The 139,874-nt window shown below is 33.2% G+C and overlaps 15 protein-coding genes, 1 long non-coding RNA gene, 1 other non-coding gene and 1 pseudogene across 41 annotated transcripts in view; 10 read left to right on the forward strand and 8 right to left on the reverse strand.

Annotated features, from left to right (window-relative positions):
- The first annotated feature begins 3,434 nt into the window (after positions 1 to 3,434).
- On the forward strand, positions 3,435 to 7,377 carry LOC129315550 (DDRGK domain-containing protein 1-like). Of its 2 annotated transcripts, none has more exons than XM_054959339.1 (8): positions 3,435 to 3,692; positions 3,809 to 3,917; positions 4,858 to 4,955; positions 5,457 to 5,558; positions 5,640 to 5,795; positions 5,972 to 6,028; positions 6,330 to 6,366; positions 6,901 to 7,377. In XM_054959339.1, exons 1-8 carry the CDS (start codon positions 3,573 to 3,575, stop codon positions 7,104 to 7,106), a joined length of 885 nt encoding a protein of 294 aa, XP_054815314.1. In that variant the 5' UTR covers positions 3,435 to 3,572; the 3' UTR covers positions 7,107 to 7,377. The 2 variants fall into 2 exon arrangements, with proteins under 2 accessions (XP_054815314.1, XP_054815313.1); XM_054959338.1 differs by having other exon boundaries at positions 3,436 to 3,692; positions 4,849 to 4,955.
- A 546-nt stretch (positions 7,378 to 7,923) lies between these two features.
- On the reverse strand, positions 7,924 to 14,185 carry LOC129315548 (rab GTPase-activating protein 22-like). 2 transcript variants are annotated; one of them, XM_054959337.1, is made up of 12 exons: positions 13,970 to 14,185; positions 13,524 to 13,766; positions 12,844 to 12,939; positions 12,209 to 12,312; positions 11,650 to 11,912; positions 11,020 to 11,142; positions 10,549 to 10,637; positions 9,936 to 10,041; positions 9,385 to 9,482; positions 8,974 to 9,237; positions 8,754 to 8,837; positions 7,924 to 8,302 (listed from the first exon to the last, which is right to left on the reverse strand). In XM_054959337.1, exons 2-12 carry the CDS (start codon positions 13,614 to 13,616, stop codon positions 8,282 to 8,284), a joined length of 1,341 nt encoding a protein of 446 aa, XP_054815312.1. In that variant the 5' UTR covers positions 13,617 to 13,766; positions 13,970 to 14,185; the 3' UTR covers positions 7,924 to 8,281. The 2 variants fall into 2 exon arrangements, with proteins under 2 accessions (XP_054815312.1, XP_054815311.1); XM_054959336.1 differs by having other exon boundaries at positions 13,524 to 13,833.
- A 1,891-nt stretch (positions 14,186 to 16,076) lies between these two features.
- Positions 16,077 to 17,115, forward strand: LOC129316376 (early nodulin-like protein 3). The gene is made up of 2 exons (XM_054960770.1): positions 16,077 to 16,345; positions 16,425 to 17,115. The coding sequence occupies exons 1-2, from the start codon at positions 16,165 to 16,167 to the stop codon at positions 16,862 to 16,864; spliced, it is 621 nt and encodes a 206-aa protein (XP_054816745.1). The 5' UTR covers positions 16,077 to 16,164; the 3' UTR covers positions 16,865 to 17,115.
- A 1,547-nt stretch (positions 17,116 to 18,662) lies between these two features.
- TRNAG-CCC (transfer RNA glycine (anticodon CCC)) lies at positions 18,663 to 18,733 on the forward strand. Its single transcript has one exon. It is a non-coding gene; the product is annotated as a tRNA-Gly (tRNA).
- A 5,048-nt stretch (positions 18,734 to 23,781) lies between these two features.
- On the reverse strand, positions 23,782 to 24,986 carry LOC129316895 (vascular-related unknown protein 1-like). 3 transcript variants are annotated; one of them, XM_054961295.1, is made up of 4 exons: positions 24,789 to 24,986; positions 24,565 to 24,698; positions 24,376 to 24,435; positions 23,782 to 24,050 (listed from the first exon to the last, which is right to left on the reverse strand). In XM_054961295.1, exons 1-4 carry the CDS (start codon positions 24,874 to 24,876, stop codon positions 23,913 to 23,915), a joined length of 420 nt encoding a protein of 139 aa, XP_054817270.1. In that variant the 5' UTR covers positions 24,877 to 24,986; the 3' UTR covers positions 23,782 to 23,912. The 3 variants fall into 3 exon arrangements, with proteins under 3 accessions (XP_054817270.1, XP_054817271.1, XP_054817269.1); XM_054961296.1 differs by having other exon boundaries at positions 24,782 to 24,911; XM_054961294.1 differs by having other exon boundaries at positions 24,565 to 24,986.
- A 14,883-nt stretch (positions 24,987 to 39,869) lies between these two features.
- On the forward strand, positions 39,870 to 41,586 carry LOC129316331 (cyanidin 3-O-galactoside 2''-O-xylosyltransferase FGGT1-like; annotated as a pseudogene).
- A 7,998-nt stretch (positions 41,587 to 49,584) lies between these two features.
- Positions 49,585 to 51,760, reverse strand: LOC129315076 (disease resistance protein Roq1-like). Its single transcript, XM_054958595.1, has 3 exons — positions 50,814 to 51,760; positions 50,452 to 50,721; positions 49,585 to 50,275 (listed from the first exon to the last, which is right to left on the reverse strand). Exons 1-3 carry the CDS (start codon positions 51,744 to 51,746, stop codon positions 49,835 to 49,837), a joined length of 1,644 nt encoding a protein of 547 aa, XP_054814570.1. The 5' UTR covers positions 51,747 to 51,760; the 3' UTR covers positions 49,585 to 49,834.
- Positions 51,761 to 55,012: 3,252 nt separating this feature from the next.
- Positions 55,013 to 57,828, reverse strand: LOC129315799 (uncharacterized). Its single transcript, XR_008594596.1, has 4 exons — positions 57,292 to 57,828; positions 56,043 to 57,112; positions 55,673 to 55,947; positions 55,013 to 55,474 (listed from the first exon to the last, which is right to left on the reverse strand). It is a non-coding gene; the product is annotated as an uncharacterized LOC129315799 (long non-coding RNA).
- Positions 57,829 to 61,260: 3,432 nt separating this feature from the next.
- LOC129314897 (disease resistance protein Roq1-like) lies at positions 61,261 to 64,203 on the reverse strand. The gene is made up of 4 exons (XM_054958379.1): positions 63,542 to 64,203; positions 62,322 to 63,402; positions 61,927 to 62,205; positions 61,261 to 61,752 (listed from the first exon to the last, which is right to left on the reverse strand). The coding sequence occupies exons 1-4, from the start codon at positions 64,033 to 64,035 to the stop codon at positions 61,459 to 61,461; spliced, it is 2,148 nt and encodes a 715-aa protein (XP_054814354.1). The 5' UTR covers positions 64,036 to 64,203; the 3' UTR covers positions 61,261 to 61,458.
- A 5,635-nt stretch (positions 64,204 to 69,838) lies between these two features.
- On the forward strand, positions 69,839 to 71,403 carry LOC129315451 (uncharacterized). Of its 2 annotated transcripts, XM_054959128.1 has the most exons (4): positions 69,839 to 70,189; positions 70,298 to 70,377; positions 70,615 to 70,988; positions 71,097 to 71,403. In XM_054959128.1, exons 1-4 carry the CDS (start codon positions 70,055 to 70,057, stop codon positions 71,159 to 71,161), a joined length of 654 nt encoding a protein of 217 aa, XP_054815103.1. In that variant the 5' UTR covers positions 69,839 to 70,054; the 3' UTR covers positions 71,162 to 71,403. The 2 variants fall into 2 exon arrangements, with proteins under 2 accessions (XP_054815103.1, XP_054815102.1); XM_054959127.1 differs by having other exon boundaries at positions 69,847 to 70,189; positions 70,615 to 71,403.
- A 75-nt stretch (positions 71,404 to 71,478) lies between these two features.
- Positions 71,479 to 77,126, reverse strand: LOC129315450 (probable alpha,alpha-trehalose-phosphate synthase [UDP-forming] 7). 3 transcript variants are annotated; one of them, XM_054959126.1, is made up of 4 exons: positions 76,317 to 77,126; positions 73,652 to 75,664; positions 72,640 to 72,913; positions 71,479 to 71,949 (listed from the first exon to the last, which is right to left on the reverse strand). In XM_054959126.1, exons 2-4 carry the CDS (start codon positions 75,637 to 75,639, stop codon positions 71,671 to 71,673), a joined length of 2,541 nt encoding a protein of 846 aa, XP_054815101.1. In that variant the 5' UTR covers positions 75,640 to 75,664; positions 76,317 to 77,126; the 3' UTR covers positions 71,479 to 71,670. The 3 variants fall into 3 exon arrangements, with proteins under 3 accessions (XP_054815101.1, XP_054815099.1, XP_054815100.1); XM_054959124.1 differs by having other exon boundaries at positions 73,652 to 75,677; positions 76,317 to 77,125; XM_054959125.1 differs by having other exon boundaries at positions 73,652 to 75,682; positions 76,317 to 77,125.
- A 9,963-nt stretch (positions 77,127 to 87,089) lies between these two features.
- Positions 87,090 to 91,876, forward strand: LOC129315769 (aspartate aminotransferase, mitochondrial). 2 transcript variants are annotated; one of them, XR_008594582.1, is made up of 11 exons: positions 87,090 to 87,435; positions 88,194 to 88,279; positions 89,013 to 89,219; positions 89,356 to 89,461; positions 89,588 to 89,692; positions 89,791 to 89,963; positions 90,045 to 90,204; positions 90,814 to 90,883; positions 91,087 to 91,182; positions 91,296 to 91,390; positions 91,479 to 91,876. XR_008594582.1 is itself a non-coding variant. In XM_054959806.1 (10 exons), the coding sequence occupies exons 1-10, from the start codon at positions 87,262 to 87,264 to the stop codon at positions 91,549 to 91,551; spliced, it is 1,275 nt and encodes a 424-aa protein (XP_054815781.1). In that variant the 5' UTR covers positions 87,090 to 87,261; the 3' UTR covers positions 91,552 to 91,876. The 2 variants fall into 2 exon arrangements, 1 of the variants encoding a protein (XP_054815781.1); XM_054959806.1 differs by lacking the exon at positions 90,814 to 90,883.
- On the forward strand, positions 91,675 to 94,178 carry LOC129316783 (uncharacterized). The gene is made up of 3 exons (XM_054961156.1): positions 91,675 to 91,704; positions 92,751 to 93,199; positions 93,397 to 94,178. Exons 1-3 carry the CDS (start codon positions 91,675 to 91,677, stop codon positions 93,692 to 93,694), a joined length of 777 nt encoding a protein of 258 aa, XP_054817131.1. The 3' UTR covers positions 93,695 to 94,178.
- A 28-nt stretch (positions 94,179 to 94,206) lies between these two features.
- LOC129315770 (shaggy-related protein kinase zeta-like) lies at positions 94,207 to 100,165 on the reverse strand. Of its 9 annotated transcripts, none has more exons than XR_008594588.1 (14): positions 99,825 to 100,160; positions 98,281 to 98,373; positions 97,809 to 97,868; positions 97,444 to 97,716; positions 97,282 to 97,356; positions 97,147 to 97,203; positions 96,648 to 96,788; positions 96,507 to 96,557; positions 96,328 to 96,423; positions 95,976 to 96,059; positions 95,581 to 95,682; positions 95,040 to 95,267; positions 94,860 to 94,910; positions 94,207 to 94,644 (listed from the first exon to the last, which is right to left on the reverse strand). XR_008594588.1 is itself a non-coding variant. In XM_054959809.1 (12 exons), the coding sequence occupies exons 1-12, from the start codon at positions 99,963 to 99,965 to the stop codon at positions 95,172 to 95,174; spliced, it is 1,104 nt and encodes a 367-aa protein (XP_054815784.1). In that variant the 5' UTR covers positions 99,966 to 100,165; the 3' UTR covers positions 94,207 to 95,171. The 9 variants fall into 9 exon arrangements, 3 of the variants coding, with proteins under 3 accessions (XP_054815784.1, XP_054815782.1, XP_054815783.1); XR_008594587.1 differs by having other exon boundaries at positions 94,815 to 94,910; XR_008594584.1 differs by having other exon boundaries at positions 94,993 to 95,267.
- Positions 100,166 to 105,248: 5,083 nt separating this feature from the next.
- On the reverse strand, positions 105,249 to 108,802 carry LOC129315959 (probable serine/threonine-protein kinase PBL7). The gene is made up of 7 exons (XM_054960146.1): positions 108,526 to 108,802; positions 108,087 to 108,415; positions 107,117 to 107,355; positions 106,728 to 106,863; positions 106,284 to 106,542; positions 106,012 to 106,144; positions 105,249 to 105,794 (listed from the first exon to the last, which is right to left on the reverse strand). Exons 2-7 carry the CDS (start codon positions 108,238 to 108,240, stop codon positions 105,516 to 105,518), a joined length of 1,200 nt encoding a protein of 399 aa, XP_054816121.1. The 5' UTR covers positions 108,241 to 108,415; positions 108,526 to 108,802; the 3' UTR covers positions 105,249 to 105,515.
- Positions 108,803 to 110,119: 1,317 nt separating this feature from the next.
- Positions 110,120 to 112,824, forward strand: LOC129315958 (phospholipase A1-IIdelta-like). Its single transcript, XM_054960145.1, has one exon. The coding sequence runs from the start codon at positions 110,465 to 110,467 to the stop codon at positions 111,689 to 111,691; it is 1,227 nt and encodes a 408-aa protein (XP_054816120.1). The 5' UTR covers positions 110,120 to 110,464; the 3' UTR covers positions 111,692 to 112,824.
- Positions 112,825 to 125,310: 12,486 nt separating this feature from the next.
- LOC129315110 (plant cysteine oxidase 4-like) lies at positions 125,311 to 130,961 on the forward strand. 7 transcript variants are annotated; one of them, XM_054958658.1, is made up of 7 exons: positions 125,377 to 125,648; positions 126,105 to 126,189; positions 126,286 to 126,413; positions 128,687 to 128,832; positions 129,182 to 129,329; positions 130,277 to 130,480; positions 130,651 to 130,961. In XM_054958658.1, exons 3-7 carry the CDS (start codon positions 126,311 to 126,313, stop codon positions 130,767 to 130,769), a joined length of 720 nt encoding a protein of 239 aa, XP_054814633.1. In that variant the 5' UTR covers positions 125,377 to 125,648; positions 126,105 to 126,189; positions 126,286 to 126,310; the 3' UTR covers positions 130,770 to 130,961. The 7 variants fall into 7 exon arrangements, with proteins under 7 accessions (XP_054814632.1, XP_054814633.1, XP_054814629.1 ...); XM_054958654.1 differs by adding an exon at positions 125,727 to 125,827 and having other exon boundaries at positions 125,378 to 125,648; positions 126,105 to 126,413; XM_054958657.1 differs by lacking the exon at positions 125,377 to 125,648 and adding an exon at positions 125,311 to 125,354 and having other exon boundaries at positions 126,105 to 126,413.
- A 5,922-nt stretch (positions 130,962 to 136,883) lies between these two features.
- Positions 136,884 to 139,874, forward strand: part of LOC129316385 (uncharacterized) — a 3,856-nt gene continuing 865 nt past the window's right edge. Inside the window, exons 1-7 of one of the 3 annotated variants that reach the window (XM_054960787.1) lie at positions 136,884 to 137,025; positions 137,152 to 137,240; positions 137,795 to 138,149; positions 138,289 to 138,365; positions 138,587 to 138,623; positions 138,736 to 138,910; positions 139,178 to 139,547. In XM_054960787.1, the coding sequence (XP_054816762.1) occupies positions 137,837 to 138,149; positions 138,289 to 138,365; positions 138,587 to 138,623; positions 138,736 to 138,910; positions 139,178 to 139,547 (972 nt within the window). In that variant the 5' untranslated portion in view covers positions 136,884 to 137,025; positions 137,152 to 137,240; positions 137,795 to 137,836. The remainder of the gene's footprint in view (positions 137,026 to 137,151; positions 137,241 to 137,794; positions 138,150 to 138,288; positions 138,366 to 138,586; positions 138,624 to 138,735; positions 138,911 to 139,177; positions 139,548 to 139,874) is intronic. The other 2 variants (XM_054960788.1, XM_054960789.1) reach the window with 2 other exon arrangements.

A 139,874-nucleotide genomic window follows, 5' to 3' on the forward strand; every position in this document is an offset into this window, starting at 1 on the left:
GATTTCTCATTGGCGTATGATTTTAAGATTGTCCAACACTTGTTTCAAGAAGAGAGATGAGCATCTCATCACTTACAAAAGTGGAGCCTCAAGGTCGCAGATTGATTTTCTTTTGGTTAGGAACACAGATAGAAAACTTTGTAAAAATTGTAAGGTGATCCCTGGAGATGCTGTAACGACACAACATAGGGTCCTAGTCCTTGATGTGTGTATTATGAGTAAAATCCAAAAACGTCGACAAGTAGTAACACCAAAGATTAGGTGGTGGCAATTAAAAGGTGAGAAGCAAGATATTTTCAAGCGAAATCTTTTAGATAAAGGAATTTGGGATTCTCAGGGAAGTGCTAACATCATATGGGAGGATATGGCTAAAAAGATACGGGAGGTTGCAAAAGTAGTTTTGGGAGAATCAAAAGGTTCTGGTCCGAGAGATAAGGAGTCTTGGTGGTGGAATAATAGTGTACAGGACAAAATCAAGTATAAGAAGAACTGTTTTAAAGCCATACATTTGTGTAACAATGAGGAAAATTGGGAGAGGTACCGTATGGCTAAGAAGGAAACTAAGAGAGCTGTGGGTGAAGCTCGTTCCAAAGCTTTTGAAGAATTTTATAAGAACCTTGAGACGAAGGAAGGAGAGCAAAATATTTATAAGATTGCCAAGAGTAGGGAAAGAAAATCAAGAGATCTAGAACAGGTAAGGTGTATTAAGGATGAAGAGGGAAGAATTTTAGTTACAGATGATGAAATTAAAAATAGATGGGAGACTTATTTTTCTAAACTTTTCAATGATGGAGAGGATTCATCTAGTAACTTGGAGGATTTAGTAACTGGTGAAGGAGAACAAAATTTGTCATTCTATCGAAAAATACGTGATAAGGAGGTAAAGGAAGCTCTTAAGAAAATGGCAAATGGTAGAGCTAACGGACCTGATTGTATATCTATCGAAGCGTGGAAATGTTTAGGTGAAGAAGGGGTGAGATGGTTAATTGAGTTATTTAATGTGATTTTACGGTCCAAGAAAATGCCTGATGAGTGGAGGAGAAGTACATTAATTCCTATTTATAAAAATAAAGGAGATATTCAGAATTGTACTAACTATAGAGGGATTAAACTCATGAGCCACACAATGAAATTGTGGGAGAAAGTAATTGAGCACAGGTTGAGATTGGAGACAAGTATTTCTGAGAATCAATTTGGTTTTATGCCAGGTAGATCAACTACAGAGGCAATTTATCTACTAAGGGGATTAATGGAAAAGTATCGTTGTAAAGATAAAGATCTACACATGGTTTTTATTGATTTGGAAAAAGCTTATGACCGTATACCAAGAGAAGTGCTTTGGAAAGCGTTGGAAAAAAAGGGAGTACGGATTGCTTATATTAAAGCCATACAAGATATGTATGAGGGGGTAAAAACTAGTATAAGAACGCCTAGTGGTCAAACAAAGGATTTTCCTATAAAGATTGGACTACATCAGGGATCATCTCTGAGTCCTTATTTGTTCAACTTGATTTTAAATGTTTTGACGGAACATATTCAAGAGGAAATCCCGAAATGTATGCTCTTCGCGGATGATATAGTTCTTATAGCAGAGACAAGAGAAGAGGTTAATTGCAAACTTGAGTTATGGAGGAGGACATTGGAGTTGAAATGTTTTCGTCTGAGTAGAAGTAAGACGGAATATTTATATTGTAAATTTGGTAAAGGACTATTCGAAAATAATTTGGAAGTGAAATTGGGAGATCAAATTATACCTCAAGTGGAAAAGTTTAGATATTTGGGAGCCATTATTCAAAATGATGACGAAATCAGTGGAGATATTTCACATAGAATTCAAGCTGGGTGGTTTAATTGGAGAAAAGCTAAAGGAGTTATTTGCGACCGTAAGGTGCCTAATAAACTTAAAGGAAAGTTTTATCGTACTGCTATCAGACCGGCAATGTTATATAGTAGTGAATGCTGGGCTCTAACGGGACAGCAAGAGCATAAAGTTGGAATAGCAGAGATGAGAATGTTACGATGGATGTGCGGACATACACGTAAAGATAAAATTCGAAATGAGCACATACGTGAAAAAGTGAGGGTGGCACCTATTGAGGAAAAAATGGTAGAAAATCGGTTGAGATGGTTTGGGCATGTACAAAGAAGACCAAGGGAGACACCAGTGAGAAGAGTGGAACATATAACTTTGAGTCCGATTAAGAGAGGTAGAGGAAGGCCTAAGAGAACACTCTTGGAAGTTGTTGAACGTGATCTCTTAATTAATAATATTTCTAAAAGCTTAATAAATGATAGAGCACAATGGCGTCTTGCAATCCATGTAGCCGACCCCACCTAGTGGGATAAAGGCTTGTTGTTGTTGTTGTTGTTGTGTGCATGAATTTTGTATGTTGGAATTATTCTAAGTTCTTGCATTATTAACAATGGTCAGGATGATTTGAGATTTGATTCACTTTTATAAAATAATAACGAATAATGATAGTGCCATTCTTGGCATTGGGCCGGGGCTCCTTTTTTCATTTTGACGAACCAGGAAATTCCATTATTGGAAGAAAGGCCCCAAAGCCACAAAAGTTCAAAGTGCACCAAGATTAACGAAGAACAGAAGCTTCTCTTATCAATTCTCATATCAGAAACTAAAAGATCAGCAAGAGGAGTGGGAGTTGAAAGATCCATATGCCGCTCCCCATCACTCTTGAGTTGAAAAATCAGTAGCTATAGATTTCTCACAGGATTGACATTGCGGCTACTTGATTCATTCCAATTCATATTAACTTATACTAACAAATTGATAACTGTAAAATAGCTACCAATGAGAAAAGGGGGAAAAAGCTATTTTGTTCCCCTAATTTTATTTTAAAATTTTACACAAATCATTTTGTTTATTTAGCAAATATTTTAATTTAAATTATCAACTTTACTATTAGTCTAAATATTACTATGATTTTAATTAAACATATTTCTCTTTTATTACATAAAATTTAAGTCGTTTATAAATATTTCCACCCCTTTTAATTTCGTATTACATATTATTAATACATTGAAAGTGTCGAAATTTTGATTTGTTAGATACTCAAATTTTGGTTTGAATTAAAATAAGTAATGGAATAAACTCTAGCTTGTCTCAACAAAATTAAGTTGACAAATATAATATTGAGATGCTCATAAAAAATAAAATAAAATTTATCTGACATGCTTAATTAATTTGTATTATTAAATAAAATTATAAGACGAAAATATTTATCAATGACTTCCTCCAACCTCCATGCACTATTTTCTCCATTTTTTTTAACTATTCTTGTACATTTATTTGGTTTCATTTTTATTATTCTTTTAATATTTTTAATATATTTTAACAGAATTTAAAAGAAATATAATTTATCTAGCTAATTTGGAAAAAAAAAAAAAAAAAACCAGAAAGCAAGCATTGTCTCTTGAGAAGAGCATGGGAGGCAAATTAACGACGCGTTTGCGCTTTAAGATTTTCAGAGTTGTCTCGGTTCAATTAGGCTGCCTTAAAGTTGAAACCACTTTCAATTATTTTCTTCGTTTTGGTGATTTCAATTTTGACGATGGACGAGTTATTGTTAGCAATACTCTCCATGCTTCTAGCAGTTGGATTGATTCCACTGTATCTATGGAAATGCCATCAGGATTCTCGTTCACCTCCTGCACAGGATGAACCGCAACAGGTTACCCACCGAAGTTTCGCATCGAGTTTTCGATTCTTTATTTAGGGACTAAACTTCAATTGAAGCTAAACAATCTGGAAGAATTCTTAGATTTTTGTAATGTGTTGACTTGTCAGGCTCCTCAAATGAACACTGTGGTTCGCGCCACTGGTACTCGTCGGATGCGTCGAAGAGCAGCTGCTTCTGGGGCTAGCTCTTCATTACCTCCTGCAGCAGTGGCAGAAGGTCTGTCATATTGTTAATCGTTCTTATTCTCATCTTTCGTTTTTGTTCCCATTGATGTGTTAAACGGTGGAATTGTGAACTATTGTGAAACTGTCGATTTACAGTAACTTAAGACTGCATTTTGATGCATGCATTTTGGTCATTGGCGATGGGTTTATTTTTTATTATTATTATTTTTTTCAAGGGGGACTTTTTTTTTAATTACTTTTTAGTTCGTTAAAACTCAACACGTAAATAAGGAATCAATTGTGATGACCAGTGAAGTGATATCTACCGCAAAGACCACATAATCTTATGTTGCTGTTATTAGTTAAAATGTAGTGGTCACAAGTCACAAGTCACAAGTGTGATTGGGTGTTGAGTCATTGTAGGTAAACCGTAAACATAACCAAAAATGTTGGCAAAAAAAAAAAAAGGCTTATATCATTGAAATATCCCAAAATATATACAATTGTTGATCAGGTACAAATTCATGCATCTCTTGATAAATTATTGAATTATGAACTTGAATTCGCTTGATATATGTTGAAAACTGCTCAAATATGATCTGGGAAATAAAAAGTGCCTGCACTTTAATGTTGATATAAATGTCAATTCCAAATATATTTTTACATCTGGAGTCTGCAATGTGCTCAAGAGTTTGGTCAAGAATTGGATGAAGAAATGTGAATTTTGTTCTTCTACTTTGTGTATATCACAAATACTTTTCCATGGAATGTGAAAATAACGTCTGACTGATGTATTTGACTATATGATGATCTAATCACGTGATAATGTGCTCTGTTGGTCTGTACTCTATCCTCTTTCTTCTATGATGTTCGGTTTAATCAAAAGCTTCTGGCTTCTACACATAATAATGAGATGCAAAAGGATATGTATAGATAGAGCTGAGAATGGCATTCGTTAATATGTGAATTATACATGTGAATAGAATCTGTAGGTGAAAGTGATGATGAAGCTGCTGGTAATGGGTATTATGAGGCTAAAGTGTCAAACAAGAAGGAGAAGAAACGAGAAGAGAGGGAAGCACGGCGACAGGTATGTTTCCTTTTGATGATGCTTGGATTTTTGTTTTTGGGAAGAAAATAAATTATTTTAGGTTTTAAGATATTAGGATTAGGATGATTATTAACACCTGCTTTTTGTCATTTGGTTCACACCTTGTATGTTGAAATGGTGAAAGAAGAGGCCATAATTGACATTTTTTGGGATTGAAAAAAATGTTATATGTGATTGAGACTTTATTAGTACTTTAGTACTTTCATTTCACATATTAGTGTCTACTTACCCTGCAAATCAGATGTTTGTCATAGGTTTTAAACACGAGAGACTTTTCTAATCAGTCATGGGTAACATGCATCTTTTTACCAGAGGTTGGGTAGAGGAGGTTGTTGAAACAGTTAATCTATTTGTGGTTGTCCATTAATTCCTTAAGCTACTGGTTTTGATCGTCTGCTCTTATTTGTTAGTTTCTTCTCGGTTTTCAATATCCATTGAAGTTTAAGTAGTCATCCGTATTGTATTCCATTTTATTGGAAGGCTGAAGAAGCTGCAAGAGAATCAAGGCAGACAAAACAAGACCGTTATGCGGAGATGCGGAGGAGGAAGGATGAAGAGCATGAGGCCCAGGAGCGTTTGCTGGTTAGCTAATGGTCCTGCTCTTGATTTGATTTTTTTTTAATTTATTTTCTTATTTTTTTGTTAATGGCATGGTTCATACAGGAAGAGGAGGCCAAAGCTCAGAAGGCTAGAGAAGAGGAAGCTGCTGCATTAGAATTTGAGAAGTGGAAAGGCGAATTTTCAGTTGATGATGAAGGTACCCTTGAAGCTTTAGACGGTAATCAAGACTTGCTTGCAGACTTTGTAGAATATATAAAGGTATTTCTTAGTCCCTTCCTTTGAGATTATTTCTCCCCTTCCTCTTAGTAAATGTTTAAACTATTATCTTTTAGCTTGGCATCGAAGTTTAATAGTTAAGAAGCATGGATATCCGTTGTCACTTAAAGTATGACTGGCCATTCTAACATGGATTGAGTTCATGTGTAATCATTCAGAAGCAAAAATGTGTTCCCTTAGAAGATCTTGCTGCAGAATTCAAGTTACGGACTCAGGTACTCCTCTATATAAACGAGCCTTTCTATTCCCTCTTTGGCTCTTTCTTCCTCCTTTTGTCTTGCATTAGATGTTGCAATACGCTTTATGGGTGAGATGGTTCTACTTATAATCAAGTGGATGCGTCTTTTCTACTTTTGCATGTTATGATGTGTTTCAAGTAATTTTATTTGTTCTTTGTTCGACTCTATTTTCATGTTTAAATTTATGAATTAATTTTTCTAGCACTTAATATACGAGTATTCTGTTCTGATTTTTTACATGGTCTAAGTTTTTTGATGCAATCCTGAACCGATGCAGGAATGTATCAATCGCATTACCTCCTTGGAAACTATGGGTAAGTGTCTTGTACTCTTGTTTTCCGTACCTTTATCTTTCTGGATTTTTTGCCCCTCTTAGTTGGACTCATGCAAACCAATTCCCTATGTTGGATGGCTTAATTATTTGCAAGGGCAATTAAGGGATTTTATTTCCATATTATGTAGAATAGTCTTGATCAATCTGGAGCCCTTCTAGAAGTTTTGAAATGTTATGTTGTATCCTATCCTCACTTGCTATGAGCTGTCTCTCACTGACTGACTGCTTTTATTATGTTAGGAACTGATTCTGGTTATCACCTGCTACAGCTTATAACCAGCACTGATGCTGCCGCTCCTAATTTTTTTTTTCTATTATTTCAAAACTACATCATATCAACAATTCTTTATTCAGTGTTTCATCTGACGTAGTGTTCTACAAATCAATGATGTTACAGCAGTGTTTCACATTTTCACATCCCTACAAAAATTGAGATTCTTATTCACACCGGTTATTACCGGTCTTCTGCTTTCGTTGCCAGGATATATAATCATGGATTAATTTTGTAAACCAGGTCGGATTTCTGGTGTCATGGATGATAGAGGGAAATATATTTACATTTCAGAAGAAGAGATGAAAGCTGTTGCTGATTATATTAAGCGGGAAGGAAGGGTTAGCATTTCCCTCCTGGCTAGTAAGTCCAACCAGTTCATTGATTTAGAGTCAAAAGCCCAGTTCACTGAGGATTTCAGTAACGTGGAGGAGATTTCCGTCAACTAACACGTTTGGTCACCTGGGTAGCGGAAATCGTGGAAGGTAGGTCAGGAAAAGGGTGCTGATCATGGTAACTGTGATTGCAGCCAACAATGAGGTGGTGTCCAAAATTCAAGTTTACACTATACTTGCTAGTTGCTAATTTTGCTTGGGGTTTGATTCGGGAGTTTTTAGTATTTTGGGATGTAACACTACAGTTCTCCGCAAGTTATGCTGTATTACGACTTGATATGGGGAAACATAGTGTAAATTGTATGTATCTTTTTGTTGGTTGTCGTGCTTTTTTTTTTTTATTTACATTTTTCCTTGTTGGTTGTCGTGCTTTTTTTTTATTTACATTTTTCCTGAAATTTAGATAGTATCAATATGTTTATTTTAAATAACTTGTAATATTTCTATCCATTTTTGTTGTAGTTTAAAATTTAAGCATCGAAATTAATTTTAGCCCATAAAAGTCTCATTTGGAAGCCCCCTTATGTCAAGCCTATAAATAGGGCATCCTCAACATTTTTCTATGTGAATGCATGTTACTGGCATATTACAATTTACAAAGGATTCATAAACGGCAGCGCGGGAGGGGTATGGTCTTCTTTTCATGTTTGTTACTTTTGGCTCATTTTTATTTTGTACTTTATCCAATAGATTATTCTGTGAAGGAAACTGTTTCCGAGTGAATGAATTTATATCTTCTATAAAATATACAATTTACAAAAAGAAATACGATATTTATAAAATATAAACAATACACCTCGCGTCAGATTCTATAATCGATCGCCGATCTATTTTATACAAGCAAGAACAAAAATGGAAGGCAAATGAACAATTACTTCGAATCTTCGATAACAGGAATGGTTATTTCATCTATCATTTTTTCCCTTTTGCCATGTCAAATATGTTACAAAGTAAATACAGTGAAAAAAAGTCTGCAGAAAAAATCTCGTATACAGCTTTTTTATGTTCTTCTGAGTATACCAAAAAAAAAAAAAACAATACAATGAATTTCACGTACAACAGCTGTCGCGGCGAAGAAAATATGGCTGAAGCCATACTTCAATTCAGAAAACTGGAACCGAAATTTGATGAGCAGAACTATTATTGTCCCTCGTGGAAAAATAGGGTGCCGGACCGGAAAAAACGAATGGCTTAATCACCAACAAAAAATTGATGGGTTGCATACCATGCTATGACTTATTGGCGTTAGCCTGCAGGCATTACAACATTTTGTTCAGGGCATAAATAAAGGAAATGGAAAGGGGAAAGAAGAGACTAATTTTTTTATTAGATTTACATGCGGTTCCCTATATCTTTACTATTAGATTCTTCAATCAACAGAAGAAATGTATGATTTGATTGAGGACAATACATTTGTCCACAAAAATTATATATTTTAAGGAGGGCTACAACATTTCTCTTACACTAACGATACAACAAACTTCATGCAAGTTTGTCCATTTTTTTGAGTGTGAAGTCCAAGAGGATAATTCAGGAGTGTCTTTAGGGCGTATAGATCATCAGAATTTTGGTCTAAACAGGGACATTAGTTGGGCTTGTAAGAGATTAAAGTATTGGAGATTACGGTAGGTCCACAATACAGGAAATTTAGAAAATTGAGAGGATATACAATGTCAGAAGATGATGTTCAGAGCACGCTACCTTTTTCAAGTATTTTCTGTGAAGTTTCATTGCCCCAGTGCAAGCTTTTTTGGCATCTAATTTTCCGGTCATGTCATTCAATATCTAAGAATGCCAAAGAAGTTAAAAAGCGCAGAAAGGGGAAGCAAATTTCGCTAGATGAAAGAAATATACATGTCTCGACAGTTGACACCCAACTCATACAATGGAATCAACAATGCAACTCAGTCATGGGACTAACCTTGACAACATCATCCAGGCCACGTGCTTCCTGCATTAGTTTTGAGCTCTTATCTTTCAACACACTGGCAACAAGGAAAACAGATATGGGAAGAGGAGCATCAGCAGTCTTTGCAGAGTTTTTCATATTTTCTCTCTCAAACTTCCCACATTGACGTAATGACTTTGTTCTCCCTTCAGTAGATCTCTCAGATTTTTTAGAAACTGATTCAGGCTCTTCATAAATCAAGAACAAGTCAGGATCATATTCCAGAGCCCACATCATCTGTTCAAATATCAAGCATTTATTTATCAATCATCATGTAGTATGAGAATACCCAGAGTGATAACATTATAAATCGTGGAGATGACAGTAGTTCTTCAAGCATAACTTTGATATGCAGAAACAGCATCAATAAAAGGCTAAACATACCTCCCAAAGGTACAAAGAGTCACAAAAGGAGAATTCACGACGAAACAAAACCATAAGCATCCGAAAAGCAAATAGATAGTCACCTCCACCAAGAGCCTCTGCACTCCAAGATTAAAAAAGGCAAAAGATTGATACCTTCGGATTTCCAAAAGCATAACATTAATTTATAATTTGGCAAGGATATACAATAAATTTCCGACGAGTAATGTATCCAGCAACTCTGACATGACAATATAACTGTATTTGCGATAAAGTTGTGACTCTAATAGTTATGACTGTTGAACTAGATAAACAGTCAAGTCACTTATAATTGATTGAAATATTGAATATCTGGTCTTAGCCACTTTGTGATCCAGGACTAAAATTTGACCTTGATAATATTTGGTTCTATGCTCAAGGACGTTTTAAGGAGGTTACTCTTTGAGATCTCTTGCGGCTCTTTGCGATAGTCATCTCAAAACAAATTAAACAAAGCCACACGTTTACTTCGCAGAATATCTTCATTGTTTGAAAATAAAATAAAACATAAAAGAACAAGTGCAAGAAATTACCTATATGTTGATGAAGTTTTGGATCAATGACTTGAGTAACTGACGCCAAATTACTTAGTTGAGCCTCCACCCCAACGGAGTTATTGGTGCATCTGAAATTTCCTCGCTTTGAAAACCCAAGATAAGCAGCATATCGTGAGAAGTTGAGATAAAGTTGAAAACCCACAATACTGAATCCAAGCATTATAGCATTAAAGAAAAGTATTGACCGATTAAAGAATGTAAACTAGTGGAATTTTTAAAAAAGGAGGTGAATTTTTAAACAGCAAACAAACCAAGTGATATAACCGTATCTCCTTAAGAAATATGCATTCCAATTACATTACAAAATGATCAGGAAAAGGGTAAATATAAGAGTGAAAATATAACAATTAACTGCAAAAAGATCAATCATAAATAATACTTCACAACGGAAGTAGATAAGCTTCCTGTGCATTTCACGGAGTTCAGAAAATGAAACTAACAGTTTGTGAATAGTGAACTCATTTCAGATTTTATATTTTATATTGAATATTGATCTGTTGTACAGGATTTTTTGGAAATTTTTTCATATAAAAAAATTAAAAAAGAAATCAATCATAAAATAGCGAGTCTATTTACAATATAAGTTTACCAATCTGCGCATCAGACGCTCAAAGCACCAAAATGCATCAGCTTCATCATTGAGAAGAATTACCATGGGGGAGCAAAGGTCACTCATTCCTGCTCAAAATGCCATGTTCAGAGAGGATATTATTGCCAAGTGTTGATATTCACTGGTGAAATCTAACAGCTAAGAAAAATTGGAATATTAAAATAGTATGAATATATGTGTTGCCAAGGACCACGTCAACACGAAAGCTTGAGATATCACGTAAAGTATGTCAAATAGTTTCATAACAATCTCTAAAACTCCACCAGACAAAGCACAGGACCATCAAAGTCCTAACAATCTGATCACAGAGATTCTGATACCACACCAAAGTCTAATTCATCTCAAAAGCTTAAGCTAGTAAGTGAAAGCCAATAAATAGTTTTATAATAATCTTTTTCTTGTGCAAAAGTGGTAAATCATGCCAGATGGATCGTACAAGTGAGCACCTACCTTGACAATAACCCACATCCATGTCTATCCATGCATAAACAGCAAGAATATCCCACAATTTTGACAAGTTCTCTTGCTTCTCATAAAAAACCAGAGTTCTATCAGTGCGAACCACATCAAGACCTGAAATATTGTTTGTGTGAGAAGGAAGGTTATGCATCAGGTCAATCATATTTTGGCGACAGAATTTAAATTTACTACATGACAAAGAGTTTCAAAAGAGAACACCGTCTGAGCATGATACTTGGATTAAAGAAGTCAGGATCAAAGCCAACTTAGTCATTCCATACAGCGCCAGTACAAAATCAGTTTTCATCAATGCATTCTAAACATAGTTCTGACAATCCCATGACACATGGTCATACTATAAAGAATGCAACACACAGAGCAGTTTACACTATAAAATTTAAACTGGGTAGCTCAGGGGATTCAGCATTCCAAGAAGTTTAATTCCCTATGTCAGTGAGCATTCATATGGAAAATAAATTTAGTTTCAGGAGATATACGAAGAAATGAGATAATGATTCTTCTTGACTGTTAGACTATATATGGCTAAAAACAAATAATCAAATAATTAACAAAAAGGAGTGTTATAATAGACAATGAAAGGAGAACAAAATACGCACAAACCTGTTTGATGAAGAGTTAACATCCACTGGATTACTCTCTTGTCCATCACCTTCTCTAACTTATTTGCACTGCCAGTACTTGAATCATTTATGCCATTTTGAACAGGGACAATCACTCCCTTGTCTGGATTTGTTTCTAACAACACCAACGGATCTTGAATTGGCTGGCCATCTTCTGTGATCACAGGTGCTGTAATAAATTTACCACTTCCAACAAGTGGAAACAACTTGCGGCAATCTTCCTTGCACTTAGCATATTGTATCCTGAAACATGGCTATTTGTTTTAAGGCATTACATGCATATGATGACATATTATAGATACCCTATTACATTCTTAGTTTAAAGGAAGAACTTAGTCATAGGAAAGTGAAATCCTGTCTAACTTTAAAATGTTATAGGATGCAAAGGGAAAGTGGCGGTAATGGGGGAAGGCAGAAGAAGGATGTATGATCATGAAGGATAAGGACATCAAAATTATTTGAGCCCCTAAAAGTGACATGGGATCTCAGTGTTGCCATTGAATGCTACTTATCAAGTAAAAAATGGGAAAACACATTACCTTCGTCGCTGTCTTATCTGCTCTCTTTCATCAAATGTACTTTTTGGATCATAGCAGCCAAGTAAAAATTCCCAGACTTCTCCCCTGATTGATGGATGGATTCCCTGCGTTGTAAAAATTAAATAAATGGGCAGACACCAAATTTCTATTAATCTGTTTATGACAATAGAAAAATGTTTAAAACAAATGAAAATAATAATAAATATTAAAAAATTAACCTGAATCATTACATATTCTGCCGCACGGTAATTTCCCAATTTTGGTTTTGCTAGCAAATTTTTTGCTATCTTAACTGAAGCAAGCAATGCATTTTACATCTACACTTAAACCAGATTCAAGAATCTTATATGAAGGCTTATTTTAAAAAAATGAGTTGTCCGAAAAAATATTTTGATTTCCACCATCATAGATTCCAAAGCACGTATGCACACCCCCACCTCTCCACAGTCACACAATCGTCAGCAGACAAATACCAAACATCTTATAATTACAAGACAGAGAAATAACCTTGGGTTTTTCTGAGTCCAACATTCTAGAAATAGCTAATGCATCTGATAACTATGTAACACAGCTGGAAACATGACACAGACTGAATATTTATAGAAGTAGCATTTAAACTGTAAAATTGCAATTACCCCTTGGTAGATTCGACTCAGAGTCTTGCCTATATCCAGATGCCCTTCAGCATCAAATGCAGAATGCCATTTCCTTGAACTTAGAGTTCTACCTGCCTGAATCATTAAAAATAGGGCAAAGAAGTTTAAATTTGAAGAATATGACACATATATTATAAGATTATAAATGTGAAAGTTTTTGGCTGAAGGCATATGATTTACATTAAGGTGTGGGCTCATGTAAAGAAAAACATGTCATTTAGTCTTTTCAAATGATGAAAAATAAGAAAATTTAACCACTGGATGATCGTGATGATCCACTATAAATCACCTTATGCAATTTATCCTTAAACGGATTTACTTCTTTCAAAGGTTTCAAACTCATCCAACAAAGCAGCAACCAACTGATAATTCATTCATTTGGATATGTTGAATTACTCAACTCAGTAATAAAACACCGAGCTCCACAAGCTCAATGGCTTACAGAGATGATAAATTAGCAATTAACAATCAATAAAATTAAAGAAAACCCAACATCATTAATTGACATGACCAATGCATTCGAATTAACCAATACATAAAAACATTTTTCATCCGAGATCAACATCGGTTGCGGTTGTACTTCACAAAATCCATAACACACAAAAAGATTCACCAAGCTAGGATACTCAATATCAAAAAGGGAAGGGAAAGAAACAGACCTTGATCTTAAATCGAGTTTTCGGGACATCGTCGGCACACTCGGGGCGGATTTGGTAGAAAGAATCAGCAGGAGTGCCACTATTTTTCCACATCCCAAATCACCAAAATAGCTCTAAACAGAACACCACGACTGTAAATCGATGCTTTTCAAATCTAAATGTCCTCACCAGCACTCTCGAGCTGGATCCCTTGGAAAAGATCAGATGAACTCCTGAGAGTTTTTTCTTCTTCCCCTCCTTTTCCTATACAACTCTGAACTCTCTTAGGAGAGCAATTCAAAAGAATCCAATGCCAGACCAAGCTCTAAAACTAGAAAAAAAGAAAAAAGTAAAGAGACTGTTAATTTTTCCTCCTCTGTACTATTTTCTATTTAGATTCCATGGTGTTTTGGGGTTGGTAGTGTGGGGGTCATGATGTTTAAAGGAAGAGGGCGAGTAAGTAATACCTTGTCAATGGAGAGAGAGACATCGCCGACCTTACGACCCCTTCAATGGCAGTTTAATGCGTTAATTTACACAAGTTCCTTCTCTCCTTCGTTCTTTGTCTCTTCTCCATCCCATGAATTTCTATCTTTGTGAATTTTCCTAACTTCCAATACCAATCAAAGCCTTTATTTATTAATTAATCTCTCAGATTTCACGCCTTCTTTACGTCTAGTTTTACAGGTATTTGATTGACATATCCCCACCCGGAGGTTTGGATGGTCACAGATCGGAAGGCAGCAACCCAGCTGGGACCTCATGTGGACCCGCGAGACTTGGTTTGCTTGTTCACGACCAGCTTTCCTGAAGACTCAGCCCAATCGGATTAAGGAAACAGTCAAACCTCCCACACTTATTAAAGTCGATCTACATTTTGTGGTATTTGATCAAATATTGTGGTTCTAACGTGTTGCTCTCTTATTCTATTTATAAATTATTTTTAATATTTTTATTATAATAAAAAAATTTAAATTATTAACATTATTTAAAAATTTAATAAATTGTTAGCTATTAAATATACCTACTTTAAAATAAAAAATTCTAGCATTTAAAATTTTTTTTAACATTTAATATGAGCAAAGTAATAAAGATGAATATGATAATCATTGAATTAAAATGCCTTATAAGTAAGACTAAAACCAACACACACTCTTTCTCCACCCTATAGGACCAAAGGAGTACAATGTTATGTTAATTAAGTTTTTAAAGTTTTCAAAACAAAAAATTCATTTAATTATGTCAGTTAATTTATTCATTGACACTTTGAATTAGTAATTCAAATAAGTCTGTCTAAATATCCACACGCCAAATGCCACGCTTTGAATTATATATATAGTTTTTTATTTGTTTTGAAGAGAGAAAAAATTCATTCCATTAATTCCATGCTTCGCTTTCCGCTGATTTAAGTTGATGGGTTTTGTTTTAGTGGGCTAGGGGTATTGACACGAGATATTGGATAGCTGAGACAAGATGGGCCGAGAAATGGAACTCTCGCTGTCGTTAATGGTTATCATACGACCATGATTTGTTATCAAGTTTCCTGGCCCTGACAGAAGACCCTTTTTTTTTCGTTTTTTTTTTAACATCACCTTGATTTGAATTTGACCCTCGATTTTTATCTTCATTTTTTGTTTTATATGGAGATAAAAATCGGGGGTCTTTTTCTTTTTGAAAATTTTATTCATGAATTTATTGATAGAAGAAATGAATCGTACTTGAAATGTCTTTTAATCCTGACAGAACATATATCACGTTATATTTCTATTATTCTAATATAGCTTAGAAATTATTTTTTCCTGCTGCAGCAGATTAAAAAAAACTGTTATTTATATTTTTTTTATTTCTTTTAAACTGTAATTCAACTAAATCTCATAAGTTATTGGAGTGATTTACTCAAGTAGTAAAGGAGAAGGGGACCGAAATCAATTCGATGTATTGATAAAGTTGTTTAAAGTCGGTAGTGAATATGGAAAGTGAGAACCATCACGATGAGCCAAGTATCTCAATGCTCACTGGTAAGACCATATTATTGTCATGCATATGTAAAGTCAGGATTTTACCTTTTCTTTGAAAGAAATCTGGAAAAGTTTACTTCATATAAAGTAGATGACACTGAATGCCGATCGAAGGCGAAACAAGCACTGGAAGTAAAAAGATTTTTGCTTTTTTAAAAAAAGTTTCTGTACTGTAATATTCTGCCAGATATTGAGAGGATCCATATCCTCAATGCACATAATTGCCGACGAGGGAAAAGTATAATATAATAAGGATGATGACAAAGATAGAGTTGTAAGATGCAGCCCCAAAGCTGAAGATATGAATATTCTTATAACAGTGAAGCAAAGCATAAACCCACACTTCAAGTTACATCGATCCAAACAAGTCACACAGTCACAATAACCCTAATGCATATGGGAACAGAAAGTTAGCTAATATGCTTGGCACCAGAATCAAAGTAAACCCTAAGCGAAAGGCAGAATAAGAAAAAGTTGCAGAAGCTTCAATCCCATGGTAAAGCTTCATACAACTGACACCTACTTAAACCCCTTCGTGTTGTTCCAGTTTTTGTCACCATCCATCCCTTCTAATCCCAGCGTTATAGACAGAACTTGCAGCGATCTGCTCATTTGCTTCTCTGATTAATTACTTCTCTCATTCAATGGCTAGCATGGTTTTATACAACGTGGGATTTTTGTGCTTGTTAATGTTGGTCCATAAGGGTGGTGCCTACGAGTTCGTTGTCGGTGGCCAGAAGGGATGGAGCGTCCCAAGTGATCCCAATTATAACCCCTACAATCCATGGGCTGAAAGAAGCCGATTCCAGATCGGAGACTCCCTGGGTACGTAGCTCTTCATTTATGAAACTGTGTTTTAATTTCGATAATGAAAAGGGTATTCATAAATTAAGAAATATTGCAGTGTTCAACTATCAATCAGGACAAGATTCGGTGCTTCAAGTGAAGAGCGAAGACTACGCCAATTGCAACACGAACTCGCCTATTGTAAAATACTCAGACGGCCACACAGTGGTCAAGTTTAATCAGTCAGGGGCTCACTACTTCATTAGTGGGAAAAGAGAGAACTGTCTCAAGAACGAGAAGATCACCGTCATCGTCTTGGCTGACCGGTCCGGCCGTTCCAACACTACAACCACTTCTCCTCCGCCTTCACCTTCATCACCTTCACCTTCACCCACCGGTCAGCAGACCCAGTCTCCACCGCCGTCCGCTTCAACCCCAACTCCTTCTCCTGCAAGTGATCACACTCCTTCGCATAATGCTGCTTCTCCTCTCTTCCTCTCCTTCGCCGGATCTGTTGCCGCACTCGTCGCTTCCGCCACCCTCTCTTTAAATCTCTAATTAGTTACATGGAGTGCTTGCATGTGGTGCGAGTGATTTTAGTTTTTCTTTTTTTTAATTTTTTGAAAACTTTTTAATTTGTGGGCATTCGTTAACATGTTTTGTGGTGGTGTCTTAATTAAGTCCAAAATCATTGTGATGGTGTTTTATTTTTATTTATTATTTATTTTTTTTTTGTGACATTTAACAATAAACGGGCAAATGTATTGTAAAGGTTTTCAATGAAATAAAACCATTCTTTACTTGTGTAATTATGCTAGCATGCTTCTCTCTACCTATCTACAAGATAAAATGACAATTTAGTCTTAGATTAGTGGCCTAGGAGTTTTCCTAGACCTTTTTTTTTGGCATTTTTATTCTTAAATTTTTTAAATAGTGATATTCTCTCCGCTACTGTTAACTTTAATAGTTAATTAACTAAAAAATTATACAAAGTAATCTGAAAAATTTTATGAAACTAAAAAAAATCATAGAAAAGACCTGAAAATTACACAAAAGGATAAAAAAATAAAATTTGTAATTGTTGGGTTCTTCTTATAATTTTTCAAGCCATTTTTTGTAATTCTTTTGTCAACTTAACTGTTAAAGAGGGAGATTGCCACAATTTTAAAAGTTTAAGTGTGAAAATATATACACCAAAAACTTGTTTAGGATATCAAATATTCTTAAGCCCATAGTTTAAGTGCCAAATTACTATTTTACCCTTGATTTTGTATATGAAACCTCTAATATTTTTTTTCTCCTTTTACTTTCAAGGCCCCGCAAATTATTTTGTATGCCTCAGACGCCTGTCTTCATTCAATTAAAGTTATACTCTCTCTGTTTTTATTTATAAGAGAAACTATCACTTTTAACTTGTTTTTTTATATAAGCAAACCTACATTTTTTTAATAAACATTTATTGCAAACATTTTAAATTATCCCTCATAATTTTATCATTCATGGTCATAAGAGACTATTAATGAAGGCTTGATTAATACAATTAGTGAAGGGTATTATAGTTTAATTTTTTTTATTTTCAAACACAATTAATATAGTTAATTGATTTTCTTAAAATGTGTAATACAGTTTTTTTCTCCTACAAATAAAAACAGAGAGAGTATTATTCAAACCTTGTGATCCTAAGATTACCCGACGAAGTGTAGATATCAGTGAAAAGAATTAACGAACAAATAATGGTGCATGGGTAACTGTTGTTTGTGTGCTGGTTTTCCCTGTTTTCATGGAAGTCCACGCTAATTCCTCCCATTTGATCCTGCAAGCTAAGCATCAATGGGATAAGGATATATTGTTGAAAATCAATTATATTTGTATCTTTGATAAGAGATAGTGGATGATGAAGCTGTTTTTTGCATTTCTTTTTAATTTGCTTAGTTCTGATTCAAAAGGGGAAAAAATCAATTATAAGTATCAGATATTTATGCATCATTTACATCAATTAAACCCTCAAAATAACCCCCCTAGACAGTTGTGCATAAAAATCCCACAATCACATAAATTAAAAGTATCATTTTCAAGACAATGTTAGACTTATAATAACAAGCACTAACCTAACAATTATCGCTTTAAATACTGGCAAAGCCAACTGTTATATTAATATTAATACTCTTGTGAAGATGCTAGTTAGTAATAAATATATGGTTCAATTGAAGAATACTGAAGTATTATTGATCAAAATTCAAAAGTAGACACTCGTTTACAGTTTTAGAGCTTTATTATGCAATTGTTGTACTTTAGTTGGAGAATTTAGTCTTCAGTCTATGTAATGTAAGATAATTGGCATTACATCGCACGAGCAGCGCATCTGGTGTAGTGGTATCATAGTACCCTCCCACGGTACTGACCGGGGTTCGATTCCCCGGATGCGCAAATGAGGTGATTAGAATTTTTATACTTTTGAATTTTGAGCCTCGCCCTCAGCTGTGTTCAAAACAGTACCACAAGTTTCCAATAGGACAAGCGTCAATCGTGGAGTCTGCAACTTCAAAGACGGAAACCAAATTCACTCAAGTGACAGATAGAGTTTTGTCCATTCTGCAGCTACACCAATAGATACATGCATGTGATACGTCCCCGGGGGGGGGGGGGTTGGGGAAGAGAGAGAAGCTAAACCAGCTATGCATGCATGTCTGCGTGTGGACCCACTTTAAGGGTCATAAAGTCATCTCCTCAGATAATTATTACGTTAGGTGGCACATTTTTAATGTGGGCATCTCTTCCCAAGTTCCAATATGGCGTGGACGAAGATGGCCATGCGGAAACCTCTCTCCATAAATGCTTTTATCTCAATTCAGAATCTGTATATCTTTAGCATCTGAATTAAAGACATGAATATGAAAAACCAGATATATGTTACATTCGCATCGGGATGGCGAAAGTGCCTTTCATGTTCTCTCATTTTCTTTCTCCTGCTTGGCTGGAACCTTCAATTTAGAAAGTGTACACCTAACCAGATAGCTAGCTCTCGTGTGCGTGAGCGTGTCGGTGTTTCCGTGGTTTCTTTACTGATTAAAAGTACATTTTTATTCTTTCATTTTTTTTAAGAGGGCTGACACCCTATACTAAAAAATAAAATACTTGTTCTCAAACTATTTTTTTATAATAAAAAATTCACCTTTTTCAGTGATCCGTTAACGGCGGCAGATATTTTTCTCTTCTAAAATGTAATTTAAAGAAAAAATACCTGACTTATTAATGCAGAATGCTTAGCACTCTTTGAAGGAAAGTAAAAAACCAAATGCAATTTAACCTCTTGAAACATGTAAATGATAATAAAATCTTATAAAGTGTCTTAATTCTCTTCAAGTTTTCAAGGACCTTTCAAACATTAATGATTTTTTGTGAAATAATTAAAATACTCCTAATTTAAAATGAAAAATAAACATTAATAATTACTTTAACTTAAACAATGACTATTTTTTTTAATAATGAAGAACAATCAATTACAACTTCTCGTCTAGCATTTACAAAGGAAAAGTTGTAATTAGTTGTTCATCATTATTAAAAAAAATAATTATTATTTAAATTAAAATAATCATTAATATTTATTTTTAAGTTAAAATATATTTTGCCCCTATACCAGCATGTGTTAACAAGTATAGCATTTTTTAAAATTATTTAAATTATTTTTAAAAGAATAAAAAAAATTTCCATTATATTTCATTTATTAATATAAAATGTTTAACTTTTTTTAAAAAAATATATGTGTGTTTGCGTATCTTGCTAACAACTAATAAGCTTCCTCTTTCATTTCTTAGTATTCAAGAGAGTTGTTGGGCGTTAGTTGAGACCTAAGCACATATTGAGAGCCTATTTAGTTATCTGAAAGCCTATTCATTATCTCTGGAACGTAACAATGGAGGCTATAAGAATTGACGTGTTTATAGGGAAGAATAAATAATTAAATCGTACACACTGTATATCAGATTCCTTTGCATGGCTAATTTTGAACGTTCACCGACTGTTAAATTAAACCTCAATCATTCTAGAGAGATTAGACGCCGAGGCACTTCAATAAACTATACTGGTTAGCGTGTGTTATTAGATACTTTTCCATATTAATCACCTTTTAAAACTATAATTTAGTTTACTTTATACTTCCTCCATCCCTATATATAAAAAATCTTTTAAAATTTTTTCTTTCTCTAAATATAAAAAATTATTAGCATATTTTTTTAATAAATAGATTATTATATTTTTATTAAATTGAAAAGAAAAAAAATAAATACTCTCATTGACTTTGAAAAAATAAATTTATTTTTTATTTACAATAATTAAAAATTAAATTGAAATATTGCTGTGTTTTTAATTAGATAATCAATTTTTATTAGTTTATGTAATTCAATTAAAAATATCTTATATATAGAGACAGAAGGGAATAAGTCACTAGTTGATGTAATTGTTTTATTTCAAATTAAAATTTTTAAACTACCTTTAAAAAATAGGAGAGAGAAAGACAAGATAAATAGTATTATATTATTTGTTTACTTTTTATTTTCTATTTTAGGGCTATATTTGAAATTTTACTTAATTTTATTCTTTATATTTTTATTGTATTGATATTAATAAAATTGGTAGAAATAACTTATAAATAAAATCAAACATATTTATGCCTGACAAATCACTATATTGAATATAATGTTTTAGATTGACATTGGCAACCACTGCGATGGAGAGAGTAGGGCACAGATAAAGTAATATGATAATAAACCTGTGAGTTGATCATAATTGATCTAATATCAGGTTAGAAAAATCATAATTGTAATAGGATTGATTTGATTATGAGAGATGACTTGTTCAAAAAAAAAATGATAGAAGAATCAGAAAATTGATACAAAAATAAAAAATAAAAAATAAAAAACAAGTTCATTTGACTTTGAATAAGTCAAAAATCAGCTTATCTGTACATGAAAATCACTGAAAAATAAGTTAAAAGTGATATTTTTTACAATATTACTGACTAATCCAATCATATTTTAAACATTGTCAAACCCAATAAAAAGTCATGACTCTCCTAGCTATTAAGGTAATTTTTTTTCCATTTAAAATATTTGAATTCTCAATCTTACTTGCAAGGTGCCTAGTCTCTCACTCCGTCACTCGATTCAAATGGCATTCGTATAATGTACTGAGAATAATGATCGCCAATTTGCTCGGGAAAATTGCCACAAATTCCCTCGTTAGGAGGAAAATTGTTTTGAGGGACTTAGACCAATTTAAAAACTAAATGTACATCAAGCCTAGCCTGCATCCAAGTCTGTCACCTTACACTCTAAACATATGACCTTGCAAAACAAAGTCACATGTTAACCTTTAAAAGTCTCATGTAATTTAATTACATGCTTGTGGTCTAAACAATTTGTTTGTGTTATTGTCTTTTTGTACTTTCTTGTAGAATGTCACTTTCAAGGTAATAGTTGAGTTACGTTGTATTTTCATGAAAATTGTACCTTTATGATGTGCAAGAAAAATAAGCTCGGAGTCCTTGGTGTACAAGGTTATATTGGCCTTGCTCCTTCAAAACAATTACAATTTTTCCAATTTGCTTTCCCAAATTCTCCCTGCTAGGTTTGGAGTGCAAGGTTATGGCAATTTTCCCAGTTTGCTTTTCCAAATTTCTTGTGATTTAAAAAACCTCAATTTTCACATAAGCACATGGGTTAGAAACTAGGTATGTTATGGCTTCCGTCTTATAACCCAACAAACTTACAAAATAAAATATATTTAGAAAATTATAGTGTTTGTTCCAACTAATGTAAAGATATGACCAATGTTATTGAACCTGTTCCTCCAATAGTGTGTTCTTTTCTTAATTTAATGTCTCATTAATTTCTTATTAGTTCATGGAAACTTTAATGATGGATAAAATCAATTATTGAAATCATTGAGAGAAGACTAAATTGACAAGGTCATATTTCAAATAAAAAATTAATTTAGTTCAGCGCGTTTGACATTCGTGTAATATTTTAAATTAACTCATTTCCTGTGCGCGTCTGTATTACAATCTGTAAATTATTATGTATCAAAAGTTGAACAAGAAGTTAATTTAAGACGCTTCAATGCAGAAATGGTAAATGGGAATTTATTTTCTTCCTTTTAACCCAAACAAGAATAATATATTTAAAAAATTATATCCAAGGATTCTAACTTTACAAAAACTATTTTTGAGGGATATTATAGTTTAAAATTTAAAGGAGAATTGACTTATAAGTGAAGAATTTATATTTGAAAAAAAGGAGACTTTTATAAATATAGCTCATGTTATAAGATCAAACTAAGTAAACAATTAAATATTTATTATATTTTGCATTATAACCAGTTTATTATATTGGTCAATGATATATTGTTATATATCAATGATAAACTTTTTGTATATTAATATGAATTGGCTATGCTATCAAATTTTTAAAAATTTGGCCCATATTTTTCTGTGCACAATTTTTTTTTCAACCAATGGGTGAATTTATCCCCAAAAAAAAGAGAGAGAGAGTCAATAATTCATTAGAATAAGGCTTTTTGGTTGAATTTTTGTCATCTTTAAATTGGATCATGACTAATTTAATAGGTTGAATATTTGTGATAATCCAATTATCACAGGTATTATGTCGGTGATAATCCAATTAAATAAAATATTATATGAATTGAATTTGAAATGGTAAATAGCCCTTGGTTGAATTACAGCACAACGGGTAACGTCAATTAGCGGAAGGTGATCGATAACGCAGTCGTATCAAATGAAGAAAACATGCTACAGTTGACAATTAACAGTAACTTAATTGTCTAACGATCTTGAAGAGCCATCATACACGCATAGAAGACGAGAGCCCTCTCGTTGACAAAGAGAAGTAGTAAGCTAATATAATTAATTATTACGTGCTTACTTTGGCGTTTGGTTTCTTTAATTATAATATAACAAATAACATTCCTTGTACTCTACTATCTTTCTTGGCTCCCCTTGCTCACGTCAATCCATTAATTTAATGACATTGGCCGAAAAATGCTTAATTAATGTGACACTTGTCAGAATAATTAATCGATATTAGATACAATAAAATAATTATAAAATATAAATATGAAAGACAAGTTAGTCTCATAGTTATTCTCATATTTTTGTTTGGCTTTTGCAGTTAGATGATCTCATTTCTATTTATTTATTATTGAACATTTCTAGTGGGGTGTTTGTTATGTTGAGCTTTTTTTTAATATAAAACAACATTTAAAAATACGTATTTCCAGTTTTCAATGTATTGTGCTTTCCTTTTTTGATGATTCCTGAGTATACCCCTGAAGCATAGAACGGATAACTGATTAAATGTGCTCGCCAGTTAAAATAATAAATTATAAACATAAATTTATAAAATGTTAAAGGATCTAATAATTAAATAGATATTTAGATTATATTGTTGGAGGAAAAGTGATGATCATGAATACAAGTTGATTGCATTAATTATCAATTCATGATTATATACAAAATGGTTTGATTAGAGTGATTATGTTCATAGAGAGAGCGCATGAGTGAAGAACAAATATGAAAGATGCAAAAGTGAAATCAACGAAAATAATTGACAACCACAGACAAAGGAACCAAACAAAGGCCTCTCTTCTTCAGTTCTGTGTAGTCACTTTCCCTTCCCATGAAACCCATTTCCTTCTTCGCCTCTCCCTCTCCTGAGATACTCCTTTTCTCCTACAAAAGCAAAGCAAATTTTTGGAAGTTAATATATGAATCATAATTTGCTAATTATATTGCTACCGATCGAAACTAGCAAACACGCGTGCAAGGATAAACAAAACTGCTGGAATAACAATTTGTTAAACGTGGTTTAATTTTTACCAAAACCGCTGACACACAGAACCATACACATTCTTATAATTAATTAGATAATAATGGATATTAACTTCGTCATGTTTCTTCTCAAAATTTCATAAGACACCCAATGTTTTTCTCTCTTGAAAAATGAAAAAGATGGAAGAAAGAAGGGACTCGTGATATAATCAATTTAGATTCAAACCTCGGAGAGGCGTATGTCTTCCATTCGTTTTGGTTTGTCTGACCGGTTCTCATGTAAAACCTAAAACAAAGATACCATGGAAATTTAAATTTCAGGATCAAGGAATAAATTTTCTACATATTCTGGTAACGTTAGAGAAAAAAAGAGAGGCCGAAATTAAAGAAAAACGAGATGGAAAAGACTGATCACCTTGGGACTGTTGAGGGGAGAACTTGCAGTATCTTCCAAGGCATCATCAACCATAGTTGCTCTGTCCTTCTTCCTCTTTTTAAAACTCAATCTCTTTTTGCCATTTTTAATCCCAGAAAACTCTTCATCGCCTCCTAATTTATTATTCGTGGCAGCCAAAGAAGCAGCATCAGAAAGTAGAGAGGAAGAAGCAACTACACCAGAAGATATATAGGACCTGTCACCGTTAAAGAAGTCCTCAAAGTACGTAGTCCAACCACTCTCCTCATCAGCAACCTCGCTCAAGGAAGGAGCTCTGCTTATTGAACTCATTCAGGTCTCTGCCACAAGAAGAAGAAGATGAAGATGAAGAACAAGAAGAAGAAGGAGAAGAGAGAGTGCAATATTAGTGGGGTTTGGTGGCCAGTTCTGGAGAAGCAAGTGACCCAAAGAAGAATATATAGTAGAGAATATTATATAAACAAAAACAATGAACAAGAGAGAAAAGGAAAATGATAAAATGTGACGATGGAATTTGGAATCTTGCTATTGGTGTGTGGGTCATACAAGTTAGGGGGGTTGAAATTAGCTGGGACAGAAAAAAAGGGAGAGACGGTTTGACCTTTGTGGAGAGAGATAGGGAGTGCACAAACAAAAGATTCGCCAAAAATTTCTATAACATGGACTTAACTTTCCGCTATTGCTTTGAATTAATCACCAAGTCACTCTTTATGGAAGACTTATGTAATATTCTTTCGGTTAAACAGGTCATGTCTTCTTAAAATTGTCTTAGAAGGATCCTTAATTACGATCAATGCTCACCTTAAATTCAGGCTAGATTTAAATTATACTACCATCATTCTTTCTCCTTCATGTCGGTGCTAGCTTTCCCCAATCTATTTATTTCAATTACTCAATTTCTTCTCTGAGAAAGAATCTGACACATTTTTGTGAATCAAATTATTCTAACACCTGGTGACTGTATTAAGAAGGATATATATCATCAATGATTAGAAGCATTAAATCAACTCATCAGAGCACGAAGGTTTTACGAGCTTGCTAGATTCGATATCCAACATATAAAATTTTTTTGTGTCTGTCCTCCACTATGTTATTTTTATGAAAAGTACTTCTGATGTCTTTATAGGTTGCCCCTTCCCCTGCCAATATATGTATGTATGTAAGTATGTATGTATTCATTTTAACTTCTCCTAAAAAAATGCGACAATGTACATTATGCAATAGTTATATTTAATTTCTTGCGTTGCCCGTCCATACCGCGGCGATAATTATTGAAAGAGAAATTAATGAGAGCATCGTTCTATTTCTGCATTTTGAGTTTTCTACAATTTTGGTTCATCCGTTGAAGATGATATATGAACGATGCTTCTTTATTGATGATATTATACATGTGAGGGCGCCATGGATTACCAATCATATATATTTTGAAGTAGGAATCTTCTTCTTCTTCTTCTTTTAAGGTAGACAACTTGAGAGTCTGTTGTTGTTGGCGATTTATTTGAGGACTTGTTTGGTATTTGCTGACGTTGCGTCATCATTATTTAGTTGTCTTTGGCCTGTCCAAACCATACGTCATTATATTGCAGAGAAGTTTACTCTTCTTTCTTCTCTCTGGTCCGAGACTTACTAACCCATGATGAGTGATGACTTTGTTGGCCCACACAAACCTGCTTTCAAAATTTAAATTATTTCATCGCTAATCACATATATGTATATATTACTAGTTTTTGCTGTTAAATTAACACTTTGGTGTTGGGATGGTCTGCGATGAGGTGTCATTTGGTTAAAATGTAAACACGGAAATGGACTCGTATATATTGAATTGGTCTATACTTGATATGATATTAAAGAACTTGTCATCAAAATGGTGGTCCAGCCAATTCTATCTACTAGCGTGAAAATTGACCAATGTGGGGAATGGGGATAGGGATGAGAAATATTTAATATTTGACAGAAAGCAAGGGTATCAATTCCTTCCTCAAGAATCGTGTAAAACATGAATTATGAAACACTGATATAGAAGCGTAGTTAATTAGTATGGCAGATATGCTTTCTGCCTGCGTGAAAGAAAGTACTGTGGGACGAATAACATGCAAAACTATGCACAGAAAATCAGTTTCAGAAAGATGAAGTAACGTTTCTGATGTAAACTCAGCTTCTGAAAAAGAACGAGATACAGGGACATGATCATAAAGGAATGTACCATATCATATATATGATATTACTCACTCTTCTGATCAATTCTTCAAAGTATAATTAAAATTATGGGTCACCATTCAAAAGTCCCTGTCAATATCAAACTAGTGAGCTTTTCATATATCTGAATTAAATTTAGCTTATCAATATATGTCCTCGCATTCACCCAGTATATGTGTAAGCTGATATTATAATTAAAGGTTATTTTTGTTGACCAGGGTTTTCTGTTGCTAATAGCGTAATTATGCTGGAGAAAGTTTTATTTTTATGCAAGATTATTTTAATTTATATCTTAATTCTAGCAATACATGGATAAAAATTGACAGCTAATCTTTCTTTCTCCTCAGTACAATTAAAGAAAGCGAGGCATGCATTGGGATAGAGCCGCGACAGTCAATAGAATTATCATGACCTAACATTAACGACTTAACAACGGTTATGGGCTCTAACGTGAATTGTGAAGCACTTTAGGACCAGACTTAATTAGCTGTGCCATCTCAGTGTTAAAGCCTTCGTATTGCAACCTAATATATCCAAGAACAATAATTTATATATATTGAAATTCTATAATCAAATTAGTTAAAGTCATGCCAATTAAGACATCATTATTGACTTTGTACATATATATACGCTTTATTGATGATTCACAAGTGCAAGATTCGTTTAGATTTTATTCTGATAATTAAATCATAGAGAATGCATTTATTAAAGCCGAGCATGGCCTAGGCCTTTTGAATTCTGATATTTTCTGTTGGTATCGTTCAAATAATTCTGGCTAGAAAAAACCTTTTCTTAATTGGTTATTGGCCTTATCCACGTAAGACAAAAACTTTCGTCATTTTTGTATTCATATACTCTAATAAGGAAATTAAATAAACAATTAGAGGTTGAGGAGTCTCAATGAATTGGGGCATTGTAAGTTGAGACCACTACTTGATTAGTGGGGTCCTAACTAACGTGATAGCAGAAGAAAATTTCAAAATCCAAGTCAAATTCTTTGTATTTTCCTTTTCAAAGAGGTAATCTAACCAGAGATTTTGGTCATATATAGTTAGAGAAATGGCCCTTTCAAGACTTAATTAGCATTATCATGAGGATTATTAGTGAAATGGCACATGGAGCATTCATGCACGTGTGGCCTACCCTACGCTTTTAACACGCCAACATCTACATGTGAAGCCTGTTTGGTTACAATGAACACAAGAAAAAGGATCATCTCACCAACTCTTCATTTATTTCCTGTCCCTTTTCAACTTCTTTTATTTATAGCAGAACGCAAATTTGTAAAGCTTACCTGAATTCTCATATATGCATCAAGAAGAATTGTTTCCTTTTCTTAGCTAATTTCGTTCACCTATATATGCTTTAATTTGAAAGATTAAAGAAGGCTAAGTTTATATATCCACAAAGAATTGGTTTTATTTGGTCAGTTTGTTCACCGATCCCTCATTATTTCTTGCTGCTGATCCAGTAATAGTTATATTTGCAGTGAATCTAGAGACCAGCTAGCCAGCCAGCTAAGAGAAGTATTGCATTATATTGTCGTCTAGATTGAGCCTGCAATTGAAGTAAAGATTTCATGTAGCCTTGGAGGTTTTTTCTTTCAGATATATGGCTTTGAACAAATTGAAGGGAGCAAATTAGGATGCAGAGCTGCACTATAGTACAGATTTGTACATATACATTAATGATTTGAGACTGAAAACATCACATGGGTCACGATGACAAAAGAGTTTTGACAGGAAAATCACCCTCTCCCAAAGAAAAAGACAGAGCATTGAATGCAGTTTAAAATACTGGTAACTTTCTGGGTATTAACCTCGGTCGTCCAAGGTAAATCTAGGTCTACAAACTGTTGAATCGCCAATATTGTATCATTGATGGAAAACCCATGATCCTAACTCATAAGCATTTCATGCCTACAAGAAAGCCCTAGAAAGTTTTGCCACAAGGGTCCAACATCCTTTTTTTTTTTTTCCGGCCAGAGGGTCCCATTTCCATTAAAGCGAAATATTCACTTTCTGATATAGACTTAATTGTCCCCTTGAATTGTTCGCGAACGATGTTGTACGTCGCTCAATAACGTGTAATATATATATAAATGTTCTTAACTATATTTAATTTTTGGTTTCTTCACAGTTGATTTATCTCTATTTTTTTTTTTAAATACAAGACCATAGTAAAAAAATTTATACAGAAGTCAGAAAGACAGCTTAGATTATGTCAACATATAAAAAGCTGCCACAATTATTTAGAGGGATATCAAAAATTTTAAATTTTATATTATCAATATAGGCCTGATGAGTCAGCCAATCAATGCAATTATTTGCATCTCTAAAAACATGTTCGAATATGACTGTTTAGTTTCTTATACCAAGTTTTTTAATTTTATTGATAATTTCAATGAGTGGAAGGTTAATAGAAAATCTGTCATGGATGAGTGTGAATGCTTCAGTGTTAATTTATTTCTGTTGAGAATGGAAAGTTGATTATATGAGCAGGGAAACTGAAAGAGTTAAAGCAAAGGCTATTCATGATTGAGAGTGGACTTTCGCTTTTATTCTGAACGACGTTAACTTGGCTCGCGAGAGAGCGAAGAAACTATATGATTCATTCAGTGTTGTGTGGGGCATCATGGAATACTGCAGGTGAATTGTAAGAGCCAAAATTTTCCTGTTCTTTGAGATTCATTTTTGGGGACTCTCATTCAGGGCCATTGAAAAAATTTGAATGCATGATATGAAATTTCTTTGCAGGCCCAAGGGCCCTTCATGTAATCAAATTCGTGTAATCAAAATTTTAGTTGAAATGTCATAAATATTCTTATTTTTTTTTTAAAAAAGTTTCACCATCATTGGCTGCCAAAGCCGCCACGCTAGCAGCTAAAACTCCATTTATGGTAGGTAGACCACCACCACCAGTGGCTGGAGCTCTGATGCCAACACTAGCAATCAAAATTAAGAAAAAAATGAGTTGCTAAAAAAAATAAAACAAATTGGGTTTTAAAAATTGATACTTTTTTTATACTTAAACAAGTTATGTTCACACATTTTTAAGTGTTTTGTTTGGATATGAGCAACAATATATCTATAATCAATCACAAGTCATGAAAATGTTTGAAAAATAAATTTATAACACACACACATATTTCATTTAACATAATATTGATAACTTGTCAATATTAAAAGAAGTAGTCATAAAAAAAATTAAATAAGTTGGTTTTTAAAAATTGATAATTTTTTATACATGAACAGGTCATGGTCACACATTTATATGTAATTATTCGAATATAAACAATAATATATCCATAAAATTAACAACAACTCCTATTAATACTTGAAAATAAAAACTATAACATATGTATTATGTTTTTAGTATATTATCAAATTGCTTTAGTGGTTCACTGATGAAGTACTTTTTGAAGCACCAAGAGGTCAAGAGTTTAAATTCTCCCTTAGCTCTTTGGCCCCTTTGGATTGGATTTGATTGCTGGTGACGGCTAGCCATCCACTAGTGGTGGTGGCTTGCATATTGGAGACGGAGCTCAAGCGGCTGGCAATCGTGAATTGACAATTATGATATTTTCAGTTAAAATTTTAATTACATGAAGGGCCCTTAGACCTGTAAAGGATTCATTTAAGCCCTTCATGCATTTAAATTGTTTTTTAAAGTTTTAAATGAGATTGTCCCTTAATTTTACTTTGACTAAAAGCAAGGAACTCTAGGATGAAAATATTTATTAATTAATTTTTTTTGAAATATAAAACCACAGTAAAATCCACGCAGAAAAAAAAAATAATTCAAGTCATGTGGCGTATAAAAAATTGCTCCATGAGGTATACAAAATATAAACTTTTATGTTATTGATTAAGATTTGGTGAGTGAACTTTCTCTCAGAAACCATGCGTGAAGGGGACCGTCCAATTCTTCTTGAGCAAGTTATTTTCTTAATCAGTTGTTATTACGCAGTGAATGGGACTGAGCAGAGAAGAAGGAAATGTGCCATCATGAAGATCTCTCTCACTCTGAGTAATGTTGACGTTAGAGTACCGAAATGGCCTAAAACGTGGCGACTGAGATGAAATCCGGCAAATCTGTACGGCAAAATAACACTTTAAGTTTTTTTTTTTTTTTTTTTTTTTGAGCAGAACACTTTAAGTTTTAAAACTTTAATTTCAAAGTCATATCCCTAGTTATTGGCAACATTCTATAATTTTTTTTTGGTCTGTGACTCACTTTCCTTAATTTTTTAATATCTACTCCACAAACACTCGTAACAAATTTTTACAAAAAAAAGTGTAACATTTTAAGTCCAAAAAAGCTCTCCTTTCGTATCAAATTATTCTTTTTTTTAATTCAGGGACAAAGTTAGAATGTAATTTATTTTTAAAAAATTTTATTATTCTAACTAGCTCACTTTAATTTTAGTAAATTAGTTAGAAGTGACTAAAAAAATTATGAAAGTGCACATATACTCTTCTGGTTCTATTTATATGATAGAGTATTTATTTTAATTTTATTTATAAAAAACCTCAATAATTATTAAGTTTATCTTTATCATTTCATGCTTATTTAATGTTGTGAAGTTTATTATTGTCAAAAGATTTTATTTTTAAAATAGATATATCTATTAATAAAAAAAAGTTAAAAACTCATTAAATTTTTAAATAGAGTTAATAAAATTTAAATTTTTTTAATTCTAATAAAAATGTTAAAAGTGACTCATTAATGCAATCAAAAAAAGTATAGGTCAAAATCGTCATTGATTTTCTTACTCCTCATAAGTTGTGAAAAGTCCCTCATGTCAATGGAATGAGTTTGCTGGCTCAGCTCAACCATGCATGTGTGTCAATAGCAAAGTCAGAAAATTTTATTAAGAAAGACTTAAATAACAAAACATATATAATAATTAAAAAAAATTAAATTTATATGTATCACTAGCATAATATAAATGCTCAAACGTATATATTTATATTTAATTTTACACACACATAACTAAAATAAATATATACTTCATTTTTAAGTTTCGCTTATTGATTTTTTATGACATAAGAATAATTAATTATTATGTATATAAAAAAAATTTTAGTTATTTCCTTCTTAATACAAACTATCATTAAATTGACAAAAATTTCATCTTTCTCATATGCATTGAATGATTTAAATGTATTATTAAAATCTAAAGTCCTATTTAATTTGAAAAAACCCATTACTTGCTTACTGAATTTACTATTTAATTCTTTCAATTGATGATTATGGTAAATAAATATATTAACATAGAAATGATACTCAATTGTCACTGATTCTTTATGTCAATGAGATCTAAATATATCATATAAAAATCATTCAATAATAAATTTCAAAATCTTGGTTATTATAAAAAATAATAATTTCTTCTAAAAAAACATATATTAATTATAACTTCTTAACTTTTGTATAAGTGATTTTATGATAATATATCAAGTACATAGCATTTACTATCTTAATATTTGCATTGCAATGCTTGACAAAGTTTGTTAATAATAATTTTCATAATTTCTTTCATCAAATATAAAATGAAAGCAAATTCAAATGACATCAATGGTTTAAGAGCAACTATAGCATTATTTTGTTAAAAATAAATATATCCTATGACAATTATATATTTAATCTACTGAAATAATTAGATTATACATGCATATATAAAAGACTATTATATAATTGGAATAAGAATTATATCTAGTGTTTCAAGATTTCACAATGTGTCAACTTTGAGAGGGCAAAAATATATAACTCACAAATTTTACTAAAAAAATTAAAAGTTAGAGGGTCATAGCCCCTACTTCCTGTCTCTACCCCTTTGTGTGTATGGAAAAAAACTTACATGTGTGCATATATAATTAATCTTCTCAAAATGCTTATTTTTAATGGAGTTGACACATGCGAATTTATTATTTATTTTATACCGAATTTTTATTATTAATATTGTTTAATATTTTAAAATTCCCTCACTGTAATTTTAATTTGATAAAGGCTTAATCCCTATGAATGCATAAAATATTTTTAGTAGAGTTATTCATATTGAACCCAAATTTGTGTAATTAGTCAAGCATATTGAACATACAAGGCTAAACATCTAACATTTTATCTACTTTTTTTCATTTACTCCCTCCATTAAAAAATATAAAATATTTTTTGAGAAGTTGGATGTTAAAAAATATAAAGTATTTTTAATTTTTTAAGATGTAATCATTATATTTTTTTAAAGTGTTCTTATTGATAAATAATTTTACATTTATTATGAGTTATTTAATAGAGATAAATATAAAAATATATAATTAATTTAAAAATAAATAAGTACTTTATTAAAAGATAAAATTTAATTAAAAATATTTTATATTTTTTTAACAGAAACAGTATTATTTATTCTCTCTCTCCCTCCCTGAATTCGTTGAAAGTGGCCCAATCTTCAGTGCATGGTGAACTGAATAGACTTACCCTCTTGTACGTTATGCGGTTCTTTTTTTTTTTTTTTTTTTGACCAAATCGTTATGCGGTTCTTGAAAGATCTTCATTTCAGGTTGATTTTTTATTGTCAATCTAATAAAGAAATAACATTGGACACTTGTTTCAAGGTGAACTCGGAATTTAAAAATTAAGCTGTATCATAAAAGATTTTCATACTTAACTTTATATAGTTAATATATTTTTATCCAATTAAATTAAAATAAATAAACTTTAATGTATTAATAATATTAATAATAAGAGTTTATTATATAATAAATAATATATCTAAGATCAACATGCCTTAATTTAATTAAAAATAACTATCTTAAATATATAGGATTAAATATATAAATTTTTTATTTAAAAAAATGTATCGTGTTGTATTTTTTGTATTAAATGTGTTCGTATTTATATTAATTTATATACCGACGAGCGGGGGCGGGGGAGAATTAGTACGTTCTGGGCTTCCAAATTTTGTCCCCTTTTCCTTAAAAAACGTTTTTTTGGTCCAAAAATTGAGAAATGCCATGGGAAGGCCCATTTCATTGGAACAATTGCAAAGCCCTGAATCGTCTCCCCCGCAGCATGCGCATGATCTGCAATGCATCTCCACCTTTTTTGTTATGTCTTTTGTTGATACCAGATTTTACTGTTCAGTTTGATGCTCGTGGAGATTGTAAATCAATGTGATGACTCCTATTTTGTATTATAATTTATATATTTATAGTTATATTTTGAGAGTTATCAATAAAAAATAAAAATATTTTTTTATTTTTATAAAAAAAATTAATTAAGTGTCTCATGTGAATTTATTATAATATTTTTAAGGAAATAATTTAAAATGATGAAAATTAAAGTAAGCAGATATTATACTCATATTTATTAATTATGAATAAGTGGGGCATGTTTACATCAAAGTAAGAAAGAGAAATAAGACAAGAAAAAGATGCTTTTTAATCTAAGACATAAAAACAAAAGTTTCTGCGCATTGTTGGAATTTTCAGAATTGCTCTTTGATGCTACGGCACTAGATGAAAATGTAGAAACGTATAGTTTCATTTTCTATGCGAGATTAACCTATATAACTCGTCTTTTTGAACTAGAGAAAGCACCTTTCAGCTGCTGTAATTAGAGAATACCCTAGGAGAGCAAGAGGAGGAGTTTTGAAACTTGAGATCAAAAGAAGTGGAGAAAATCTTTATTGTACCTCAGTTTTTCAGTATTTTCTCTTCTTCTTTTTCTTCATGTTGATAGATTCAAATTTTGTTTGTGCTGCTACAGTTTTTATTTCATCTATGTGTAGCTAAATTTTCTTGTTCTAGATGAATATAAACCTATTTGTATAAATAACATTGGATTTATCATTTAGTTGTTGAGAAATAAAGTTTTGATTGCTTGTTTTTAAGCTATTTTGTTCTTGTTTAGTGATTGGCCATCATTAGGTGATATTTGGGCATTTGGGTTGAACCTTAAAAGAGAAGACTCAAATTAGATCTTGAGAACTAATAACTTAGGATTAGTTTAACTAGTTTGTCATTAAAACAAGAATGTATCTAATGGACTTAGGTAATTCTTATGAGTTACGGTCTCTAATGCAGTTAATTAATTAAGGTAATAATTTAGATTAATTTAAATTTTTTGATTATCAAAACTGAATTTCAAGACAATTAATGTGGTAATGAGAGAGTTAGGAAGTAAATTAGGACTCTAGAACACTCTTTTGTTGATTGACTTTAGTTGTTTGTGGATTGAAAGTTATTTTAGTTAATCACTTTTAATATTTTTATTTCAATTATTTTAAAATTAATCTCTAATTTTATTAACTTAATTCGAATGAATTTAAAAATTTAATGCCTAATTATCATTTTAATTAATTTTTTAAAAAATTAATTTTGATTTATCACTGATTTTAATTGTGACCTGTACATTTACTATATTTATTAATTTTTGTGTGCATTGCAATGATGAATTATAATATTGCAGACCATCAAGATAATTTATCCAATATAAATTGCAACGATGAAAAACATCAGCAGCAAAATCATCATGCAACTGTCTTTGTGACTTCCTGTATCAGCCGTCTGTGCTGAGGTGGGATTTGTGATTATGGATTTTAGTTGATTTCTTTTATGTGGTGGGTTTATCTCTATCGCTCTTTCCCTTTACCGCTCCTTCATTGAAAATTTAAACCATTTAAATTAAATTTATACTTTTTAAAAATTATCAAATTCAATTTAACAATTCGTATCTACAATGGTTTTTCTTCTACCCTCCTCTTAAGAGGAAAACTAACTTCTTATTAAACGTGGTTCGGTGGTTGAGTTTATTGCGTAAGTTTTTATTGATCATTATTATTTAAGTCTTGGCCTTATCTTATATATATTTATATATATATATATATATATTATATAAAATGTAATAAAGTTCACTGTTTACGGAACAGTGAAATTGAAGTAACTGTGAAACCCGCCAACACTTCTTTTTTAAAAAATTAATATTTGTTTTTTCTCAACTTTTTTGTTACAATATATGTTTGTTAAGTATTGTTTGGGCTAAATATGAAACGCCGTTTAAATAAGTCACAAGGTTAGTTGGACTGAAGAATTGAAGCATTAGGCCTAATATAAACAAAAGGGGCTGACCCTAAATATCTATAAAGGTCACAACAAGTAAACATATTGAAATCTCGTTAGCTGTAAATATTAAATCGTTGACACGAAAACACGATCTTAAGTAATGTCAAAATCTATGCTCAAAAAGTTTAGTGAAATGGGCTGATTTTCAAAATAGAGAGATCATCCCATAAGTTTTGCGAGATTCTTGATTCTTCGACAGAACGTGATATGTTTTAAGGAAAAGGTTTCTACTATTCTGACAATATAAATAGAAAAAATAAAACACAGAAAATGCTAGTCAACACTTCATCAAGACTCGCACATTTTACATTTGTTAGCCATTTTCAATTTTTAGTTTTTAAGTCCGTAATCTTTTACATTTCAATAAAATCATACACTTGTTCTATCAAAGCTTTATATCTTTTTATATCCGAGCGAACTATGACAAGAGAACTTGAGACTTTTTTTGTTATTTTTTAAGACTCAACATCTCTGACACGCCTGATATTAATTGTTCAACCACGAACAAATATATATTTTTTATTTTATTAAAAAAATTAAAATAGGTTTGGCGAAGACTACTAACACTTAAAAAATTATTTTTATGATATCATGTTAACATATTTTATATTTATATAGTTTTCAAATTATCTTTTAATTTTTTCTAAACATAATAAATTCATAAATAAATTAAGGTGTTTATATTTTGAAAAAGTGCTAATAAAATTCTACTAAAATATATAAATAACAATTAAACCCTCAAAATACCATAATTTTTTTGAAAAATTTTAGTACCTTTTTAGCATTAATGATGTTAGATTAAATAGCCAAATTGCACATTGTTTAAAATAAAAATAATGGGTTAGGCTCCATTTTTCAAATCTCAATTTTTGTTTCAGTGACCATGATTTTTGTTCTATGAATAATAAAAATTAAATAAGAAATCATAATTTTTTATATGAAATTTTTATTATCACTGAAGTTTAAATTTTAAAAATAATCAATTAAAATTTTTTTAAGCAATCACAACTTTGATTCTATGAATCAAAAAAATTAAATAAAAAATTATAAAATTTCACATGAATTTTTTTTATTATTGAAGTCCAAGTTTTGAAAATAACTAATCACAATTTTTATTTAAGTAATTACAACTTTTATTTGATGAATTGCAAGAATTAAATAAAAAATTATAATTTTTCATGTAAAATTTCTTTCATTATTGAAGTTCAAGTTCTAAAAATAATTAATTATAACTCTTTTTTAAATAATCACAACTTTTATTTGTGAATTACAAGAATTGAACAAAAAATTATAATTCCTTACACTATTTTTTTTATTTTACACAATGGACAATTTAATCATTTAACATAAAATTATTCATGCTACAAAGGTATCTAAGGATTTCAAAGAAATTATGATATTTTTAAGAGACTTTATTGTCATTTATATATTTCAGTAAGATTTTATTGTCATTTTTTGTTATATTTTTAGTATGCACAAAATAAAGAATTTTGTAAAAGAAAATAATAATTTATTTTTTAATTGCTCATCATACTTCAATTGAAAACAATCATATTTATGGTATGATCGAATACTGAATGTGAGTATCTCTTTCAATAAAAATTTAAGTTTTGATTAATCACAGTGTAAGGATTAATTTCTTCTATTGAACCCACCTCTTATTGGTAAAAGAAAAATAAATTGTTATTAAAATAACTTACCATACATTTGTCGTATAGGTAATAAATTTTCCATTGACTTTGTTTTTTTTTCTCAAAATACAATGTTTTGTTTATTTTTTTTATGTTCATAGTCTTTTTTATACTTTGTTTTAAAAAATAAAGCACACGTGATGGTGAGTATTAACATTTAATAAAATTTTTATATTATATTTTTATGATTTAATATTAACATGCTTTTTATACGTAGTTTTCAAATTATTTTTCAATTTAATTTTTTCTGAATAGTAAGTTCATAAATAAGATAAGATGTTTTTATTTTTAACACGTACAAAGGTAATAAATTGTAAAAACTAACAAGTTCATATTTAAAATAATTTATCACACATTTACCACGTGAGTAATAAATCTTGCATGTAGCCTTTTTAAAAAAATGCAACATTTTTTAAATGGCCTTTTCTAATGATTTATGAACAATTAAAGCCCAAAAAAAATTCCATTTAGAGATATGTGAGCAGAGTTTTTGACTTAAAAATCTATAAGCCATAAAAGTGTAATTTCAAGCTTTTGTGAAAGTAAAAGAATGTATCCATGTTTTTACTGGGAGAAACTATGTATTGTAATAATTCTAGAATAATTCAGCAAATTGTAAGCTCATTAAATTAGTAAAACTGTATTTATGTTTTATTTGTTTCGAGTCATTGTTGTATAAAAATATGTAGACACAATGGATGAGTTCCTAACCTCACTTTCAACTTTATATTTCATGAGTTTGATTGGTCTATTTCAACTTAGTTTATCAAAAGTCGCTACACTTTATTCAGTTATTAGCTGTGTATTAATTAATCAGTTCCCTTTATATAAATCTTATCTCCTTTTATATCATTTGTGCAGTATTAGAGTAGTTAAATCTAACATAACTAGATTGATTAGGGCCTAATTATTATGTTATAAATTCATGGTGGTCTACTCAAATATTTTGTTTAAGTATTGTTTGGAATATTAATACAATATCCATATTATATGAAATTGGCTAATTGTGACTCCTCTTTACCTTTCACGGGCATAATGATCATGTTGGAGTTAAAGAATAAACAAAGCAATGATAGAGCAATAGGATAATAGAAGATATATTTAATGATAATCAACAACCAACTTAGCTATGCCCTCTTTTTTTTTTTTTTAACTCAAAGTATGGTTTAATATTATAACTTATTAATAAAGATTTTTCCTTTTTTTTTAGAATAATTAAGACTTTTAAATTATTTTTTGTTTGAATTAAATAAAAAAAGACACAGAGACGGGATTTATTATTTTTTGAGTTTACATGAATGAATTTCATTTCTTTTTTCCCTATAATTACTACATCCTATATTATATTAAGGCATGTCTAATTAAATTTAATGTTTATTAATGTGCATCTCTTTTTATTTTAGAAAAGATCTACCAACCCTAGCAGTAAATACAAAGATAAACTCTATTGTTTTTATTTAACTATTGTAATAATATTCTATGCAATTTAAGACGTGTAAAAATTGCTAAAGAAAAAAATAAAAACAATTATAATGTGTCATAGCCTATTAAAAATACACCATACATTAAATGTAATATGAGAGTTACATTTTATTAAAGTAGAATTTCTCATGAAGATACACATCACATAATTTTCAAAAACAAATAAAAAAGAAAAAAGTATATTTTCTCTAAATCCCGTGCATTGCACCGGGCATTTTCTAGCTTGTATAATGATAGGATATTGACGTTGTTAACAATATCTACCTGCATAGCTGCACATCTCCTTAACAATCACATAATCTATTAGTTGGACTGACACCATCAGCTTTGGAAAAAAAAAAGAATAAAAGATGATAATTTCTGTGAATACGTAAGAAAACATCCATAATACTTGTGCTTATGCGGAAATTGAAATCCAAGGAATTGGCATGTTCAATGGAGCTCAGAGCACCCGGAATTAAAAAAGAAAGGTCGGTCTTGGAAAAATTTATGTTTTAAGTGATTCCATTATCATTTTCGCTAGTCGCTACGATCTCATCATTGAGGTTAACCCCTGGCACGATTGCCTACATAAACATAATATATATATATATATATATATATATAACTTGATGAAGCCAAAGAAGGTGGAGACAAACTGCACGATTATCACGAAACACCGATAGCATCAACAATAATTAAAAGACTTTATCCCTCATTCCAATAATTGCGATTATTTTAAGTTAAATTAGACAAACACAAAGGCTACATCGTGAAAGCTTGAAAGAAACAGGGTTCAGATCAGATCTGCAATTTTCACGAGTGAAAGACAGCCATGGATGAAGCTTCCATGCACATAGTTATGTTCCCTGGTTCGCCATGGGGCGCCTAATCCCATATCTCCATCTCTCCAATATATTGGCTAAAAGAGGTCACAGAATCTCTCTCGTCGTCCCCAGAAAAACACAATCCAAGTTACACCATTTTAATCTCTACCCACATCTCATCACTTTCTTCTCCTTCACCCTGCCTCGCTGTGACGGCCTCCCTCACAATGCTCCTTCGGCTAAAGCCAGAGATCGTCTTCTGACTTCGTATATTGGCTTCCAAACGTGGCTCGCAAACAAGGAATCAAGTCTCTTCTATACTTGATAGTTAACCCCGCCACTGTAGCTTACACTTTGTCCCCATAAAGGATGCTTCAGGGAAGCAAGTTGACCGAAGCAGATCTCATGAAGCCTCCTTCGGGATACCTTCTTCCATCAAGCTTCATCCGCATGAAGCAAAATTTTTTAATCGGAAAAGAACTTCATCTGAGTTTTGAAGTGGGGTTCTCTTCTATGACAGTTTATATAATTGTTTGATCCCAACAGATGCTATAGCATTCAAAGGCAGCAAAGAAATTGAAGGTCCCTTTGTCGACTATCTCGAAAACCAATATGGGAAGCCGGATCTGCTCTCAGGTCCTGTTTTTCCAAAGCCACCCACGTCTGGTTTAGAAGAATAATGGGCCGAGTGGCTCGGACAATTCAAGGAAGATTCTCTGGTCTATTGTGCACTTGGAAGCGAATGCATTTTAGAGAAAAAAACAATTCCAAGAATTGTTGCCTGGTCTTGAGCTGTCCGGGCTTCCATTTTAAGCGGTGCTGAAGCCACCAAGCGGGTTTGAGTCAGTGGAAGCAGCCATGCCTGAAGGTTTCAAGGAAAGAGTTAAGGAGAAAGGGATTGTTTATGGAGGATGGGTTCAGCAACAAGCGATCTTGGCTCATTCAAGTGTAGGTTGCTTCGTAACGCATTGCGGGGCAGGGTCTTTAACAGAGGGACTGGTGAATAACTGTCAGCTGGTGCTGCTTCAACATTTGGACACAGATCAAATCATCAATGCGAGGATGATGAGCTCAAACTTGAAGGTTGGGGTTGAAGTGGAGAGAGGAGAAGATGGATTGTTCACGAAAGAAGGTGTGTGCAACGCTGTGAGAAGCGTGATGGATGATGAGAGCGAGGTTGGGAAAGAGATAAGAGAAAACCATGCAAAGTTGAGAAGCTACTTGTTAAGCAACGATTCACGTGGACAGTTTTTGTGGGAAGCTGCGTGATTTGGTGAAGTAAGGGCTGTTTAAAATTGTTTTTATTTTATTTTTTTGAAAACTGATATTTTATAAAATATGTTTTAAAGATAAAAAAAATAAAAAATAGATATTTTTTTATTTTCTTTTGTTTTTTAAAATAATAATCCCAAAACACTTAAAAATTGCTTCTGTTTTTCTATTTTTCAGAATAATATTTTATTTTTTGTTCTCCGAAATACTTTCTCAAAATAAGTTATCAAACAAATTTTTTTATTCTTTTATTTTAGAAAACAGAAAACTGTTTTCAAAATAAGTTGCCAAACATGCCTATAATTTCTTGGTTCCATCTCCAATTCTGGTTTTCTAGTATATGTTCAAATTAAAACATTCACAATTGAGGTTGGGACTCACTTGAGTTGAGGTTAAGAAAAAATTTTGTGAATATAAATAATTTATTAAATTTTATTTGAATGATAAAAATCAGTTGAGATGTATAATGATAAAAATAAACATAAATTTTCTTATTTATAATTTGAAAGACTTTAAATATTTTATATCTCACATAAAAAAAGCCTTATATTTTTAAATAGTAGAGTAACATCATATCATCAAACTCAATATATTAATATTAAATTAAAATATAATAGAAAATTGTATTATTATAAGTTGATTCAATTAATGATGAAAAGACTAAAAATTAAATTTAAAAAATTAAATCGATAACTGAAATAAAATTAAGAGACTAAAAGTTTTTTTTTCCTTTTTTTAATATCAATGTTGTGATTGTTGTGTGCATGAATTGGGGAAGCTCTCAAATTAGTGGTCATTTTTCTACCTCAGAGTTACCGCTTTCTCACGCTTGTTAATTTTAGACTCTCTCTTTAATGTTATAAGCTATTTTTAATTAATTATATCTACCTATCTTTAAAGTTACATATTCTTTTTATATTTATTTTTATTTAATAGGATATCTCATTTAGAAAGTCTCATTAATTACACTCCTCAATTTGAGTATTTTTTTAAAAATATTACAAATTGTGCATTAAAAAACTCAAAATGTTTTATATTTTTTAACATCATACTTAAAAACATAATTTATATTTTTAAATGAAATGAGTAATATATCATTCTTGATAATCAAAAGTCACATACTACTCTATTTTTATTTGTAAGGAAAATTATCGCTTTTAATTTTTTTATATAAATAAAATCACATGTTTTAATAAGTATTTATTATACATTTTTTAAATCACCTCTCATAATTTATATTAATGACAGATAATTAATGCATGTTTATTTTGATTAACATAAGGCATTTTAGTTCAATTTTTTTTATTTTCAAACATAATTATTATAGTTAACTAATTTTTTTAAAATATATCATACAGATTTTTTTATATATATATATAAAAACGGAGAGAGTATTTGCTTCTTATGCAACGTGAGTCACCTGAGGGTGCAAGAAATTAGTGAATTTATGGAGTTTACCCAAATTTCTGACTTAGGAAAGTATGTAGGGTTCCCGTTCATCACAAGAGTGTGTCTTAGGGCAAATCTAGATCTTCTCTCAACATTCTCTCCACACGTTTCTTCCCACACGTTCTCTGCTGTCCACACGCTACTTCCTTGATCCAACAGTTCCCGCTTTGCTGAGGCATGTACAACTCAAGAAGCCCACTTCACCTATGCAAATTCATTGTTGAGTAAGCCAAATGTATAATATAAATTCAATGAAAGGACAAAGGTATGACCGACAAAATGGATGCTTCCACGATTTGTACAAATGTTTTGCAATAATGTGGAAGCCATTACTAGTTTAGGTACAAATGATCTTCAACGGCTATAATCAATAGATAAATTGTCAAATAATTAAGGCTTGTTTGGTTTCTGTTTTTAAAACAAAAAAAATTTAAAAACTCATTTGGATGAGTGTTTTGTATTTAATTATTTTCAAAACTATTCTTAAAAAAAAGAAACATCTCAAAATTGTTTTCATTCTATTTTTTATTATTTTTGAAACATGCTACACTTGATTATTAGAAAATATTGTTAGTTTGGTCAATTTCTATCATAAATCACCACCATTAATTGCCTACAACCATCACTGTCAACCTATTTTTTAATTCTAATTTTTTTAATTTAACATAACCAAATGGATTTTCATTTTGTTTTTTTAAAATAATTTTAAAAACTGTATTACAAAATATTAGTTTTTGAAAAATAAAAAAATAATAACAAAAACCAAACAGGCCCCTAATCTACATCCTATCTCAACATCAACAATAAGAAGTTTTCAAGGTCAAAAGTTTGCAGTGAATAAACTCATCTATCTTGCCGTTGAAGATGGAGATTGATTTAGTCTAGTACACCACCATCACTCCGCTTTAAACAAGGAGATGGATGTGGTTCCTTATTTGCCACTCGATGCCACTTTTTATCGCAAGCTTGGTCCAGTAAGCCCCCATTCTATGTCCAAAAGGAGATGAATGCAATCATTGGGGATTAAATAAGAAGATGAATGCGACCATTCCGCATCAAAGAAAGAGATCAATTGTTCTCAATGCCTCTCACTACTGACATCATAAGATTTAGTTTCAAGAGATGGATGGTCATATCCATTAGAGAAGATGATGGGTGTTGTTTTGTGATATTGGAATTGTTGCTAATAGCATTACTTCAATTAATCACAAATGGAAATGCAATGCACAAGTTCCACTTTTGCCCTAGCAAAGTGGGAATTGTTGGATCAAGAAAGTAGTGTGCAAATGGCAAAGATCGCAAAAAGAGAGAGGTACGAAGATAGTGTAGGGAGAGGATCTTGATACAAGCTTGGATGGGGGTTAAGAGGAGGGACGTAGGGTTTGGGTAATTGGAACCTCTCCATCTTGATTGAAGATGGCCCACTTAGGCAACTTGCAGAGCAAGTGGGCAACCAATTTGGGCAAAAATAATAATAAAATATGAACAAATGGTCAAGCAAGTTAAGAGCCTTCCTCGAGTATAATTGGATACTTGGGTAAGTCATTTATGCATCAAGTGATAAGTGAGCCAAATTAGACTGAAGAGAGAAGAAGTACCGTGGGGTGGTGAGGAAAGAATAGAAGAAAGGAAAGGAGAAAGAGGAAGAAGAAGAGTGGCTCATAAAGGAGAAAGAGAGAAGGGAAGAATTTGTAATTTAGTATATTTTATAATTTAAGTTTGCAATAAAATTTTATCTTTCATTGAAGCCCTTCTCCTCATTTTTTTTCAAATATCTTAGGTCTTCTTTCCTCATAGACCCTACGATAAACTAAAATATGAGAATTTTTCAAGGGAAACAAACTAGACCCCAAGCCACGATTACACAAGTCAATACGTGTGTCAATTCCTAATATTATTAAGTTCAACATTGACAGAGCTTACAAGGAAAAAGGTAATGCAGCAGCTTACGGAGCTTTATATGGCAAGGAATAGCTAGGGGGAGGTATTTGGGGGGTTTTTACGTTTCATATTCGCCAAGGTAATAGCCCGCATGATAAGTTTCGGGCAATCTTATAGGGTTTAGGGAAGGCGTGGGATTCAAAATGGAAGCAGGGCTCTGGTGGAGCCTTAAAGCAATGGAGACCTTGAATGAAGAGGCATTGAACGTACATTCCAAACATCTGTTACTTCTAAAGATTCAAGGGTTATGCCTATTAAATTGAGAGTAGGTGACTGAGGTGAAATGGTGCAGAAGAAGTGTGAATGAAGTTGCCGATACCTTGGCTTGTGAAGCTATAAACAATTCTAAGGGCTGTGTACTATTCCAACAGCCTCCCACATTCTTGCTGCACGTTGTTGAGGAAGACTTTTGTACTATTCAGTACATGTGGTTAATTTCTTTTGTACTTATTCAATCAAAAAATTAAAAAATAAGAAAAAAGAAAAAAGTTTCAAATAAATTAATACTATGTTTGGATACACATGGATTTGAATTTGAGCCAAATCTATTATTTAAATAATTAAAAATATATGAATTTGGATTTAACTCAGATCCAAATCCAAGTTCTCCCTTAATCTCTTTGTAATTTAAAATTCTTTCTAAATCCTAATTATTTCAAATTTTAACTCAAGTTTTTTGTAATTTAATCTAAATTCAATCTGCCAACGATAATTGAATCGAATCACCAAAGTTGACGGAGACAAGTTTCCACTGTTGACCGGGATTGGACCGACGATGACAACAAAGATAGGATGGCTGGCTTCCATTGAGATTGAATCGACGGTGACGACAGGGATAAGACAGTAGACTTCCACGAGACCAGACTAACACCAACGATGGAGACCAGATGGTCGACTTTCAATAAGATCGGACCAATAGTGATTACGGGGATCGAATGGCAGACTTTCACTAAGACTGGATCAACGGGGACCAGACTAATAACGACAATGAGGACCAGACTATCAACTTCTACTGAGATCATACTGACGGTGATAACGAGGATCAGACGGTTGACTTTTACAGGGACTGGACTGATGGCGATGATAGGGATTGGATGGCTAACTTCTACCAAAATCGGACCAATGATGAAAACAAGGATTGGATAGCCAACTTCCATTAGCATCAAATCAACAACGATGACAAGGATCGAACGGTTGACTTTCATCAGACTAGACTAACGGCCACGACGGGGACTAAGCGGCCAACTTCTATTAGAATCGAACCAATAGCGACAATGGGGACAAGATGGTCGATTTCCACTGACACTGAACTAATGATGATAATAGGCATCAGACGATTGACTTTTATTGACAGCAAACCAATGATGACGACAGGAACTGGACGACTGACTTCTACTGGTACTGGATTGATGATGATGACGGGAATTGGAGGGCTGATTTTCACTAAGACCAAACCTATGGTAATGACAAGGACTACAAGTCCAACTTGCACTGGGTGAGGACCAGATGATCGCCTTTTGTCATAATTACTGTCAGTCCGATCCTATGCCAATGGAAGTTAGCCGTTCGATCCCTATCGTTAGGGTCGGTGCAATCCTAATAGAATTCGACAGTGTTGTCCCTGTCATTAGGGTCAATCCGATCTTAGTAGAAGTCGGCCTTTCGGTCCTGATAAAAGTTGGCTATTTAATGCCCATTGTTGTAGGTCTGGTGTCGGTGGAAGTTAACCGTTCAGTCCTCATCGTTGCTGTCAGTTTGATCTCGATAGGAGTCACCCTTCCAGTCCCTATTATTAGTATTGGTCTGGTCCTAGTAGATGTTAGCCCTTCCAGTCCTCGTCATTGCCGTCGGTCTGATCCTAATGGAAGTCAGCTATTTGATCCTCGTTGGTCCTGTCTTAGTGGAGATTAGCCATTCCGTACTTGTTGTTGTGACGGTTCGGTCTCAGTAAAAGTTGAAAGTCCCATCCCAATTTTTATTGATGCTACAATCCTAGTCGTCTTTGTTTGTTTAATTCCGTTAAAAGTTGGCCATTCAAATCATCAAGTGTGACTAATCTTCCAAGTTTCTTTTAAATTCTTTTAAATTCAAATATAGAATTTAAAATTTAAAATTTTACTTTAAATCCAAACAAAAAATTTTAATATTGTAATTCAAAATGTTTTATATCATCCAAACAAAGAATTTAGAATCTATGAATTTTAAATGTAAGATTTCGAATATGAAATTTTAAATCTAAATTTTCAACTTAAATCCATCCATCCAAACACAACTGAAATACAAAAGTCCACACTTTGACCAGTTTGTTTTTTAGTTTTTTAGAAAACTTTTTTTATTTTTTAAAAAAATTAAAAATTGTTTTGTGTAAATATTTTACTTTATTTTTAAAGCAATGATCATTGGAAATTATTGTCGGGTATGATTAATCTTTATACTAAGTTACCACTATCAACCAATATTAATTCTTACTATAGGTTGGATTTTTAACTCTAAAGTTATTTTTAAATTAGCAATTTTTAAAAATTGGTTTGCAAAATAATTTTAAAAAACTAAAAAAATAAGAACAAAAACAAACAGGCCCTACATCTCTCTTGTATAATCTTGAGCTGTGATTTTTATCTGCATTGCTTCTTCCATGCTAACAGTATTTTAATTTGACGGCTTCAGCACTTGATTATTGGTCCTTTTTTTTTTAAACTAAAAATGGGGCATCCAGCCCAGAAAATTACACAGAACTTGATTATTGGTCTTTAATTAAGAATCGTTAACAACCAACGACATAAAATGTAAAAAACCAAATAATATTTTGAGTTTAATTATCAACTTTTACCAAACTAACTATAATACGAAAACCTAAATATATAGGGAATCATACATTTTTTTATATATAGATTTAAATGGAATTGATCAATAGGCAATTTCACACCCTTTTCTTATTGGAGTAGTATCCGAAATAACGAACTCAATAATTACATGTGGTCCCATGTTTAAACGGAATTTAATGTAATGTTACCAACATAAACCATATGTTGAATTTTCCACACCAGCATGTTTTAAGTTCAAATTCATTCGGAGTCAATGAACTTGATGCTGTCATGCGGATGCATATTGACCTTTTTTTCTTTTTTGTGAAATAATAATGAAGCTAGCGAAGTATGGTTACATAACCTCTCTATAATAATCACCGTCGATGCCGACCTCTTTTTTATTTTTATATAATAATTTTTAATTATTATATTTAAAAATAAAAAATTATAAGAGTTTTATAATAAGGCGGGTATGTGACTTATAGTAAAAATTAAAAAGTGAGTGGTGAATATGAAATTAATATTAAAAATTTTTTTCTTTGAACCATAATATAAGATATTTTTTAAAAGCATTACTTGATTTAAAATGTAAGGCCCAATATACTAAAAAATTATTTTTTTAACTATATCCCTACTTTTATTTATTATATTTTTTGAAAAAAAAGCACTAAAACTTTGATTGTTATTATCAAAGTATTTATATAAAGTATTTAATATTTTCAAGGCTTAAATGTGTTAGGCTTAGAAATTGAACTTATTAAAATTTTTTCTCCTTTCTATTCATTTTTATTACAACTAAAAGTTGCATAAAATCTATTTATATTTTAATGATGCATGACATGTTCAATTGATCTCAAAAATTCTAATTTATTGGGCATATTCCTTATTTATGTATGTCAGGGGTCGAAGCAATATAGGCCATTAGGCTGGAAAGCAAATAGACAAGGTAACAGTCATAGACAAGGCCTGCAAGCTCATCACCAATCATTTGTGGGGTTATCTTAATTTGTTGTCTCAACAGGCCAAGTCGAATGCTTCCGTTATTCCAACACTATAATTCATCGTAACACACTAATCCAATCCGCAAAATAAGTTGGGCGCTTCTCTCAGTTTTGGCATGATAGTTCTCTCCTCCCTATGTCGTCAAGTCTCTCAGTAGCAACCACCAAATAATCAGGTTGAGAGAGGCACACGAAAAGATGAGAATGTGCATATTATCCCGTTGAAAAATATAAAATATTTTTAATTAAATTATAATATTAATAAATTAATTAATTGTCTTTTAAACTAATATATTTTTTCATATTTTTTTTCTTATTTAATAGGTGCTTTATTTAAATGTGAAGGGTTTTGGATGGTTTATTTATATGCTAAATAGCAATTTGACTCTTAAATTTCGGATCCAAAAACATATGGAATTCTAAATTAATTTTTTATGCAATGCTCCTTCTTAATTTTTGAAAATAGTACAAGGTAACTGGTACTGTTAACAAAAATTAATTTTAATTATTAATTGATAAAAAATTGTGGAAAATGACCTCAAGAATTACAAATTACAATTGCTCTGTATAATGGGTAAGTATCACAGGCTATTTTCAATATACTCTATATGAAAGCATGTATTTTATAATTTTAGTAGTGTCTTTTTATTTTTTAAGTAACAACAATTTTATAAACTTATTTATATATTTTTAATTCTACATAAGGATCATAGTTTATTATTGAAATTTTAATAATTCAGGATCTCTAATTGTAATTAATAATTTTATAAAAATTTTAAAAAATAATATTAAATTTAGAATGTCCAGAATATAATTTATAATAGATTATACTCCTTATGAATATTAAATCTCACAGCACTACATAAAAGGTGCGATGTGCTAACCCCACGCCTTAATGTTTCTTCTTCATGAAAGATTTGACCATGGGAATAATTAGAAGTAAATTATTTATACATATTTACAGAATTTTTGTTTAAATTAGAGAGGAAGCTTCGTTATCACAGAAATCATTGATCAATACTATCGAGAATCATAACAGCAAGAGGAGATTTATTTCCAATTCAATTAAGATATATTAACATTTAAATTTTGTAGTCTTCCCACACACGCACGCTCATATGAAAGAACAATTAATAGAAGGATATCTGTCCAGAACAAAAATGTTCAACTTAGCATATTTGCAAGTCAGAAGAGGATTAGAGCTTCGAGAGAGCCTGGAACTCCACGAACTCTGATCTCAAGTCATCATGGGATGAAGAAATGATCACTGTAATAACTTGCGAAAGTAAGCACAAGACAGAGTGGATACAAACCCATGCTTCATTATTATTTGACACAAAAACGAAGAAGGAAAAAACTTGAACAGCATCGAAACATGGTACACTAACAAAAGTTCATTGAAGAAAACATCAGGGAAAAGAAAACGCATCACATAAGATCAAGCGAAGCCTCCCGTTTGTGTGTGTTGAGCTCTCTGATTCTGTCCACATGCTTGAAACATTGTCAAGAAGCAGCACATCCATCTTCAATAACATCTTTCAGCAACGAGTCATTGTTGATTAATCTTCTGAGAACAAAAGCTATAATACAATATAGCAATTTTGTAAACATTGAAAAGTACTGATTGCTAAGTACTTTCACTTCTAATGAGCTCCTCAAAGGATTAAAATCTAAACACCCTGCAAGCTTAGTGCAGCCTGCCAAATTCAGAATTTCAATTGATTTTTGACCAAATAAATTGTTTGGGATGCTCATCAGACTTGTGCAGTTTCTCAAATTTAGGAATTTGAGGTTTGGCAGAACTGTAATGGATGGATCGATATGCAACAATGCAGTACAGCCTTTAAGGTCTAATCTCTCAAGATTTTGAAGTCCTCGCAAATCTGGCGTCTTGATTAGACATTTTGAATCAATGAGGCTCATCATTCTCAAGTTGGGGAGCTCCTGTATTACCCAAAACCCAATCATCAAGCATCGAATATTCTTTTTTATTAAGATTTGACATTCATTTGAATGAAATGCAAGGTATCTAACTCGAAAATCATGCCTTTTTGTTTTTATAAATGAATGCTTCTTACTTTATATCCATACAAGAAGAAAAAAAACAACATTAACGATACCTTCATGCCTTCCCATAACTGTGTAATGTTGCCACCGTGCAAGAGCAATTTCACCAGACTCTGCGACTTAAAACTTGATGGCAAACAAGGAAATGGATACTTATACCATGAAACGTATATTAAAGATTCTGGAAGAAAATTGAGACTCCCTGAGAATCTGACATTTCGGATCACAAGCAGCTTAAGGCGAATCATTTTCGAAAAAACGTTGGTCCTCAATGGAAACCCTTCAAAATCGTCCTGGTTCAAGGCTATAGCTTCAACAGTGGCCTGCAGAACAGAAGGAATGCCAAAAGTATGTGAAAAGTTAGGTCACTTGAATTTTAGCACTTTATATCAATTAAACTATCAGAATGACTCACCACATTTGCTTCATTAACATGACGAAGATCTTCAGGGAGCCACAACCTGCTTCTCCTTCCAGGTTCGTCGGGAGATTCTTGCCGAACAATTTCCCATCCCATTTTCTGATGTAAATCATGCATGCGAATTTTCTGATCCAGTATAGTCACCAGTGATTTTTCAATGAGATTTTTAATTCCAATCTCAGGATCAGATTTATAGTTTCTCAAAATTTCTTTGACCTCATCAATCTTCTTTCCAACAAAAAAGCATGCAATATCCAAAAATATTTCTTTTTCCAAGTCAGGCAGTCCATCGAAACTTTTTCTAAGAACCTTCATTGTCCAATGGTCTGGAATTTTTTGCAGTTTGGTCAAGACACCACTCCATTCAGAGACATTTTGTTTAAGCAAGGAGGAAGCCAATGATTCAATAGCGAATGGGAGGCCTTTAGCGTATTCTAGTACTCTAGAAGTCAGGCCCTCGTAAACTTCCTCTGGATAATCACATTTGAAAGCCTTTCTGCAAAAAAGTTGACTAGCCTCGTCATCATTTAATAGTTCAGCCTTGTAAATTTCATCCTTTCCAAGTCTATACCTTTTAAGGATATGTGCGTCTCTGGTTGTTATAATAATTCTACTCCCAACTCCAAACCAGTCAGCTTTTCCAGCCAATTTCTCCAGTTGTTGGAAATGATCAACATCATCAAGAACTAAGAGAATCTTAAGACCTCTTAACCTAGTGAGTAGTAAGATGGTTCCCTCTTGATCACTCCTTATCTTCAGATCGTCCAGCTCCAGAGTATGACGAATAAGTTTTTCTTGAAGATGGGACAGACCATGGTGTCTTGTAGAAACCTCACTCACATTTGAAAGGAAACAGCAAGCATCAAAATTGCGAAAGATCATCTCATAAACAACTCTAGCAAGAGCCGTCTTTCCTATTCCATTCATCCCACAAATGCCTACAATTAATCATCATCATTCGATCTTAAATTCAAAAGCTTCATTAATTGTTCTACTCGAGATTCCATTCCAACAAGGCCAGCAGGAAAACTAGAGAATTTTCCCCCCAATTTTCTTATTACATAGTTAACAACACTGTCAATAACTCCAGACTCTGGACTGAAAAGGGGGAAAAAGGCACTATAATCAGCAGCACCCAAGAAAACAGGAAAAATTTGCTCGCTTAAGCAGTATGCTCACGGTGTCAAAATTAACAAGGGAGCATGACTTACCATTGACTCACATGCCAACCAGACAGATTGGCCGCCCGTGTCATGGCTATTCTCCACCTTGGATGGATCATATCTGACTTTTTTTTCAAGTTGAGCAAATGCTTCTGAGTAAGACCGTCCCTGACGTCTTACATCAGACGGATCCACATGATAGAAAATAGGCAGCACAATTTGTTTGTTTAAAGCACAGCACTCCATAATCTTTTGTAGCTCATCCAAGCACCATGTTGAACAAGCATAGTCTTTTGAGAAGACAATTATAGAAATTCGAGATCCTTCAATTGCTTCCAGGACTTTTGCCGCAATATCCACCCCGATGTCGGTCTCCAGATCATGGAATGTATTTATACCTTTTCTTTTTAGAGCTGCATAGAGATGACTGATAAAACTATGCCGAGTGTCTGAACCCCTGAAACTGATATGGACATCGTATTTGAGTCGCCGAGATGATGATGAGCTGCTCCCCAAATCCATTTGGAAAACCGGCGGCTGCCTCAGCCTTGTTTTCTCACTCTCAGTGTTTGATCGGTGACTGGAAGTAGCGAATAAAACTAAAGGCACATTCGGTCAAACCCTGAAATATCAATCGGCAATCCGATGAGATCTCCCAAGGTTGACGATTGACCAAAAGGAAGAAAATCAGACGCCCTTATGAGTTATGAATACGATCTGTTCTGGTGGTTGGCGGCACTCTTTATTAAAATATATATACATATATATATGGTTTTTGTCCAACAAACATAAAATATTGTTTCAACAAATTTTAGGAAAAATCATAACAAACCAATATATTCTCCTTGGCCAAAAAAAAAAAAATATTTATGAGTAGTATAAGCTAATATTTATGGTGAATTATCATAAAAATCATAAGTATATTAAGAGACCAAATAAAAACATCCTTGCACCGTGGAAAAAGACTTTTTTTATGTGAGATAAAAAAAGCCATTTTCCTTTTCTTTTAAGAGAAGTCTTGGATATATATATATATATATATATAATAAAGTAAAAAAAGTACAAAAAAAAAATATTACAAAGATATAATGCAAAAGTTAAACCATGGAGAAAAATGGGATATAGAAAAGAGGTAATTATCATTAGAAATAAGGAAGCTTGCGAGAATAAAATAGGCTAACAAAGATTGAATATCTTGAACCAAAACATTATGCTTAAGCTGGTTAGAGAGATCCCGGTGAAAAAGATTCTTATTGCGGCAAGTGACACAGAGACTCGAATCAGTTGAAGAGAAGTGATACCTAGTAGCAGCCAGTAACCTAACAAAGTGCATAACGAAGACAAAGTAGATAGAGCATATTAGCATCACTGCTAGTTCTCTCGAAGACAAATCCATTCAAAAATAAAAGCCGTTTTTCTATCCTTTGTCGTTTTCCCCTTAAAAGTGAAAAAGCTAAGCAAAAACCAATCCTGGAGTATTCTTTTTCTTTTTTTTTTCTTTTTGGGAAAATATATTAAGCTTCATTTATCCACCAATTCATTGCCCCTGAATTAGAGCAGATAATTCAGGTAAAATAATTAAAGCAAATTGAACTGGAGGAACTTTTTTCTTATCCCTCCATTGAACCTGAAAAGGGCAAATTGACCCAGGTGCTACAAAAAAAAAAAAAAAAAAAACCCCAAATGATCCATTCTCCAAAATATTTACCTCAAGACTTCACATCCTCGAATTGACTTCTATCAAATCGAGCCGCTGAATTGTCTAATATCCAACCGAACACACAACTCAGTTTCTATGTGTGTCACCGTTTTTTTTTTTTTTTAAATTGAACTGAATTTACCACTGAAAGGACAAGTGACGAGAAAAATTAGAAACTAATATTAAGATATGTTAAAATAATACTGATTAAAAGTTATTTTTAAAATTTTAAAAATATTTTTTAATCTTGATTTTCGAAGTAAAAAAATATATTTATTCTTTTAATATTTTTTAAGTGTCTTGAAAGGTTTATTTTTTTTATAATATACAATAATAATTAATTTTAAGGTATAAATTAAAATTAGTTTTAAAAAAATCTTTGACAATTGAGTTTACAGACCGGCTTAAATTGTTAAGCCCAAACTTAATTATACAAGGTTTTTTGTATGTTTAGATTTATTTAGGCTAATTCAAATAAGCATGATCTGAATGGAGCCTAAAATAAACTTGACATGTTTGAATTATTAGGTTTAATTTTATTTTGTTAGATTGATCGAATACTTGAAGGATGATACACCTTTTATTTCTAAAACATGGCACGGTGTGGTTCGGATGGGAGAAAAAAAGATGAGCTGTGATTGTGAAGAGAGGTTTTTGAGAAAGAGAAAAAAAATACTTTTGCCCTGGCGTAAGAAAAATAAATTCTGATGTCTTATGCACTTTGTTCTGCCTTCTCAGTGCATTTTAACTTGCTTAATTTCTGCACGTTGACTCTCAAATCCTCCATCATTTATCTAGCTTGTTTATTCTGATGTAATTTTCTTATGCTATTGCTGCACTAACTTGTATTTACTTGCATCCGTAAAACTGTGGCAGGAGACCCAAGAAACCCAACTCTTCTGTTTTATAAGTCTGATCTTCTTATAGATATTTGAGATTCGATTATCTTTGACACACCTAGCAACAACAACAGGAAAAGAAAAAGAAGTCTTATCTCACTAAGTGAGATCAATTATACAAATTGCACAACATTATTGTGTTTAATACATGTTCATGTATCAAATGTTAATGACAAATATTGAACTTTAAACTATTCAAAGCGTCTTATCTCATTAAGTGAAATCAATTATATAAATTGCACAATGTCATTGTGTTTAATATATGTACATGTATCAAATGTTAACGAAAAATATTGAACGTTAAACTGTTCAAAGCATGTATAACTAATATAAGATTTTGATGCTCTCCAATCCAAAATCTCCGCGCCGATTCTCATTGAATAACATAATACATAAATACAGAGGAAGGCATGAAAAGGGGAAAGCAAGATATAGCTACAATAATGCTCTGATAAAGGATACAGGTCCTCAAAAACGTATATTACCTTACATACTGAGGAAAATGCAGTAAATACAGCAAATAAGACTACAAAATACCAACTTATTATTCTTTATGAATATCAGGAATGATATGATGAGATAACAGAACATTTTCACGAAGAATGGGCAATGTTGATTGCTAAGTAGTTTCACTTGCGTTGAGCAGCCATCCAACTTCAGGGTTTTTAGAGAACTCATTCTAGCTAAATTGTTTGGGATGCTGACAAGACTTGCGCAATTCTTCAAATTTAAGAATGCGAGCTTTGAAAGAATTTCAATAGATGGATCAACTTGCAATAATCCCGTACATTCTTCAAGATCTAACATCTCCAGATTTAATATTCCCCGAAAGTCCGGCGTCTTAATTAGATTTTTAGAACCACGGAAGCTCATGCTTCTTAGTTTCGGGAGCATCTGCGATCAAGTAGGAGTGAGACAAATCAGTACACTCGCCAACAGTTTGGAGTCTTCAAATGAAGAACTCAAGTTCATTCTACTCTTTTTATTGGAAAGAAAGGTACGAAAAATCGATAACACCTTTCTCTTTTTAGTTCACATTTCCTCGTTCTGAATTAGATGAAGAAAGGGATAGATAAACAACAATGACATTACCTTCATTCCTTCCCACAGTTGCGTGATGTTGCTATCAGTCATGATCAATTCTACCAGTTGATATGGTTCAAAATTTGATGGTATATGAGTGAAAGGATATTTATGCCAAGAAAGGTAAACTAACTCATCCGAAAATATTCAAGAGTACTAACAAAATTCACATTTCAAATTATGAGCAATTTCAGGTTGATCATTTTCGAAAACAAACTAGCATTCAATGGAACCGCTTCTGCATCTTCCTGGTTCAAGATAACAGCTTCAGTATTTGCAGTTACCTAAGAATAAAAGTCGTCGTCGTCGTCGTCATCAAAAGTTACATATGCTGAAATTCATGCGCTTTTATATGATCTCGAAGATTAGAAGAACTTACTTTGTTTGTTTCCATCGAGTGACGAAAATCGTCATAAAACCACAACCTACTTCTCCGTCCTCGATCTTCAATGGTTTCTTACCGAAAAATTTCTCCCGGCATATCTTTCATGTGAATTTTCTGATCTGATATGGTCAGGAGTGATTTGTCAATTAAAATTTTGTTCCCAAACATGGGATAGTATTGATGATGCCTTGGAATTTCTTTTAAATAATTAATCTTCTCCCCAACAAGAAAACGTGCAATATCCAAGAAAATTCCCTCTTCAATGTCATGGGGAAATCCATCAAAACTTTATCTGAGCACCTTCATTATGGAATGTTTAGGAACTAATTGCAATTTAGCCAATACACTCTTCCATTCTGAGACACTTCGGTCAACCAGGAATGACCCCAATGATTTAACTGCTAACGGGAGACCTTTGGCATATTCCAATATATTATTAGTCAGCTCCTCATAACCTTCTAAGGGGGAATCACATCTGAAGGCACACTTGCAAAAAAGTTGAAGAGCCTCGTCCTTATTTAATAATTCCATCCACTTCAAACCTTTTAAAGATATGCTCGTCTCTTGTTATTATAATGACTAGACTCCCTTCCCTGAACCATGTACACTTTCCAGCCAAAATTTTTAATTGTTCCAAGTCATCAACGTTATCAAGAATCAAGAGAGTCTTGCAATCATTTAGCGTCCTCTGTATCTAATCACATCCCTCGTAAACACTGCATATCTCTACTTCTTTCCACTTGAGTGTCGCACGAAGAAATTGCTCTTGTAGAGCGGTTAGACCATCACTTCTGGAAAATTAACTTACGTTGGGAAGGAAACAACAGGCTTCGAATTGGTCAAAGATTTTATGATACATGACTAAAACAAGAGCCATCTTGCCTATTCCATGCATCCCACAAATGCCTACAACTCGAACAGCATCAGATCTTAAACCCAGAAGGCAGTTGAATCCCTCTAATCGGGATTGAATCCCAACTAGGTCATCTGCCACACTTAAGGATTTATGACTCAATATGTTTATGGTCCTTTTAACTATGCTATCAATGACATCTGCCTCTGACCTGAAGAAAGGATGAAGAAAAACCCCGAATCGTAAACCCCAATAAAGCAGAAAAAGAAAAAAGAAAGAAGCAAATATATATTTAAATTTTAAGCAGTTCTCCTTAACAGGTTTCAAACATGATTTGTCTTAAACAGAAAAGCAGTCATAAAAACATGAACAAGTAATAAGGAACATTACCGATCCCTCGGTATCCAACCAGTCATACTGGCTGCTTGCCTCAAGCTCTGCCTCCACCTCTATATCTTGGCTAAATCGTCTTTGAACCTTTCTTCATGTTTTTCAAAGGCTTCCTTGTAAACCCATCTTTGATATCTTACATCACTTGGATCCACGTCATAAAATACTGGCAGAACAGTTTGCCCATTACAACATCGGCACTCCATGATCTTTACTAGTTCCTCCAAACACCATGGTGAGTTGGCATAGTTTTTGGAAAGGATAATGATAGAAATATGGGATTCCTCAATTGCTTTTATGGTGTATGTCTGCTCTCTATCAATGAAGGTAAATATGCCCTTTCTTCTTAGAGCAGCCAAAAGATGATCGGTAAAATTGAGGCCCGTGTCCTCATCCCTGAAGCTGAGAAACACATCATATTTCCAGATCTGGCCAGATGCTCGACTGCTGTCACTGTTCATTTTAGAAATGCCAGGGCTAAGTTAGTCTCCCTTTGAAATTGTTGATTTCATCGGTGATTGGCAAGAAAATGACATATTTTGGGGCTACAAATTATGGTAAAGTAATGAATGGATTAGTATCGCTTTGTTGCTTGAATGAATGAAATGAATTAAAAAAACAAAGATAATAAAATATTAAAATGTGGAAGGTGGGTGGATAAATTCTAGACATTTATATTAGAGTAGGTAGAAAAAACCATACAGCAGGTGAAAACAGCTGTCCTAGCTTACGTTAGGGACAAAATGGTTCGAAAGGTAATGAACTGGAAGAGGAAATTGCTATCTTTTACAGGGAGGGATATGATGATTAAATTTGTGGTCAATGCTATTCCAATCTTTTCGATGTCGATGTTCAAGTTTCCCAAACAGACATGTTTTGAATTTAATAGGATAGCATCTAATTTCTTCTAAGACAATGATACAAAGGGTGGTAGTATTTATTGGAAGTCACAAAGTCATTTGAGGGAGTCAAAATACGTTGGGGGGCTTGGCTTCAAGGATTTCATGGGTTTTAATATTGCCCTACGGGCTAAAAAGGCATGGAGAATATTGAAAAACCCAAATTGTTTATGGGTAAGAATGTTAAAAAGTATTTACTTCCCCAGTTGTTCATTCTTGAATGCTTAAAAAGGTCCAAAGACTTCATGGGCGTGAGACAGTATCCTATCAGGATAATAATAACAGATTCAAACCCTCTCTACAAGGTATGTGGTTTGTCCGCTGAATCCTTGGAGCATTTGTTCTTGCTTTGTGAGTGGGCTATAGCAGGGTGGTTTTGATGTTATTTGCAACTTTTGATTGATCCTCTTAGAATTAGAAACACACGATGCTGGATATATGATGTAATATGCTTACAGTCACCATTTGATAACTATGGTAAGGCATATGTAGCTAGAACCAATAATTCAGGCTAAACCTGAATCTACTTGAAAAAATTTAGGTTTAGGCTTGAGAAAAAGATATTTTTTTTTTTGTTCAGGCCAACCTGAATAGGCTTAAATACCCCGAATAAAAAATATATATATTATAATAAATATTAATTAATTTTTTAAATTTTAAGTTATTTTTTATTAAAATATCATATATTTGAGTCTTGTATATCATTTAAGCATCCAAACATTATATGTTTATATTTTTTATAAAATAAAATAATTAATTTTAAAGCAAAAAATTTAATTAAAAATGATTTTAAAAATAAAATTTAGATATTTAGACTGTCCGAAACTGAAAGAATTCAAGCCAAGTTTGGCTATTTGGGCTTTTCAACAAGTCGGATATATTTGGGTTGGGCTTATTTGAGCTAAGCTCGAATCTACCCGGCCCCTCTGAATTTCCAACTCTATATGTAGCCCACTTCTGTTGGCATATTTAAAAGTTTCGATGCAAGATGGCTTTCGATGATGACCTCCCGAAACTTGGATGCCTTATTGTACTTACTGATGCAAGCTTACATGAATTTTAGCATGCTCGTGGCTTGTTAGCTCCAAAGCCGTTGACCCAAGGGGGAAGGAACTTAGATGCTTGGTTAAACCCCCCGGTGGTTTCATTTAACTAAATTGTGATGGGGTGTTTTGCAAGAGGAATGGACATGCTAGAATAGGAATGGTAGCTCCTGATTCAAGTGGCATGTTTCTAGCCAGCTGCACAGAAAACACCAAAGCTGATTCAATGATAATGGCAGAATTACAAGCTACTAAAAAAGCTCTGGATCTATCACGTACCTAGCATTGTATGGGTTGTATTATTGAAGTTGATTGTGCTGAGGTGTACAAGTTCTCTTCTAGCAGAACTCCCCAACTATGCAATTGGAAGTATCATCCATTAGTTCTTGAAATTTGGAACAGGCTTGATTCTTTGAACACTGTCTCCTTTTCACTCATTCATCGGGATGAGAACTGTGCCAATGACTATCGAGCAGGTTTGGCTTTAAGGGAGTTGGAACCATTTTGTTGGGTGCTATCACCACCACCTCCTCTGGCTTTGTTTTTGTTCAAAGATTCAGGTGCTGTTGTGGATTCTGCATCGTCCCTTGTTGCGGAGCGGGAGGTAATTGTCTAAACTCTAATGTCTAGCCACCTTGTCGCTTCGTCGTTTACTTTAGTTGCTGCACTTTGTTTACTATATGTCTTGTTTTTCATTCTTCCAAACATTGGCATTTTGCCTTGCACTGTCAATGAATCTCCATTGGCCGGTAAAAAAAAAAATTGGATAAATTATATTTATAAGAAAAGGAGTAATTTAGTTTATTAAATTAATCTGATTCATGGAAATGTGATAATTTTTATATTTATATATATGGTATTAGATTTTATTATTATTACTATAAACAACAAAGGGAATTTAATTATTTCTGTTCTAGTCCAGCAACCAAACATGGCTATACTTCTCCTGCACCTTTTATATTTCTTATCAATCTATTAATACTCTCTCTCTCTCTCTGTTTTTTCTTTAACTTGTATGACGGCTCAACGTGTGAGGTTGGCATTATTTATGATGAGTAACTGTTCTCACCCTCTTTCTAGGCGTCCCTGCGCAACGCGTACATCAAAGCCGTCCTTGTCATTCACCGTGATGCATGATGCCACGTGTCGTGCGTTATAGAAAGAAGTTCTGCCTCCCCTCCTTCATTACAGTACATGAACGATGCAGAATGCTAGATGACATGAACGGCTTTGTTGAGTCGCCGAGCAAAAAGAGGACACGTCGAAAATACAGGTCCCGAATGATTAACATGTCGAGAAGAGTCGCTGTTTTACTGGGGTATAAACAATTTAGTCAGAAAACCCTGGCGCGTCTTGGTCTGTCCCATTGCGTCTGTCCTCATTCTCGAAACCTTTGACCATTGCATCCCATGGAAAGGAATGGAATAATTTGCTAGAGTGAAATTGTCACAAATCATAATATGATCAATTGAGTGATCAAGATGTGAAAATAAAGAATGACATGTAGAAAGGAGGAGAGAGAGTAACATTTGGCATGCGCATGTTTTTTTTTTCAGACTTGATTACAAGTCTTCAACAGCAAACCTTATCTTATTAAATAAAATTAATTATATAAATTATATAACGTTATTATAATTTATTATTTATTAAGTTTTTAAGAATGTTAATTAAGAAACTAGTTTTAAGAATATTATATTTAGATTCAATCGGCCTTTTTTTTTTTAAATCTAATCCTCAACTTAACTTCAATTTTTGACTTAATGACGTATCAATTTTCGGTTGAACTATAAAAATGATTTTTTTAGTTTAAATCAAGCCATTAACAACTTCAATCAATGGTCCAACCAACCTGACCTTGCAATGTAATTCTTAAAACAATGATCTTGACTATTGAATTTGATATTAATGTTAAAACTTTAAAAGTAAGGATGATACAAGTGGTCCCTAAATTTTCTTTTTCCTGTGGCCATACCATTCCAAATTATAACAAAAGAAAAATTTGTCAAGATGACTTTTGCACGGCATAATTCTAAAAACAAGACGTATATATTGGATTCAACATTTTCAACCAATGAAAATGTGCTTGCAATATGCATAATTCAATCCACGGGTGATAAATTGAATAGACGAAACAAGACAACCACTCTGGTATGAAAAAGCTAACGTAGGATAATTTATTGAAGAAGGAAAAGATGGAGAATACTAATTGCTCATCGGCTTCAGTTCTATCGAGGTCCTTCAAAGTTCAAACGTTTTGCAAGTCTTGAACAGCCAGAAAGGTTCAGAATTTCAAGCGAAGTTAAGAGAAACAAGGTGTTTGGGATGCTGATTAGATGATCGCAGTTTCTCAAATTCAGGAACGTGATCTTTTTCAGACCTCCAACAGATGGATCAACCTGCAATAATCCAGTGCATCCTTCAAGATCTAACCTCTCAAGATTTTCTACTCCTTTAACATTTGGCGTCTTGATAAGACTTCTAGAGCCACGTAGATCCATGACCGTCAACTTCGGCAACCTCTGTGAAGGAGCAAAAACAATCAGCTAGCCACCATTTTTTAGTTTAATTTACTTCATTAAAATTAGGGTATCGTACGCAGAAAAAGATATTTATAATCATTCATTTGTTAATCACTTAGCCTCGTCCACCATTCTCGGTTGCTATTAACATGACAAAACATAACAATATTGTACCTTTTCGCCTTCCCATAGTTGTCTTACATTGCCGTCAGGCATGATCAGTTCAACAAGTTTATCTGGTTCAAAACTCGATGGTAAAGAGCTGAAAGGAAATTGGTGCCACGAAAGAAATCGTAACTCACTGGACAGGTTATTGAGGTTTCCTGAAAATTTCACATTATTAGGGATTATGATTAGTCTGAGACGGCTCATCTGTGATAAAGCTTCAGCCTTCAATGGTGTCTCTTGCAGATCTTCAGGGTTCAGGACGATGGCTTCAACTTTTTCTGTTCCCTAAGCATGAGCACATTATAGAGTAAAGGGACATGTTGGATTCCGTGAATTATATGAATGAAAGAATAAGAAAACAAAACCTCAGTAAAGTAATCATCAAGAAAAGAAAAACTTACTGTCTTCAAAGTTTGAATGTCTTTGAATGACCACAGCCTGCTCCACTTAGCTGGGTCATCAGGAAATTCTCCCTTTGCAATTTTCCATCCCAATTCTTGCAGCATATCATGCATCCAGAATGTTCCATTGACAATGTTGAGGAGTGATCTATCACGGAGAACTCTAATTCCAATTTTAGGAATGAATCCACAATGTTCTAGAATTTTTGTGACATAGATCTCCTCTGCTCCCTTAAAGAAACAAGCAATATCCACAAATATATCCTTGTCCTTTTTCTCAAGCCGAGCCAAACTTGTTTCAAGAACTCCCATAACCTCTTGGTCAGGATTTTCTTTCAATCTGTCTAACTGAGCAATCCGCTCTGATACTTCAAGCCCATACATAAAGGAACCTAACACTTTGATTACTAGTGGAAGGGCTTTAGCATATTGTAGCAGACTATGAGTCATCCCACTAAAGTCACTCAAGGGATCATCTTGTTTGAAGGCTCTTCTGCAGAGAAGTTGAAGAGCTTCTTCATCATTCAGTAGTTTAACCTCGTAAACTTCATCCACTCCATGCCCATTTAGGATATGCCAATTTCTAGTTGTTATGATGATCCTACTCCCTGGCCCAAACCATGCTGACTTTCCAACCAATTTATCCAATTGATCCGCATGGTCAACATTATCAACAACAATAAGAGTTTTAAGGTGTTTAAGCCTAGTGCTTATTAAATTGGTTCCTCTGTGATGCTCAAATATCTCTATTTTTTCCTGCAGTGTTTCGCGGAGGAGTTGTTTTTGTAGACGGACAAGACCAGGACCCTCATGAACTTTACTTACATCGAGAAGAAGACAACAAGCATCAAATCGGTGAGAGATTCTATCGTACACAACCGCAGCTAGAGTAGTCTTCCCTACTCCCGGCATCCCCCACATCCCTACCTTTCGGACATCTTCTGATTCTAAATCTAAAAGGTTTTCAAAAGCTTCTGCACGAGACTGCATCCCAACCAGATCATCAGCCAGACTCGAGAATCTATGACCCAATTTGCGTATTGCATCTGTAACAATTTCTTCAATAACATCTGCCTCTGATCTGAAAAAAGAGGAAACTCCTAATTATCACCCAAGGGAACAAGGAGATAAGTGTTGACAAGTACAGAATCACGAAGGGAAAATGAACAGGACAAATGAATCAGAAAAATCAAAAATGAGAACAAGAGAAGATTGCTTACTTAGTTCGTACATCATGACCAGCGAGACTGGCCACTTGAGTCAATGCTAACCTCCATCTTTGTACCTTATCTATATTATCACCAAAGTCTTTTTCATGTTTATCAAAGAATTCTCTATATTTCCCACTCTGTCTTCGAACATCAGATGGATCGATGTCGAAGAAAATTGGTACAACGAAGCATCCCGGTTCGCCGATTGCCTCAGATATCTTTGCCAGTTCGTCCAAGCACCACGAGGAATCGGCATATTTTCGGGAGAAGACGACAAAAGAAATTCGGGATTGCTCAATTGCTTTGAGGAGCTCCGGTCGAATATGTTTTCCTTTCTCGAGCCTTTTGTCATCCTTGAACGTAAATATGCCTTTCCGTTGAAGAGCAGAAAAAAGATGACCAGCGAAACTGTTGCGAGTATCCTCACCTCTGAAACTCAGAAAAACTTCGTATTTCCAGGTCCTCCGAGGAGATGAGCTGCCAGGGAAGCCATGAAAATTCATTTCAACAATGCAAGAAGCTCCCTTCCTAAACACAACAGAGATCCTCAATTTTGCTCACGATGATGGCTAACACTTTCGATGGTAAAGTTTTCGTTGCTTGGAAACAGAGAAAAAACGAAGTCACCGTTGACTGAACAAACTCCGTATTTTCTTTTGCTAGTCTATAGGCTTTTGCTCCGAAGCTTCGACCTTTCATTAAAATAGACTGATACGAAAGTTGAAAAAACAAACAAACAAAATAAACTTATATATATTTTTAGACAAAATTGTAAATTTATCTTAAAATTCTTTTTTTAAGAGTGTCTAATATCTTGAACTTTTTTTAAGAGCAATATTGTTCTGAAATTTTTCAAAATGGTGCAATATTATCTCGCTGTTAAAATTGATCATTTTATCTGACTAAACTAGCCACATGACATTTTTTCAAAAAAAATTAAAAGATAATAAAGTTGTAAATTTATTTTGAAATTTTTTTTCCAGAGGCACTTGATATCCTTAACTTTTTTTTTTGGAACAATATTACTTTGGAACACTCCAAAACGATGCAATATTGCCCTACTATCAAAGTTAATTGTTTTGTTTGAATTCACTTGTCACATGATAGCTACGTGACATTTAAAAAAAAATATGCATATATAGGTGGCCTCTATCAAAGCAGTTCTAGCTCCCTAACTTCTTCAATCATCCACATCACTCACTGGTTCATGGTAACTGGTTCGTTGTCCCCTCCCTCCTTCACAGTCAATGATGCTCATGAGAAACCCAAGGCCAGTGAAGAGCCAGAGCTTCTTGCATGAGATTTCTAATGTTTTTGCTTTACATGTTTGAAAATTGTTACTATTAGAATTGGAAGTTCTGAGTTTTTATTAAAAGTGCTTAGTTTTGTAGAGATTCTTGTTGTCGATCTGACAATGTTTACTTCTCTCTGCTTGGCATTGGTCAATCTAAGTTGTTAATTTTTTGTTCTTGTTTTTTTAGATATTTTGAATTGCTCTTGAATTGTTGAGTTCTTGAGTTGTGTTTTCTATTTTCTTCCTCTTTGCCCCTTGTCTTTAATTTTTTTTTATTTTGAAAATCTGTGTTCGATTGTTTTTTCATATTGAAAATCTGAACTTGATTTTTTATCTTAGTGTTTTGAGTTATTTTGTGTTTTTAGTATTGTGGATGAAAAAGAAGAAGCTGATGAGAACAAAGCATAGCTATTTTTATTTTTTTAATTTTTTAAAAATGTCATGTGACAAGTGAAGTTAAACAAAATGGTCAACTTGAACAGTAAGGCAACATTGCTCCCCAAAAAAGTTGAGAATAGTATACACCTCTGAAGGAAAAGTTTCAAGATAAATTTACACTTTTATGATTTTTTTTAATTTTTAAAAAATGCAATGTGATAGCCACATGTCAAGTTTGATCAAACAAAATAATCAATTTTGATAGCAAGTAATATTGCACTGTTTTGGAGAGTTTTAGGACAATATTACTCTAAAAAAAGTTGAGTATATTGGGCATTCCTGGAGGAAAAGTTTCTGAATAAATTTACATATTTATCCTATATTTTTCTAAAAAAGGTTATTAATAGTTGGTAAAAAAACTGATATATTTTTTTAAAAAAAAGGTTATTAATATTTTATAAGTATAACTATATATAATGCAACTTTTGTAAATAACAGGTCATTTTCTTTAGAATTTGATTTGTTCTTATGTACATATGTCAAGACATTTTATATATTATATTATTAAATTGAATGGAGAAAATATAACCACCAATAATAATATAAGATAAATATTGATTCAAAGGTTTTCATTTCTTTTTTTAAAGATTTACATGTAATCAAGTTCAAAATTTCAATCTCATGCTGAAACTATGTTATTCTACACAAGCTAAAACTTCTTGTTGGTGTTCTCTTTTTAGAGATGCTATTATGAATAGAGTAATATTAAAAGTTGAGACTCCATAGATTGCCCACTCACAAAGTTAACAAGATACATAGGACTCTAGTTTACATCATAAAGTTTCATCATCAAATAAATATCAACCCAATCCAAGATATGATGGACCAAATCCCCAATATTACTCATACAGAACAATTAGCATATTAAATAAATTTGCCTTAATTAGATCGTGAACTCAAGAATTTTATCCCTGGGCGATTCAAGAAAATTTGAAGGGAAAAGTCAAGTTACTTATGGTAAAGCTTTAAGCTTTAAGACCTTCTTGAACTCCCCATCTCTTAACCATGCCCTAAATCTTCTTATGGATGGCATAGAGAGCATTTTTCTTTTTTTTGTTAATCATCAATTAGGCTATCCAAAGCTGGAAGAGAAGGTCGCCTAGTGCTAGTATATTAGCAATTAGTGGGATAAACCCCCACCATTGTCAGCCAAAAGCAATGGTTCACAACCATTAGGAATATCCTTAAGAAAAACTAATTCAGTGGATGAGCTTTAAGCCATTTTGGCCAAATAATCTGCATAAGACATTTGCTCATGAGGAGCTTACAAAAGTTCATTTTCCTTATGAGCAAATAGAATCTCCTACACCTCAAGAATGTCCTCAAGGAGTGGATGAGCTTTGTTGACTCCTTTATATATGTAGTTAATTGCCTCCAATAAGTCAAAGAATATGGCAATCTTTTCTAGGTGTAGTTCCGTACAAAGTTGTAAGCCATATTTAATGGCTTTAATCTCAACAATCGTAATTGGAAAGTTACCCAAGCTACATGAAAAGCCACCAAGCCAATCGCCCTTATAGTTTCTTGCTAATCCCCCACATGTTGTATTGTTGAAATGAATACCAGATGCGTCCACGTTCACTCGTGTTGCACCTTGCACTGAAGCCATCAATTTGTGGTCAAAATTTGCTTCTTTATTGCACTTTAGTGTAAGGAAGCCAAAATCTCTTTCCTCTACTAGTTTCTTTTAATTTTACACACAGTGATATTGTCACTACGAAGATGGTTAGTTCTTTCAAAAATATCTTGGCATTTATGCACCCATAGCAACCAACATATATTTCCAAACACTGTGATCCATGGCCAATTTTGGAATGGGACAGGTGAATATGTAGTCTATTATGATACTTCACAGGTTGGTCTTGGTTGTGTTTTAATGCAAAATGGGAAAGTAATTGCATACGCATCCAGGAAACTTAAGAAACATGAACAAAATTATCCAACCCATGATTTAGAAATGGCATCAATTATTTTTGCTCTAAAAATATGGCAACATTATTTGTACAGAGAGAGATGGAGAGAGAGGGAGAGAGAAGCAACTCTGATACAGTTATTATTTGATCCTTCTCCTGCACCTTTTCCTTCGTCCTTTTCGATTACAACCTTTGCTGATGTGTTTGTCGCTATTTTGTCCAACATTGATCCAACAACTTGTGGTTTCTATTTTATTTTCTTCTCCTTTATTCTAGCCGATGAAACTCTTGCCTACATCCTTACTTGGTTGATAGTTGGGAGTTTTTGTGTGGCTGTTGCTTCATTTACTATCATCATCGTCACTGTCGACCTCATCATTCTCATGCCAGCCACTGTGAGTTGGATTGCTAATATTTTTCCATTGTTATTGTGCTATTTTGTGTCATCGAGAGTCTATCACTGGGCTTATATCGTTGCTGTCACCTTCATCCTCTCCTTTATCTTCGTTCATCTGTCATGGTAGAAGAGGAAGATACGGTTTTGTCGTTCTTCTCAGTTACAGGGATGTCAGTGCTGAGTTGAAGCATTGACACTCTTCTTTATTTGGTTTGAGATCTCGGTGCATAGTAGCTATCATTACACTTTGATAGAGGTAATATACTGATTCTTCCTCCTACTCCTTCAATTCCAATAGTGACGTGAATCCTTCCTTTTCCCTTTCACTGGCTGAGGTTGATGCTCTATTCTTCAATGGTTCTATCATAAGACTTGTAGGAAGATTTAGGTGTTGTTTTAGCTAATATTAGACACTCTCTTTTCTTATTAAGTGAAGCTGAAACTGTGGTGAAGAAACTAAATGTGAAAATTATTAATTTTGCTTAGATATTAGCCATATAATTTAATTAATCGTAAAGGTTCTTATAATGCTTGTAAGAATTATTGAAAGAGGAAATTGGTGGACCTAGGATTATTAAATTTTACAATAATAAAGCCTAGAGAAATTATAAATATGCATAGTGGCAAGAGAATTATTAGCATATGTGTTAGATTAATTTTGGAGCACCATTAGAATAAGCAAGAAGTTATGGGAGTTGGACTATAAGATTCTAAAAACTCAGATATTATAGTTGATCCTACACCTCTAACTGGCCAGTAAGGGCCCTTCTTATTTTTTGGATAAAGGAAGTACATGGTGATGACTCTTTTTGATAAAATCTTATATTATATTTTATAAATTATAAATTAGTGCTTCACATACATCATAGTTGGATTTTAATTGTATTTTGTTATTGTGAAAATTTTTGAAATGGAGCTAGTTTTCTTGCTGATTTGATTAGTGGTGCTCCACCTGATCCATTTCTACAAGCTACATGAGAAGAACGGTTATGATGAACTGCCTATGAGAAAAACTGACATTGAGAGCATTTTTGAATCACAAGGAAAGATAAAACGCAGGAGCCAGTGGCTTACTATTACTATCAAATTCTAATCCCATTAATAGTGGAGAGGAGCCACGACAATCTGTCGTCGAGCTACCCCCATTATCAAACCATTATCAAGTGCGAGGAGTGAACGAAAGTGGACAGGGTTTTTTTTTTTGTTTTTCTAGGGACAATTTCCTGTTTGAAACATGGATGGACGTGATTTAAAAATCAAGACCAAATAAATTTTTGTGAGACAAATTACTAAAATGTTTTTAATAGAAATGAAGAAAAAGAATGTAAATTACTATTTAACATGACTTATTACATTTTTCACATTATTTGCTAAATCCAAAATACATTTTTCAAGTTAGTAAGTTAACATGGCATGTTAAATTATTACTTGTGGCATCAAGTAATATAATAGATTTTATAAATTAAATTAATAATTTAAAAGGCATAGCGTATTTAACGCAACTTAAATAATTAACAAGCAAAATAATAAATTTATCAAGTAAAATAAGAGAATTAATAAGCAATGTGATGTTTTTAACAAGCATAAGTTAAGATAATGATTCAACAGGTTTCAGATTTAAGTGGGACCTAACAAATTCACAAATAATATTATAGATTTAGCAACTAATATAAAAAATTTAACAAATCATGTTACATATTTAATAAATCATATTTATTTCTATTAAGGTCATTTTAATTATTTGCCTTACAAAATTATTTTTATTTAAATTCCAACAGTCTCTAGTGTATTTTCATATTTATTTGATCCTGATTTTTTATTAAATCATATCCATGGTGCTGGTATAAAATTCTCCCTTCCATTAAGGGCATGAGATTACAAATGAGACGAAACTCGACCTCCTACAACTTACATGTCACAAGCTTGCAAGATTATTTGCGCACTTATCTTATTTGATTAGCAGACTTTAGTTTTTAGTAGAAGAACCCTATTCCCTTATCCCTCAAACTATTCCCGTCCCTAAAGAAAAGAACACGCTCCCCGATTGTAATCCCCAAAAAAAAAAAATAAAAAAAAGAACACGCTACTCACACGTGATGTATGAATTATGATGCACCCAAATGCTAAAGTGGTTACAGAGTTTGAAAGGTTTAAGTGGGGTCCAGTCACGCATATTTGTCATGCGGCCATCTGGAAAGTATTGAAGCTAAAACAGCCGCCTGCACTCCAAGAATTTGATTCTTTCGTAATTGCATTCGCTTCTTAACTGTGTCACAGCGAAGAATCAGACTCTGGATAAGAATAGAAAACAGAGGACCTCAGCTAGAGAAAAGGAGAAATCATGAAGGATATATTCTCAGCCACATCTAAAGGGTATGCAGCCAGAAATACAAGTCGGAAAACAAGCTATAAATACCTCCAAGGAAGGAAAGTACCAGAGTAAACTCAGATGATGAAGAGGAAAGTGAAATCGTGAAATCATGAACAGAAATTCAAACAATTTCTCACCTTTACCTGGTGCTCGGCGATTTGGCGTTGCAAGAGCCTTTGATAACCATGGTGGCTACCATGAGACGCCTGCATTTTACCCATCTCTTTCTATCCAACCTACTCCTGTAAGTATATTCTCATCCAAAAACTGAGGTATTTAGCATAACGTAAACGGAAGATTTTTTTTTTTTTTTTTTGAGGATGATAAAATATTATCTGGCTTATATTACCAGGATGACAGGATTTCAGGGGCGCAAGATCCCCCGAGGTTGATGGATGACAGAACACATTCTGGACTCAACGGCACATCCAGGTAACCACTAATTCACCATTTCCCAAACTAGTAAACTCGTTTTGAAAGCTGGTGTCCGAATATTTATGTCCATGATTACCATTTTATATGGAAGCACTTGCGCTTGGAAAAGTTCTCTGCGAATTCTGTATTTTGCCTTGTTCCATAACCTCTTATTTTTCCTGTCAGAACAGGAGTTAGCTATTTAGGGATAAAGTAATACCCTGGCTGATTTGCCCATTTTGGGACTCTTCGCAGTTTTCCAACACAACCACATCGCAGACAACCAAATAACGGACTCAATGGCAGCATAAGAAGGGGGCTGAACCCCATGATCGGAGAGATTGTGCCGCAGTCACCACCAAGAGCAGTAGAAAATCCCAGATCAGCAGTTTTGAGCAATCTTAAGAAAGAAATATACCAGCCCCCAAAGATTTTACCAAAGAGAGTAAGTTTATGTTATAAAGACAGTGTCGTGAATGCTTTAAAAGAGAGAGAGAGGGAAAAGCATGAACGTCGCAAGAGGTGTGCGATTTGCCTGGAAGATTTTGAACCCCGAGAGGAGGTGATGCTTACACCATGCAAACATGTGTTTCATGAGGACTGTATAGTCCCATGGGTACGGAGCAAAGGTCAGTGCCCGGTTTGTAGGTTTGTGATTTGTGAGGAGACAAGGGATCACCCGTCGTCCTTCAACGACAATATGGCTATGATGAGACCCAGTTACCTACTAATTGCAGGTGAGCTTCTATCAATTTTTAGAGCCACGGGAGAAGCTCTCGAAATGGGCAATGGAACACGGTAAAATGAAGCATATTGAAGACCCAGTGATCAGTAATCTGTCAGATCTGTGTTAATTTCTTGCCTTTCTTTGTAGCCTAGGCTTTGCGAGGGAGCCAATAACACTATAGATTCCGAACAGTAAGTCAGTATGGTAGTGGAGATTCTTGTTTTACATTCTTTCTCGCAGAGAATAATGTATCTTACATACGCTCCTAGAGTAGATTCCGACAACGTTGCTAATCAATAGTTTCCACATTTTCTTCATTTTCTGTATAATTTGAAAATCCCTTTAAACATCTCTCTGCTCATCTGGAACTAAACATTGATGGAACAAGAAAATAATGGACGTTTCAAAAATTATATAATATATTATCAGACGAAGAGAGAAGAATTAAGGAAATTCTATGGAAAAAAAATCTGCCTACGTCCCCCTGTAAAACGCTTCATCTTGCAAATTACATTCCACAGTGAGGAAAAGTAAAGATCACCTAACCCAAGAAAACCTCATGCAAGAGGAATCCCCGCTTTGTTCTAAGCAGAATCAGATTCTTCAGCTAAAGATTCTAGCATGCTAATGACTTCAATCGTATCATCCAAATAATACTTAGCTTTGCTCGGTTTTTGTCCAACTGTGCAAGCGAATACGGAACAATTGGCCGAAAGAATATTTCTAGAGACGGCACTACTAATTATTTCGAACATATCTTCATCTGATCTGTCATCACCAACGCATAGTACAAAGTCAGCCCGTTTCCCTTGTACAGCCATTGATGAAAAGATCTTTTCTGCAACTAAGCCCTTGCTCACATCCTGCAAATCAAAGACAGATACCTCAGATGATCCTTCCAAGCAGGGGTGCCAGTAGGATTTCAATGTTAAATTGAAAACTTCAACAACCAGGTTGCTCCAGAAAACACTTTTTACTAGCCGCAGTTTAATGGAAAAGCCCACGATCAGAATTTTCTTTTATCATAACTTGTTTGTAGATTAAACTAGAATGATAATTACATAAAATTTAGTTTTTCCTCAATTCCTAAGTTTGCAAGAACACATTCTGTCATATCTAACCATTTATTTAGATTAGATTGATGATTTTAGCCAGATCATAAAACTTTTAAACACAGCCATTTAGATGATTGTAAAACAACAGGAAATAAATTATCCTAAAGCTTTAAAACTCCAGAGCCTGACAGTGCTTAAATGATACGTGAAATTTCAAAGGAATTTAAGGGGTAATAAACTCTACTATTATGAGATGGAAGCTATCAACCCAAAGAAATCGATGTATAGCAAAGTATGTTAAATAACAGTCTAATCATAATCCGATGAAGCAAGGCTTGATACTTATGCCTCCAGCATATTGCATGCAATAAGAGGTTAAAATCCATCCAGAACAGTTTTGTCCATCTCTAAACGGAACTTAAAGCTATTTCATCTATCTTTTCACATATCTATGCAGAGATTTTAGCAAATACTGAATTGAATCTCTTAGCTAAATACCTGAGGCTTTACTTCCACAATGAACTGACCACTCTTCACAGCAACAGGCTCATTGGCCAAAACACTTTCAAGATGATCTAACATTTCCTTGGCCTGAGAAGATCCAAAACCAAGGTCAGCATCCCGGTATTGCCATACCAAAGCACTTTCCTTTTTTTCAATGCCAGAACCATCAGTTGCCTCTGTATATAGTTTCATTACAGGTTCAGCAATCTGCATCCAGCCAAAATCAGAGCTCTTTCCACAAATTTCCCATTCTTCACTCTGAGACCACCTGAAAAGATGTTCAAATTTGTCTTTAGAAGGACACAATATGAGTAGAGATTATGGAACAGAACTAAAATAAGGAACAATGAACAAGATGCAGCGTGAGAAAGTACATGTTAGCAAAGTGTAAGAAGAGGAAGATGAAAATGCCCAACTTCTAGGAGCCTTTGAGTACATAACTATATTAGGAAATTACTGCGCATCAAATTTCAGCTATAAAAGTCCATGACAGAACATACTATTCAAAAACTACCAATTTTTGCCACTGCACCGTGATTGTAGACAAGATATATCTATGACAAATGAGTTGCCTCAAATCATCATAACTACGTCATATTGTATATTATTTTAAAAATTCACCTCGAAGGATGGCTAAATAAAAACATTTGCATAGGACAAAGGCAAATTTTATTCAAATTAGATTACATCAAATTGTATCCTATCAGACTGAACATGAAAAGCACATTTGACGCCCCATACAATTCTCATTAAATTTAGTGCATTAGAAGGAAATTATTGTGAATTATGAAGAAAAAACATATTCCATGCAAAAATGAAACAAATATCCCAAATCTCCAGTATAACTTTAATAAATAATCTGAGGAAAATTAATGCAAGGCAAAACCAAGAAAGGATAACACTTTAAGTATAAGCCAAAGAATATACAAGCTTCGGCTGAAGCGTCCATAACCCTAAGTGCGGCTGAGGATGCACAGAGAGAGAGAGAGAGAGAGAGAAAGCACACCTCAAGAAGTATCCATGTTCCGCAGCAATTCCAAGTTTTTTGCAGGGAGTAAACCAGTTACTTAAGCTATCCCTCCCCCTCCCACTAACAATGAAAACTACATTTTTGGAGTCTGCACTGAGTGTGTTCAAAATAGAGATGACCTCTGGACTTGGACTCTTATTAATAGAGTTCTGTGGCATAACAGTGCCATCATAGTCCAACAAAATGGCCCTACTCTCTGCACTCTTGTAAGCTGAAACCATAGCATCAATTGAGAGCTTTCTAAAATTAGGATCAAGGGCCACAACTCTGAATCCAAAGCTAAGACCTATTCCCCAACATCTTTTCCTCAGAAGGTCCAAGCAAGCCCTCTCCATATCATGCAAGAAACTACGAGACCAATAAGCCACATCATGAGTGATAACATACCGATGATGCTTTTCATGCCGCAACTGCTTCTCTCCATCAGCCATTGAGATGGCCTCATTCATTGCCTCCGCAGTTGCTTCAACATTCCACGGATTCACACGGATAGCCCCGCTAAGTGATGGAGAACACCCAATAAATTCTGATATCACTAGCATGCTCTTTGAGCCATTGGAATTAGTGCATGATTCAAAACCAGACATTTCCTGTCTACAAGCAATATATTCATAAGGAGTTAGGTTCATCCCATCTCTTACAGCTGTGACAACAACACATTCGGCAATGCTATAATAAGCAGCTTTTTCTGCAACTGAAACCGGTCTATCTATAAAGACAATAGGTTCATAACCAGGACGCCCAAATATCCTGTTGATCCTGCTGCAGCTTTCTTGGATTTCATCCCGTATGCCCTCTAGATGTATCCCATTACCCCTGGCAGGACTTACTATCTGGACCAAAACAGCCCTGCCTTGCCACTTAGGATGTTGACTGAGCATCTGCTCCATAGCCAAAATCTTCAAATCAATACCTTTAAAAATGTCCATATCATCAACCCCAAGCAAGACCGTTTTCCCTTCAAATTGCTGTTTCAGCTCCTTTATTTTAGACTTTTCATCTGCCATTCTCATGACTATTTTAATACGACCCATGTGAACCCCAACAGGCATAATCTTAATACTTATCGTCCTTCCATAATATTCCAATCCTAAATACCCCCTCTTTGACTGATACTCCAGCCCCAACATGCGGCTGCAACAGGACAAAAAATGACGAGCATAGTCAAAGGTGTGGAAACCAATGATATCAGAATTTAGTAAAGCTTTAAGTATCTCTTCCCTGACAGGAAGAGTCCTATATATTTCTGAAGATGGAAACGGGCTATGCAGAAAAAATCCCATTTTCACCCTGTTAAAGCGCCTTCTTATAAAAGTTGGCAGCACCATCAAATGATAATCATGAATCCAAATATAATCATCCTCTGGGTTTATTACCTCAACTACCTTCTGAAAAAATATCTTATTTGCCATCACATAGGCTTCCCACAGAGAGCGATCAAACCGGTGGTTTTTATCAGTTGAAAAAGGTAACATGTAATGAAACAATGGCCATAACTGCCTTTTGCAGAAACCATCATAAAATTTAGTCAAAACATCAGGGGGCAGAAAAGTAGGGACACAATTGAATTTATCCAATAAATACTGTGACACATCATCTTGTTCAGCTGGATCAACGTCAACCCCCAATGACCCAACATAAAGAACTTCCATATCTTCATGAAACCCGTCTTTAAGCTGTAGAAGCAACGAATCTTCATTCCAACTGAAACTCCACCCCTTATTGTCCTGCTTGTGTTTTGCTTTCAAAGGAAGCCGGTTAGCTACAATGATGATCCTATCTGTAGAAACAGTTGATGGATTATCAGAAGAAACACTATGTGCCTGATCATCATCAAGTTCTGAAATTATCCCAGGGACACTCATAACTCTTGGCAGCCGCTTTCTTTCTTTAAACTCCCTACCCATTGCTGGGAAATTCCCTGAAGCCAAATCCAAAAGATTTGCATACGATCTTGACATCATCTTTACGCTCTTCTAAAAATTACTCCTACAAAACTAATCTGCTCTGCACATTAAAAAGAAAAAGAAAAAGAGAAAGAGAAAGAGAGAGAAAAGGCCATTAATCTGGAAGAGATAATATCACCACATTCATAAGCTACTTATGAATACTCAATATCACCATAGTAGAACAAAATTGACTGAGAATTACTCAAGCACAGTAATTGTTTTTGTCATTTTCTTCTACGAGGTAGGGACGACAGGGCAAGCAGAACAGAAAACAATTGTCATTTTACCACAATGCTGAGACATATATGGTAACCAATAGTATAGGTTTACTGTATTTGAAAGCCCCAAATCCCTTTGTCCACCCCACATGTGAAACCTAACGATAGTATGAATAATGGCAATTCTGAAGCATAGAAACCAACCTCTTTACAAAAGCATTATACAAACGAAAGTCTTGTGATCCTAACGATAGTATGAATAATGGCAATTCTGAAGCCATTATTGCAGGAACGATGATACAAAATATATGTATATACTGTTTCTTTCCAACCAACATCATGTTCACAGAATTGAGGCACTGAAATACCAACCCCAATATCAAAGGGGCACGAAAATTGAGCCAATCTCAAAACCTAGTATTGCGGAAAAGAAATCGGGATTAGGCAAGAACGATATTGGCAATTGACACTGACCTTAACGATTGAAGCAACGGCAAAGCAATCCTTATTGATAGAGTAGCAAGTTGTAGCCGAATTTATGGAAAATTACAAATTACAAATAACCAGAAAATTCTAGGGTTTCCTTATGTACAAGATCTTCCCTTTCCAGCTTCTGCTTCCTCAAAATAATACGGCGTGAAATGTGAAATAGGAAAGCACTGTTAATATTCAGATAATTTTACAGATAACCATTAATATTTTGAGTGATTAATTGAGAATAAAAAAGTTAATCGCTCAACCGCGAACCTTATCTCCAGTTTCGTACAGTACCGACTTTACAGTAACGGTCCTAATTACGTGACCGCCAACAACCAATGGCAGCTAAATGCTGCACATGTTTGTTCACGTGGCATGGCAGTGTTGTCATTAAGATGAATGATAAGGGTAAAATGGTCTGCAAGAGGCATGGAGACTGAAGAGGGAGCAACAAAATGGGAGGCAGAGGCTAATCAGTACTTTTGTTTATAAGAAAAAATGGATAAGGTCCCCCGCCAACTTTACTGCCAGCTGGCACCACCCGAGGGGATTTACCACGTGCCCCACACGCCCCTGCTGAAATTCTGACACGCACAAAATTGGTGCGTTGTCTTCGACCCCACAATGCAGACATGACAAGCGTCCATACGATGTCAAGAGTTCCAAAACAAAAAACAAAGACAGAAGGCACTGCAGAAGCATTAGATTACCGGCGCGAAATTTTCATACTTGATGCGAACTTACGTCTGCAATGTCATTCCGCCTGAGGTTGAGGATTCAAACCTCATTGATATATGTGTGCGTGAATTTTCAATTACCAAGTGCAGATCTGCTCTAATTTTTCTGGATCAAGCAGAAGTGTTGTATACAACATTCCAGCACATATTTTTATATTTTTATTCCAATGTGAAGGTTTCTAAAGTATAGAAATGTTTTTTGGTCAATAAATCCTCTTTTTTGTTGGCTACAAGAGTTGAATCTAACAGAAATAATTAATCTCTTATGATGTGACTCATCAAGATTTCAATTCTTACTAAGAGAAGTGTCCGACATTTGTATTTAAACATATCTTTCAAATAAGATTAAGATTATTTTTAATAAAAAATGCATGTAAGCAATTAAAAAAATTTCTCTTCTGTTGCATGGAGATCCCAGATTACAATGACGAATTCGAAATTTATCTTTACAATAAATACACGGTGCTTTTTGAGTGAGAAAGGGGGAGGAATTGATGTGAGCTCTTTTCACAAACGCAGGAGCTAGTTCACCCATTTATCTCACTATCGGTGTATGGGCTGATACATGCTTTTTGAAAAACAAAATTAAAATCGCCCCCCACCCCCCTAAAAATGTAGTAACCGCTAACGACGTATAACTCTAAATTATTCAGATAATGTACCCAACTTTAATTATTTACTATTTGTTTTAGATTTATGGTTATATGATCCAATTTATCAAGGGTAGACTATACTCCAACAAAATGGAACAATTTATTAATGAGAGTTTAGTCTAACGGAATGAGTTAGTTTCTCACAATATAGTAAGCTGAGTTTTGAATTTTCACTAAAAGAAATATCCACATTTAGTATCTAGCTGTGGCTCGAATATAATTACCTACAATAAAAAGACACTTATGAGCAATAAAAAAAATGAAACAAGTTAAACACACTCACTCACTCCTTTCTCTTAGGGAAGAAAAAGTACATGTCCCATATTCTATTGTATGCTCATCTAATCCCATTTATAAGGTAGAAAGAGACTATCAATTTTAAAATTCTATTTATAAGGCACTTTAATATTTTATATGTTCATATTTATTTTTGTGCCCTTATTAAATGCTAGAAAAAAATTATTAAGAATAATTATTTTTATCTTTATTGAAGATAGAAGTAAAAATTTATTAAATTTTAAGACAGAGTTAATGATATTTAAATTTTTTTTGGTTCCGATGAAATATATTAAAAGTGATTTATAAATAGAATCAAAAAATATGAGTAAAATATTAAATTAATGGACTATTGATTGTGCACATATTTTTATTCCGCTCGCTCATTCATTATGTCAAGTTTTTAATTTGAAATTAAAATTTTCTTTTTCATCGCGTAAAAACATTGAGTTTGTCTATGCTATTTAATTGATATAGAAAACAAAACTCCTCATCATATAACATTGAAATATTGAAAGATGATATATTTTTACATTGATATAATAGCCAAAACAAAGAAGTGAAAAAAACAGGGAGAAGAAATCAAGCAACGGTGGGTTTCTAATGTGACTTCATGAGCAATTGGATATGAGGCATCTATGGCAATGCCACACAAACCTTCTTAAATATCAATGCCTAGCTTCATTCTTACGAACCCATCCTCAACCCATGAAGTGTCCCAAGAGTTCTTTACTAGCTAATATTTAGTACCATCATCAGCTACACCACAACCAACTATAATAATAGTACGGTCAAGTTCAGTTCCACAATCTCTTGCAAAAATTCTACTTCCATAAAATCAAAAAGTTGACCCACTAACTTCAATACTAATAATCATATGTAGTGGTAACCCAACGTTGATCTTAGGGTGGATAGATGCCCTCCTCAAATTTTCTAAACATCGTGTATGTGGTATTGATACACGCATCATTGCCCCTCCTCATCCCATAATTCCACACCCACTACATAAGCCCAGTTAAAACTTGAGAGATTTAAGAAAGCAATAGAGACAGAGAATATGACAATGGTATTTGAAGAACATGAAGTGGAGATGGCATTTGAAGAAACATAGACCATTCTTATTGTCAAATCAATTGGTGGAATAGTAAAACACTGGTGTTTGGTGACAATCTTTAGTTCATATACATCATTTTAATGCTAGTTTTATGCTAGTTTAGTATGATTGGTCTAACTGGGGGGAGAGATGGGCATTTTTTTTTTATTTAAAAGACCCTATACCTTATTTAGCTCTGTTTTCAAAACAGCAGACAAAGGTGAAAATTTGAAAAGGAACTAACATATATAGCCATGGAAACAAAGAGGATGTTTCCAAGAAATCTTGTAAGTGTTGTAGAAATAAAGAGGATGTATTTTCTTCGTTATTGTAGAGAAATGCAATTTGGGGGATGGCAACAATGGTGCTCAAAGGTAAGTGGGAATTAGAAAAGGAAAATAAAAAACTAATAAAAAAATATTATAACAAAATAAAAGCATTTTTATATTTTTTTTAGCAGATGTTGGATTGTGATCGGATACTGATATTGTGTGGTGTAGTAGAGATCGAAAAGAAGTAGCAAATGCTGTGGCGAAAGAAGAAGCATTGAAGGGGGGAGGGATTTTGTTGGTTTCTGCCTTTTTGTTCATCTGATTGGCTTTTGCATGTAATTGCCCAGGATTGTCATACAGTGTGCAATATTGAGTAATTTTTGAGCTTTGTTTCATAAAAAAAAAACAATCATTTATTTTTTATGCACATATGTTTAAAATATATTTTTAAATTTATGATCCTATTTATTATTTTTATACATTCATATTATTTTTCACGTCAAGGCATGTTTTTGAATTAGGTTTATGAATTTTGAGCAGAATAATGAAATTACTTTTGGAGAATTATCAATAACAGAAGTAACAAATTTTTATCTGACAACTAAAATTTTTTAAATAATAAATTAGGATAAATTTAATACAATTATTTTTCTATCCAGCCTAATTATTAATTTTATATAATTTTTCTGATAAAAAATCATATAATTATATGAAATAATTTTTATTATTTTTATAAAAAAATAGGCCCCCACCGGCTGAGGGTCCTACATCTGCCATTGACCATGGGTTGGTTAGCTACAGCATCCGAAAGTGCTTCCTCGTTGTTACTAGGCACTTGCTGGACATTACATGAGAAGTCCAAAATGCGAGTATGGACATCAAAGATAGAACATACGTTGACGCCCGTCGCTAAATTCATCAATGATGTTGACCGGTTCTTGCGATCGAAGATGCTTGGGATGCGACGTGCAACAAGTGAAGGTGACGAAGGAGTGATAAAGGAGGGAAAGTAACAAAAATACTCCCTCGAAATTAAGAAATTAATAAACCTATATATATAGCTTTGTTTATAGAACTCTAATCTCCTATTAAAATATACTATCTTTAAAAACAGTATGATATTTTTTTTGCATCATCAAATATAAACTAAATTTTAAAATAATTACTCTTAAACAATTTAATTAATCCTAATTAAATCAAAGATAATTCAAATAAAGTAAACAAATGTATACAACAGCATTAAATAATCCATATTCTATTAGCCATTAGGATGCCTCTCCAAGGCAATAACATACTAACATGGATTGGTTTATATAACTTTTTGACATCTTCTCAATTGTATATTTAGACTATGATATGATAAACCTCTATGTTTTCATATTAAATATTTAAGTATATCAGTACTGGTAAGAAGAAGTGGAAGAATTATTCATGCTGATAACTCTATAATTTCAGATGATTTTTTATAATTATGTATTAATTAATAGTTTAATACTGTAAGTAATCTAATTATCTCACGTGATCAGCTTAATCCGTACGAAAAGAGCCGTTGCATTATTATAAATACATTTTCCCATAAAAATAGACTGACAGAAAAGGGATAAAATGCCCTATAAGTTAAGATGCCATGACAAAGGAATTAAAGATAATTATATCATATCCAATGTAGACTCCCAATCATAAAATTACAAGAATCCTTTTTTCATTTCAGGGAATTAGTAGTTGGAGAATTGGTAGTCATAGGATCGGTACATCGATGTGGGTACAATTCTTTTTATGGGCTTGTAAATTGAATTGGTGTAAATGAAGTTCGGTAGGGAAAGTAGAAGTCTAACTAGAATCTCTCTATTACTTTGAAAAGAGAATCATTGGTTTGACCGACAAACTATGTGGGAGAAAATTGTGTGGTTTACGACACATCAGAAAGAAGGATCAGAGTGCTTCGGATAAAAGGCAGGTCGAGTTAAATTAAATCCGAGTGGCGGTACTTAACCACTGGCCCAAATACTATCTAAATAGGAATGAGACGAATGAGGTAAGACATCATCTTCTGGAACAGACTCTGGTTCGAAAGATTGAGCTTCTTTCATAGCTAATGGAAACTCGGGATCCCAACCCGCGGGATGGTGTTAATTGAGTTACTGGACGTCTTCAAACCATTATATATTTTTTACATATGAATTAATAATACAATAGAATAAAAATGTAATATTACAATTTTGCAGGTTATGAAAACATTGCAATAGTAAATTTCTCCCCAGACAATATTCTAAACAAGCACATGGGGTCGTTAACTCATTATTGTAATCTGCAATGGAGACCCGTGATTCAAAAATTTGTGTTTATTGTGATTTTAGGGTCAGAATGAAGAGTATATAATTTACTACTTGCTTTTGGTCAGCGCATTTGCCAAAGTGCCGTCCCCCCCTGGTTTGAAAATAAAAAAGGAAAAATTGCACTATAGGCATAAAACAGCAAAAATTTCACTTTGGAGATTAAATATTAAATATCTTTTTTTAATTATTATTTGTTTATATAAATAATAAAGTTAATTTATTTTTTCTGTTCTTGAAATATTCCAAGAATTATTACTATATCAATCCTATATACTTTTGAGAGTGATCAAATATGTATATTAGAGTAAAGCAAATAATAAAAACAAAAAGCATAATGTGTAAATGTATACAATCTGAAGCAATTAACAAAAAATCATAATTTTTTAGATCAACTTATTGAAAACTTTTTTATAAATGATATTATAATTTTTACATGTGGAGAACTCATTTACACCGAAAAGCTATATTTTAATACCATCCCTACTTCAAACATAAAAAACAACAATGTATAATTGAATGTAGGAAAAAACAAGATTAGACATGTACAAATTAATATGACATGAGCTCCGATCTTGGCTTTTATTAATAGTCAAAGGTCAACATATCGAGAACCTGCCTCCTTCTCTTAATAAATGATAACTTTTTGCTAATTTATTGATTAATATGTAATAAATTATTGTTATTATTATTATTAACAAAATAATATTGACACTATTCAAAGACGTTAATTTGGTATCCTCTATTCACGGTAGGGATCTCCTTCACAAATATTGATCATAAATGACTACTATTCTCTTCAGTTCACAATACAAACATTTTCTCTAATTAATTTTGGTCCAAAAGACAAGTAATTTATTATTTGTGAAAAAAAAATTTATACTCCCTCTATTTAAAAATGTAAAGTATTTTTAAATGAATCTCATTCTTAATAAAGTAGTTACTTGTTTTTAAATTAACACTATTTTTTCATACTTAATCCTATTTACTAGATTGTTTTACTTTAAAATAAATATAAAATAATTTATTTATTAGGGTCACTTTTAAAAAATGGTCACCCCAAATATTTTCATGTGTTATTATAAAATTTTGGGTTCAATTTGGAGCCATCTAAGTAATTTTGAAAGAAAGTAAGACCATTATTTGAGGAAAGAAAAGTGTTTTTAAGTATGAGAAGAGATAATTGATAGTATCTTGTTGAAATGAATGAATTACTTAAGATAAAATTACATTGATGATGTTATATAGTGTGTAGGGTGATTTAAATTAAGAGTTAAAGTGCTATGTGTAAGTAAATATCAAAAATGAAGAAAAGGTAGAATTTATGCTGCATCATATTTGAATTACCTTGCAACATAATTCATTGACACTAGCAATGAGATTTACACCGCAACATAACCTGATTATGCCACGGCATAAGCATAAGTTACTAAAACACACAGCTTCACAAAAAAAATGACATTTTTAGAGTTATGAGCATTTTTGCTTGGTAGTCTTCATCTTTGCTTGTCTGCAGCAGCTCCAAACTACCATGGAAGAGGGAAAAACATTATAGATGAGGTGGAGAAGTTTGAGTTTCATGGGAAATTAGTGATTTTCGTCTCAAATCACTTCAATTAAGATTTTATTCTCCTTTCTTCTTCATTTTGATGTATTTTTAGTTTTGCAATTTCCATGCTTATGTGTGGCTGAATCTCTTAGACCTAGAGGAATTATGAATTTATTGACGGATTAGACTTATCTTTACTTATTAGTTATGCTTAATGTTAATTTTAGTTGCTCAATCTTGTACTTCAATGTATATTTGATACTTGGCCAACATTAAATGTGATTATAGGTGTTGGAATTTTTCCTTGACAAAGGAGAATCTCATGTAGACCATTAAATTGAGTAATATGGGATTAAATTTTACTCCCTCCATTCAAAAATGTAAAGTATTTTTTTAGGAGTTGAATGTTAAAAAATGTAAAATATTTTTAATTTTTTAAGGTGTAATCATTACGTTCTTTTTTAAAGTACCCCAATTGATAATGATTTTATATTTATTGTAGGGTGTTTAATAGAGGCAAATGTGAAAAAATAGGGTAAGTTGAAAAGTAGGTAATTATTTTATTGGAGGTGAGATTTGGTTTAAAAATACCTTATAATTTTGAACGAAAGGAGTATCTAATTTGTAATTAGGATAGACATATACCTAATTGCTCTATGTAATCTCTATGGAGTGTTCTTGGTTTAAGTCGCCTCTTTAGATAATTGTATTATAAATAACATAATTAATTTAAGACAAGGTTGTTAGTGGATTGAAAGGCTCTAATGACTATTAAAACTCTCAATTAACAAAATTAGTTTTGAAATTAATTAATTAGGTTAAATTCAATTTTGATTTTGATTAATTAATCAATTCTACTCAGTTTTGCCTAATGTAAACAAAAATAAAAACTTTATTGCCTAATCACTATTTTGCTTGATTTCTCATGGAATCGACCTTGATGCATTAATATATTATATATTGACCCGTATACTTGTGGTAAAACATGTTGTGCATAAGAAAAAAATGGAATATTACACTTTAAAATATAAAAAAATACCTTAAATTTTTAAATATTTAATTTCTTAAATAATACTTTTCATTTTTGAATGAAGAGAGTGAGACTTCCTTACCTAGTTTTATATAATTAATAAACGTATATCCAATTAAATTATAATAAGTGAATCTTAATGTATTAATAAAATTAATAGTGATAATTTATTATAAAATAAATAATCTATAAAAAATTTACAATACTAATTTAATTGGATAAAATATATTAAATATGTAAAGTTAAGTACACAAGTTTTTCTCTAAAAATTTTTTCATTCTACTCCTTGTATTTATTAATTAAAATTTTTGTGTATGTGAATTTATGATATTGTTTTTCACTTATCATAAATTGAAAGTAAAGAGTTTTTGGGTATTTATAAAAAAATAATTTTAAATTTATAATTAATTTTAATATGTACAATAAGTGTTTGGATGTTTTTAAAAAATTATAATTTTAAATTCTTAATTAATTTTAATATATATATAATAAGAGTGCTCAAATATTTTTTTACAAAATCATAATTTTGGCCTCTAAAGTTGTATCTATGCTGTCCGAACAAGCGCATAGCATATGGCTTTTGTTATAAATATAAACATTATGTGTGGATGTTCATGCACAAGAAGTTATCCTCATTTTATTGTCTCTATTCTTCCTCCTCCTCCTCCTATTTCTTCTCATTTCTATTGTCTTGATATTTATTCATAACAGCTTTGATTTTTTTATATGTTTATTGACAAAATTACATAAATTATATTATCAATGATCTTAATTTAATTATTAATGAACCTTGTAATAATTAATTTTTTGTATGAGACTTCAACATAATTTTTCCATATTTATTTGATGGGTTAAAAGTTATTCTTATCTTTAAATTATACATGAAAGGTTACAAATATCTTTAAACTCAATTATGAGTAAATTATATCCCTTAACTTTAAAGATTTCTTCCTCATCACCTGCTGTTTTCTCACCATTTGTAGGCCTTATATTATATTTTTTAATATTTTTATTATAAAATATTTGAGTTGAGAGAAAAAAATAACCCTTAACCTGATAAAAATATTAACAAAATAGTGAGATTCAATAATAATTAATGACATTAATTATTTTTAATATTAGAATAATGACAAAATAAATATTTAAAATTAAAAAATAAAATTAATTTATAATTGAGTTTAAAAATATTTTGCATACTACAGACAGGCCTAAGGCCCAAAAGTAAAGCGAAAGCAAGGAAGCCACAAACTAAACAGGTGTACGGACCTGTTGTTTTAGACTGTTGGTTGCGTGTTTTCCTTTCCCACCAACTTTCTCGGCGCCAATTTATTCTGCCGTCTTTATTCTACGGGGCCCTTTCGGAAAGAGGTCTCTTTATTTTTTTTTTTCCTTCACTTCCCTCCACTTTTCCCATCTTTACTACTCATTAATTTTATCATTTAAAAAAATTATTTAATAAAATAATTTAAATAGTGGAAATGGGAGAAGTAGAGGGGATAAAATGGAGAGACCTCTCCCGGCTTTTCCGCCCCTCTATTCCACGATTTTTACCAGCGTCCAACAAAATGCCTCTTTTGTTAGGAGATTAATAGGTAATTTAAATTTTAAATGTTCCAAACAATTTGAATCATGAACTCTTATTTAATACATTATAAATATTAAGTAATTAAAATTAATGCAATTTTACTTTCATAATTAAATTAAAACAAATATTTATTATTTTTTTAAATGAGGTCTAATATACTTTTTTTTAAAGGAGGGTAGGAGAGAAAGGGAGGGTAAAATTTAATAAAATTTACACATTAAACTTTTTTTTTTAAATAAATATTTACTTTAATTTAATGGTAGAGTAAAATTTCACTAATTTTAATCATTTAAGATTTAAAATATATTAAATAAGAGTTTAAAATTTAAATTATTCTATAAATAACGATCCAATTTGTATGTTAATGTTTTACGAGCCTATCATATCATCCTCTCCTTTTTATATTAAAAAAGAAGCATGTCCCTGTCCCTGTCCCTGTCCGTCTACTCCTTGCAATATGAAAAGCGCAACGCAGACACACAGGCTTCTTATGTGTGTGGCCGTCTTAAAAAGACGAGAACAAGTGGCAAAGTTTGTGCGAAGAGAATTTTGTACTTTTTTTCTCCAGAAAATAACATGCTTATTTTTTAAGAATCAGTATAAGCATCGCCTTTAACTTCAATTTCTGTTGGGAGAGATATAGAAATATATCAAATAAAAACTTTAATTACCCACAAGCTAAGCTCTCACTACATGTAAATGCAAAAATTTGACGTGCAAGAGTGGAAGTTTGACATGTAAATAGGATCCACAAAATAATTAATTGTTTATCTGAGACCTATTTGTAATTATCCATTTTTATTTATTCCATGCAAAATTTTAACTAATAGATTCTATCTATTAAAGAATTAATTCTACGTCAATATATTTAATAATTTCTTAATTAATTTAGTGAGGAATAATATTAAACAATTTAGCGGCGGCTTCTGAGGGGCCAATTCTTTTTTTTTTTTTTAGCCAAAAAAAGGGAATCTAGAAGAACAGGAAAGAATATTGGGGTTCCACTTAACACGATACTATGCAATGATAATTGCCAAAAAAGACATACAATGAATGACTAATAACTAAGAGTAAGGAGACTCGCTTGATGATCGGGCTAAAAAACACCAAAGGAGACTCGCTTCAGAATTTCCGTTGCATGAAAAGGTAAGGGTAAGGCGACCAGTATATATTTTTCGGGGTTAAAAAAGCGCCCAACATATAATTATATATTATTATTTTACGATGATGGACTGTTGACAGACTTTGATGACACACACGCATTTCAAGGTTGCTTGGCGCAGAAAAACGATCCCGATTCGCTTCTTCTCTGCTTAGCTGTATCGCAACAGTTTCACTTCCCCCCTCGTTTTTCCCTTCGGCTCCATCCTAGTCTCCTCTGACGCCTGTCTCCTTGCTCTTTAGACAGTGAATCATGCCGATTGACAGCGTTACCTCAAGCCGAATCGTTGCCCGGGGCTCTGTCATCGGAGCCAGATTTATGTCTTCATGGTGGCGGAGCATCGAACCTGCTCCCAAGGATCCGATTCTCGGAGTTACCGAAGCTTTCCTCGCTGATCAGAGTCCTAACAAAGTCAATGTTGGAGTTGTGAGTTCTCTGCCATTTTGCCCTTTCCTTTGCCGGTTAATTTTCTAGTCTGTCTTCTCGTAAATATCGCGAACTAGTGAACAACGGACCAAAATTATTATGAGCCTTCCTTGTTAGACTCTTGATCACCTGGCTTGTTTTTCTAGCTTGAGTATCAGTTTCACGTAGCCAACTTGTTATTGATGATCCGTGCATTTGCTCTGCAACAATCGGCTTTGTGTACTTGATTTAATTCTGTACTTTCATCGAGGTGTGGGATTTTTAATTGAGAAGGATGGAATAGTTGAAATCACAACGATTATGCATAAGCTTCACGTTCCTGATCCATTGGAGCGAAATTTTTATTTTCTTTTTTCTGTCATATTCTTATCTTCATCGTAAAATATTACTATCAATCTTTATTCAATCGTGGAGGAATTTTGAAACTACTATGAAAAGAAGTCACCCCGATGGATATCCTTCGTTAAGCTTTTCCATCCTCCTTCAAATTTTTCCGTTTTGTATTTTACTATATCGTTTAACTTCTGAAATATATCTAACGGTGAGAAAAGGGAAACAGAGACCAAGGAGTTGTTTCTCAGCTACGAGTTTAGTTGGATTAAGTATATCTTCACATTTTTGACAGACTTAGAGTTAGCATAGAGTATGGGGCAGCTTATACATGACAACTTAATAAATAGGTTTCCTTTATTTTGGTCACCTGTGTATTGATTTGATCGTTCTATAACCCGTGCTTTTGCTTTCATGTAATTATGAAGGGTGCCTATCGCGATGACAATGGAAGGCCTGTGGTTCTTGATTGTGTCAGAGAAGCTGAGCGCAGGATAGCTGGAAATGAATACATGTGAGCACAATAATCTATTATCGGATATTTGGTGTATATGTCATTTAAAAAGTTGTTTCCAAGCTGTTTAGTTTGCGTTTGGTACATAGAATAGGTATCTTAGTTTCTCAAGTACACTGAAATCTATTTACAAAAAACTTGAGCATGATACTTTTGCCACTGGAATTATTAACACATTGGCCAAGTTCTAAGTTCTTTTTCCTTGTGATGGGAAAAGTGCGTTTGCGTTTATCCTTTCAAATTTACTATTTGCTGTGGCTCCTGATTCCTGATTCCTTGCCTTAAATTTTTGGGATGATGTAGAGATTACAGAATCATGCATTATTGTTTTTTTATGAATGTTCTTGAAACAATAGTCTTTCTTTGGATTAGATTTTCCAAGTGATAATTCCATTTTGGCCGGCTGATGAAATATAATATGGACATTTCACTTTTTTATGAGGCTTCCTTGTAAATAGATTTATTGTCGCCACTGTCAGCTAGAGCAAGGTGTGGAATGGGTGGGAAATTTTAAAATTTACCACGTCTGGAATTTTATTTAATAATGGTAAAAGCAAAAAAAAAACCTTGTTAGAATGATACTTTCACTATGTCAATTTGATAATATAAAGATTAAAGATACTGGGTGTACTGTTGCCTCTACTAGTATCTTACTATCTTTAAATGATCTTTTACATTCTATTGTTTACTTTCACATGTCATTGTAGTCTGATCTCTTTTCTTCCCTGGCCAGGGAGTATCTTCCTATTGGTGGGAGCATAAAGATGGTAGAAGAATCATTGAAGCTGGCTTATGGAGAGAACTCTGAGTTCGTCAAAAATAAAAGAATAGCTGCAGTGCAGTCTCTGTCTGGGACTGGTGCATGCCGACTTTTTGCGGCATTTCAACAGCGTTTTCATCCTGACTCCCAAATCTATTTGCCAATCCCTACGTGGTCCAAGTGAGTATTTTGGGGCGCATATTTTTGAATATTTCTGTGCCTCTAGGCCTTCAATTTTCTCTGTTCAATTAGGGGGGGGGGGGACTGCTTGCCCGTATCCTCCCTGGATATTTATTTCTAATTTGAGATATTACAGCCACCATAACATTTGGAGGGACGCTGGAGTGCCTATGAAGACATTCCGTTACTATCACCCAGGGACTAGAGGCTTGGATTTTGCAGCGTTGATGGATGAGATAAAGGTCATTTCTTCCCCACTAATTATAGCTTCTTGATTCTCCATAGGTCAAGTCTTTTTATTTTATATGTTCGCTTTTCTGGTACATGACACTCTTCTGGCTTCTTAAAAGTTGGTATTCTGTGCACAGAATGCTCCAAACGGCTCATTCTTTTTGCTTCATGCTTGTGCTCACAATCCAACTGGAGTAGATCCTTCAGAGGAACAATGGAAAGAGATATCTTCCCAATTCAAGGTAAATCATTTACGATATTTATATTTTCTGTATGCAATTTGCGATTTATTTTTTCTGTTTCATTTTTGTTGGTTGTTCATCATTATGCTTGTCTCCAGTTAAAAGGCCATTTCCCCTTCTTTGACATGGCATATCAAGGTTTTGCTAGTGGCAATCCAGAGAAAGATGCAAAGGCTATCAAGATTTTTCTTGATGATGGCCATTTAATAGGACTTGCTCAGTCATACGCCAAAAATATGGGATTGTATGGCCAGCGTGTAGGATGCCTGAGGTAATTTTCTACTCATTTTGTAATTGTGATATCTCTTTATAATATTTCCTTTGGTATGTAATACTTGAATGTTTTTTGCAGCTTGGTTTGCGAAGATGAAAAACAAGCTGTGGCTGTAAAAAGTCAGCTGCAGCTGCTTGCGAGACCGATGTATAGTAATCCGCCTGTTCATGGGGCACGCATAGTTTCAACTGTCCTTGGTGACCCAGAGTTGAAAAAGTTATGGCTCAAAGAAGTTAAGGTGAAATGCCACTGCACTAATCCTGACTGTCCGCCCCCTCATAAACACAACACAACACAACACACACACACACACACACACAAAGAAAGGAACTTTCTGGGAGATGCAATTTGCTCTGTTTGTTTACATTTGAGTGAGAAATGGATGTATAGAGTCGCAATGATCGCTGGACCATGCCACAACAGGTGCTATTTATGCATGTGGAAAGAGGTTACCAGTTGTCTTCATTTTGAGAAGTTAAGGATTCTAACACCTCCAGTTCTGAAATTCAATCACCGATTCCATGTTGATTTGAATATTAAACATTGAAAAGGAGTTCAGAATTCCTGATTTAGATTTTAGAGATGAATGTACTTTTATACTGTTATGCTTGGATCACTCTTAAATACGGGAGAGTTTCCATCAAATAGTTATATACCTTAAAAAAGTCTTAGATAAATGGGGAGTTTGGGGATTTACGTTATTTTTTTGTTCCCTTTTTTTTTTCTTTTTTAAAATATAAGTACTAGGTTGCAATGTTTAACTTTTTCCCTCCATCGACATGCACAAATTTCCAATGTCTAATTTTTTTCTCTGCTGACACACATACCTACAATTGCAATGCTTTAGATTTTCTTCAGTGGCATGGCTAGTCTGATCCACGCCATGAGAAGAACTGTAAAGGTTCAACCAACGTTAGGTAAACTGATGTGGTGAAGAGTTCTTTCTGTAATTTTGAAGAATGTGATTAGCCATATCGTGCAAATAGTTTAAAAATAACATGAAAGCATCTATCTAGAGACCATAAGTCACTAGTATCTTAATCGAAGTATATTGGTATCATTTCGTGGAAGGACATCGGGAATAGAGTGCAATTGACCAATATTTGCTATATAACTTCAGGTAATGGCAGACCGCATAATTGGAATGCGGGCCACCCTACGGGAGTGCTTAGAAAAGCGGGGGTCTCCTTCATCTTGGCAGCACATAACCGATCAGGTTCATCTTTTCTGTGCATGCGCAAATGCTGCGTTCACTACGTTTCCTTCACTGTCTCATTTTAATTGTTGGAGACTTTGAGCTTTCTCACAAGTCGTGTGATATTTCTGCAGATTGGCATGTTTTGCTACACTGGATTGACACCGGAGCAGGTTGACCGTTTGACGAGCGAATTTCACATTTATATGACTCGTAATGGTCGCATAAGGTAAAACGTCTAACAAATCAGTTTTATAATTATTGCCATTTTTCTTCTACTTTCGCGCGCAATTGTCTGATTTTACGTATCATTGCAGTATGGCTGGTCTCAATACGGGCAACGTCGCATACCTGGCCGACGCCATTCACGAGGTCACAAAATCTGCCTAGATTTTTCTGTTACGTATTACATCAAATCAAAATTGTCTTAGGGGCGGTACCCAGTAGGGTTAGCTTTGCCCAGTTGATACCCAATAAATTATGACCCCCTTACCATTCCTCAATTAACCATTAATGGGGAAGATCTTCAGGGTCGTATCCCGCGTATTTAACACACCTTTGTGGTGTCCTATCTCCATTCTTTTACAGTCCTCTCTTCCGTGTTCTTTGGGGGAAAATTAGATTTGGGGGAGGGTTTCGCTTTGTAGGAATATAAAGTTCGTTCAGAGCATTGCTTGAACTTCACTCATCATAATCTCAAAGACTTTTGATTCAATTGCTTTTTATGTTTTTCACTGAAATTAAAGTAGCCTCTTTCCTGATCATTACACCACTACCCTTTTATATTATATATCCTTTGTTTTTGTGTCGTGTTTTTATTTTTTGCAGCGAACTTTTCCAGCCGAAAATGCGAAAAGTGGCGTCTTTCTGGGCCTATACATAAACCGAAAGATGATCAATTGCAGCCAGTATAAAAATGATACTAGAACATGGCTTACAATGGCTTTTTTTACCAACCCTCCGATTACTTTATGATGTGATTGATGTTAATCTCGTTGATTATATGAGATCAACCCCCGGTCACCAGCAATGAGAAATTAAGCTGGATTGGAATTGGGATTTGCAGAAAAGTAAGACTTATATATTTAATTTTATATACTTAATATATTTATATCCAATCAAATCATGATAAGTGAATCTTTGTTTATAAAATTGATAACAAAAATTTATTATATAATAAATAATTTATACAAGATTCACACATTTTGATTTAATTGAAAACAAACTCATTAAGTATATAAAGTTAAAAATATAATTTTTTCCTTTTATAAAGAGTAAAATGTTTATAACTTATTTTAAAAAAAAAATACAAGAAGTTCTTACACTTGGATTATATTTTGTTTTTGGTGCTTAAAGTTTTATTTTATAGTTTCTGGTCTTTTTAGATTAATTTTAATTTGTCTAAAACATTAATCCTTGTAATTTTAAAAATACACATCAGAACCAAGATTTGATAATGACAGTTACTTCCACTGACTCATACTCAACTCTATTAACTCCTTTGTTATCATGGAAAAAATGTTGATATAAAAATAAATTAATGAGGTCAGATTAAAAGTAAAAGATGGGAGAAAAGCTTTTTAAGGTAGATAACATCTTTGTCCAGAAGTCTCGTCACCAACATCTGGGGAGATTTCATTAAAGGAGTAGGAAAGAAAATCAATAGTAGTCGAAATACTTACTTTTGGTGGGAGAATTGGGCACCTCTTGATCAGCCGCTTATCTACTACACTGTTCGACAACATAACAGTTTTAATTACTCAGAATCGATCAGTCACCATGTTCTCCCCAATGGACAGTGGAATATAAACAAATGGGTGCATGTTCTACCAAGATGGGTTATTGAGAAGCTCAAAAAGACCAAACCCCTAGATGGACAAGAGAAGGATCAATTCAGATGGAGAGCTAATAATGATGGGTTATTCAGTGTCAAGGAAGCTTATAAATTCATACAAAATACCAGGCACAGTACTCTGGAACCATTGTGGAAAAAGATATGGAGATGGCCTGTCTCAAAAAGAATCAAATTCTTCTTTTGGCAAGTTACTTATGAGAGATTAATTACCAATTCGCTCAAAGCAAAATACAATCTTATTACAAACAATGAGTGTCCTTTTGAGTATTCCAGTGAGGAATCCATTATACATGTTCTGTGTGACTGAGATTGCCAAAAATGTGTGGCAAAGTATTATCAATCCTAATAATTATACTGCTTTCTTTTCTCCTGATTTGTAGGATTGGCTTAAATGGAATATTGCAAGTAAACCAGGAAAGTCTCGCCATCGCGGATGGCCTTGGATCAGGGTTTTTTGTAACACATGCTGGATCCTTTGGAAAGCCAGATGCTAAAGGCTGTTTGAAGGCACTCTTTGCACTCATCAGAGGTGACACATCAAGGATTGTACCTACTTATGGAAGACTCAAGCAACATCAGCTTTCAGCATGCAATATTTCAAGGATTTTCAGAGGACGCGACCAATTGGTATACTCCTCCGGAAGGTTTTCTCAGCATGGATGTGGATCCTTCCATTAATCAGCTTTCAGCAAGGATATGCTACATGTGGGGGAGTGATCAGAAATCAACACGGGCAGTGGATTCTGGGATTTAGATGAGAATAGGGAGAGTTTCTACCATCCTTGCTGAACTTCTAGCTTTAAAGACTGATTTAGAAGTATGCAAATTACAGAATTTTCAGAAAATTAACCTTTTCTCAGATTCTTTGGATGCAGCAAACATGATTTTTAGAAATTGCTGTGCCAATTCTATCATCAAGAATGTAGTGACTATAACTTGGGAGCTTATTTACAGGGATTGGGAGGTTACTATTAAACAAACCCCCACAGATAACTTGAGATGTGCTGACTACATAGCAAGAACCACTCATGGCGTAGGAATTAATACGAAATTACTTTGGTCTTGTCCTACTGGTTGTCTAGACTTGATGTTGTTTGATATGAGTACCTCTTAATTGCACTCCCCATTTTCAAGCTTTGTCTTGCCTTTATATTCTAAAAAAAAGAAGTCGTCACCAAAAGACAAGAGGGTTAATAGAGTTGAAAACACATCAACAAAGTAACTCTGTCAATACCAAGTCATGGATCTAATGTGTATTTTTAAAACTACAGAGATTAACAATCCACACGAATCAAACTAAAGGGAATGAAATAAAATTATAGAAAGAAGAAAAAAACACAACAAAAATAAGAACCTACTGTTTTCCCTTTCTTTTGGGCGTGGAGGAGAGAAGGGCCAATTAAAGTAAAGGACTACCAGAGAAAAGGCTCCCGGTCTCCCATTATAAAGAAACATCCATGCGTCATCATTGCCACTCACAGGTATGGTTTTTCTGTGAGGGAGCCAAATCAAATATACATCTATATAGGAAATCCAATGACTCCGTCGTCATGCCAACCTGATGGAAATATCTCGGATCAAGAGCTATCCTTCCGTCTTGAATCTTGTCATTTTCTGAAGGGGACAGTCTAGAACACAGGATACAAATCATGCCGCTTACGTCAAGACAGCGAAGTGGTACTGGACAAGTGAAGTGAACAATGCACAAAAAAAAAATAGCTTCGAACCCAAATATTGACACTTGTATAAATAGAAACACCATGGATATGATCATGTAAAAAAGGCGACACAAACTTACTGCCAAGGCCCCCTTGATTTTCTGGTAGGCTCTGGCAGCTCGTACCTATGCAGATGCGAATTCGATCAACATTCTATACTCCTAGCCTTCTGGGATCTGATAAAAAAACAATGTACAGATGCAGTAAATAAGTATGCTTTTTTTTTTTTATAACTAAAATGACATATTAGACAATCACCAATTTCCAGGTTATGCCAAGCAGCCACTACATGTATACATCCTCACATGGGGACAAAAAGTGCAAATCGCGCCAGAACCCCCACTTATGATGACCAAAGACAGGTCCTCCTTTGTTTCTTGTTTCTTGTTGATCACTAGATTGGTTTACTCCTTTTTTCCCCCATCTTCTCTTTACATCTATGTACCAGGTGGAAGCTGGAAGCCCAGAATACTCTGCCGCCTAACATGCTCTGGGATGAGTTTGCTGATCAATTCAGGTGATGCTCCAGACAGCTGCAGTCAAAGCGTTTCATTACAGTCAAGGCTGCTATTGTTTCAGTGATAAACATCCCAAAAATAAAAAATATATAGCTCAGTCATCTACGATCATGATTAACTGGACAAGAATCATTCAGAATGAGTCAAAAACAATATATAGCTCCGCTCAAGGATAATTGACATAGTTTATCGCATTTAGCATCAGTTTAGATAGGGAGAATCATTATTGAATTCTCTTGTCCATGGCACATGCAGAAAATATGGCAGTCATAAAGACGCATTGTGTACATAATAATTTTGCAATTGAAGAACTCGATCTGATACATACTTCCTGTTTAAAGTTGAAAAGCGGGGGCAGTGGGCGGCCATTAGGTAGCCTGGCATTAGGTTCACGAAGCTCATCAAAGAAAGGGTGTGCACATGCTTCCAGCTAAAATAACAAGAACCACCAGTGAGAATTATGCCAACTATAGCAAATCAATATACACCACGGAATCTCAATGCCCAAAAAAAAAAAAAAAGCCTACAGCAGAACTAAAACAGCTAAGGAGAATACCATGCTAAACCATGTTAATCTAATCTCATAGAAGTATAATGGGAAAGAAGGAATTTCAAATGGGCCCTTATATCAACATGGATATGATATGCTCTCCCTTGAATCTACAGTTTATCTGCCTTCATATTAGAGGGAGGAGTGGAGAGAAGAGATATGGGTTGTCTTACCGCAGTACATCGAAGACTTGGTGAATATTGGAGAAGCCTTGAAGCAAGATCAATCGCTTCAGGAGGCATTCGCTTGTGAAAAACCTGAATCATCGATCATAGATTGCATTGAGTACATCAAGCAATAAAAAGGACCCAAAAAACCCAGAAGTTCAAATATTATAAAGCCGCCTGATTACAAGTATTACATTATATTATTCCTGAAACTCTGTAAATAATTATTTTGGAACGTCTATTTCATGAATTCATCTCACATTGTTTGACAGCCTTGTATTATTTACTGATCCACTATCCACATAGCATTAGCCAGCAAAGCTAATCAAACTGAAAATGCCCCAGGGAATTCCTTTACCTTGTGCCAAGGGTGAGCTTTAATCTGTGGAAATCTAAAATCTGTATAATTTGGGTTCATGCAACGAATTTCTTCACGAGTCGGAGTACCAAGAACCTACAAAGACAACAAAATAATTATCTCTCTGCAACTAGATTCATTAAACCCTTGTTAACACCAAATAGACAAGTGTCAGGCACCTTGATGATTTCCACAAGTTGGTCCACCTGGTTTTCTCCAGGAAATAATGGCTGAGGAAACATTAGAAATTATGAGCAATAAAAACAACTGAAAAAGGATTATGAGATGGGGACTTCTTGAGCATAAGCTACAACACCAACCTGGCCTAGAAGAAGCTCAGCAAGGACACAACCAGCTGACCAGATATCAATTGAAGTTGTGTATTCTGTCGCACCAAATATTAGTTCGGGAGCTCGATAATATCGTGAACATATGTAGGAAATGTTTGATTCACCCTTTACCTGATATAAATAGCAATATCTTGAATTGAGAGATTTCGTGAAATTGAAAATGTTAAGTGCAACCAAACTTTATTAGCCAAAGCTTATTTGCTGTTCTCAGACTTCCACGTTATCATGGTGCATACAGACTTGATTACAATACCCATTTCAGAAAACATTTCAAGCGCCTTTGTAATTTCATGTTGGCGGAGCATAAGAACATTTGCAATGTTGGTTCAAGCACATGTGTAAATCCCTTTTAAAAAAATAATACCACTTATCAAGGTGTATAATTTTGGTTCAATCATCATCATGGTGGGCATATGGAAATAAGCATAGAAGTCCATATAAATCAATTAAGCGCTGAAACCCAACATACCAGAACTTTTGCACTCCCAAAATCACAAAGCTTCACTTGGTGTGTAAGAGGATCAACCTACAGGGAAGAGCATGCCATGAATAAAGAATATATAATTACACCTCATGTAAATGAAACAGCCAAAGAAAAACTTACCAAAAGATTTTGAGGCTTCACATCTCTATGGGAAACTCCAGGTACAGTATGGATATATGCCAGTCCCCTAAAAATCTGAGACCCATAGATACATAAGCTGTGAGGAAAAAAGTAACAAGCAGCAAGATAGCCGGTAGAACTATTAAAGAAAAGGGCTCATACTTGGTAAGTGTAAAGTTTAACATAGATGAGGGGCATCCTCTGGTTCATACTACAGTAGTGTTTTAGAACTCGGTACATTGTCTCAGGGACATATTCCATAACCAAGTTCAGAAAAAGTTCATCTCTGCTGGTTGTAGAGAAGAAACAGTGCTTCAGAGAAATTACATTGGGATGATCCATCAGGCGCATTAACTGCAGTTCACGATTCTTGTACCGCCTGTCCTGCAAGACCTTCTTTATAGCTACGGTCTCCCCAGTCTCCAAGCACTTTGCCTTTGTTTTAGGATAAGTGGGGCCATATGAGAAACTCAAGCATAAAAGACATATCAGGAAAAATTGCTTCTTCAAAGTTGATTTACTCATACCTGGAAAACAATTCCAAATGATCCAGTGCCAACAACACGTTCTGCCATGTAACTGATGGTCTGCAAGTGGAATCAAGAAAGACATCTCAACTCAGTCAGATACCCTGTGAAAGACTTGATAAAAGGAAGAACAGCAACAGATATCATCAAATTTGAGTGTTCAAAAGGTGAATCAACAATTATTGCAGCAAACGCATGATTTACCAGAGCTACAACTCTCAGAATTCAAAATACTTTTAGATTTTTTAAGATCTCGAGGAAGAAAAGTCATTTATAGGTGTTAGACTGTGTCATATTTGTATTAAGGACAGTCCACTAATTGTAGATCACCAACTCCTATAAGTAGCTCCACTTGATCCCAATGTAAAACAATAACCATCTTGCTTCTAGCCTTTCATATGGACATCTTGAGATATATTTTCCAAAAAAAATAAAAATAAGAGGGAAAGAAGAGGGTTATAACACAACCCACCTGTTTAGGTTCCCCATTTTTGCCTCCAATTGTGGTGGATATGATGTGGCCAGTGACTGCATCATTCCCCTCAACGACAGTAGCTGGCATTTCCTGCAATTCATAGTAGGAAACAGCTATTTAATACAGCAAAGAAATTCTCCTAATAACGAACTGATTATTAATCCAACATTACTTTTGATTCAGAGATTGCATGTTTCAGTTATCTAGTCATTAAATTTTCATAAACTCTTGGCTAGCCATTTTGTTTGAATACATCCACTTAATATGACAGATTGACAACATATTCTACAGATTAGCATTGACAGAATCATCTGCAGATTACGTGTCCTACATTCAACATGGACACCGCTTTCTGCAGATTACGTGTACTACATAGCAAAGTCATTAAAGGACACTCATACATTCAAGACAAATTAGCTGTTAAAATTTGGACTCATGCAATCACGAGAAGCAGCAAGGCAATTTAGATATGAAAAAAAAAATGCTAACAAATTTGATATAAGTACAACAAATGGATGGTTTTCTATGACCTTAGACACAGATCGGAAGGCCAACCTGAAGAAAGTGCAAACAGCAAAGAACTCAAAAGATTCATATAGGGACAGTGTTCAGTCAGGTGACCTCAGTTCACAGGAAGGCATCACATGCCCGACAAAAGATCTAATTTCAATTCAGAGGCCCTGGAAAGAAAACCTAAAGCATTGCTCCCAGAAGCAACAAAAACGGTTCTAAGAAAAATCCGTAGAACATCAAATTAGAAAATTTGCTTCCACTTCCCAGAGACTTAATTAGAGAAAGAAGAGCAAAAAAATTACACGATTAAAATATTTTACCAGGAAATAGACCAAATCATATAGAGCCAAATCCAACAGAGTCGAGATTGAAAGAACATTTTACGAAGGAACAGAAATAAAGTAAAGGAAAACAGACTAAAAATAATATGAAAAAATAAACAATCTGCATAGGCGGTTAGAGATTTTCTGGAAGAGAAATTGGCGATTGCCAATTCAGGTAAACAGCTCCTCGACGCTAAGATGACCACCAGTTGAGTTCAATATGGTCTAAATTACAATTACGGAGTCAGATCCTCCTTCCCACTCTTGTTCAGAATGAAAAAGGAGAATAACACAAATTGGATTCCACATTTGCACTTCTATTGATTCTGTTTTTTTTCCTGGGCCACCAAACAAAAAGGCACGCCACCTTCATTTTAAGCTTAAGACCTTAGCAAGAAATGCTAACCAACATTTCTCTTATTCCAATTCATTAAGTAGAGCTATAATCACCTTTTCAAGCCAACGATACAATCACTCCGATCGGGGACCTCGCCAGAGAAGAGCTCCGGCGAGCGGGCCCAGACCTCCAAACAAGCACAAATTCATGAAAAACCGGTAGATCGGTCAAAATTCCGCTCATACTAAAGCTTGTTGGCTGGATCAAGCCGATCCAAGCACCAACAACCACCGAGGCACAGTAAGGCAGAAAAACAAAGGAGGCCAACGGTGTGTCCGTACAATGAGAGAGTACTTGGTCGGAGGTACCTTATCGGTCTCACTATCGGAGCCACGGCGAACAGCCACCTTCAGTGGATCATTTCCAGCTTGTGCCTGTGGTGGCGGTTGTAGTGGAGCTGCCGCAGGCGGTGGTTGACGGTGGTGCGGCCCCAAGGGCATGGAGGCCATGTGAGTTGTGACTCACGCAAACTCCCTCTCCTCTTCGCCTCTCTCTCTCTCTCTCTCTCTCTCTCTCGCTGAGTCAATTTTCTCTCTCTTTGCGTCTCCCCCAGGAGAGTGACAACACGTTATAATCTCAACGGTCCAATGGTTAGTTTTATTGTTACCGATGGCTTTGATTAGAAATTCGACGTGGCTAAGTACAGGAAAATATATTCTGCAGCCCTTGCAAGGAAAATCTGGAGAGACTAGTATCACATGGAAACCAACATGAATATAATATAAATACGGAGAAGTGTTTAGTAGAGTATCAGTTACATTCGCATTATTATATGGACTGATACACCCCTAAACATTTATTAAACTTAAAAGCAAAGTTCTTCAAGTGTTTTTTTCTTTTTGGCCAGAAAGTCTGAAATGTTTGGTATTAGCTATATTCATATGATTAAATCATTAAAATTTTTGTTCATTATTCTGGTCAAACAATTGTTTATCACTTATCACTACTACATTTATGATGATAATAAATATATTAGAATTCTATCTATTCTAAATTTAAAGTGCACACTTAAGTAAAAAGAACATGAGTTAGTAGAACTTAAATGTATACGTGGCAAATTGTCTTTGAATTAAAAAAATATTATCAGTAACCCTAACGGCATTAGTTTATTAAATTTACTCTGGCATGTAAAAAATTATAGATTCAATTCCGCTTGTTTTTAAGTTGGTTTCAACTTGTGTTGTATTTAAGAAAATACTGTGAAATGAAAATAATAGTAAGTCAGAGACATTATTGTGATTTGTGAATATTCAAGGTTTGAATTATTTTAAGTTTGACCGCAAATAAACTAAGTAAAATAATCTCAACTTTAACAAAGGTCATAATTTATTCAAACCTGCTTGAATAAAAATATAGCTAGCTGAGTTAAGTAAATAAATAAAATAGTCTTATACTTTTTAGACTTTTGTTTGATTATTATAACCAGAGCCACCAATTCGAGCTTGTTTGAATCTAACTTAAAATATTTTATTTTATTTAAAAAGTTTATATACTTCAATTCAATTTTAACATCTTTAAGTTTCGAACTTATTTGGATCAGCCTAAATACTCAGAATTTTTTAAAAATATTTTTATCTATTTTTTGAATCAATTTTAATTATTAAGTAACTTTGTTAAGCATAGAATATTATTTTAACTTTAAAATAATAAAAAAAATAACCTATCAACTTTGAACTTACGTAACTCTGTTATAGTTTTGTTGTATTATGTGTAATTTATTTATGAATGTTTCTTTACTTATAAATTAATATTTTAGTTGTTTAAATAGTACTCTTGTTATAGTCATAAATAAATATTTTATATATTTTAATTAAATTATGATTAAATTGACCAAATTCAATCATGATTATACCATTAATTTAAAACCATTGGCCCAATTAGTTTAAAGATTTCAAATAACTTTTATATAAATTATACTTTTAAAAAAATAAGAAAAATAGTTATCATTATATTATATTATATAAAATAAAATAAAATCAGTTAATTATGAATGAAATACTTTTTTTCTAGAATTATTTTTTTTTAATTTTTTGTATTATTTAACTCATACATACAAAGGGATATTTATTATAGTCTATTCTTAATTTGTAATTAAATCTGGCATTGACGATAACCAAAACATTATCCAAGAATATTGTTATGTTTATTTAGTAATAGAGCTGAGAATTAATACATGCTTTGATGTTATTTTTTAAATTATTTTTAATTTAATTTTTTACTTTAAAATTAATTATCTTATTTTATAAAAAATATAAAATATATTTTTAGGATATTCAAGTCCCAAAGGATGTCTAGGACTCAAAACTTTAAAAAAATAAGTGGGTCTTAACATATACAAATCAATATTAAAATATATTTTAAATATTATTTTTAGATATTTTATTGATTAAAAATATGAAAACATAACTATTTTAAATTTTTTAAAAATAATTATAATAATGCACTTAAATATGTGATTTTTTTAATATAAAATTTAAAAAATTAATTAATATTTATTATATTTTATATATTTTTTAAAAATATTTTTTATTCAAATATTCATGACCAGAATTGTTTTAGGTCTACTCAGGCCTGGCCATAAATTTTTAAGGTAAACCCGAGTTAGCACATCATGCTTAGCCCAAATTCGAGCTCTAATTATAATTCATTTCATAATTTTCAATTATCAACTTATATGTATTAATTTATTAATATATTTAATAATCAGTCAACATCAATATATCAATATTAATCAATATACAAGTGAATTGTACATAGCTAATAAACAATAGGATTCACTTTAAACTCTACCAGGACTACGATAACACAATCTAATATCAATATAAATTTATAATATGTATCATATTATTTATAAACTATGAGGCATGTAACTTACATTCAGGGCTGGTAAAAAAAATATGACTTACATTTAGGTAATGAAGAACAATAAAAACATGTTTATTATATTTTAACAAAACCTAATGAGCGATGCCAAAACAAGATATTTTATTCATTCATTTCCTAATCCGAGCCATAAACCTCAGGGGCAACACCATCTGTTACGCGAACACTGAAGTTTTAAAAACTGCAGTTTAATTATAAACAAGATATGTAAATGCTAAAATATTATGATAACATATTTTAATTTTCAAAATAATTTAATAAGTACAGGGTCTCCTTGTACACCTGTAAACAATGTTTAAATGAAAAATATAATTACCAATTAAATAGCACTATCAAAAAAAAAATTGTCTAGATGAATAACAAATCAACGATTTATGACAACTGATTTTTTTTTTAATAGTTCCATTGACACCTGGTCATAGTTAACAATCAATGTCAAATTACTAAGCAGCATTCAGTCCGATTAATTGAGAATGTTGAATCAATGTATTCTAAGATTTTGGATTCGAGCACTGAGATATGTAACAATGTCAAATACAAATGTTAAAAATATCTCCAGTGATACTCGTAAGACTGCTTTTTGATAACAATGGAGTGCTGGAATAAATAAATAAAAAATCAATGTCATATTAGTTTGATTTTTCTGTTATTAATAACTACAATCCTAATATTAAATACCAAGGAAGACAGATTAATATTTAAGCATCTGAATGAAAGAAAGACTACAGCAAGGCCCAAGCCAAGGCCCCTGAGATCCCCCACACACAGAGGGTGCCCGTGGCCACGCCGGAGAGAACCGTCGAGTCACGCGCCGTCGGCGACAAACAAGCGTGGAGATGGAGGCGATATAGTGTCGACGTCGGGGTGAAAATGACATTGAAATACGGTGGCCGCAAATGTCACAAGCTACTATTAAAACTGAGTGGAAATTAAAGAAGACAAGCTGACAAAGTTGTAAGTGTATTTTTCTTGTAAAATGTATTTTGATGAAGAAAGAGACAAAGTAGAGAGTCACAGAACAGAAGACATGAGCCACAATTTCGAATGTGAATATGAAGACATTCAAGCATGATTATATAGGAGGCCCCACTGTGAGAAGAAGGTGACATGATGAGTGAAGAAGAGAAAGGTGAAAACCGAAAGTGGGGAACATAGCTTGAAAATGAGAGCCTGCTGAAGAAAATGTAAGGAAAAGAACAAACATCCGAGTTAGCTACTTGTCGTGGAAATGACTAGAGAACACGGAATCTCATCCTGAGATATCTGCATTCAATGCATTCTCCACAATATAGCACACCAAAAATCTCTCCCACATATATCACACCGCCTACGTACCTACACTTTTCTTTTCTTTTTTATTTCTTGCCCCCCTCAATATATTCATTGATTATTCAGTGCTGATATTTGATATATATATATATATATATATATTCTTTTGCATGGATCATTGCCAAGCCGGACTACTCTCTTTGAAGCTTTGCTTCATTGCACGGTGAATCAGAACTGAACATGAGTTGTGTAAAGGAGCCTTCGGAAGAATTCCTCTGCGTAGAGGAAATAAGCATATATGTTTGAGTTTCTTTCTTTTTTTTTTTTGACCTGATCATATGTTTGAGTTTGATTGTTGGATAGAAAAGGAACACAATTTAATATTTTGTTTCGGTAATATTTGTTACCTTTATATTTTATAAGGGCATTTAATTACCATAGTGTGTGTTTTTATTTCTAGTTCTAATGAAAGAAATAAACATTATTTTTATTTATTTAATTTATATATGATTTTTTATACCTTTTGATCTAATAATTTTGTGCATTAAACCAAAACAAAAAAAAGGTGGAAAGAAAATAAGATCTTGAGGTTTGGGGGTGACCAAGTGAGCAAAGAATTTGTAAAATATAATATATTATTATCTTTGACTCTTATTTTTAAAATGAAAATCCAAGATGATATGATTGCTGTTACTTTACACGTCAGAAGGACCATTCATAATATATACATACATGTGCGCGTATAGAGAGAGAGAGAGAGAGAGAGAGAGAGAGAGAGTAAAGTGCGGCCAATCATAACCACACCCCTTTACAGGAGAACCCAAAGGAAGATCAATTTGACCAGTTTTCAGTTTTTACAATGTTAAGGACAGGATGTGCGGACGCTGGATCCAACTAAATCAGAGCTGGGTTGGTAATCAAGCTCATCTAATTAGTCTCAAACAGCTGGTTTACTTCACTTTATGACATCATTTGGTTGATGAAAATGAAGTCACATCTATTACTTGATTCTGATAGGCAGATCAAGTTCAAATACCCATTATTTTTTTAGCACACCCAGCATACTATGTTACTCACTGACTTCATTTATAAATCAGCATCAACAAATTAATTAAATTTTAGATTTTAATACAATTGAATCTATAATCCCTCGGATATCACGATATCTTACACATTCATCCTGGTTTTACTTTTCAGTTGGCCGCAATTTATAGACACCGAGTGGCTCGGTGGACCATCACAGTCCATAATGGAGGGCAACGAACGAACCATCATGGAGGGGTCCATTGCTCCACTTAATAATTCCTTTTTTGGTTCCATCAAAGATAAATTATTTTATTATAGGAGAATGACAAGGACTTCATAAAATATTAATATTAAATTAAATTTTTTTTAACATTAATGTTCTCAAATTTAATATCCATTCTTTCATGTTTTAATACTAAAATTTTTAATTTTGCTGTTCTTACAAATCCTTGCTTATTATTCTCCCTATTATTTTTTTGACAATCTGCAATCACATGTTTCAAACCTAAAACCCATACACAAGAAAAGGATAGATTAGTTAAAAGCAACAAGTCTTCAAGGAAGGGCTCCTTTGAAGCATTCATCAACCTCAACCTCAAAAATACAGAACATCCCTGGACTTTGATTAAAACCTAAAATAAGAGGTATTAATTTTACATTGATTGTCACATGAACTTTGAGAAGATCCATTTTAACACAAATCAAAATCAACCCATCCCGTCCCTTCATCAACTTGAACTCTTCAATCACATTCAAATGACTAGCTTAATTCACTTCTCTTTCTATGAACCTTGACCATAATTTAGATTTCATTCAGAGCGTTACATAGTTGCTTTCACTGAATCCTGAGGCGGGGATAACTTATTGACATGGAAACTAGGGTAGTTACCAACCTTTGAGGTTGTTGGTCTGTGCGTCTTCACCAGTGGAACCAGTGACTGCACAACGTCTGCCATGAGAGGCCTATAATCTGCATCTGGTTGCACACACATTGCAGCAATGGCGGCTACCTGGATAACTTCTTTCATTGAGTACTGACCTTCCAATGAAGCATCCATAATCTTTGCAACTTTTTCTCTATCAGTCAAAAGGGGCAAGGCCTAAAATGCAATCAGCGAAGAAAAGTTCGTAAGTAAAAGCAATCAGCAATGCAAGAGCTGGTATAAAAATGAGTTATTAAAGAATACTATTTCCCACAAATAAAAAAATGAGATGAATGCAAGATGAGATGTTGCGGCTGAATAATTATAGAACTTTCGCTCTGTGCTTTTGAGGACCAAGAAATTTCACAGGTGAAAAGAAAACTATTAAACACACCCATGAAACAAGAACGCCTTCCCCTGGAGGTCTCTCCATATCAATTGGTACTCGACCAGTTAACAGCTCGAGAAGTACAATGCCGTAACCGTATACATCTGATTTGGTTGTTAAGTGCCCAGTTAGCGCATATCTGCATAGGGACAAATTCAGTTTTTCATGTCATGACTGTCTGCAATACTTGAATAACAATTCTGATATGATTGAGTTCAAGATAAACTAACAAACATAAGCAGCAATTCTAGGTACGAAAGATAAACTTTGGCACATACTCAGGGGCAACATATCCATGTGTTCCTAAAACTTGAGTCGAAACGTGTCCACCAGCTTTATCGGATCCAAGCTTGGCTAAGCCAAAGTCAGAAACTTTTGCATGAAGTTGTCTGTCTAAGACAATGTTACTGCTCTTAAAATCTCTGTGGATAACTGGGGGACTGACATATTCATGAAGGTATTCCAAACCCTTGGCAGCTTCTAGGGCTATTCTTAACCGGATATTCCAATCCAATTTCACGGGTGCGATGTAAAAATCTACAAGGTGGATGAAAAGTAAATCTCAACAAAAATCCCAGTTCAACTCATCTAAATCGACTTCAACATAGAAAACAATAAGAAAAATAAAACGAAAACAGAACAACTTCAAACATTTCCTCCTACTTCAACATTATATATATTCGTCTTTCATATAGTGGACTTGTTTTCAATGATAGACTTACTGCTGACAGGATGAAGATGTTCTTGCAGACTCCCATTTGCCATGAACTCATAAACCAGCAATTTATTATTACCATCAGAGCAATAACCCAGCAATGTGAGCAAATATGGACAGTGCAAGTGACTCAGCAATTCCACCTACAACGAGATATAGCCAATCAATTCTTAAACACACTCTGCCTATACAGGCCATTGATTCCTACGAAATTCATCGCAAGACCATTTGCCATAATCAAAATCCCAAATTTTCAATGTTCTGAATTCTTTTGGAGGCCAATTTCATTGTTCTAGTTACATGGAAAATAAATTAACTATTTATGAAACAACAATGCATCCATTTTCGCCCAATTCATGAAAAAGTTAACGGGTCTAAAACTAAGAAGGAACAGACCTCTATTTTAAATTCTTCTTCTCCTTGTTTTCGTGCTTTATCCATGAATTTAATTGCGACATTCCTGCCATCATTTAGCACTCCCCTGTAGACAAGTCCAAATCTGCCATGGCCAATTACATTTGACTTGCTAAAGCCGTTAGTTGCAGAATGCAACTGCTTGCAAGTGAACACTTGAGATCCATTGTCAGCAGCAACATGCAGATTGGCAAAGTCACTTTTTTCGTTGTGACCAGCAACTAATGTAAAACCAAGCACAATAGGTCAGTAAGTGGGCCGCAGGTTCATCTGAGTCAGAAGAAGTGAGGGTAAAAGGAATAATGCTACACAAGCCAGATGTAATCAACTTTTTGGACCGAAGAAACCTATTGATTAAACTTGTACACACTACACAGCATATATGGAGCTTGAAATTTGGTACTTCAACAGCATAAAACAGTGTTTCATTGATAAAGCGGTGTTCTCTCCATTTTTCCAGTTTTCTTTTTAAATAATCTCAGCGATGATCCAAGTGGGAATCGCACGAAAATAAATAAATAAATATATGAACAAATAATATAAGAAGCAAGTCATCAAGTGAATTGTCTTTGACATCACGTTCATTTCGACCCTAGAGGTTGAAAAATAATCAAACTTACTTGAAAAAGAATGTACTGTGTCTATTTTTTTTTTTAATAAAAGGATCAATATATTAACAAAATGAAAAGAAAAGTTCAAAGTGTTATATTTTTTTTGATGAAAGGAACTATGTCTATTTGATATTAAAGGAAATGCAGGGCAAGAGGAAAAAACGGAACTTCGCATTACAAAGCTCCTAATTCCATTATATATATATATATATATTTCTTCAATCTCATTTTGAGAAAGGTAGGGCTTAAACGTTCAATCTCCATTTTCTGGAATTTTCTTGGCAATCATAAGACTCAATAACAGCGAAAGTACATAATTCGTAAATTCAAATGTAGCTCACATGATTGGTTCTGGCGGCGCTTGTAAACCTTGCTCCTTCTGTAGCAATAGTAAATAAGGGCAACAAGCAATGCGATCATGGCTAGAGAAGTTAGCACTATAACGGCGATTAGTGCAATCTGCGCCTTCCTTCTATACCCATAATGCGTCTCCATTTGTGGGGTTTCAACAGGGGGAAAAAAAAAGGGAAAGTGGGGAACAATTGCCAAAGCCCAAAATGATTCAGCAACGTGAACGTGAAAGTGAAGAAGCCACTGAGAATGGGAGAAGATAGAGAAGAATAATCTGCGCGAACATTAATTTTGTTTCTTCCTCTAATTCATTGAAGTTCTGTTCAAATCATTAACAAAAATCACCAAAATTGAATAGTTTAGCATATAGGCTTAATGTGAGCATGATTGAAACAGGAAACACGTTCGGAAATTCTATAAACAACTAACTCGACCCGAATAAAAAGACGAAACACGGGTGCCGGCGCTTTAAGAAATAATAAAATATAGAATTACATCGTCCTTGGTTTTTCTTCTTTACCAACATTTAAAGCCCTAAAAAATGTGAAATGTAATTGAAGTGAGAAGCTGAGAACGAGTAGATCAAGTTGGACGAGGTCTTGCAGGCGGCAGTGGTAACCTAACATAAAGGAAATCCCAAAAGGAGATGATAGGTACTTGCATAGTGATGACAACAAAACAAGAAGGCGCATCTTCATTGCAATCGGCAAAACTATTCTCATGCTTGTTCATTTATGCCGGCTGATCAGAATGGAGTTGGCTTGATAGGACAAACAGCTGTTGATTGTTAAGTTGGATTTGACAATTTTTAAAAGTAAAGATTTAACATGAATAGTTTAATATAAAAATGATAAGAGGAAAAAATAACGAAGATAAACCCACCCGATAAAAATACTATATCATACACATCTTGTTTACGCAAGCAAAGGGAAGTACATGAGAATGCTACCCCTAACTGGATTCAATGAGTATTTGAATTCTATGATTGTATTTAATACATGTGTTAAATACCTGTACTATTTAAATTATTAAAATTTAAATTAATAGTTAAGATAAATTTACTCATTCATTAATTTTAAAGGAAGTATATATTCATAATTATTGATCTTAATTTTAACGGTTCAAATAGTATAAATACTCAGTGTCTATATTAAGTACAGTTGTTAAATCTAAATTCATCTAATGATACTTTAACGTGATTCAGTGAAATAAATATATATAAAAAATCATAAATGTTATTCTAAATGTAATTTGAAAATATTTTTTAAACGTTTTTTAATAGTAAAGTCTGCTCTAATTTCAGTGCAATTTTAAAAGTCGACCAACATAATTTTTTTTTCAAAAAAGGTGATTCAAGGTATAGGATATATTGCATTTCTTTTTTGTATTCATTCCTTTTCTCTTCCTTATTTTGCACATTATCTTGTGTTTGAAATGTATGCTTCCACAGGAGATTCAATTTTTTTGACGGCAAGCATCCAGCATAAACCCAGTTATTGCTAATATTAAAAGTTAACTACATTTATGCATGGCATTTACTATATCTTAAGCAACCTCTACTTGCACATCAGAGTGAGCAAATCCATGAATATATACAGACGAGCTTGCAGGTGCAGCACCCACATGCCTAACTGTTGTTTTGGTACTCTTCGTGCAATCTATCTGTTTTAAAACATTAAAATTGAAAAAAAAAATGTTATATCACGCTAAAAATGTTATGCTTAACTTTTAAATTATAGGAGAGTACTATTTGGCTTTGCCACATTTCTTGAAGTGACATGATGTTTTGCTAAGTTGTCTTATAAACAATCCAAACATATGAGCGTAATAAGTATTGAATTCACCACTCTCAAAAATATCAAAGTCACATTTAGTGTGCAAATACTAAATATCCAGGTCCTCGTCCTTATATATATATATATCTAAAGGATTCTCGAGCTGAGAATTTGGGGTTTTTTTTTTTTTGGACAAAAGAATTTTTGGCATTGAATCATCACAAAATTTGCAGATAACAAGACATATTTTATGTACTCTGACCCTGAGAAGATATTCGACTTGGTCTCTCTCAACGGAGCTGAATTCTCCATGCCACTTGTTACCCAAAACCTTATCGTTTACGCTCTCGTGAATTTTGAACTTTTGTCTACTTTTCCATTTGATTCAATGCCCACGTTTAAAATTCTATCCATCAATCCTGTATGTTTCTGAGATCAATCACACCACTGATGCCATAATCTTGGCCTCTTCTTCCTCCTCCATATCTCTTCTTAATCGTCCCCAGATCCACCACTCAACCCAACAACACAATCTATATTTCACTTGACTTCCCCTTCTCTCATTGTATCACCGTACCGTCACTGCCATTATCATGGCCGCGACCCAAACCGGACCAACATGGTCCGAACTCTTAGGAAGCAACAATTGGGAAGGCCTGCTCGACCCTCTCGACCTGGACCTTCGAAGGCTCATCCTCCGCTCCGGCGACCTCATACAGGCCACCTACGATGCCTTCAACAACGACCAAAACTCCAAGTACTGTGGTTCCAGCCGCTACGGGAAGTCCTCCTTCTTCCAAAAGGTCATGCTCGAGAACGCCTCCGATTACAAAGTCCTCTTCTTTCTCTACGGCACCGCACGTGTCAGCGTCCCCCAAGCCTTTCTCCTTCACTCCCTCTCGCGCGAGTGTTGGGACCGCGAATCCAACTGGATCGGCTACATCGCCGTTACCTCCGACGAGGTCAGCAGAGCCTCGGGCCGCCGTGAAATCTTCGTCGTGTGGCGGGGTACCACGACGAGTTATGAGTGGATCAATGTGTTTGGTGCTGCCCCTGCATCAGCAGAGGTTCTTCTAAGCTCAGAGACGATAAAGGAAATTAGCAGCAGTGACGATGATGATGATGAAATGCCCAAAGTGATGAATGGCTGGCTCACAATTTATACATCGGACAACCAAAATTCTCCTTTTACTAAAACAAGTGCTAGGACGCAAGTATTGAAGAAGGTGAACGAATTGCTCAAGCTTTACAAAGACGAAAACCCAAGTGTGGTTGTATTAGGACACAGTCTCGGGGCAAGCTTATCGATAGTGAGTGCTTTTGATTTGGTGGAGAACGGAGTAAAAAACGTTCCGGTGACAGCAATTGTATTGGGGTCTCCTCAGGTGGGGAACAAGGCATTCAACGAGAGGCTGAAGAAGTTTTCAAATATGAAGGTTCTGCACATAAGGAATGTGATAGACTTGATAACACGTTATCCAGGAGGGTTATTGGGATACGTGGACACAGCAGGAACAGAGTTGAAGATCGATACAAGAAAGTCGCCGAGTTTGAAGGAGTCGAAGAATCCAGGTGATTGGCATAACTTGCAGGCGATGTTGCACGTGGTGGCAGGGTGGAACGGGGCAAAAGAGGAGTTCGAGATGAAGGTGAAGAGAAGCGTGGCTTTGGTGAACAAGTCGTGTGAGTTTCTGAAAGAAGAGTATTTGGTACCAGGGTCATGGTGGGTGGAGAAGAACAAGAGTATGGTCCGTAGGGATGATGGAGAGTGGGTTTTGGCTTCTCCAGATGAGGAGGACCTTCCTGCTCCTGAAGAGTGACGAGGAGAGACTGGTTGTCTTGTATCTCTTTTCTACTTCTCCATCTTCCATCCTTGAATCCTTCCCCGTTTTTTCATGACCACTGTTTATAAGGTTTTAAAAATCACACCATTGAAGTAATTACTGATTTATGATTCATTAATTCAATCATAGTCAAATGAATTAATATTAAATTAATATATTTTTAATTTATGTATCATAAATAAATAAAAAATATATGTAAATATTTATATTTTTTTAAAAAAATTAATAAATGCTTGATAAAATGATATATTTGTAATAACTCTAAAATTATAAAAATAATAAAAATAATAAATAATAAATAATAATAAAAATAAAAATAAATTAAATATAATAATTTATTTTAAGTGTATTTTATTAATATTGAGAACAAGTATAATAAAGTGGAATATTAGTGTAGTGAAAGTGCGCAGATGGTTTATTCTTTAGGTCCCGTTCGATTCTGAGTAAAGCAAAAGTGAGAGTTTATTTTAATATAGTTTTGTGAAATCACTAAATTACCCTTGCCTCCCTTAGATTTTTCTCTTTTCTTTTTCTCTCTCCCTCACCGACTTAATGCTCTGCTTCACTAGAAGAACCCAGATCCTCTCCTCTCTCTCATCGTCCTCCTTCTCCGTCTCTGCTTCTCTTCCATCACAGCGACACAGTACGAGTTAACGCATGCTCGACAGAGTTGCTACATTTCTCCCCCATTCTTCCTTGCTCGGGCGACAGCTTCTCCTTCACAAGTGCAGAGTTGTTGCTGCGTCTATGGGTGTGAGTGCGTCTGGTCTTGGACTCCCTTTCGTTCGTCTGTGCATCGCCGAAGAGAGGGCATGGAGTGTATGTGTGTGAGAAAGGGAGGCAGAGAGAGAGAGAGATCAGACCATCCTCCGCTGTTCATCGTTGCTGCCGTCATCAGTCTGGCTGTGTGATTGTGGGTCTTCGAATCTTCTTCCCTTTCCCTTTATTATTGTCGGTCCGCTGCTGGTTACCGTGATAGTGCCATTGATTCTTCCTCTTCTCTGAACGTGTAGCAGTGTTAAGTTCCCCTGTTCCGCGTTGCATCTCCTCTTCCTTCCTTCTTCATGCTGTCTCCAACGTTAATGATCTAATGTGAGAAATTTCTGTTCTCCCCTGCGTCGATTTCTTGTATGCGTGGATTGTGATTTCTTGTGTGCACCGATTTTGTGATTTCTTGTATCTCATAAACAGGGTCTGATTTTCTACAATATATATATATATATATATATATGTAATAATAGTTATGTTGAAGGGGTGATGCTAAGAAGCGGGGTTAATTTATAGACTAATATTGAAGAATTTATGAGAAATGGCAAGAAAATTTCATTGGAAAGTATGATGACTTGATGTCGTAGAATGGTTGGATATTTATTGGAATGAAAATGAAAGAGAAGAGCTTAATATTAAAATTTAAATATTATAATAAGGTTTGGTTGATAAAATAGTATTTGGAGAGTTTGCTTAATTTTATATTTTTAAAATTCTGTTGATTATAATAAGAAGCATGACTAATTTGAGGGTGTTATTTAATGGTAGTTAACTTGAAAATTGTAAAGGAAATTGAATATGAAATCATTTTGCCACCAATCAAATGTTGGGAATTTTATTGTTGATGATTTATAAATCATAATGTTGTTTTATGACTTGTTAAGGGATATACTTAAGGGGTTCGATAAAAAAAATGGGTGATATATTTTTGAATTTGTGAGATGTATAAAGGAAATAACGATGATATCACTTGGATGTTAGAGAACTAAGAAGCAAACAATATTATAAAAGCAACGGGTTAGGAGTAATTTATGTACTTGGGAATATCTCAGGTAAGTGGATAGCATCCCAACTGATATTTCATTAAAATCTTCTTTATTCAAATATTACATTTTTATGCAAGTTCTTTTATGACAATAACGTGATTATGAGATATTTTATTGATTAAATTATTTTATTTTGTGAAATTATTTTATCAAAATTGATCATTTTAGTCAATCAGTAAATACATGCTGAAATTTTAATTGTGGAATTTCATTTTGAAAATTATTGAATTGCTACGGAAAAATGATTCATGCGAGTTCGACATTGAAAAGGAAAATTTGATTGAATAATGATCAATTTCTCGCATGTTTGAAATTGAATTTGAAAGGGACTTTATATAGAACATTGATTGCTAACGTCAATTCCGTTAGCCCTTGGGGCGCCATGGTACACCTAGCTAGCAGGGTGTGTATAGGAGGTGCTAGCCCCGTGCGATGGCCAACGCACGTGGAACGAAGGGATGGTTATTCGTGAGCATTGTACTCACGTTTGTTTCGTGGCTTCAAGCCGTGTTTGATTAGTATTACCCTCGTGGAGTGTATCCACGTTTGTTTCGTGACTTCAGCTACGTTCGGTTACTTACTCTCGTGAACTGTGTGTCCACGTTTGTATTCGTGACATAAGCCGTGTTCGGTTATTTACCCTCGTGGACTATGTGTCCACATTTGTTTATTGTTCTAATAAGTTCAAAAAAAAACAAAAAAAATTAGTGAATTTGATTATTTGGTGATTTTATATTCTATTAGTTTTTATCTAGTAAATTATTTACAATTATTTATTTCATTTACGTGTTTTTTTTTTGAAAATCAAGTGATAAAAACATTTGTTATGATAGTTCAATGGTTTAAGAATTTTTAAAATTTTGTAGAGTCATTTTATTTTGAAGTTTATTAAATTTTTATGAAAATTGTTGTCTATTTGACTTACATAATTATTTCAAACTTTCCTTTTTAATCATGTTCAATTATTTATTGTTGGGACGTTATTCACTGGAAAATATTTTATTTGGTCTCAGATATCAAAGCTGATTTTGTACTCCCTACTGATCTCTGATGGGCTCATTATTGAATTGACTAGAAGATTTTTTTTGAGAATATCATCTTATTTATGTAAAACTCGAAAACCTATATAGTATCTTTTGGAAGTTCGATTTAGAGAGCTCCACATTAACTATAGTTAAGGTCCTGCCTTTTTTTGTTATGTTAATTATTTGCTGCTGAGGAGCAAAGAATTATATTGTTGGATATATGTTGAAATTTTTGTTTTGTTGAAGAGATTTTGGTGGATCCTACCTTTAAGGGAGGGGAGGTACTGCAGAAATTTTATAAAAATTTTGATGTTTTGATTTATGTAAAAAATAAAACTTGATACATTAATTTAGAACTTTTCTTATTTGAAGCTTTAGGGATGTGAATTTGTACATATATTTCATGTCAGTCATGTTAAAATTTTAGGACGTGACAATATTATTAATTAATACATGATTAATATTAATTATTCTTGACTGTTCTTTATTTTAATTAATTTTTTAAATAATTCAGACCAGTTTTTAAGGATATTGGTCCAGTTTTCAATCAAATTTTTTAGTTTTTGATCGATTTTTTTTGTCCTCAACCAATTCTCTTATGGCTAGGTTCTAAATGGTCAACCGAATCAGACCAAGAGTCAATTTTCAGTTCAATCGATTGAATTGGCCGATTCAGTCTAGTTTTTAAAACACTAGTTTATATTGTGATTTCATGATCAAATCTAACGAAGCAAAAATTTAAACATCAAAGCAAAAGAGCTTTTTGGTTCCTCTGAACACGACTCCTATTCTCAAGTGTGTTTTTTTGAAATGTTCTTTCTCACTCTACCATTGCACTTGAAGCCATTAGAAGCTTGCTCTCATCATTCTTTGTGTCTACCTATTTTCCATATATGCTTTATGCGCTCCATGCATGATATAAGGATTTGGACTCATGAATAATCTAAATTCACTCAAGTGTATTGAGCATCTTATGTGGCACAGAGATTTTGTTATGAAATATTAAAAAACATTGAATCTTAAAATTTTAGAAGAAAGTATCTTGGTAAAATCTAATAACTGTAATTAAAATAGTTGAATACATTTCTGTCACCCATTAAATTCAAATTCAAGTGCATGATGTTACTGCGCAAGAGATGCAGTGTTGCCATCCACAATCAATATTTCTTAAAGAAATGCATGGCTTAGATTGCGTTACTTAAAATGACGTTGTACCATTAAGTATAAGTTTCAGCCGCTGAATCACACATGATAAAATGGACGAAGTAGACTTGCATCAGCATAATAAACAAGAGACAATGAGACGCACACTGTAACATTCCAATGCCAAAATAACACGAGGATAGTCAGTTACTCAGTTAAAAGCAATGTTGTTAAAACCGGACCGGACCGGACCGGACGGTCCAGTTCAACCAATTGAATCAATCTGGCATTTGACTCGAGTTGAATTGGCCAGTTTTCAGGGAATCGGCTTTGACCCGAGAACCAGACTCGGGTCAACCCGAGTCAACTCGGTTTAAAGTCAAGAAATTAAAAAAAATTAGGCTAAGTTGCTTAGATTCACAATTTCTCTTTTCTAATCATTAATTCTCTCTTCTCTTCTCTTCTCTTCTCTAATCTCTAATCTCTTCTTTATGGCCTAAACTCAATCTCTAACTTTTCTTCCAACATCTGCTTCCAACTCTAAAGATCTAACCTTTAGTATTGAGATCGAAAGCTTGTGAGTCATGGCATGACAGTATGCCTCCAGATCCAACATTTTCCTTTGAGATCACAAGCTTGTACTGACATGTCTCTACCTATAGCTCCAATGATCCAAGTATCTAGCTTTTGAGGTTGAGGTCCCAAGCACTATTAATAAATTAATGTTTTATTTATATAATTGCACATATAAATTTTATTTTTTATTTAATTTTTATGTCACCGATTCGACCACCGGTCTAACCAATTAGACCATAAAAACCTCAATCCGTTGCTCTTTTTGGTTAAAAGAAAACATGGCAGAGATGCGCATTCTCTTGCCACAAAAGCACATGGTTTAGAGCTCACCTTGGATTTCTGAAAGAGGTGAATGATGATTGGTCAGCCTCTCTTTTTAATATGCTGTACTAAGTTTTCATTCAATTTATGAATATTAGATTATGTTTAATTAAATTTTATTTCTCAATAAAATAATCACTTATTTTTAAACTAATACTATTTTTTCACATTTACTCTCATTTAATAGAGGTTTCACCTTAAAATAAATATAAAATAATTTATTAATTATTAGGGATATTTTTTTTAAAAAAATAATAATTACACCTTAAAATACTTAAAAATATTTTTTTAACATTCAATCCTTCAAAAAAATATATATAGCTCATTTGGTAGAGTGAAATTAGAATTGAAGAAGTGAGAGTAGAAGTGAAATAAAAAAGAATAGAATACTTGAAAAACTGGATCTCATTTCACTTATAGAATCAAGTTCCATCAAAAATGGTGAAAGTGAGTTCCATCATTGGACCTAAAGAACTCACTTCCACCCCCCCTCCAAATTCCTTCCTTGTTTTCTCATTTTTACCCTTAACCTCTGTTCTTTCGTGCTCAACCCAGCTTCGTCACCCACCATGTCCATCAATGCCAACACGATGGAGGACCAAATTGGCAACTGCGACAGCAACGGCTGCTGTGACTGGATTGACGACAGCTGAATCTCACCCTTCTGACAACAACCGTCGGTGACCATGGATGTGTGCAGGTGTTCTCAAATCATATTTCAATTTTCTTTTATTTTTCTTCGATGTCCAATCTTCAACCTTCCACCTTCAGCTCCTCCTCCGTGGTGATTTTTATGGGCCCCTCCATCTTCCTCACCCATTTATTTCAACTCTTTCTCCATTCTCATATCTAAGCTACGATAGATTTCAAATTTGAGGACAATGATCTACTTCGCCACAGCCACAAAGATCTACTTCAACCAATTTATCCATTTCCCCATTTTGCAATCTGCATGTTCAAACCCCACTTTTTGTCGCACATGCTAAATTGGAATTTGCTATTGTTACCACACAGGGAGCCAAACCACTTTGACGTGCACGTGAAGGTGCTATTGTTAAATCATGGGTTTTTTCCTAAAATATTGCCCATAATCATCAATGATCATGAGTCATAAATGATGAAGTTAGGTTTGTTTTGAAATTATTGTTCAATGGGAGTTATGTTTGCTGGAAGTTCTAAACGTGCAGTGGTGGTTGTAAAGAAAGAAGTTAAAGACGATGGGGATTTTTTTTTAAATTTTATTTTATTTTATGGGTATTTTGATCTTTTCAAGATATTAATATTTTTATTAAACAAAATTTTTTCTCAATTCTACCTAAATACCAAACACACTTTTAAACCTTACTTCTATCTTTATTTTCACTTTCATTTTTATTTCGACTTTTACTTTCATAAAAACCTTTCCCTTATATCAAACAAGATTTTATATTTTTTAATAGAGGGAGCACATTTCAATTTCAATTCTAGGGGAAAAAAAGCTTGTTTTCATGTTTCAATCCTGGAGTTACTGTTCTTCTTCAGAAATTCGTACCAACCAAATGCCAATACCATTGTACAAAAATTAATAGCACCGTAGTTATCAATTACGACTAATAAATAATCAAGATTAGTAGTCATTGTTAAATTTGTACTAAAATATATATCTAAAATTCTTAAAATAAAAGCAATGATTAAAAACTATATAGAAGAAGAACTGGGGAGTGAGAAATTTTAATGATTTTATTTTTTTTAAATAGAGAAGTGAGTTTAAAAAAAATTTAATTACTTTTTCTTATTCCTTTTGCTTGCATTTTTTACTAAAATTGTATAATATCATTTCTTAATTCTTTTATAAATCAAAGTCATTAAAATCTCGCTTGCTCCTGGGATTTTTTTTTTTAAATCCCACCCTCATCCCCTCCAACCAAACAAGCTATTAGAAAAGGACAAGCAATTTTTGTTATGAAATAATTATGGGCAACTTACCAGTTTGGATAAGAGATAGAAGAATTTTTGTGGCCTTATTTATAAGTTATATTATTAAATTTTCATCACAAATTTCTCTTTTTATCATTCATTAAATGTTGGAGAGAACAAATGTGTTATTAAAATATGTATATTTAATAGGAGTAAAGTTAAAAACTTATTAAATTTTTAAATAGAGTTAATAAAGTTTAAAGTTTTCTATAGTATTAGTAAAATATATTAGAGATGACTTATAAATAAGACTAAAGAAATAAAGGGTATGTTTAAAAAAGGATGAATGAGCAAGTTATCCCTACACTTTAGATCCAACAGTGCTATAGATTCTAAACTCATTTATTGTACAGATTGTTCTCTTAACTTTTAAAAATAATACAATTTGACTTTTACTATTAACAAAATTTAACTTAAATCGTTAGTTGATCAAAAAATGATAAAAAAATGACAAAAATTTTTTTGGGTCTTTTTGTATAATTTTTGAATCATTCATTATAATTTTTTTGTGACATTTTCAATCATTTTTTAGGTTCTTTTCTTGTCTAACTTTTGTTAACGGCAAAGATTAAATTGCACTATTTTTAAAAATTAAAAAAATAACTTATACAATTAAAGAGTTCAAGTTTATGGTGCTACTAGCCTTAAAATTTAAAGGATAATTTGCTCATTTACTCTTTACAAAAATACTAAAAGGAAAATGTTTATTAGCAGGACTCAAAATTATGAGATATTTTTACTATTAAAAATGTTTATTAGACTTTAAAACTAACTATGTTCCTTTTGACAAAAATGTGTGCTTATTACACACAAATTCAATTACTCATTATTTACGAGTCAAAAATATATGCTTATTGATTTTTAATGAGACTTATTTTTCTGCATGACCAAGACCTCTGATTAAAATGAAATAATTCTTACCAATTGATCTAAAGGCTTGTAGTTGGATGAGACTTTCATTCAGTTCAAGTTCATTCGTTTTGTTCAACTTAGGTTTATTTTCCCAAGTCATCGATGCTTGCAAGAATTGAAATCCAATGCCTTGTCTGTTGAGTTTTGTTTTGACACCCAAATTAGTACTGCTTGCCAAATTATTAGATGACACGGCACAAGTGACATTGAAAATTTTAAAAGTAAATTTTAATTTCATATTAAAAGACAATCTATTTCTAACTATTGTTTATTAATTTCTCAACTAAATTAATAATATTTTCATTTTATGATAATAATTATAACAGTATTATTTCTTTATTTTTCAAGCATTAATTGTCATTTTTTCAAAAATTTAATAAACTCATCACATTTTGATTTTAGGGAGAATCATATTCAAGGACCTCTCAAAAAATTATTCACAAATAAGGATTAATAAATTTTTTTAAAGAAATGTAAGTTATGTTCTTATTTTAATAAGAATTCATTCTATATTAATATTTGTCTGTGAATAATTTTTTTAAAAAAATCCTTGAACGTGATTCTTCCTTGATTTTATCGATTGCAGTCGCTGCAGCCATTTTTTGCAATCAAGTGGTCATATTTTTCTACAAGTTACGGGTAAAAAAACATTACTGAAATAAAAGAAACCAACAAAAACATGTGATTCATGAACTTAACTGACCTAAAACATAAAAGAAAGGATCCAATTTCTCAATCGAACAAGCAATGCAGGCGAAGAATATATTTGTGATCCACTGCTTCGTCAGATGTTATTTTTTTTATTTATTTGGGTCAAAACTCAAAGTTACTATTAAAGTTTTAACTTTTAATCCAAAGTATATACAATTGAAAAATAAAAAATATGATAATTTTTTCTTCTAAAAGTAGATTTAATAAAGTATAGTCGGACCATTTATTTATAAATATAAAGAAAATAGCAATTATTATTGCATTAGCACAAAAATTTATTTTTTAAAATGCGAAAACATAATTATGGGTCTTTGTACTTTGAATTATAGGTTCATGCAATTTTTTTAGTATTTTAACTTCCTATACTTTTATTTTTTAATGTTCTAAATTCCTCTTAGGTCTCTACACTTGGTTCATGAAAAATTTAAAATACTAAAAAAAAAAAGTATAAAGATATAAAATATTAAAAAAAGATGTAGAAACTTGTAACAAAATACAAGTAAAATACACAGACTTAATGTTATGTTTTCCCTTTAAAAAATATGCTTACATGAGAATCACTGTGAGGTCAGGTGGCTTACCGTCTAAATTGGAAAAATACTTATTAAATAGTCAAAACTTCAACAAATCATTGGACCTAAACAAGGCTGTTAGAACCACACCGAACCTACTAGTTCGACTTATTCAACCAGGAACTTGCTAAGCTTCTAATTTGGAGATAGAAGAAAACTAGAGAATGTAAGAACCGATGACGAACTACTCAAACCCATGCTAAACTGGCAAAACCAGTGGTTTTGGAATGGTTCAGCCGATTTGTGAAAAATAAAAAAAATGAACAAAGAAGATAAAGAAAAGAGGAAATCGGGAAGAAGAGGAAAAGGCAGCAGGAAATATTTGAATGAAATAATTCACAGATAAACAAATTCACCAAAAGCCATGCGAAAAGGAGGAAGAAGAATGATTCTAACAAGTATATGGGTTAAGCCAAGAGAACATGCCACAAGCCTTCGGATCTGGAATAGGAACGAACGAAGTACTGGGAGAGTGAGGAAGCAAAATGCTGTGAGGCGATGACAGCAGCTGGTCGACAAGGGAAGGAAAATACAGAGAAGGGTTTTCAAATTTTAAAGCCATTTGCTTTAATCGTTGAATGAGGATTGAAGGGACTTTGAGAGTGAGACTTCAATTTCGTTAAGGCAAGAACGTCTTAGTAGAGACAAAACCTAGTGATAGTCTAAGAGGTGCTATCTAATACCAAATGCATTTAATAAATTAATAAAGTATTATTATAATGAAAAAAAGATTAATGGATTAAGGATCATTTTTCATTGGACACCTTTATCTCTGAACATTAAGATTCTCACTCTTAAGCTCAATTATAAGTTAATCCTGTTCTTGAACAATTAATTTTTTTTAATATTTTTCACTCTTCCCCCCTCCTTCTGCCCCTCTCTTTGCTCCCTACTTTATCTCTTCGTCTCCCATCTCCCTCTCTCTTTGAACGCTAGCGTGCTTGGTAGTTTTGTGCGTGGCTTTGGTCGGAACACCCATGGCTGACGCCACTTTCTCTCTCTCCCTCCTCTCTCTCTCTCCCCCCCTCCCTCACTCCCTCTCTGATCCTCGTCCTTCATCCCCTCTAAACAAAGTTTGCATGATGCCATTTCCTTTGCTCTCTTTAAAGACTCGATAGGTGGTTCTATACTTAAATCCAAGCTCGTCTTGGATGGGTACTCGGGAGGAGCTTGAGACCATGCGTATTGAGGACATGCAAACAATTGTGCAAAAGGAGGACTCCCGAGTTTGAAAATGGAAGAAGAAGAAGAAAAAGACTCTTCATTAATTTATGCTACTTCTTGTTCTCTCACTTCAATAGAAACCAGAGCATACAAGCATGCATGCGGCTTAAAGTTAAAAATAAGAGTTAGATTTAAAAAGCCGAGTTTAGAGGTTCTGTTTAAATAAAGGTTTAAGTTTTAAGAATTAAATTTTTTTAAAATAACTGGACTTGAGAGCTTGGTCTTAATAAACCCTGTAGAGGAGGGCTTGAGCTCGAGTGGTCTTTTAAGCTCTATTATATTATTATTAATTTTTTTCTTTAGTAAAACATGTGTTTAAAACCAAGAAGGACCTGCTCGCTTGAAGCCTTAATCCTACACACATTACATTATTATTAATTTTAATTTATTTTAAAATTTATTTAATATAATTTAATAAATATCAATGTATAATATAAAACTTATGATATTTTTTATTTTTTATAATTATTATATTTGTGTATTTATAAAAAATGAACTATGTATTATTTTTTATAATTTAATAAATATCAAGATTTGAATTTTCTTACTAAACTTATAAATATGTATTGTTTAATTTATAAAAGATTATAAGAATTTTAATTTTTAAATTTTAAAATATTTTAATTAATTTATAGTGCTTAATTTTATTTTGATTTTTTTAAAACAGGGCTTATGGACTCGATCATGAACCCTTTAAATAAAAATTGAGCTTTAAAAAAAGATACAAAAAAAATAAGAAATTGAGCTTAAGAATTTAAACCCTTATAGACTGGACCTTAAAAGGCCAAGTCTTCTCATTTTCCAGCTCAACAAACAAGTGGGTTCTCAAGAGCATGACCAAGAGGATGTCTGAGCATTCGCGCCAATTTGGTGATGGATGGTGGGAAGCACCATCTCTGTTTCTAACATTTAAAATATAAGGGGAGGATAGGACCCAAGTCAAGCGTCATCATTTCAGTTTGAAGCTGCTTCAACACTGTAGTCACATTTCATCGTTCCTCTGTGAGCTATGACGACCTCACTGTGGGGGATAATTTGAGAGCAATGTTATCAATAGCAATGTTGAGACCCTCCATGGTTATGCACAAGGAGCCATTAATATTGGGTTCATGAACTAGCTTCGTAGATGATGCTGGGGGTATATTTGGAAGTGACGAGAGAAACTTGTGGGAATTTTGGGACACTAATGATAGCATTAACTCTCTTTAAAGAAGAAAAAGAAGAAGACATGGTATTAATATGAAATTAAAGGCTCGTTTATATGGTTTGTAGTTGAAGCTCGGCATGTTATCCTCTAAGTTCAATTCCAATGTTCAAGGATCGAGCGTTCAAGGTGTTCATGAAGGCCTGCAACCTGGATGGAGGAGAGAGAAAAATGGGATGGAACGCCAAGAGGAGAGAGGAGGTCTACAACGTGGATGGAGAAGAGAGAACAAATGTTAAAAAAAATACTAGCTGGTGGGACCTACTAACGGATTGTTCAGACTAGTTGATGGAAGGTGACGGGAGAGCAAACTTCAAATGATCAAGAACAAAATTAATTTATAGTTGAATTTGAGGTGTTTTTTGATCTTTTGCACGTAGTTAAAGGATGAAAATGAGTCTTAGGATTCGTTTGGTTTTCCTCCGTTTCACATTCAAAAAGTAAAATTTCACTTTTAAAAAGTTAAAAGTTATTTGAGTAGAATATTTTACAAGAAAGCTCATCCTGAAAGTACATTCAAACAGTAGTTGAAAGTGAATTTCTGAAATGTAACTATTTGAAGCTTTTGAAAAGTAGATTTAAAAAATAGAATGTTATTTGACAATACTATCCTAAGTTTAATCTCTTTTTTTTATTTAAAAAATAGTTAATTCATTAAAAATATAATTATTATTTTAATAATAATAATTAGGTATCAATTTTTTTAGTATTATAAATTAAGTAATTAATCATGTTAATTTTTAGCATTAATGTATAATAAAAATTACAAATCTTTATTACATCTTTTAAAATTACAAATTAAAAAATACAAATAATTAGAGATCAAATTTTTAGCATTATAGATCAAAATTTATGTTATTTATAATCTTTATTATATTTTTTAAATATTTTAAATATATTAAATTTGTATAATAAAAATTATAAATCATTATAAATCAATGTCCTTTTTGATAATTGTATATTTAAAAGCACATTTCACTATCACAAACTAAACAACTTTTAATGTATCAAACTGACTTTTGAAAAAATATATCCAAACACAAATTTTGTTACAACAACTGACTTTCATGAAACTAACTTTCACCAAATGAACTTTTGGCAAACTAAAAACTAAACACACACTTAATTTGAGGTTAGTTAGAGCATACTGTATATTAATAATAGAAAAATATTTTTTTATAGGAAATATTTAATCATTTCAATTGAAAGATTAAATAAATCTTAAATTATATTCCAAGTAAAAGATAAACCTTAAATTAGTAAAAATGACTTAAAATAAAAAATATTATGAAAAAAACAGTTTTTAAATTATTAAAAACTTTAACCATATTTATTATTATTGACATTCTTCATTTTTATATGATATTTTAAGATATATTATCAATAATATTTTAATTTAATTATAACCTATTCAACCACCATGACTCGATCATAATTTAACTATTGAAATGTAAACTTGTATCTCAATTGATTCATTTAATGGTCTAGTTTTCATAATGTTGGGCCTAAGAATTAATAAGTTACTCTCTTTATTTTTAAATATAAGAGAAAATAACCAACTCACATAATTTGAGAAAGTTGATTAAATATAATAATTTTGTCTAAAAATTTAAAAATTGGATTAAATCAAGAAAGTTGATTATTCTCTTTGTTAAAAAAAAAATGAAGCAGATGTGCCTAATAAAAATAACATCAATTTTATGATAGACAATTTGTGAAAAAACATGATGAATGCTTCTTGAAATTTATAATTTTGTTTATCAATAAAAACAAAAAGAAAAATGATAATTTTGCTTATATTCGAAAACGGAACAGCACTTGCAAAAGCATACTCTAGTTACGTGGATGACTTGTGAGTTAATTACATTTCAAATCTTATAAGTTAGTTTATTTTCTCTTTTAATTATTTATTTATCACAGCACATTGTAAGAATTAAGAAATTTATAAGAAAATATTGCATGTATAATTCTGAGTGATTTAATGAATTTTTACTTGTGGTTTTTTGATATCATTTCAAGACAAATTTAATTATTTTTAAATAATTTTTAACGCATTTTAATATTATAAAAGATGTTCGTTGATTGACGACTGTAGCAAAGAAAAAGCACAGATTTTCCTCAAAATAGCTTCCATTGACCAGAAATCTGAGCCCGAAAGGACAGTCCGATGACATGTTCAAGGTCTTTCTAAGCCCATTTTACCTCTACCCGTCACTTTAACAGCGATCACTCGCTTACTTTTTATGCTAAGTCTTCATCCTTCACCTCTTCCAGCTTTGTCTCCTAATCTCCTTCATCTGTAGCTGCAAGAACCTTTCTTCTCCCCCAATCATGGGCATCCCAGATGCGATGCTCTGCAGCTGCCCTTCATTTCATTTTCGCTTTTAGTCAGTTCTATTGAAAACTTTCAGTCCATTCAGTTTTTTAATCCAAAATGTATTTTTGGTCTTCTACTATGCTTGTGTGAAGTCCTTGGTATCACCTCTATCATTGGTTCATCTTTTCATTTTTCATTTTGTTTACTATTCTCTTATCTCTTTGTTGGCTTAACAGTGGATGCTTCTTCTTACTTCTCAAAGCACGGGTCTTTTATTCTGGGGATAATACATTTGATACTTAGCACCTGCATTTTCAGTGGAAACTAATTGGAGAAAGTACATTCATTCACTTATTTTATTTAATTTCCCGCTGATGGATGTGAGTTTAGTTACTTTCTATGATCAAAGGGATCCTATTTTTGTGGATGCCTCTGCTAAGAAACTAAAAGGCAAAATGTAATTGAATCTTAGTGTTTTCAAACGATACTTCGTCTTTCCAAATGGTTGCATTCGTACTACATGCTGATTTGACATTAGGACTAATGTCATATCTGCATTTGAAATCAAATTCGCTTATTTCTGGCTTGATTATTACTTTTTGCTTGTTCAATAGGTGACTAAATCAGATTACCTGTGAAGGATCAAATGACAACCATGCAGATTTATTGCCGTTGGTTTGATTCTGAGACTGAGACACAGTTAGTATCCGTTTGTATATCCAGTTCCTACTGCAATCGAAAAGCTGCTTACAAAGTGCTAATAGCCTGTTGAATTTGGGGCTTTTGTCTAATTAGCTAAGTTGGTCAAAGCATTTAGATCATGCCATACTATATACAGAGACTTTACAGGCTGTGCAAGGCATCTTTTTCTCCAGATGGGCCTGTATCTGAAGAAGCTCTTGAAAAAGTTCGTGAGAAGTTAGGTATATTTCTCATTACCCTTATTGGGTTTTCCCTAAAGGCAGATTTTTGTTGTCAACTCCATTGCTTTCCCTGCCCTGAATTTCATGGAAATTTGACATTCTTATGACTAACTTGCTGAGATTACTTATCTCTTTTGAACTCATCAACTATCATTGATTGCTAAGAATCTTTCTGATTCGTTTCTTTTTTCTTTTTTTCTAACATTTAAATATGAGGTGTGATTCCCAATTATGAATGTAAATAGTATTATAATTATAATAATATAATATTCTAAATTGGTCTGAATCGAAGTTTGCCCTTGTACTTTGTACAAAGAACACCAGGGCTTTGTCTTTTGCTATTCTTGTTCCTCCAAGATAAATTTTTCACTTTTGCCTTTAAGGTTTATCGTGAGTTATTGCTGGAATTCTATGTTTCTAAACTACCACATCTTTTCTGTTACGAGGGAATTTATTGTAGAAGGAAAGTTAATTAGGGAGCCTTGACATGAACCAATTAGTCCAGCAGAGAGTTAGTTAAAAGATAATTGACTCAGTCATGACAGCCGCAATCCCTATAAGCTATAAATAGGGAATATTATGTATTAAGATGACTGTTGAATAACATTATTCTTGGTACTTTTCTCTTTTCTCCCGTTTGATATGATGTATTTGGGACATCTTGTTTCTGCCAAGGGTGTGGAAGCTAATCCCTAGAAGATAACAATGGTTTCATCGCCTACTTCATATTCTATTAAAGGTGTAAGGTTTATCTAGGACTTAATGGCTATTATAGAATGAAGATTTGTGAAGGATTGTGGGAGATTAAGTAAGCCTCAAATGGATATGTTGAGGAAGAATGAGAATTTATGCGGTTTTCTGAAGCAGAAAATGCTCTTCAGTCATTTAAAGACAGCTATGACAGCAACTCCATTTTTGGCTCACCCAAATTCTGAAGAAAATTTGTAATAGAAAGAAATCTATCTGATGTGGGCTTAGGGGTGGTTTTCTCTTAGCAGGGGTGTCCTATAACTTTTGCAAGCCAGGTTCTATGCCCAAGTAAGAGAAATTCATCTGCATATGAGAAGGAACTAATGGCCATTGTCTTTGCAGTCAACAATATAAATTGTACTTTCAAGGGCAGAAATTCATCGTCAAAACTGACCAATGACCCCTTAAAACTTGCTTTAATTATGGGATCTTAGCTATGAAATTGTATGCGGATGAGGAAATGAGAATGGATCTGCAGATATTCTTCTAGAAGTAAGCACCCACAATAAGAGCTTATTCGCGCAGCAAATACTGCAATTGCTGCAAACCTTGCTATAAAAGTTCAACGATCATGGGAAGAAGATGACAGAGTGCTATCTCTCATAGCCCAGTTGCTGATTGGTCCGCTCTATTGGCCTCAGTATTCATGGGGTAAATATTTGCTTGAAAAGGAAAGGAAAAATAGTGGTGGTGCAAATCAGAATTTGAGGAAGCAGTTTTCACAGTATTTTCATGGAGATGCAGCTGGTAAACATTTGGGCATGTAAAAGAATCTCTGTCATTTATGGAGACTCAGGGATGACTGGATTGGAGCCTTGCAAACGATGGTGAGCTTTGATACCATGTTAATATTCCAGATGAGAAGTGAATATGAAATCATGCAATGTTATTCAAGATCTCCTGCGATGTGCTAGCCGATATATAAAGTTCAGTGAGTTACTGTACTCACTGAACTTTATGAACATGGACTTGTGGATTAGAAGATAACTACTCGGTTATGAACTTATGATAGCTGCCATCCCTATAGGCTATAAATAGGATGTATCATGTATTGAGGTGCTGTTGAATAACAAAGCTCTTGATACTTTTCTCTCTTTTCCATTGTCTGTTACCATTTTACTTGTTCATGAAACGAGTCTTCACTACTTGCTGGTCAGTGAAGGACAAAACTAGCAGTTTCTTTTCTTTCTTTCTTTCTTTCTATCTTTCTTTTTGTGTGTGTATTGTGAATTCTTAGACCTACTTTGAAGATGTAATGTGCTTTTTTAGTTACTTTCTTAATTTCTTATCAAGGGAGCAAGGGTCTGGGTTTGTCCAAGTGATGACGGCTTTTGACATGACCTAATTTATGCTGTTAATATCATATAAGATACACAAACACATTGACTTCATCTGAACTCGCTGCTCATACATTTTTGTTCCCTTATAATTTACTGATGTCCTGAACTGCTCATTTTGTTCTTGCGACGTGATGATTTAATTATCATTCATTTTTTTAATTAACTTTTGACATATTGCTCCAGAAAAAATCAAACCAGCAGATGTTGGCCTTGAACAGGAGGCCCAGGTCATTCGTAATTGGTCTGGTCCAATGCTTGAACGTAATGGTGGCCGTCAAGCATTGCCACCAATCAAATACTTGCATTTGCATGAATGTGACAGCTTCTCTGTAAGCATTGAAACTTATTACTCCTCATCATATTTAGTACTTAAACAGGACTTGCAGTTAGCAATTTTTATGAAGTTATTTCTTTGATGAGGTGGTCTCTCAAGAGATTGAGTTTTCATTGGTTGAATAGACTTTAAAGGATTTAATATTAAAACAGTAGTTACTAAATTTCTTTTAATGATGATGATGATGATGAAATTATTATTATTATTATTATTATTATCATTATTATTATTATTATTTTGTCTTGTTCAAATCTCAACATTCACCTCACATACAAAAGTTCAAACTCTTGAGAAGTCCACCCTTATATTAAAGTTGGACCTCATTTTAATTTTATCTTCTGCAGATAGGTATATTTTGCATGCCCCCCTCCTCTATTATTCCTCTCCATAATCATCCTGGAATGACAGTGCTGAGCAAACTCTTGTATGGATCATTATATGTTAAATCATATGACTGGATTGATTTGCCTGGCTCTGGTGATCCATCTGAAGGTTTGTGTTTTTATGACTTTACAGACTCTCGTGTTGCTCTGTCCAACTTTGTAGTCCTCTGTGCTTGCTTGGGAATTATTTAAGCTTAAATGTGATGAGTGCTACAATGACTTTGTACCGTTGAAGGATATTGTTTTATGAATATATAGAAAGATGACGTAGGCATCTTCTTTCCCCTAACAATAGCCCTTGTAAAAATCCAACAAGGAAGAAAATGGTAAGGCTTAATTTGGCCAGAAGTAGATAGAAGATCTTTGACCTCGCTTCTGTTATGTGATCTCTCTCATAGCTATCAAAAGCATATGCAGTAAAAGATGGAATTGTATTCAACTACAAATTGAAATTGACTGGTGGGATTTTTGGGAAAAGGGTAGTGAAATGGATTATGTTGAGTACCTCAGAGACATTCTTGGCCAAGTTTTAAAAAATGGGCCAAACATTTTGTCAAGGCAAGTAGTAGGGCAAAATTCAATTTGATGGACAATCCCTGTTTTCTGTTATAGGTTTAGATACTTATTTCAAGTTCTGGCTCCCTTGCCCAACCCAAATCTGTAAGATATAACTTCTTTATAGCCATTTCTTTGGTCATGGGACGACCAAGGCTCAATAGAGAAGGTACAACAAGTATTTTGTTTCTGGTCTCAACTGGACGTTGACATCTCTTGATATACTTTATTGCTTTCACAGTCTCTGCTGCGTTATGGCTTGACCCACAAAGACTGACAAGGAAATATTTTTACCATCATTATATTTATGGCAAGTTTCCTTCTATTGGGGAAGCCAACAAACTAGCTGGACTAAGTAGTCCTTACTTTTTCAATGCCATTTGTAAAAGGTTTCCTTTAATTAATGATTTTCTTAAACCATAGTTTCTCCCGTTTGGAATTGTCCATCTCATCATTCCTCTTTCGAGACATTGCTCCAAAACCAAAATTCTTGTTTGACAGCTAAACCAGCAAAGCTTGTCAAAGATGCAGAGATGGTAGCACCGACCCCAACAACAATTCTTTATCCTGCTAGCGGAGGAAACATTCATTGCTTCAGAGCTATAACTCCTTGCGCCATCTTTGACATATTGGCTCCTCCATATTCTTCAGAAAATGGAAGACATTGCACCTATTTCCGGAGATCCCCAAGGAGAGATCTTCCAGGTAATGTACTTTATTCACAGCAATGGTTTAGTTTCTATTGAACTTGTTTTCTCGTAGTCTCCCACATCCTGATCGTTGTGCTGTAAGCTGCTATCTCCTAGTGGGTTATAAGGGATAAGGCTTCTTCTTGTTATTGTTGTATAATATTGACAATGCTCTTTGAATTACAGGTAGTGTTGAATTGGATGGAATTACAGTTTCTGAAGTGACTTGGTTGGAAGAGTTTCAACCTCCAGACGACTTCGTGATCCGGAGAGGGCTTTACAGGGGTCCTGTTATTGGAACATGAAAAATTACTTGTTTTTAGTGTACTTACACTCAAGAATTTAACTTGTTAGTTTAGGGGTCGTTGAAGGGAATCATGCAGAACGTGTTATCAAAAGCCATTGCAATACTTTTATTCTTTGTTTATATATTAGGCATTTGGTTTGTACACTAGATAAATATTTTTATTTAACTATAGCTGAACATTGCTTTTTTAGTTTATTGTTTGTTTGTATAAAAAATATCCACAAATTATTGGTACAAGTAGCCAAAACGAAGTGAATTGGCCCGTAGTTTAAAAATCTCAGGCCTTTATAGAAGCTCTCATTTTTTCCAGTGGGAGTTTTCTCAATCTTTAAAAACATTTAGACAGTGTTTAAATTTAAATTTTATATTTTATATTTTACATTTAAAATTTGTGCATTTAAAATATTTTATTTAAATAGTTTAAAAAATTTTAAATGAATAAGAGAGATTGAAATTCCAAATAAAAAAAAATTAGAAACCATAAGTTTATTTTTATTTTTTAATTAAAAAATGAGAAAAAAATAAAAAAAATATAGAAACTATAAAAATATTAATAATAAAAACATGAAGAGGATAAAATAATTAAAATAATTAAAATTTTTAAATGAATAAAATGTAGATAAAATTTAAAAAAAAATAAAAATAAAAAATAAATTTAAATTGAAACCTAATTTAAGTTCATAAATTTTTATATATTTAAATAAAAAATTTAATCTAAATTTAAATTTACATCAATTTAAAGTACAAACAATTCATTTCTTTGTGAGAAAATTTCAAGCCAGCAATAGGGCCCTCGATTTTTTTTTTTTTTTTATAAATGGGAAATTTCTCGTGGCCCTTGGAATTTTGTGAGAATTTCTCACATCCACCCAGAAACCGTAAGAAATTGTCGCGACGAGTGGGAGCTCGGAGCTCCCATTTTTTCCAAGTGAGGAGATTTTCCTTACGGCCTCTGAAAATCCGTGAGGATACTGACGACATCACAGAAAGCGCGAGAAATCAAAATTACACCACCAAGGAAAGAAAAGAAATGAAGTTACAAGTTCTTCAGCCAAGTTATTATTATTATTTGTTCAGAGTGGGGGAATTTCTTGAGATTCAGCCTCGAAATAAACAAAAGGAGTGGTGAGCAGAAGATAACAGAGAGAGGATCGCAAGTAGCCAAAATGGTTGGGAAAGTTTAAGATAGACTCTCCACGAAACACGGGCATGTGATCATTTGCGATCTCTACAACCATGCAGCATGCCATTAATCTCTCTCTCTCTCTCTCTCTCTCTCTCTCTCTCTGTGTGTGTGTGTGTGTGTGTGTGGAATACAAGCTTACAGTTTTGTGATTTTGTGGAGGCGAAAGAGTCGCCGCGAAGGTAGGCACTCCATGCGAATTCACTCGCTCCACAGAGAGAGAGAGAGATCCCTATTTGCACGTTTGGACTGACCCTAGATTCTTTCCATTTACTGTCCTTTTCTGTTGGTAAATTGCTTTTTATATTTGATAGTGAATTTATAATATTCTTAATCCTGTTTTAGAAATATATATTAAGTTTTTTAAAATCAAAAAATAATTTTGAGAATTCAAATAATAATGATGATGATGATAATTTTATTAAAAAGGTCCCTTGTTATTTATTGTAAATTGAAGATCAATTTGTTTATTGTTTATTAATTTTATACCAACAGTTAAGTTTTTTCTTTTAAGGAGTATCTATATCATCGTGAATAGAGACTCATCTTTCTCAAGGCACTAATAACAAAATTAATGTAATATTTAATTCAAATTAAATTGGAAAAATTAATCACTATGTATAAATTATTCAAAATTTGAAATAATTTATAGATAAATTCTTTTTTCATAAATTTATTCAAATATAATTTTATGATTCTAAATGAAAATACATATTTAATGCTTGTTAATGTAACTGAATATTACGGTTATGATCTTATGGTTTATGTTTTCTAATGAAAGAGATATATTTGGTTATACAAATAATAACGGAAAATTTTGGTTGGCAAAAAAAAAAAAAAACCGAACATTTTGTACGGAGTTCCTGATCAACTTACATGAAAATGGAATATATGAGAGAAGAAAACTCTAGATAGCTCAATCAGATATCTATGGGGAATGCTATATATAGCTAGTCTCCATGTATAAATTAAAAAAAAAAAAAATCTTAGATATTGACATAAATTTTAACTATTTTATATCTTTGAAGAAGTCTATATGTTTATTTGAAAGGAATATTTTGACCGTATATATTCCTTGGTCTAACAATTTGGCTTCATGTCGATTTTTATAGGAGTAACTAGAAAGTTAATTAGAATTCTCCATTAATATTTTATTATTATGGCTTGGTTTAAGGGTTCAAGACTGAATTCACACGCACGATCCATCATTTCTTAATTTCCAGTAATCAACAATATTACATCAATAACTTTAAACTACTCAAACAATTAATTGCATAATATTTTTTTATGCTTTGATTTTTCTATTTCCAAATGAGGAACTAACGGGGCATATATAAGTTGTTTTTGGTGCGTATCTAATAACTCAATACATGCATGGTTACGTTGTATGCCGTTCGGTGAAAGAATTGTTATTACTGACTTAGAAACTCCTTGAAATATTTATTTATTTTAAAACCCTATTTCCTCTGGTAGTATATATAGTGAATCCCTAGCCCTGTTTCTGTCTTAACATTTCTCCATTCGTGCAATGAATAATCAAAAGCAAATAAATAGAATAAAAAATCCATCAAGATCAATTCATCATGAATAACATCATGGAGACAGCATGGGCGTTCGATTTTACGTCGGAAACTATAAAAACCATAAATTTGATAAAAGCACATAAAACTTAAAACATTTTACATTGGTCGCACGGATTTCTTCATGTAATATATTTCATCTCATTCTATTTATAAGCCACTAATATCATGTTTTCCTGAAATCAAGAAAAACATTAAACCTCATTAATTTTATCTTAAAATTTAACAAGTTTTCACCTTTACTCCTAATAAATATTCTTAAATCTCATTAAAGGTAAAAATATAAATTGAAACATTAAAAATTGACAAATGTCTTATAAATAGGATCAAATTTTTTTCTTTTTCTACCCTATAAATAAGACTTGAGGAGTATAAGATACTTTCTCCTATCTTATTTAATTTTTTTAGTCCTATATATAAGTTATATCATTAAATTTTATCATAAATGTTCCTTTTTACCTTTCATTAAAGGTTAGAGTGAGAAAATATGTTGTTAAAGTATCTATATTTAATAAGGACAAAATTGAGAACTTATTAAATTGTTAGGTAGAATTATTAATGAGTCTTAAGGATTTATTTGGTTCAGGTGAAACATGTTAGAACTAATTTATAAATAAGAATAGAGAAATACAAATTAAATAATAATAAGATGTGGAGTGTGAGCAAATTAAATAGACACTATTGTTTATAGTGAAAGAGATTATGGTCACTTAGGCATGAGATTTTGACTTCTACTCCTAATTGTGAATGCATTGCAGAAAATATCTTTAAGAAAATTGAACTAATTATTGAACCTGTCAAAATACTAATTCAAGGGTTAATAGTGAAAATCGTAGTTGAATCGTGATTAAACGAGTCATAACTAAAATATTCTATTAAATTGATCAAGACACTATTTTAATAGTTTATCGATTTAATTGAGAAGGTTAACCTAGATTTTCATACTATACTTGAATCTAATCCAATCAAATAATTATGTAAAAAAAGTTGAGGAGTGTGGACATTGCCAACCAACAAAATACAAAATATACATGTATACAAAAAAAAAAAAAAAAAGAAAAAGAAAGGTGTAATTCTGAGCAAGATTCTTTGCTTCTCTCCAAAATGTTCCTAAAAAATAAAACATGTCAACTCCCATGCACAAAAGATGACAAACATGAAAGTTCAGAACGTAGAAGTAGCCTAATTTCTCTCTTTTTATATTTTTCTGCCTTTTAAAACTCACACGACAGCGCTGCATATGTATTATATCGACTTTCCAATCCTATGGGTTTGTTTAATCCTTCGAATATTTGTCTTCATTGAGTTTCTCTCTCCACTGAGTCTTCCAACACACATGAAAACGGGTGTGTTCACACAGATCTATAGTCAAATTCAAGCGTCGTTTTACTCAAAAACCTAATCCTTGAAATGATTCCTCTCTGATTATTGGGTCCTACTCCCACACAAAAAACAAACCAGAGTTTGAATAATAAATGTATGGTCTCTATGGTTTTACGACAAATGGTTCAAATTCACCCCAAGATGCCCGTGGAAAGTAAATCCTTGGACATTAGGGAAGCAGATCCACAAATGAGACAATATGAGGGAATATCATATACCGGACCAGTCTCTGTCTTATTTACCATTTTACTTCTTCTGGGTTTATTTTGGCTGCCATCTTTTCACCATTTTAACCTTATTCTGATCTCCATTAATACTATTACTTTCCCCCTCAAGTGTTTGAGATCCTAAATTGCCAGAGTTTGAATCACATGCAGGCATATATATAATTCAGTTTTCTCTTCATTTTTTATTTTCTTTTTTCGTAGGGTAGGGTTTGATGACTTCCCGAGATAGATAACGCATCTTCTCTCTATCTTCAATTTTTTCCGTGAAATTGATCTCGATCTCTTGCATGAGGTAGGTCAAGATTGACTTGGAAAACATGCCAACTTCAATCAGCTTCGTCTGTTAATAATATGTAAATTAAACCATAACTAGGACGACAAAGCTTGAAAGCGGAATATAATTCAGGTCAAGAAAAAAAACCATGGTTATGGGGAACTTCTTGGACACACAAAATATTGTCAGTTTTGTTGGTAAGAGAACACATAGGACAAATGTTTTCTAGCTCCTTTCTTTACCCCTATCATTACCAATGTTACCTATAAGTAGTTTTCAAGACACACAGACATGAATTTTTTCGAGATTTTATACATACATTATATGCATGGGGTTATTAAACTCTTGGGGATTTGAAACTTATTATATATGACGACGCGAATTTACGGATACGCACATGCTCAGAACATTTTCCTTTCTCCTTGTAAAAGATCAAAAAGAAAAAGAACTGAAACGAGTTTACCAGAAGTAGACAAATATTATGTAGAAGTTCAACTTCTTTGTTGCCTGAGTAGGTAAAAATTCGCATCAGATGTCCTTTTGTCCTTAACACAAGAATGTCCTTTTTTGGCATCCTTTTGCTTTAAATAATTTTAACTGCATATTTCATGGGTGCACCCTCTGATATATTTATAACATCAGAATATAGGTTTTGGTTGTTTTAATTAATATATTTAAATCAAAGGGATATGTTTAGACTATATTGAATGGGAGAATAAAGGAAAGAAGTGAATATATTTAAATTAATTTAACGCATTGCTAGCTAGCTAGAGCTGAATATAGATCATGTATTATATGCCTGCTAAAACAGTATCAATATATAGTTCATATACGGCTACAACAGCACAAATAGTTAATTAGGGTTAGTTAATATAAATTTTGACAACGAAAACAAATCAGAGTGGGTATCAGAAACAAAGGTCAACACAAATCGATTATCAAGGAGAGGTAGGCAAAAGAAGCAACTCAGAAAGAGAGAGGAAGGAAGAGAGATATATGGACAACCTGTCAAAGAACTACGTACTGGAAAGAGAGAAAAATGATCAAGAAGTCACATGATTTCCAAGAGTCCAAAATAGAGGTCATATGCGTCTTTGATCTCAGATGTATTGAAATATATATACATTAGAGACCAAGAGTTGAGATCACTCTAGCTACCTTGTCAGCGCAAATTAATGATCTACGAAGAAAATATTGATAACTTACAAAAAATAAAAGGAAGGAATATTGTTTGTCCGACAGTCGTCTTCTACATCCAATATTTTATATTATTTTGTATATGCTACTAAACTGCGAGAATATTTGATGAGCGAAGACTAATTAATAGGGTATTAATTTGAAGCTCAATTTTGCATACATTCCAACCAAAAGTCCACTTGTTAATATAATTAATGCGCGCATCTAGAACTTCTCTATATACAGAAAGGAACCTTACCACACAGTAACAAGTCTACCTTTACCGGCCTCTCTGATCTTTCCCTCCCTCCCTCTCTCTGTATATCTTCCTGTGCACGTAGGGCTTCCATCAATAGTGATTGGCTTCAAGTGATTCCACGACGAAGAAGAAAGAAGGATTCAACCACCGGCCGTTCTTCTGCAGCTGCTTGGTACATATATATCTGGATCACCCTTCTTCTTCCTCTAATAGTCAGCCTCAAACCTGATTGATCAGCATATTTTTGCTTGGTTTAGACTTTAGATCATAGTTTGGTGAAAGTTACTGTTTTCTGCAGAATCGTCTGTAGTCTGATCATCTAGCAGTGCTATTTTGGAGATTCAAGCCTGTTTATAAGGTGTCCAGCTTTATCGTCAACAACTAATGGTCTGTCGAAATCTCTCTTTATCCACACTTGAATTTAAAACCAATAAACTTCTGATTGGAGTAAACCTTTTGTAATATTTTTGTTTTGTTTGTTCCTCCTTCAAGATTTTCAATTTTACCGTCTTAAACTTCATCCACTTAATTTAGTCCAAAAATGCTTTTCGCTTGAATCCATCATCCATCATGGCCTCTAGTTATCAATATTCAATAGCTACACTTTTTTATATAGTTCTCGATATCTAGATTTTCACTAATGGATCGGGGGATTTCGTAGGTGATGCATCCTCCTTCTAGTTCAATTAATCAGATGAGCTTGAGTCTCCTAAGACCTAAGATTTAGGACTATGTTCTTGGTATCAAGTGTGGCAAGAAAGTTTCATTAAAATATCAAGGATCCTTTGCACAAAAAAACATCTTGTTTTTCAATTCAGTACTACATTAATGCATTTGATTTCTGCACATACACGTAAGACAAATTCTTCGCGGTATTTTCATGTAGCTTCCATACTATTGGTTGTATTTCTGAGCTTTGTAGTAAACCATATCTCTAACAGGAATAGATAAATCATTAGAAGAAAAATTTATAGTTACTGAAAATGGCCGAGAACATACACTGCATATCTGACGACGACAAGAGCGACCGTACTGATTTGGAAGCCAGACCTAAGAAACATTCATTCTTGGATCTGAATGAAGAAGCCGTGGTTGACGATGGAGAGACCAGCATCATTGATGATAGATCGTCTCCAGAAGGGAATTCGAGCAGTAACAACTCAAGCACAGATCAACTGAGAGAACGAACAACGAGTGTTAGGCACTACGTGAGGTCCAAAATGCCAAGGCTTCGTTGGACTCCTGATCTCCATCTGGCTTTTGTACTTGCTGTTGAGAGGCTTGGTGGACAAGAAAGTAAGCGTACTATATTTATGCACACTTTATTTAATCCAAAGTAACAAAGAAGACTTAGCTTAAAATTTATTATTTATATATAACCATCAGTTGATTTTTCTTAGCTTCTGCTATTCTAATCGTTCTTTTCGGTTGTTAGGAGCAACTCCCAAGTTGGTTCTTCAGCTCATGAATGTGAGAGGACTTAGCATTGCACATGTAAAAAGTCATTTGCAGGTACATTAACTATATTTGGTTTATCAATATGTGTCATTTTTAATCTTAAATCATAAACCTTCAGGCTCATTAATTGTGAAACATACCCATTGATCAATGAAAATATGTTGAGTAGATAGAAAGATGTTCATCCTCTAATTATATATGTATGTATGTATGTATGTATGTATATAATTCTACAGCTTCTAATTTTATGTATGCGCTTTGTTACTGAAATCCAGATGTATCGAAGTAAAAAGCTTGATGAGTCTGGCCAAGGTATAATTTCCGAACATTATAGTTCTGTAACGTTGATTGTTTCCATAATCATACAAGTCCACATATTTCAAGCTTCAAGAACTAACAAGGTTTCATGAATTTTATATTTTAGTCTTATCTCAAAATAGGGGAATGCATCATGGAAGAGGACACATTGTGGAGATGCACGAAAGATACAATAAAGCCCAAGGGGGCCACTTTGGGATAGATACCAACTATCAAGCGTCATCTGTGCTAATGAAACGTCCGTATGACTATGACTTCAAACGCGCTTCAAACCCATCAAGGTTTGAGAAATTTAAAACTCACTGGGAGGTGGACTTAATTAATTAATTATTAACTAATTAATTAAGTTTTCTATAAAATCCTAAAGTTAATTAATATATTTTCATACATGATTGGAGGCACAATATTAAAAATCAGTCAACACGAGAAGTTGAACTAGCAAACCATTGAACCAAATGCCTTGACCATTCAATGATGTTTTGTTTATGATTAGTTTAACCACTGTTTTGACTATTAACCATTGAACCAATATCTTAAATGATCTACAGGCTTCAGACATGTGGGACAGTAGACAAGTATCAGTGGGCAAGATCAAGTTTAGAGTGGAGCAACAATAACACGATGGCAACCAAGAGGTCACACTTATTTGATGTAAGGGATGCAATAACAAAAAGTGGATCTATTAGATGTAGAGAATTTCTCCAAGAACAAAGATTCCATCATGGTGAAAAAGTTGGAGTTGGATCACAAGTCAGTAAGAGACTAAGGATTTCTTGGGATGACAAGTACAATAATTTAGTGGAACCTTATAATTCTCCTCTATGGAGAACCAAAGCTAGTTCTGTCCACCATAATCAACGCCAATGTAGTTCTTGTGCTCCAGTCTTTTCGCCAACTCATTGGCAATTTGATGCTAAGGTACGCAGTAACTGATCACCTTGATGTCAATTTGCACAATTGATATAATGCAGATTGAATTTCTTTGATGGCTGGTTGGCACTATGGAAAATGAGGCAGAGCAAACGGAGATTGAATTATGATGAAAATTTAATGAGGGTGAAAATGGGAAGATATAACAAAAATTAAAACAATATCAATGAGAATATGGGTTATGCCAATATTGACACTAGTGACAAGAATATGCAAGATTTCCTTTAATCCAATATTTACTTAAAGATTTAATAGATATGTGAATACACTGTAACCAAGCTGTTTCTTTACCCTTATCCCTATATGTACTGCCCA

The sequence above is a fragment of the Prosopis cineraria genome, unplaced genomic scaffold (assembly GCF_029017545.1).
Source record: "Prosopis cineraria cultivar Desert tree isolate PC_DT_omini unplaced genomic scaffold, ASM2901754v1 PC7, whole genome shotgun sequence".
Lineage (NCBI taxonomy): Eukaryota > Viridiplantae > Streptophyta > Magnoliopsida > Fabales > Fabaceae > Prosopis > Prosopis cineraria.

What these genes read in the sequence shown, in the direction of transcription:
- LOC129315550 (XM_054959338.1), top strand. Translation starts at nt 3,573, where the DNA reads ATGGACGAGTTATTGTTAGCAATACTCTCCATGCTTCTAGCAGTTGGA. An exon ending in AGAGGGAAGCACGGCGACAG is followed by an intron (nt 4,956 to 5,456) that starts GTATGTTTCCTT and finishes TTTTATTGGAAG; the next exon opens with GCTGAAGAAGCTGCAAGAGA. An exon ending in ACTTTGTAGAATATATAAAG is followed by an intron (nt 5,796 to 5,971) that starts GTATTTCTTAGT and finishes GTAATCATTCAG; the next exon opens with AAGCAAAAATGTGTTCCCTT.
- LOC129315548 (XM_054959337.1), bottom strand. Translation starts at nt 13,616, where the DNA reads ATGTGGAAAAATAGTGGCACTCCTGCTGATTCTTTCTACCAAATCCGC. An exon ending in AGCGTCTGATGCGCAGATTG is followed by an intron (nt 10,042 to 10,548) that starts GTAAACTTATAT and finishes GGGTTTTCAAAG; the next exon opens with CGAGGAAATTTCAGATGCAC. An exon ending in GCCTGGATGATGTTGTCAAG is followed by an intron (nt 8,838 to 8,973) that starts GTTAGTCCCATG and finishes TGGCATTCTTAG; the next exon opens with ATATTGAATGACATGACCGG.
- LOC129316376 (XM_054960770.1), top strand. Translation starts at nt 16,165, where the DNA reads ATGGCTAGCATGGTTTTATACAACGTGGGATTTTTGTGCTTGTTAATG. An exon ending in CCAGATCGGAGACTCCCTGG is followed by an intron (nt 16,346 to 16,424) that starts GTACGTAGCTCT and finishes GAAATATTGCAG; the next exon opens with TGTTCAACTATCAATCAGGA.
- LOC129316895 (XM_054961294.1), bottom strand. Translation starts at nt 24,876, where the DNA reads ATGAGTTCAATAAGCAGAGCTCCTTCCTTGAGCGAGGTTGCTGATGAG. An exon ending in CTCCCCTCAACAGTCCCAAG is followed by an intron (nt 24,436 to 24,564) that starts GTGATCAGTCTT and finishes TCTTTGTTTTAG; the next exon opens with GTTTTACATGAGAACCGGTC. An exon ending in AAGACATACGCCTCTCCGAG is followed by an intron (nt 24,051 to 24,375) that starts GTTTGAATCTAA and finishes TTGCTTTTGTAG; the next exon opens with GAGAAAAGGAGTATCTCAGG.
- LOC129315076 (XM_054958595.1), bottom strand. Translation starts at nt 51,746, where the DNA reads ATGAATGGAATAGGAAAGACGGCTCTTGCTAGAGTTGTTTATGAGATG. An exon ending in ATGTTAATGAAGCAAATGTG is followed by an intron (nt 50,722 to 50,813) that starts GTGAGTCATTCT and finishes TCTGTTCTGCAG; the next exon opens with GCCACTGTTGAAGCTATAGC. An exon ending in AGTTATGGGAAGGCATGAAG is followed by an intron (nt 50,276 to 50,451) that starts GTATCGTTAATG and finishes TGGGTAATACAG; the next exon opens with GAGCTCCCCAACTTGAGAAT.
- LOC129314897 (XM_054958379.1), bottom strand. Translation starts at nt 64,035, where the DNA reads ATGAATTTTCATGGCTTCCCTGGCAGCTCATCTCCTCGGAGGACCTGG. An exon ending in GGTCATGATGTACGAACTAA is followed by an intron (nt 63,403 to 63,541) that starts GTAAGCAATCTT and finishes CTCTTTTTTCAG; the next exon opens with ATCAGAGGCAGATGTTATTG. An exon ending in ACATTCAAACTTTGAAGACA is followed by an intron (nt 62,206 to 62,321) that starts GTAAGTTTTTCT and finishes GCTCATGCTTAG; the next exon opens with GGAACAGAAAAAGTTGAAGC.
- LOC129315451 (XM_054959127.1), top strand. Translation starts at nt 70,055, where the DNA reads ATGAACAGAAATTCAAACAATTTCTCACCTTTACCTGGTGCTCGGCGA. An exon ending in TTTCTATCCAACCTACTCCT is followed by an intron (nt 70,190 to 70,297) that starts GTAAGTATATTC and finishes TTATATTACCAG; the next exon opens with GATGACAGGATTTCAGGGGC. An exon ending in GGACTCAACGGCACATCCAG is followed by an intron (nt 70,378 to 70,614) that starts GTAACCACTAAT and finishes GACTCTTCGCAG; the next exon opens with TTTTCCAACACAACCACATC.
- LOC129315450 (XM_054959126.1), bottom strand. Translation starts at nt 75,639, where the DNA reads ATGATGTCAAGATCGTATGCAAATCTTTTGGATTTGGCTTCAGGGAAT. An exon ending in GAACATGGATACTTCTTGAG is followed by an intron (nt 72,914 to 73,651) that starts GTGTGCTTTCTC and finishes ACATCTTTTCAG; the next exon opens with GTGGTCTCAGAGTGAAGAAT. An exon ending in TTGTGGAAGTAAAGCCTCAG is followed by an intron (nt 71,950 to 72,639) that starts GTATTTAGCTAA and finishes TTTGATTTGCAG; the next exon opens with GATGTGAGCAAGGGCTTAGT.
- LOC129315769 (XM_054959806.1), top strand. Translation starts at nt 87,262, where the DNA reads ATGCCGATTGACAGCGTTACCTCAAGCCGAATCGTTGCCCGGGGCTCT. An exon ending in CGTTGATGGATGAGATAAAG is followed by an intron (nt 89,462 to 89,587) that starts GTCATTTCTTCC and finishes TTCTGTGCACAG; the next exon opens with AATGCTCCAAACGGCTCATT. An exon ending in GGCAGCACATAACCGATCAG is followed by an intron (nt 91,183 to 91,295) that starts GTTCATCTTTTC and finishes ATATTTCTGCAG; the next exon opens with ATTGGCATGTTTTGCTACAC.
- LOC129316783 (XM_054961156.1), top strand. Translation starts at nt 91,675, where the DNA reads ATGGGGAAGATCTTCAGGGTCGTATCCCGC. An exon ending in TCTTCAGGGTCGTATCCCGC is followed by an intron (nt 91,705 to 92,750) that starts GTATTTAACACA and finishes TTTTTAAGGTAG; the next exon opens with ATAACATCTTTGTCCAGAAG. An exon ending in AGAATCAAATTCTTCTTTTG is followed by an intron (nt 93,200 to 93,396) that starts GCAAGTTACTTA and finishes CCTGATTTGTAG; the next exon opens with GATTGGCTTAAATGGAATAT.
- LOC129315770 (XM_054959807.1), bottom strand. Translation starts at nt 99,965, where the DNA reads ATGGCCTCCATGCCCTTGGGGCCGCACCACCGTCAACCACCGCCTGCG. An exon ending in TGAAGCCTCAAAATCTTTTG is followed by an intron (nt 97,204 to 97,281) that starts GTAAGTTTTTCT and finishes TCTTCCCTGTAG; the next exon opens with GTTGATCCTCTTACACACCA. An exon ending in CTGAGCTTCTTCTAGGCCAG is followed by an intron (nt 96,558 to 96,647) that starts GTTGGTGTTGTA and finishes ATGTTTCCTCAG; the next exon opens with CCATTATTTCCTGGAGAAAA.
- LOC129315959 (XM_054960146.1), bottom strand. Translation starts at nt 108,240, where the DNA reads ATGGAGACGCATTATGGGTATAGAAGGAAGGCGCAGATTGCACTAATC. An exon ending in ACATCTTCATCCTGTCAGCA is followed by an intron (nt 106,543 to 106,727) that starts GTAAGTCTATCA and finishes TCCACCTTGTAG; the next exon opens with ATTTTTACATCGCACCCGTG. An exon ending in CATGGATATGTTGCCCCTGA is followed by an intron (nt 106,145 to 106,283) that starts GTATGTGCCAAA and finishes GTCCCTATGCAG; the next exon opens with ATATGCGCTAACTGGGCACT.
- LOC129315958 (XM_054960145.1), top strand. Translation starts at nt 110,465, where the DNA reads ATGGCCGCGACCCAAACCGGACCAACATGGTCCGAACTCTTAGGAAGC.
- LOC129315110 (XM_054958657.1), top strand. Translation starts at nt 126,311, where the DNA reads ATGCCATACTATATACAGAGACTTTACAGGCTGTGCAAGGCATCTTTT. An exon ending in AAAAGTTCGTGAGAAGTTAG is followed by an intron (nt 126,414 to 128,686) that starts GTATATTTCTCA and finishes ATATTGCTCCAG; the next exon opens with AAAAAATCAAACCAGCAGAT. An exon ending in CTCTGGTGATCCATCTGAAG is followed by an intron (nt 129,330 to 130,276) that starts GTTTGTGTTTTT and finishes CTTGTTTGACAG; the next exon opens with CTAAACCAGCAAAGCTTGTC.